Source organism: Haliotis asinina, chromosome 12, assembly GCF_037392515.1.
Source record: "Haliotis asinina isolate JCU_RB_2024 chromosome 12, JCU_Hal_asi_v2, whole genome shotgun sequence".
Classification (NCBI taxonomy): domain Eukaryota; kingdom Metazoa; phylum Mollusca; class Gastropoda; order Lepetellida; family Haliotidae; genus Haliotis; species Haliotis asinina.
This window is the reverse complement of record NC_090291.1, coordinates 4502568-4646746: the sequence shown is the minus strand read 5'-3', so window position 1 is coordinate 4646746 and position 144179 is coordinate 4502568. Positions and strand designations below refer to the sequence as shown.

Here is a 144179-nt window from a genome sequence, read left to right as displayed (position 1 = left end):
TGTGGACCCGGGGGGATATTTGGTCCACCAACCCGTTTGCCGTGGGTTGCGGCCCTGTGTCGGTGGAGGACGGGAGTCTGGGGGTTGAGGGCACTGGGGGCCTGTAATCGTGTTCCCTTTGCCAAACATACCCCTTCGACCCTTACTTCACCTAGACGGGTGGTTGAATGGGCCCGGTTCAACCAATCGGCTGGTCATACCAAGCCCTGTGTATAGACTATATATATGTCAATGCACAAATTTTATTTGGAATTGTTTGATTTTCGGACTTGGCCTTATTATTACAGTGACATTATTTGGATTTTGCAATATGATAATATGTACTTGAATTTTGCCTAGAGTCTTATGCCCAGAAGGCGGTGGCTCATGGGCCAATCTGGTGGATTAGTTATTCATAATTCTTCCGCTAGAGTATATCATCTGAGTATCCTTGGTGCTGCAAGTCAGAGACCCACTTGCGTTTAGCACTGTCTTTGTGATACTCCGTGGTGGGTGGGGAGCTCAGATGATGAAATCTAACTAACAAAACATGGCTTACGAAACCCCTCAAAAAAAGAGCAAACGTCAACTTGATACTGATCCCGTTGAAACTGACCACAGACTGCCCAACTCAATTGATTACTGGCCACGTTTTCTTGTTGTTGAGACTATTGGCAAGACCCCTTTAAAGCTGAATCCTTTTGCCGTAGCTAAAGGTATACAAGGCATCGCTGGTGATGTTAAAAACATTAGGCGATTACGTTCCGGTGCCCTACTGGTTGAGTGTGCAAAAAGACAGCACGCCACCAATCTTATGAGCACAAAATCTTTTGTCGGCATTCCAGTTACGATCTCGGCTCACAAAACACTTAACACGAGCAAAGGAATTGTCAGGGACCGTGAACGTTTGTTTGCTGACATGTCAGAACTTGACATCGCCTCAGAGATGAAGGAGCAAGGTGTCCTTTTTGTCAAACGTTTCACAACCCGTAGAAATGATGCTACTGTTAACACAAACACATATTTGTTTTCTTTCTCTTCTCCAAATGTTCCAAAATCACTGAAAGCAGGATACTGTAACATCAACGTTGAAATGTACATTCCAAACCCTCTTCGATGTTTCAAATGCCAAAAGTTCGGCCATGGGGTTAATAACTGCACATTGTCTGTTGTTTGTGCTCACTGTGGTGAAAAGACACATACAACAGAAGATTGTGACAGTAACGTTAAGAAATGTACAAACTGCACTGGTGCCCATTCATCCTTTTCTAAAGAATGTCCTGTCTGGAAGTTTCACATGGAGATCAACAAACTAAAATTCACCCGAAACATTGGTTTTGCAGATGCCAAAAAACTGGTCCAAAGTTCTGAACCTAAAGAAAGCTATGCTTCTATAACTACAACACCGTCGGAAGCAAGGATAACAAAATCAACCACAAGCTGTCAAACTGACTTGACGTGGATTACATCAGAAGCTCCTCTGATTACTTCACCTACAATATCTACCCAAACACCAGAGTCACATTCGTCCCAAATCCAGTCAGTAGCATCCTCTGATCATGAGGCATCTTCTCAGTCAACTCAAAAATCTTCGGAAACCGTTAAAACTAAACCTAAAAGGTCCTTTGAAAAAACTAAGTGGCAGAGCCCCGAAAGGGTCACAAAACAAAATTCAGTTGTTTAATAAATATGGGTCACTTGAAGACATGGACGTTTCTGAAAACGTCCATTCTAGGGCACATAGCTTGTCGTGCGGGGTAGATCCCAAATAAATCCCCCCCAAAAGATAGTTTATTCCAATAATATTGTACAGTGGAACTGCAGAGGAGTGAGGACTAATTTACATGAATTACATCTATTAGTCCAAGATTTTACACCTTCAGCGATATGTCTACAAGAGACATATTTAAAACAAACAGATACATTTGACCTTCGTCATTTTAATGCATATCATTGTTTTTCCCCTCCGGGTGATAGGGCCACTGGAGGATCATCCATTCTAGTGAGACAAAACGTTATTCAAAGCCCTGTTTCACTTAATACTAATATGCAGGCTGTTGCTGTGAGAATTACTTTACATGTAGCATTTACGCTATGCTCTCTTTATATTTCGCCGTCCTCGACGTTTGCTAAAACCGATCTTCAAGCTCTATGTGACTAACTCCCGAAGCCCTGTATTGTAATGGGAGATTTAAATGGCCACAACCCACTCTGGGGTAGTGTAACTACAAACACTAAAGGTAAGTTGTTGGAGGACTTTTGTTCTGACAACGATTTATGTATTTATAATGATGGCTCCAATACGTATTTACACCCTGGTACAGGGACCTATTCTGCTCTCGACTTGTCACTCACAAATTCAGAACTACTTAATGAATTCGAATGGTCAGTCCACGATGACCTCTGTGGAAGTGACCATTTTCCTACTATATGAAAAGCTGTAACTCCATCTGATGTTCCTCCATCATCAAGACGAAATTTTAAAAAGGCTAACTGGGCTTTATATGAAACACTGTGTGCAGAAAAGCTTAAACCTGAACTTTTTATTGACGTTCCTGATGCTATTAAATGTTTTTTCTGATGAAATGAACTCCATAGCTGATGAGTGTATACCAAAGTCCTCTGCAGTTCCACACATAAGGAAACCATGGTTCAACGATGACTGCAAGCAAGCTAGGAAGGCAAGGACAAAAGCAGAACATTATTTCCGTCGCCATCCTATGGTGCATAATTTAAATAAATTTAAAATTTTAAATGCTAAAGCGCGGCGTACATTTAAACAGAACAAACGCCAGTCTTGGCAAAATTATGTATCTAAAATAAATTCTCGGACACCCATGTCCAAGGTATGGAACATGGTCCAGAAAATCAAAGGTAAGGGTACTAAATCTACTGTTCATCATCTTAAACATGGAGATCAATTGCTTACTGATAAATCAGATATTGCTAATCAACTAGGTGAAACCCTTGCTAAACACTCTTCCTCTTCAAATTATGTACCAAAATTCCAGCAATATCAAAAACAAGAAGAAAAGAAAACTATTAATTTCAATTCTGATAATGGGGAAGATTATAATGAAACTTTTTCTATTCATGAACTCCATACTGCTCTTGATCAAGCTCATGACACTGCTACTGGAGCTGATAACATACATTATTAACTCCAGAAGCACTTACCAGAATCCTGCCTAGAAACTCTTTTCAACATTTTTGATGATATTTGGACATCGGGTAAATTTCCTCCCTCATGGCGTGACGCCATAGCAGTACCAGTACCTAAACCTGGACGTGATCATACGGATCCATCAAATTATCGTCCGATTTCATTAACAAGCTGTGTTTGCAAGACCATGGAACGCATGATAAATAATCGACTAGTTTGGTACTTGGAAACAAATAACCTAAGGCTTATAACTGATATACAGTGTGGCTTCCGGAAAAACAGAAGTACTGTCGATCACTTAGTGCGTTTAGAATCATTTGTTAAAAATGCACTAATTGATAAACAACATGCTGTGTCTATCTTTTTTTATCTAGAAAAAAGCATATGACACAACCTGGAAATATGGTATTTTAAGAGACTTACATGACTTCGGCTTGCGAGGTCGTTTACCTCAATTTATAGCCAACTTTTTAAATGACAGACAATTTCAAGTTCGTGTGGGTTCTACCCTGTCTGATCATTACAGTCAGGATCAGGGTGTACCACAAGGCAGTATTTTGTCTGTTACACTTTTTAGCATCAAGATAAACAGTTTATCAAAGGTTTTAAACGATTCAATTGATGGATCACTTTTTGTGGATGATTTTAACATTTCATGTCGAGGTAAAAACATGCATACTATTGAAAGGCAAATGCAGTTTTGTCTGAACAAGATAAATAGATGGTGTTTGGAAAACGGCTTTAAATTTTCTAAGTCTAAAACTAACTGTATACATTTCTGCCGTAAATACAAACCACATAAGGACCCTGAACTGTATCTAAACGGCACACCTATTAAAGTTGTTAAAGAGGCCAAGTTTCTGGGTCTTATATTTGACTTCCACTTGACGTTCTTGCCACATATTAAATACCTTAAAGTTAAATGTTTGAAGGCACTCGACTTGTTAAAAGTTGTTTCCAATTCAAAATGGGGAGGCGATCAAACCACCCTACTTCACTTATACAGATCACTCATTCGCTCCAACCTTGACTATGGTTCCATTGTATATGGTGGAGCCTGTAAAAGCAGTCTCAAATTGTTAGATTCTATCCATCATCAAGGTCTAAGATTATGTCTTGGATCTTTTCGAACTTCTCCCGTTGACAGTCTCTATGTCGAGGCAGATGAGCCATCTCTCACTCAGCGACGTATAAAATTATCTTTACAATATGCTACAAAACTATACTCTAACAAATCTAACCCGGCATATAACTGTGTTTTCAATCCTCTCTACGAGGATTTATACAACAAAAAGTGTTCTCTTGTTCCACCTCTCGGGCACAGAATTAAACCCTTTCTTTCTTCGGCCGGCATTGAGGTGGAAACCACAGCTCCTTCCCGTCTTCTTTCTTCTCCTCCTTGGCAATTGGTTAGGCCACAAGTTGACCTAACATTAACATCATTTAAAAAGTCAGAAACAAATGACTTACAATATAAACAAGAATATCATCAATTAAAACATAAATATAGCAATTACAAACCCTTATTTACAGATGGATCCAAGGACGGTGGCGCAGTGGCTTGTGCCACTGTCATTGGATCCAGAACAATATCTTCTAGAATTCCAGATAACAGTTCTATTTTTACTGCAGAAGCAAACGCCATATTGACAGCTCTTAGGTATATTCAGAGACACCCTAAACGTAAACAATATATAATCTATTCAGACTCTCTTTCTTGCCTTCGGGCGATTAAAAATATTTCTTGTAAACATCCACTTTTAACAGAAATAATTGAATTGTATAATAATCTTGCTACTGGCCAATACGACATCGTATTCTGTTGGTTACCCAGCCACGTAGGTATTTCCGGTAACGCAATGGCTGATCTTGCTGCTAAGGCAGCACTCAACAAATCTATGACACCACTTCTTATTCCTTACACTGGTATAAATAAATTACATGAAACAAAACCGTGTATTGGTTACACCTACTTGGGCTGTCAGTCCAGATTTGAAGAGGTTATTTTAAGACGATGTCGTATTGGCCATACTAGATATACTCATTCATATCTTTTGAAAGGTGAGGATCCTCCATTTTGTATCCCTTGTGATGAGAGAGTCACGGTCAAGCATATTCTGCTTGACTGTGTCGAATTCTCCATCACAAGGGATAAATATTTTAATGTCAAAACTGTGAAGATCTTTTTACTAACATTAATTCTCATTTAATGGTTGTTTTTTTAAAAGAAATTGATTTTTTTGGTAGAATTTTGAATAACGTGTTCTGTAAATAGATGTATTTTAATTATTGGTTGTTTAGATTTGTAACTAGAATTGTTAGCGGCTGTACCCTCAAAGGGGGTTGAAGTATTGTAAAATTATTGTCCTCCTGAGAGGTTACGTAAGTCCACAAACAGTCAAAGTCAATTCTAAATTTCCAGGTTTTTAATCGTAGAATAAATGTCTTTTTATTGTATGGCTAGATTTCTGAGGGGATAACCTGAGGGAATGATGTAAATCCAGCTAGGATCCATGCAGGTAGCAAAAGTACTGTAAGTCCCCATGGTCCCTAGTTTGGTGGTCTACCTTCAGTTGTTAGCAATCTATAGCCCATTTTGACATTGTATTGTCCTGTATAGATGAATTGTTTTAGGTATAGTTACTAGTTTTATATTCTACTCTGTGATATCCTAGTTGTTTTACTGTCCTTCGCTGACGAGTTTTATAATAGACATATATTTCATTTTAGTATTAAATGTTCTCGTCACGATATGGCTGAGATATTGCCGATGTGACGTTAAATATTAACTCACTCACTCACTTACTTCTTTATATTTTGTCATATAAACCTAATTAGTTCCTCGTCACATTTGTATGCATTTTGAAAGTTAACAGAAAAAACCCACACGATCTGCTTATACTTATAGTAAATTTACAACATGATTTTAATATCTAAACACTGTATAAATTGTCAGCGTCAATCATATTTCACACTATGCGCGACCTAATGCATGTTTTCTGCAATACAGTTTCTGTTGAATGTTACAAGAAATAAATTAAAACAAAATGCAAATATTAAATTTAAAACAGTCGAAAGTGATAGCAACAATGTCAGGCTATTACCTCGTTCAGGAATGTATCTATCAATATCCACATAAAAGAATGATATTCCATTCATCTGCAGCTGGTAAATAATCCTTCTCTATGTCTTGTGTCTTTCAACAGTCTAATATGCGAAAAAGTAACACATCGTTTGAGAATTTTTCACACTGGTGTATACGTAATCTCATTGGTCACCCAGGACAGCACACCTGGCAACTAACTGTATGATGTCCGCCATTAGTTAGCCAATAATGATCAATCAATCAATCAAGGCAGTGGCGGTAAATTCTTTGTAGTAAGGATGAGGAATTCTGAGGGTGCGGGTTCGAATCCCGGATGGGACTCAAATAGAATTTGTACTTTACTAAGAAAGTGAAATCCCAAATATGACATATGTTGCAGTAAGGATGTTGTTTTACACTCGTACTTTACGGCAAGGTGTGGTCAGTATAGATTAGTAAATCCACACACACAAACACTGACTTTTGACAAATCCGTTGTGGAAGTAATTAATCAGTCAGCGTGTTATCGGTTAATCCTTTGATCGATGTCTGTTTTTGTAACTCAGCTGATAAACCCTCTTGCATCACTTACACGCACATGTTACATAACATACAATACATTTGCCACATCAGTCCTTAATTTATAATGTTGAGTATTTACTCCAGACAGGAGAAATGCCTAGGGAACTTTTGTCGAGTAATTTTAGTGGTGTTACCACTAATTACACCTGTTAATAAATACATTCATTAACTGACCATCAAGTGAACGTGTAGGTTTATACCATCAAACGCGGGTTACAGCAAGGAAGATGTACTCTGTGTCGCATGCAGCCTGAAAACACTTATGGGCCGAAACTGTTTTGAGGATACCAACGGAACTTCGTACATAAGAAATACATATAGGCATTTGCTGTGTACTTGGGTAAATGGGCACAATCAGTATTTTTACGTAAGAAGATTTTTCTGATTTCTCTACCAATGGCAAAGTCGTTGTCATTAGTTTACGAATTCAGATAAATCAACTGTGTGTTTTTTTTTATTATCATAGATAATAAACCAGGGTCGCAGCTAGCAAAATGTACGTATGATTTTTGCTATGATAGCTGGGCCAACCCTCAGAACTATCTAAATATAAAGCTTTGCAATCTTTCGGACTTATAACAAATGGCTTGCTACGTGCATGTAGATATCATATTTTTACATAACATGATTAAATATCGAGCTGAAAAAACCCCCACAGAAATAGGACCAAACTGGATCAGTCACTGTACCATCCAGCCATAAGAGGAAAAAGATACACTGCTGGGATATTTTGTTATAATCAGACAAAGTATACCATGGATATTTTTAAATAACGGCATGTGATAGGCATCCGCCCTCCTCACTTTTTAAGGGTTAAGAAATTCTGCTTATGCGGACAGGAGCCCAGTCCCGAGTCCGTCACGGTCGAGGGCGCGGTGCTGACCAATTTGCAGCTTGGTTTTGTAATTAGGCCGTTGGTGAGAAACATTATTCGTTCCGCATCAGTGCTCTTTTAAGTGCACAGAAAGCGTTAATATTCATCAGTGGGCAGAGCTTATGTGATTACGTCACATTCACAGCACAGTATCTTCCACCGAACTAATGGAGGGAGTGAACGAACACGCTTCTTCATGGTTAAAGGCCATGGAAAGTCACATTTCCAAAACAAATATCCAAAAATGATGTGGCTCTCCCGGCAATAGTTACGGTTCGCGAACATGGAATATGGCTTTCCCGGCCATGCTATCAAACACGCTTAATGATTCAAACCCGTTACCGTATTAACAAAATAAGACATGTTACCTGAAAAATACTTCAGATTACAACAAAGTTATGTTTCTATAATTAACACACAATAATATAGTAGATAATAATACGTATTCATTTGTAAAACATAAATAATAATAATGATAATGAACGAAGAACTACACTTGTTGACAATCTTTATTGACAGAGAAGCCCATTCTTGTTTACATTCAGACAACATTCTTGTTAATTCCACTACTGTAGGCGAAGGAGATCACCGCATAGTCCGCATACTGCATCTCATTCAGTTGTTGGCTCAGAAGTTCAGTCTTCAATGATGCAATGCGAGCGTCAATCGTTCTACATTTCTTTCTTCGTGACGGCGCTGTCCACTGGTTAGAAAGTCTCAGGACAGCAAGCTCTGTGACAGACTGCTCGCGCTGAAATATCGTCACTATCTCATAAATGTTAAGGTGGCTCTCCAGAGCAAGTCTCTTTACCTTGTTGTGCCTTCCTTTGAGATTATTGGTTGTACCGTGGCCCTGGTTTTCAAAGTGATTCCACACATCTGCCTGGCCCTGAACCCAGCTGGTTGCAACCCAGCAGTCCATGAATGCAGTGGTTTTGGGACCGGCAGGAGAGTCAGAGCATGGTACTGAGGGAGAGCTGGTATCTGCTTCAGATGGTCATCTGGGACCATGTCGTGATGCTGGCATAGTCTAGAGATCTCCTCGCCGTAGACGGTGGGTATGGTTGTTGTTTCAGTCCTTGCTCTCTCCACCAGTGTCGCTTTGAAGGCGTCAACTTCAAACTAAAAAACGAAGGGCATCCATAATCTCAATGACGTGGAGTATCTCACCCTGAGTTGTGTTCCGTGCAGTGAACTCTGAAACAACACAAGACCAGTATGAAGTTTATTTGAACTTGTGCATTTGCCATGGTTCTGACATGGAGTGAACAAGAAGTCATTTATATATGTTAGGGACAAGATTGACTGAGTGTCAGTCAAGTTTGAAAGAAGTACGCCTTTGATCTCTTGAGGGAAGAAAAATCGGTAAGATTGCCCGAATTATTATATAACGTGGCTTAGAATCCTAAATAGGGACAGTCTTCTCCCGGTATTGCTAAACACACCGCTTGTGAGTAGGAACGATCATTCGTTTCTCATACATAGGGACACTCTTTTACCAGTTACGGTAATCCATTAATTATTTAACCTGTTGGAAATGTGGCTTTCCCGGCTACAGCCATGTAATTGGAAATGTAGCTTTCCCGGCTACAGCCAAGTAATTGGAAATGTAGCTTTCCCGGCTACAGCCAAGTAATTGGAAATGTGACTTTCCCGGCTACAGCCAAGTAATTGGAAATGTGGCTTTCCCGGCTACAGCCAAGTAATTGGAAATGTAGCTTTCCCGGCTACAGCCAAGTAATTGGAAATGTGGAAGTAATTGGAAATGTAGCTTTCCCGGCTACAGCCAAGTAATTGGAAATGTAGATTTCCCGGCTACAGCCATGTAAATGGAAATGTGGCTAACAGTAAATTTTAAAATCTGGCTTTCCCGGCCTGACACCTTCTTCGTCTGTCATCGCCTGATACAGTGCGACTTCAACAATATCCACGTGAGGTATATATAAACATTAAGTATGTGTGCCGTGTATTCAGTATAATGTGCTTTATTAAAGCTTCGGCGGAGACGGAGTTCAAGCGATATTTTTTAAAGTCACCTCCAGATCAACCAACGTTCAGCAGTGGCAATGCTGCCAAAACATCGACATGTCTTTGTTCAATCCTGACTTTTAACAGTCCGACCAACACAGTTACAACTCTTCACAGCAAAGTGCTCAGAAAAGCCTTAAACGCACATTGATGTCTTAGTCCCTCACTCCACCCTCTTGGCTGTTTCTGGCTGGTCCCACCTCATCTTGACCATGTACAACCTCCTCTAGACTCAATATTTCGTTCACTCTCTGTCCCATTTTAGCCACGTCAGGCGAAAAGTCACAGAGGTACTGCCAGCTGCCCACTAGAGCTTCATCCAGCCCCAAGCACCCCAGAGGACTGGTAGGGAATGAAATGCTTCTTGTATTTGCTCTGTCTTTTATGAAAATATCCATTGTGCACTTAAGGACTCCTATAGCTGACCTTAAGTGCACGGAAAGGTCTTAAGTGCACAATGGATATTTTCATAAAAGACAGCGCAAATACAAGAAGCATTTCATTTCCTACCAGTCCTCTGGGATATCATTTCACTCGCCAGGGAGATCTGATACCACTATATATCTTTATTTTGTGCGTTGAAATACTGGCTATATTGCTAGAAATGAAACAAAAAATATCAAAGGTATTAGAATGGGCCATGTAGAACATATTTTGGAACAATGTGCAGATGATACTACCATGTCTTTGGATGGGTTGGAGAAAAGCCTATATGTTGTTATGAATATTCTACACTTTTTCAAAAAGATTTTCTGGACTAAAAGTTAGTGTGGAGAAGGTGAAATTAATTTGGACTGGGTCAAAAATACAGATCTAAGTATAAGTTATGCAAAGAGTGGAATTTGGATTGGAGTCAGACATATTTTAAACTACTGGTGATCAATTTCAGTATAGATTGAGAAAAAATGGTAAACTTAAACTCCGAAGAGAAATTTAATAGTATTGAAAAAGAAATGAAACAATGGTCAGTTAGACATTTAACACCTATGGGTAGAAATACTGTTCCGAAATCTTTATTATTACCTAAGATGAACCATTTGTTCGCTTCTCTACCTAACCCTTCAGATGAACCGCTGAATAGTTTTCAGAAGAAATGCTTTCATTTCATATGGCAGGATAAGATATATAGAGTGAAAAGAAGTGTTATGACGCAACCATCTAAATATGGAGGAACTAAAGCACCTGACGTTAGGTTAACTATATTATCACAAAAACTATCATGGATAAAAAGATTGTACAGCAAGCCATGTTGGTTCAAACATGCTGGAACTTTCATCCCAGTAATACCCACTTTGTGGTTAACCGATTATTTATATATAAATACTACTTTAGTGCTGTACATTATAGATATTTTTGGAGGGATGTTATATTGGCATAGGGTTTGTATCTATCTAAATGCTATCATAAGATTACAAATATTTCCGACATAAAGACTCACTCACAATAGTACAAGTCTACTATTGCTACTGGTGGCAAATGGCTAGAATATAGGAACTGGATAAGAAAGGGTATATGTTTCGTTAAAGACATGTTTAATGAAAAGGGTGAATTTATTCATTTAATAAATTTGTAGAAACATATAATTTAGAAACTAACTTTATCCAATATCAAGGAATCAAGTCAACAGTAGTGAGATATATTAACAAAATTTGGATTAATGAGTACCAAGAAAGGATATATAACCCTCCCATTTAATGTATACAACATAATCAATACACAAAATGGTAGTAAAACATTCTATCAGATTTTATTTGCTCCACCATTCAGTACAGATGCACAAGGGAAATGCCAGAAGTGTTTGAACGGATAAATTGATAGATTGATAGATCAAAACAAGAAAATATTAATTTGATGTCTTATAGATGTACTGAGAGTGTGAATATGAGATGGTTCCAGTTTAAAATAGTGAATAATATTTTAGCAACAAATAGCTTTCTGTACAAGATAGGAATATCTGAATCACACTTATGTAATTTCTGTGGACAAGAATCAGAAACTATAGTACACATGTTGTTTGAATGTCCGTATGTAAAACAGATATGGAAGGAAATTGAAAAGTGACTCAAAACTGTTCCAGAGGGTGAAATTAATTTTACACTAGATAACATTATGTTTGGATCTAAAGGCAAACACAATAACCCATTGAATGCTGTAATTCAGGTGGCTAAAGAAACTATCTACTGAAAAAAAACAGAAAGTGGCAAACTCTGAATATTAGATACATTAAAGGGGAAATCATCAACTATTATGAGGCAACAAAAGTGATAGCTTTTTAATTTTAATTATGCCAAATTCTTTAGCTTCTGGTCCTCCTTTCATACATTATTTGCTAAGGATTAACTTTATCAACAGATTTGTAGAACATGTAACACTTCATATATATGCTTAGTTGACCAGTTTACATATTTGTCAACATCATGATATTTGACAATGTGACTGAAGAAACATCGTATGTGTATACATGGAGCTGTCTGTATTGTGCTGCACAGATAGTGAAGTCTGTAAACCTGTACCACTCCATACATGTGCTCAGCTAACTAGTTTGTACACTCGTGAGTAGCATGATATTTGACAAGGTGATTGGAGATACATCGTATGTATATACATGGAGCTGTCTGTATTGTGCTGCACAGATAGTGAAGTCTGTAAACCTGTACCGCTCCATACATGTGCTCAGCTAACTAGTTTGTATACTCGTGAGTAGCATGATATTTGACAAGGTGATTGGAGATACACTTTACTTGTGTACTACGAAGCGACCTGTACTGTGTTGCACAAATGAGGTAAAGTTTGCAAACATGTACACTCCATATACATGAAGATGACCATTTTTTTTATACTTATGAGCAGCATGATATTAACAATGTGATAAAAAAAAACACTATTTGAGTACTTCAAAGTTACCTATACTGAACTGTACTATTGAGGTAAAGTCTGTAAACATGTAACACTCCATATACACGATTACTTTGGTCATTTTTGTATACTTGTGAATAGATTGATATTTGGCAGTGTGACTAAAGAAACACGGTACTCGTGTACACTCCAAAACATATGTTTCGTTTTCGTAGACGCTGGGTATGGTTGTTGTTTCAGTCCTTGCGTGTGATATACACGCTTAGTTTGACCATATTACATACTTATGAACAGTATGATTCTTGACAGTGTGATGTAGGATACACTGTATTTGTGTATTATGAAGCTACTTGACTGTACTAGTGACTAAAAATAAGTAAACATGATTCTGGAAATAAAAATTATGGAAAAAAATAAATAAATAAATTGCTGAAGAAAAACGTAGGCCCGATCTTGGTAACCCGGTAACATGAGGAGTAGGGAAGGTACTGGGTGTTAAGGCTTTGCGGGGTATTATCAGACAGACAGACAGACAGACAGATTGTCCTCATTAAAACAAAGATTGCAAGATATATATTATCAAAACTGGCACAATAGTGTTTCATCTTCATCCTTTTAATGTCATTATAATTCAATAAAATCAGTTATAGAGCAAGAAAAATATTTAACATTATTAGAAAACAAGGATTTGATAAGAGCCATATGTAAATTTAGATTTTCCCTACACAATTTCAATGTCATTTTTTCCAGGAGGTATAAACAAGAAGATATTGATCTAATTAAATGTGCAAACTGTATATTGGGTTTCATTGAAGATGAATTTCATGTATTATTAGTTTTCGATAAATATAAAGATCTGAGAGAGATATATCTTCCACATATTAAACATGTCCATAAAAAGAATATGTTAATGGTAAATTTACTAACATCTCAAAATCCTCTTGTTATACATTCAGTTGCAACTTTGTTAAATCATATATTTATTGCTAGATAATTATTTTAGTTTGTGTTCACGTGGCATTATAAACACTTTATATATCAACTGTAAATTGGGCCATAAGCCCATATATTACCGAATAAAGTGTCTGTCTGTCTGATATGTAAAATGCATTGGTGATTGTGAAAAAAACCCACAAATAAACAAAATTTTAAGCGTACAGTCGCAGATCAAAAGTGCAATATTTTGTACTTGGGTTTACCTCCCTCGATAACGAACCCAGTCCGGGCCGGTGCGTGTGCACTCATGTGTAACGACGCATTGTCATTGGACACGGGTACATTTGCCGATACACTTAGCTGACACTTTGTGTATGACTTGTAAGCCCGATGGTTGTTAATTTCAAATTGCAAAATTGCAAATTGGTCAGTAACTGAAGCTGTGCATTGCATATTGTCATCAGAAGACAGGCAGGCAGACATGCAGGTACATAAAACAGACATTCAGTTTACTCTGTGACAGAGTCTGCTTATCACAATCAACATAATATTTTTGTTTTCACTCTGCAACGTTGTGTTTTACGTTGCATGTGACCTTTAATGTAAATATCGCTTTCTTGTTTTATCGCTTCCTCGCTCTAACGCTTTATCGTTCTACCGCTTTCTCGACTGGTTGTATCGCTTTCTCGCTCTATCGCTCTATCACTTTCTCGTTTCGTGCTATCGCTTTCTCGTCTCATGCTCGCCTCCGAATTTCAGGCGAGAAAGCAATGGCCCTAATCAGCCAGTATACGATAACGGTGTATTGTATTTAGCCGGTGAACTCTCAAAGTTTCGTTTAGGATACGGCTAGTTATTTCGCATTGTAAAATAAAGAAAAAGAGTTGACAGTCTAGGGAGAAACTCAGTTCAACTAAATCTGTCACTTGCTCTATGAATCATGAGAGATGATGACTACCAGTACCCGTATTACTAAGAAATAACGACACAATTTAAGGTTGAACACACGACCAATTTATTCATCTCTTATAACGTATGTAGTTTAACAGCCAGAACGTGCATCGATCCAGTCATCATAGCTGGATACCTTGGCGTAGACACCTGGATAACCACCCAGTGCACAGTTTACACCGTAGGACACCACACCGGTGAGAACCTGTTGGCCGTCCTGCTGGCAGTACAGTGGGCCGCCAGAATCACCCTGAGGAAGAAACATGTCTCCGTTACTCAACAGTTACCTGCCTCCGCGGAGCTCCAACAACAAAAGACACAAAGCATTGTTTCCATCTGTAAGACACCTTTAAACACACCATTTCAATCGTGTATGTGTCCTTTACGCGTCACTAGAGACCATTTTGTATCCAATTAATTCGCTTCTTACAAGTAAAATAATATTGGCAAAGGGTACAATGGTATCGTTGATGGTCAGAGCTTTCGAACGATACCCGCCATTAAACGATGCATTGCATGTCATTCGTACGAAGCTTCCAAAACGGACGTATTTTCCCCAGTTGCAGCCCCTTTACCATTCATGCTGGGAAATAGACGAGCATACATATCATTTTAGAAATCTTTTTATTGTAAGTGAATGCATCTTGTTGACTGGGACTGAAAGAGTTATTATTACTGCGCCGAGTATTTTCTGTGTCCGGAAGAGAAACTCAACATTCGCAAAATAAAACCGCCGCAGAATATGTTCGGTTTACAGCATTTAGATAGTAAGAGAGGCCTGTCTACCTTTCATATTTATGAGACCGAATGTGCTATCGTTTGACTTTAAAATATTGTTATCCTATGAATATTTTGAAAAAAGGATAAAAAACGAAAATTCCAGTCTACCAGTAATTCTGACAGAATTTGATCATTTGATTTGATTGAAATGTGACTTCCTAATATGCACTGTTTAATGCAGGTTCACTGTACATGGTGACCATATCGCCAATGCTTTGTTATCAAAGAATATTGTAGTCAATATGATTCATAGAGGGATAACCATTTGTAAAAAATGTTCTGATAACGTGTTTGTGGCTATTTTAGCAAGAAATAAAAGCAAAAATTGAGCAAACATCATGTGTAAACCCGGACGTTTTCAGTGATGGTAGTTCAACCCTTGTGGACCTAGCTAAACGTGGCGAACACTGTCACCATTCCACATCGGGAAGTTTCCATGATGTTGACAACGTCTGCTGTGCTGTGTCTACTGACCTGGCAGGAGTCTTTGCCCGCTTCACCAGCACAGATCTGGTTGCTGGGGTCGGTCATCTGGATGAGGATGCTGGAGTTTGTGTCACACGTGTTGCCGTCGAAAGTTGGAAGCGACACTTCTTGCAGGGCGTAGTCATCTGGCTGCCGGCCACCTGAAAGACGTAAGTAAAAGTCATTGTGTGAAGCAAACAATCGCCACGGTATGGTTTGAAATCGACTGAATTCATCATTACAACATGATCATTAATGAATGATGAAGAGTCAGCCAGTGGTACAGAATTACAGTGAGATGGGTCAACACCTCGATTCACGATGTCACGAACCCGTCCCTTGGTGACAAGATGGCGCCATGCATTCGTAGAGGGATCAGAGAGTAACAGTTGGTTTTGTCGCCGATTGGAACGGGAGGTTTGCGTCAAAGTCCATGGTATATTATGTTTATCATATGAAAGGAGTTCGATGTGGATAGGTTCTACATATTCGGCAGTCCTCTACATATAGTTTCCATACATACAGCTATGCAAATATGTTTGCAAGAATTGTTCATATTAAACAATTTCTCACTTATAAGCCATATGTAATCCTGTCTTCCAGTAACTACATATATTTAATAATGGGTAAGTAACCATCAACTTTCATAATTGTTTTTATTCAGCAACATATATGGCCAGATATAATATAACAACTTCCTCTCGTGAAGAGAGAAGAGAAATGAAATCAGACAGAGGATAATTTGACAAATATCAGGTTTCTGAATGATTTTTAAAGAAATGATGCATATAAGAAATAGAGTTTGTAGGGATGTCATGCTTATTATTAGGAACTCAGTATTTCGGAGTATATCATTCATTCACCCGATGGAAGAGTAAGATATACTCCGAAACGTTGTGTTCTTCATGATATAGATGGTGACATTATTCACCCGATGGAAGAGTAAGACATACGCCGAAACGTTGTGTTCTTCATGATATAGATGGTAACACTATTCACCTGATGAAGGAGTAAGATATACTCCGAAACGTTGTGTTCTTCATGATATAGATGGTGACATTATTCACCTGATGAAGGAGTAAGATATACTCCGAAACGTTGTGTTCTTCATGATATAGATGGTAACACTATTCACCTGATGAAGGAGTAAGATATACTCCGAAACGTTGTGTTCTTCATGATATAGATGGTAACACTATTCACCTGATGAAGGAGTAAGATATACTCCGAAACGTTGTGTTCTTCATGATATAGATGGTGACATTATTCACCTGATGAAGGAGTAAGATATACTCCGAAACGTTGTACCTCATAATACAGAAGCTGACATCCATCCCAAACCCAGATATCTGTCAAATTATCCTATGCGTGCTTTTATTTATGTTCTTTTATATACATGTGGCTTAGTTCACAATAAACTGGACACACAAACGTAAACTGAACTTCACTGTCCATAGCAGAATGCCATTGTACATAACCTCTTCGATCTTTCTGTGGACACTGTCCTTCATTTATCATGAAATCAAACAAAATTACATGTCACTCCGAGGGATATTAACGTTAATATAGTCACGTTTTTCCGGTTGAAGAAGACTTAACTATTTGGACAAAGGTTCAAAGCTGATGTAGAAAGCCCGAAGTGTTGTAACACGTCCCTGGCGTTTACCACTTTTTCCGAGTGTTATGGTGCCGAGAGACCGGAATCCAATCAACATCAGGCCCAAACCGACGATCATGAATTCCGACATTCCTGTGGAAGTTCCACATTGCGAATCCCGACCGATCCACTAACTATTCTAAACATTCAGGTGGCCTACAGACGATATATATTGGTGGATTACACACGGCATTCTGACATTACCAAAGCTTGTTGTTCCAACTCCAACGGCAATACAGTCCTGTCCTCCCAAGGCGTAGTCGGCGGTGGCGCGACAGGCTGGGGCGGTGTTGGGGATGGCGTTGAAGTCGATGGGGTCGACCTTGAGGATTGCTACATCATTGGCTGTGACGTAATTAAGTTTGTAAATTAAGAGTCAGTGTCTATCATTTGTTCAACGACACTTTCCAAAATATAAGGACAATATTGGGTAGTAAATGTTCTGGAACTATATCTTGACTTGACTACGAAAGTTACCTGTAATTAATGTCCTGTAGAGATTCATTAACACATGCCGGGTCATCGTATCGCGTAGTGACACTCACTGGATTGTCTAGTCCAGATCCGATTTGTTTACAAACAACATCATACAGCTGTAATAATGTTGAAACAGATATCTGCTCATGATATAGTCACACTTGTGTAATTGATTGCTTTTGGGTGAGATTACTTATGAATGTGGAAAGGGTGTTGTAGCTTCTTTTCTTATCGACAGTGATTATTTTATGTATTTTGAATGTTGCAGGTTTCATCGACTCTGATTTTACCTGTGGTTTGAGTGTTGTAGTTCTCATGCATCTGGATGCTGTTGACGGTAAGCTGAGTGGTTGATCCAATTGTTGTGTGGTCGCCCACATTCACTTGGATTTCATCAGCGGTTCGGCCACTACACAAGAAAAGTACGATCTATGTTAAGGCGGTGCTGCCCTTGTTACGAACTAATAATAGCGGCTGAACAACTCAGAGGTGTATCTATGTTAATCTAATTCAATGCGTTTCAATAGTAAATACAATCATCTACAAAATCCAGAACCCATCGTTCATCACGTCCAATTGCAACTATCAATCAAACAGTGACGATGCATCAATCGGAGAGCGGATCCTGCCTTGCCTGCGTAGTGGTCACAAACAGATGCATATACAAGTCAGCTGTTCACACAAATAACCAGGGTAACATGATAACAGTCAAAATTACACACGGAACATTATAGGACATCATTTTGTCACTGAATATGTTCGATGATGTGGTCTCCGCTTCCACCCACATCCACGTTATACATATAGAACCATCTCATTTCCAATATGTAATTCTTCTGTCTCAAACCGTCGACATCTACGAAGTCTGGAAGCAAAAAATCTGTGCATTGAATCCGAGATGAATGTCGGTAACTAAAGAACAAGGATGTCCTGGCTGAACAGAGTGGACAGACGTAGAATGTCGATGTACTGACTTAACACATGTACATGCACTGATATTGCACCTGGGAAGTAGAGTGTAGATGTACGGACGTAACACATGGATAAGTAGAATGTCGGTGTATTACCTTAACACACGGACAAGTAGAATGTGGATGTACTGACTTAACACATTGACAGGTAGAATGTGGATGCAGTGATGTAACACATGGACAGGTAGAATGTGGACGAGTGACTTAACACACAGACAAGTAGAATGTGGATGTACTGACGTAACGCATAATCAGGTAGAATGTGGATGCAATGATTTAACACATGGACAAGTAGAATGTGGATGTACTGACTTGACACACGGATAAGTAGAATGTACATGCACTGATATTGCACCTGGATAAGTAGAGTGTAGATGTACTGACCTAACACATGGACAAGTAGAATGTGAATGGAGTGATCTAACATATAGACAAGTAGAATGTGGATGTACTGACGTAACACATGGACAGGTAGAATGTGGATGCAGTGATGTAACTCATGGATAAATAGAATGTGGATGGAGTGATGTAACACACGGACAAGTAGAATGTGAATGGAGTGATCTAACATACAGACAAGTAGAATGTGGATGTACTGACGTAACACATGGACAGGTAGAATGTGGATGCAGTGATGTAACACATGGACAGGTAGAATGTGGATGTAGTGATGTAACTCATGGATAAGTAGAATGTGGATGGAGTGATCTAACCTACAGACAAGTAGAATGTGGATGGAGTGATCTAACATACAGACAAGTAGAATGTGGATGGAGTGATCTAACCTACAGACAAGTAGAATGTGGATGTACTGACGTAACACATGGACAGGTAGAAAATGGATGCAGTGATGTAACTCATGGACAAGTAGAATGTGGACGAGTGACTTAACACACGGACAAGTAGAATGTGGATCTAGTGATCTAACATACAGACAAGTAGAATGTGGATGTACTGACGTAACACATGGACAGGTAGAATGTGGATGCAGTGATGTAACTCATGGATAGGTAGAATGTGGATGCAGTGATGTAATTCATGGATAAGTAGAATGTGGACGAGTGACGTAACACACGGACAAGTAGAATGTGGATGTACTGACGTAACACATGGACAGGTAGAATGTGGATGCAGTGATGTAACTCATGGATAAGTAGAATGTGGATGGAGTGATGTAACTCATGGATAAGTAGAATGTGGACGAGTGACGTAACACACGGACAAGTAGAATGTGGATGTACTGACGTAACACATGGACAGGTAGAATGTGGATGCAGTGATGTAACTCATGGATAAGTAGAATGTGGATGCAGTGATGTAACTCATGGATAAGTAGAATGTGGACGAGTGACGTAACACACGGACAAGTAGAATGTGGATGTACTGACGTAACACATGGACAGGTAGAATGTGGATGCAGATATGCAACACATGGATAAGTAGAATGTGGATGTACTGACTTAGCAACGAGGAAAGTTGAAAACAGGTGCACTTACTCAACACAGTGTGAAGCTGTCAGAATTGTGCAGGAGTCAATGATTGTAGCTCCACAAACGGGGTTGACGCTGCCCCCAATGTTGAGGGAGGCGTAGGAATCGTAGGCTCCCTGTTGTGCTGCGATTCCCCCAACGATTCTCGTTGTTGTGGCCAGAGCTCGGATCGTTGAAAGATCTTTGCAGTCTTGAAAGGAGAAGCAAGAGTTTCTAATGATAAGCATTTCCAACGTATCCTTGTACATTCTGTTCCTTTGATAAATGACAAACATAGACCACTACCGTTTGTTATAAAGTGAGTAAGTGAATTCAGTTTTAACCCGCTTTTATCCACATTCCGCAACATCACGGAGGGCGACACCAGTAATGAGCTTCACACATTTTATACATGTGGGATATCAAACTCGGGTCTTTGGCGTGACAAGCGAACGCTTTAACCACTCGGCTGCCTACCGCCCGTTGTTAGAAACGAACGACATGACAAATTCTGTATATCATGCATCATACCCAAAGCATTCTAGTGTGGCTGCTACCTATTGTTACATCTATTCAAGACTGGTATGAATGGTGTTGGGATCACTTTCACAGACGAGTGTAGGTTGCTGAGTAATCTCATGTCAGATATAGTTGGTTAATTGGGATTTCTAAATGTGAAATTGATGGGACAGAGTCGCAACAAAACATATTTACAACAACGTAACCATTTCAGACGTGGTAATCTCCCTTCATAACAACACTCTTCCAGAGGGGATTGGATGGTCACTATGGATGCAAGGTATACAGAACTCATTTGAATGGACACCAACTGTATATATATACTGAGGTGCATATTCTGGAATACTAGTCACTCTGCATCATCGACATTGACTAATACACTTACTGAAGGCGGGAGCAGCCGTCGTTGTTGTCGTAGTTGCAGCAGTAGTAGTTGATGTAGTCGTAGTTGATGTAGTCGTAGTTGGTGATGTCGTAGTTGATGTAGTCGTAGTTGGTGTTGTCGAGGGTATTGTAGTCGTGACTGCTGTAGCTGCAGCAGTTGTTTCAGCAGGTGTACAGTCGTCAGACAAGACGTCAATGAGCTGTCCGAAGCCACATTCCTTGTATCTGGCAGGCATGTTTTGAAGCAAATTACATAGCCTATCCTTACCAGCTGATGACATGCCACGGAGTTCTGCAAATATATGATGTTGACTATATAATTATGGCTTTACCTCCCTTTACTCAGAGATGCATGCATGGTACGACCTAGAATACATAGAGGGCGTCATGGAAAAGGATCGTTGTAAAATCCTTTCCAATAGAACCATACATAGACGTAACCGGTCCAACAAAACCTGACCTTGTTCGCTCTTGATCAATCCAATATAAACATCATTTTGAAGTCACAATCGTCTCAGACTCTAATGTGATTGACAAAGACACTTTATGTAATGCACACTGCTACAGTGTTGAGGAGTGTTCGCATTGTCTTAAGGTTTTAGTTGATTCATCTAGACAGTTCTGCCCAGGAGAAGACCTTTCTTGTGTTGACATGCGTGTAAAGGCTTCATGGGCCATGCGAGAATGATGATCAGACCAGTCTGAACCATTCAGGTGTTAAATAATGGTGTTACGAGTGTGTATTGTCTGTTTATTTTGTTATTGATTCAGTAATAATTATTATTGGGACACATCTATGGAGTTACATCATCGTCATTATCTGCATCCGTCAACGCCTCATCTACATCATCCGCAGTCAGACCGATCGCTGTGTTTACATCCTGCATAGTTGATTCTCTCTCGCACTAAGACTTTGGTGAGTTTGCTGTATTGTATTTTGTGACCCATTGACTAATATTTGTAGTATTTGAAATCAGTATTGTGAAATTGGCTTGTGACCTTGTATACCTTGCTCTCGTTGCATAATAATACATAATTTGAACGTTTATGACTTGTCTTTGTTCTTGTTTACTTGTTCACAAGGGGATTTCTTACATCGTTTGTCACGGTAAATTCTTAGCTGTAACAATGGCAACATTATATCGAAAATGCCAGTTACAATTTTGCATTTTTCCTAAGGTGTCGGCAATTTTGTCTGTATGCAGTGAAAACGTACCGATGATTTTCACTTTGAACAAAGAAGGAAATGTAATAAAGTGAAATTATGATTGCGAATCCTCATGATTTTACCTTGCCAATTGAACATTTATATCTCAGAATGTTATTCAATTTTGTTTAACAAACGATCGTAGATTCAAATCAATATTATTGGTTTTCATACAAGGGGGTAAGCAAAATAGTTGAAACAGTGAAACAAATGCACACGACCAACCCTTAAAGTTCTCTGTGTTTCATTTAAGATACATAACTAACAGAGTGTGCTGTTCGTTTGGGCATATTTGTCTGAGAGAACATTTGAGGGTTGGGGATGTTGGAATTATTTGCTTAGAAATTTGTCATCAACAATAAACTAGGAAGTGCTCTTTTACCTTCATCTCGCAAATCACCGAGGCTTTCCCTGAAGTTAGTCATCCGTGACATAATTGCGAAGATGTACCTAGCTCTCCAACCGTAGGTCCTCTCTATTTGTCGATAGGCGTATAAACGGAGGTAGTAATCGGATCCTAAGATGACGCAGAGGGCGCTACCAAGAATGTCGTCTGGAAGCTGATTGTAGAGATCCAAGGCGGAAGGTGGAGGCCGGGTAGGAGGACGGTAGTTGTAATCATGGTGGCTGCTGTCAATAAAGTAAACAAATAGTATTTCAGGTTTTGATTTAAGAAACAGATTTACGAGGTACCAGCTGCATGTTATTTAGGTGACATTCAGTTGCCCTACACAGGACCAGGCTGCATCCTGGACCGTTACAGTTACATTAGATAGGCGTATACACTGTATTTAAATGCCTAATCTACAACTGTACGCTTGGTATTCTCATCACTTTATATATATATATATACACACACACACACACACAATTTACATGTATATATATAGAGAGAGAGAGAGCGAGAGAGAGAGAGAGAGAGAGAGAGAGAGAGAGAGAGAGAGAGAGAGAGAGAGAGAGAGAGAGAGAGAGAGAGATGTTTCCTATTCTCGCGGTAAACATGTTTATCTGCCGAGATCGCCGATGCGATACTTAGCGGTTGTTTACATCACTGACTGGTAACTAAGAAGTGGCCCAACTCCGCGAATGATTCAAATTTTGCAATGTAACGAATATTGGTACGTTTGTACCAACTTGGACAAATCATAACCTTTTCCCGCCCTTTCCAACATGATTCCTCTTCCTTTCACTTCATAACGTTACTTCCTCGTTATGCCTCATTAAGTCTTGTTTTTCACATGGCTCAAGGGTGATAATTCTCCTTATGGATTCTGCAGTTGACAGATGCAGATGTTAGAGGAGGCGTTTTTTCATTTAAACACAAAACGCATTCACACAATAAGATCTATTTGTATTATGTTTTCAGTATAGTACAGCTAGAATAGGAAATGTCAGTATAAATATATGAATGTTTGCATGAGTCCGTGCGAGCGTGCGTGTGAAGAAGTGCTTGAAGAAACCCAAGTGTGCAAAATTACTAGAAATGGCAAATATGTCGAAACGGTCACCAACATATATGCCATCCATGGATACGTACACACACAGGGTAGCTAGCACTCTATTACAGCCAGCCTGAAGTCACCTTCAGGACACTTGACATGCCTTAGAGTATCTCCGTTTTTCTAAAGACCGTACGATACATTTCTCTAAATACGAAAATGTCCATTCTGCCCAAAGCAATAATAATGATTGAAGCCACTCTTACGGTTGTCTGTATTCTTGACGCCGGTAACTACGCCTCCTAGCACCCCAACGGGATCCACCGTGAGCGTGGACAATGGTCAGGAGTACCAGCAAACACAAAACCAGCAACGACTTCATGATGCACATCATCAGATCCTCAAACCCGCGGCAATTTATAGCCCCCATAACACCAAACAGGTGCTTGTGACGTCAGTTTCCACGATTGACGTTTTTTAAAAAGAACCTCAAATACGCGCAGCAGTATATTTACATTGCTTTACAAATACAATCATGTGTACATTTACACAACAGTCGGCACGACCTGATATCGATTCAGTAACATGGCGCCACGCATCTGTTTGAGGGTGCATCTGGTACTCAGGGGTATTAAGCTGGCTGTTGACAACGTCACCGGCGTTCTGTTATTGACTTGCAACTGTATCTAAATAATAACGACTGATCCCACTGTTTGTTTGTTTCAGTACACCTGTTAAAGGGTCGCAAGGGAGCATGGGTGGGCCAATCGACACCAAGCAGCTGGTAAAACAACATTGTACATTTGTATGTTTACACTGTACATCTTGAACGGTGAAACGCTATTCAGACAGAAAACGAATCTGCCTGGCTGACCACGCTAACAGCTGACTATACCAAATCAACCTGGCCTGCCGAAACATGGCGAATATTCGCAAAAGGATACTAGTCATCATGTAACCTATGACCTGGCCACCATTTAGGACAAAGGTATTTGTTTACAAGTGTCATTAAGTTATTGGCAAGTGTGATTCAAACTATCGATGGTTTTGAGTGTTCTTGGTCGAACGGTCTGGTGGTAGATGGAAGTGTACGTACACAAATAAATTAATTAAGTACTCATTTGTTTTAGCTGCATGAACAGCAAAGCACCAGAAACCTCATGCTTTGAGAAGGTAAGTATTGCGTCATTACCTGATGGCAAACTGAATGATTGACCAAAGAAAAACAACAAAATGTATTTAGTATGTTGGTTTGTAATGTCGGTGGATGGTTTATCAAAGTAAGGCTTGATCATGGATGTTCGTCAAGTAGTGCTGGCCTTAAGGACCTTACCACTGTCAACTTGAAGTAATGGGAGACGCTGCGCCTCCGCCAAACGGAACAATAGGATGGATGTTCGTCAAGTAGCGCTGGCCCTAAGGACCTTACCACTGTCAACTTGAAGTAATGGGAGACGCTGCGCCTCCGCCAAACGGAACAATAGGATGGATGTTCGTCAAGTAGCGCTGGCCCTAAGGACCTTACCACTGTCAACTTGAAGTAATGGGAGACGCTGCGCCTCCGCCAAACGGAACAATAGGATGGATGTTCGTCAAGTAGCGCTGGCCCTAAGGACCTTACCACTGTCAACTTGAAGTAATGGGAGACGCTGCGCCTCCGCCAAACGGAACAATAGGATGGATGTTCGTCAAGTAGCGCTGGCCCTAAGGACCTTACCACTGTCAACTTGAAGTAATGGGAGACGCTGCGCCTCCGCCAAACGGAACAATAGGATGGATGTTCGTCAAGTAGCGCTGGCCCTAAGGACCTTACCACTGTCAACTTGAAGTAATGGGAGACGCTGCGCCTCCGCCAAACGGAACAATAGGATGGATGTTCGTCAAGTAGCGCTGGCCCTAAGGACCTTACCACTGTCAACTTGAAGTAATGGGAGACGCCGCGCCTCCGCCAAACGGAACAATAGGATGGATGTTCGTCAAGTAGCGCTGGCCCTAAGGACCTTACCACTGTCAACTTGAAGTAATGGGAGACGCCGCGCCTCCGCCAAACGGAACAATAGGATGGATGTTCGTCAAGTAGCGCTGGCCCTAAGGACCTTACCACTGTCAACTTGAAGTAATGGGAGACGCTGCGCCTCCGCCAAACGGAACAATAGGATGGATGTTCGTCAAGTAGCGCTGGCCCTAAGGACCTTACCACTGTCAACTTGAAGTAATGGGAGACGCCGCGCCTCCGCCAAACGGAACAATAGGATGGATGTTCGTCAAGTAGCGCTGGCCCTAAGGACCTTACCACTGTCAACTTGAAGTAATGGGAGACGCTGCGCCTCCGCCAAACGGAACAATAGGATGGATGTTCGTCAAGTAGTGCTGGCCCTAAGGACCTTACCACTGTCAACTTGAAGTAATGGGAGACGATGCGCCTCCGCCAAACGGAACAATAGGATGAATGTTCGTCAAGTAGCGCTGGCCCTAAGGACCTTACCACTGTCAACTTGAAGTAATGGGAGACGATGCGCCTCCGCCAAACGGAACAATAGGATGAATGTTCGTCAAGTAGCGCTGGCCCTAAGGACCTTACCACTGTCAACTTGAAGTAATGGGAGACGCCGCGCCTCCGCCAAACGGAACAATAGGATGGATGTTCGTCAAGTAGCGCTGGCCCTAAGGACCTTACCACTGTCAACTTGAAGTAATGGGAGACGATGCGCCTCCGCCAAACGGAACAATAGGATGGATGTTCGTCAAGTAGCGCTGGCCCTAAGGACCTTACCACTGTCAACTTGAAGTAATGGGAGACGCCGCGCCTCCGCCAAACGGAACAATAGGATGGATGTTCGTCAAGTAGCGCTGGCCCTAAGGACCTTACCACTGTCAACTTGAAGTAATGGGAGACGCCGCGCCTCCGCCAAACGGAACAATAGGATGGATGTTCGTCAAGTAGCGCTGGCCTTAAGGACCTTACCACTGTCAACTTGAAGTAATGGGAGACGCCGCGCCTCCGCCAAACGGAACAATAGGATGGATGTTCGTCAAGTAGTGCTGGCCCTAAGGACCTTACCACTGTCAACTTGAAGTAATGGCAGACGCCGCGCCTCCGCCAAACGGAACAATAGGATGGATGTTCGTCAAGTAGCGCTGGCCTTAAGGACCTTACCACTGTCAACTTGAAGTAATGGGAGACGCTGCGCCTCCGCCAAACGGAACAATAGGATGGATGTTCGTCAAGTAGCGCTGGCCTTAAGGACCTTACCACTGTCAACTTGAAGTAATGGGAGACGCCGCGCCTCCGCCAAACGGAACAATAGGATGGATGTTCGTCAAGTAGTGCTGGCCCTAAGGACCTTACCACTGTCAACTTGAAGTAATGGCAGACGCCGCGCCTCCGCCAAACGGAACAATAGGATGGATGTTCGTCAAGTAGCGCTGGCCCTAAGGACCTTACCACTGTCAACTTGAAGTAATGGCAGACGCCGCGCCTCCGCCAAACGGAACAATAGGATGGATGTTCGTCAAGTAGCGCTGGCCCTAAGGACCTTACCACTGTCAACTTGAAGTAATGGGAGACGCCGCGCCTCCGCCAAACGGAACAATAGGATGGATGTTCGTCAAGTAGCGCTGGCCCTAAGGACCTTACCACTGTCAACTTGAAGTAATGGGAGACGCCGCGCCTCCGCCAAACGGAACAATAGGATGGATGTTCGTCAAGTAGCGCTGGCCCTAAGGACCTTACCACTGTCAACTTGAAGTAATGGGAGACGCCGCGCCTCCGCCAAACGGAACAATAGGATGGATGTTCGTCAAGTAGCGCTGGCCCTAAGGACCTTACCACTGTCAACTTGAAGTAATGGGAGACGCCGCGCCTCCGCCAAACGGAACAATAGGATGGATGTTCGTCAAGTAGCGCTGGCCCTAAGGACCTTACCACTGTCAACTTGAAGTAATGGGAGACGCCGCGCCTCCGCCAAACGGAACAATAGGATGGATGTTCGTCAAGTAGCGCTGGCCCTAAGGACCTTACCACTGTCAACTTGAAGTAATGGGAGACGCCGCGCCTCCGCCAAACGGAACAATAGGATGGATGTTCGTCAAGTAGTGCTGGCCCTAAGGACCTTACCACTGTCAACTTGAAGTAATGGGAGACGCCGCGCCTCCGCCAAACGGAACAATAGGATGGATGTTCGTCAAGTAGTGCTGGCCCTAAGGACCTTACCACTGTCAACTTGAAGTAATGGGAGACGCCGCGCCTCCGCCAAACGGAACAATAGGATGGATGTTCGTCAAGTAGCGCTGGCCCTAAGGACCTTACCACTGTCAACTTGAAGTAATGGGAGACGCCGCGCCTCCGCCAAACGGAACAATAGGATGGATGTTCGTCAAGTAGCGCTGGCCCTAAGGACCTTACCACTGTCAACTTGAAGTAATGGGAGACGCCGCGCCTCCGCCAAACGGAACAATAGGATGGATGTTCGTCAAGTAGCGCTGGCCCTAAGGACCTTACCACTGTCAACTTGAAGTAATGGGAGACGCCGCGCCTCCGCCAAACGGAACAATAGGATGGATGTTCGTCAAGTAGCGCTGGCCCTAAGGACCTTACCACTGTCAACTTGAAGTAATGGGAGACGCCGCGCCTCCGCCAAACGGAACAATAGGATGGATGTTCGTCAAGTAGCGCTGGCCCTAAGGACCTTACCACTGTCAACTTGAAGTAATGGGAGACGCCGCGCCTCCGCCAAACGGAACAATAGGATGGATGTTCGTCAAGTAGCGCTGGCCCTAAGGACCTTACCACTGTCAACTTGAAGTAATGGGAGACGCCGCGCCTCCGCCAAACGGAACAATAGGATGGATGTTCGTCAAGTAGCGCTGGCCCTAAGGACCTTACCACTGTCAACTTGAAGTAATGGGAGACGCCGCGCCTCCGCCAAACGGAACAATAGGATGGATGTTCGTCAAGTAGCGCTGGCCCTAAGGACCTTACCACTGTCAACTTGAAGTAATGGGAGACGCCGCGCCTCCGCCAAACGGAACAATAGGATGGATGTTCGTCAAGTAGCGCTGGCCCTAAGGACCTTACCACTGTCAACTTGAAGTAATGGGAGACGCCGCGCCTCCGCCAAACGGAACAATAGGATGGATGTTCGTCAAGTAGCGCTGGCCCTAAGGACCTTACCACTGTCAACTTGAAGTAATGGGAGACGCTGCGCCTCCGCCAAACGGAACAATAGGATGAATGTTCGTCGGCACATGAGCAATGATGACGATTCCAATCTATTAGAGGACCATTTGTAACATGAGACAGGAACCATCTCCTTATCCAAAAATTCCAGCACTGAAGAGCACAACACTGCAGCAGACTGCACTTGGCCTTCAGAGAACGTTGAGACATCAACGCGAAAGCATTTACTTCAAATGAGTGCTAATGGTGAAATATCCATACCTCACGTAAAGCGACAGATTGCGATCTTAGTGCTGGAAGTTTCTTCCTGGATCTCGGCCCTGATCGATCCTTGGCAGCTCCATGATGTTTTCGCTCTAGTGGTGGTAGAGGGGCACTAAGCAAGCTAACGTCTGATGGCCCTGAATGACATCAGCTGCATGCATACTCATCTTCTATCACAGCAGCAGAGAAAGGCATTTTAACGTGTGTGGATGAAACAAATGGTATATTCACATTTAAATAGCCTTGATCAGCAAGGAACAGATACAACGTTTCATGATATGAGTGGGTAGAATGATTTATAAGCATGTAGGCTTTGTAAACATCTCAAACTGAAACCTTGTTTTTCATTTTACCTGAAATGTGTAACAGTTGTTAAATTTAATTTAGTTTTACGCCGCTTTTAGCAATATTCCCGCAATATCACGGCGGGAGACACTAGAAATGGGCCTCACACGTTGTATCCATGTGGGGTATGGAACCCGGGTCTTTGGACTGACGAGCGAACGCAGTAACCATTAGGCTACCCATAACTAGAAGCCAATGGAAAGAATACAAAATGGGCGTAATTCTGTGAATTCTTGAAACGCCACGAGCAGCTGAGACTTGGATTTTCGAAGGTTTGGAAAGAAGAGATCCCTGTAATATTTTAAAAGGGAGTTGCGATAGTCCAGTCGAGATATCACAAGTGTCTGAATAAGAATCGTGGTTGTTTGAGTATCCAACAGGTATTTTTGTTGATGTTATGGATATGGTGGTAGCAGGATTTGCTGATTGATCTGACGTCCTCGTCAAGAGTCATGGAAGACCAAAACACCAAGGTGTTTGACCAAGTTAGATGGTTTTACTTTGCCATTACAATGATGAGAAAAAGATCAGGTTGTCATTTTAAAGTTGTCGCTTAGACACAATCATCCATGTTGTAATATCTATCATGCACAATTCAAGTTTTTGAATACTACAAGTTGCTTTCAGGGGGAACTTCAGTCCTTGAATCCTGACAATGTCTTCAGTAGGCAAAATGTATAGAGACTGAAAAGCATGGGCCCAAGGACCGACTCTTGAGGAACACCATAATTATTTTTTTGCCTGGGTGTAAGATGTCAGATTGGGTGCGGTTTCAGACGTATGAGCGCATCCACTTCCTCACTGTTTCTGTGATTCCAAGTCTTGTTTGCCGCCGATACAAAAGGACATTGAGGTTCACAGTATCAAATACTGGCAATCAAGCACCGAACCATTAGCAGCGGCGGTGAGGTAGCCTAGTGGTTAAAGCATTTCTTGTCACGCCGAAGACCCCTGTTCGATTCCCTCATTTCGTTGTCCCCGTCGTGATACTACTAGACTAGTGCTAAAAGCGATATAAAACTACGTTCACTCACGATTATTAGCATCTGATTCCTCTGAGATCCCGATACAACGTGTGCCTCAATTCCTCACTTTGAACAGGATAAGGAACATCATTGGGGTTTGTATCGGGTCTCTTCGCAGCCATGATAATGTTTCAATAGAAGTGTTCTCTAAAAAGGGTGATGGCGGCACGAGACAGCCTAGCCGTTGTCATCCATGATTATCTGAGGGTTGGAAAAACTAACAAAATGTGGCACCATGGCCATATCCAATACTTCCTGTCGAAAACGATAACGTTTGTGTTTGCCAGGTCCTGTAATAAGATTCAACTGGCAGCCACACGAAACACAACCCTTCACTGATGGGTTCAGCTGCACAGATCAACTGCTGGTCATACGATGTATGTGTCTCTACGTGATACGTCTTAAGGTGTCGTGGAACACCTGTAAAAGAAAGCGCCTTTCATGAGGCCAGAGGATCCTATGCCATTTCCTAGTCACAGCCTCCTCCTGATGTTACTGACGGAGAATCTGAGCGACTCCCGCTCTTCATTGCTGCTCTTTGGCAAGGCCTTTCACACTGTTGTGTTGCCAGACGAATATGGACCATCCTCGATATCTCCAGGGTATACGTTCCGATAAGTCTCCACTATACCCTGGACGCATCTACGGCTCTGCCCGATAAATTTATTACCTCCCTTGACTGTCTTTTGATCCAATCAGGTGTCTACGCTGGGAAGTTGAGCGAACCAATCACAACTCACTTTCGTTTTTTGAATTATCTAAAATCTGGGACGTACTGCGAGCAAACCTTCGCAGTTGCGACCGTTACCTTTGTTGACACTGGCAAGCTCGGTTATAACGGCGGCCTAGCTGATTGGCTACTGCGAGAAGGCGGAGCCAGCAAAGGGAGGTAATAAATTTAGCGGGCAGAGCCGTAGATGCGTCCAGGGTATAGTGGAGACTTATCGGAAAGTATACCCTGGAGATATCGAGGATGAATCTGGACCCGATCATCATGGTCAGTCCTGTTCACCAGTCTGACAGGACTTAGACGACTCTTCACATCTTACCTCATAGGCAAGAAACTGTCTCTGGAGCGGACTAATAGCCACGTGGCTGATGTACAAGTTAGCACCAATCTTGAGGCAGAACATCCCTGTATCATGCAAACCAATGGCTTACATGTATTTTTGGAACTTCAAATATCGCTATGCTTTAGAAGTGCCGTTTTTTTATCAATTTTAAATTGTAGTGTACCTACTGCAACTTTGAAATTTATAACTCACTTTACTCGTGACCATCGCTTCATGTGAAAATGGGACCATCAGGAAAGAGCAGATTGAGATCTTTACATAGGAAAGACCCACTTTCCATCGAAACTAATTGCTGAATATTTCTCAAAAATGATACTCTCAGTTAGTAAGAACGAAAGGCTGTCGGCCATATGGACCTGTCATAAACAAACGCTGTCGACTTAGGTCCAACGTTAATTTCGAAATCTGCACATATCGTGGTAAAAGTAAACAGGGCGACGAAGACGTCAACCCATGTTCCCCCTCGTCACAAGTGAATTGCAGGTGCAGTGTAGTCACTATGTATTACTTAGCTTTGTTCTGAGTTGCTCTCGTCACGATATGTCTGAGATATTGCCGATGTGACGTTAAATATTAACTCACTCACTCTGAGTTGCCCTGGTTTTACTGGATGAGAAGAGTGGGTGAGTGAGTGAGTAAGTGAGTTGGGGTACACGTGGATTTTCACAGTATTCAAGCCACGGGTGTACATGATGACCATGCACATAGTGTTGACAACACGTAACGGTCGACACATAAACGAGGGGTGAATCACAGAATTATGGCCAACACAAAAGTTGCAAAGTTTAAAGAAAGCACCCCACGACTGGGCGAATAGGTCAAACTGTATGCCTTTGATCCTCAGAGATCCGGGTTAGAATATTACTTTTCCTAAACTAACCATCTTTGTTTGAGAAACGTCTTTAGACTACACAGTAGCAAGTGTAAAAATTCTTACTGTGATAATCTGTTGGGTGAACATTTCAGCCTAGATCATTTTAAAGTTATCCAGCTTGTTAAAGATGTTATTCATACAGCTGTTGCGTTGTTTTCATATACGTGTTCCAGTTACAAAACAAACAAGAGCCTTGTCATGCACCCAAGCGCGCGCACACTCACACATGTATGGGTTGCTGATGGCACAGTAAGAGGCCACTAAAGGGATCGGGTGGTCAGGCTTGCTGTCTTGGCTGACACATGCCACAAGATATATTCCCGTTTAGTGTGTTCGTAAGAGTTATCGTATAGCAAGGTGTCTGTTCTAAGGAGGTCTTCCAGCATTCATAGAAACAATGACACCATCCACTGTCAAACATGACAAATTTATATAGCCGGTATTTGTCTCTGTCGTTTGTAGTTCAACAGCCTGAATGGGCTGCGATCCAGTCAGCATAACTGGACACCTTCATGTAGACACCAGGAAAGTGAGGTAGACCACAGCCGACACCGTAGGACACTACACCGGTCAGAACTTGTTGACCGTCCTGATTGCAGAACAACCCACCACCTGAATCACCCTGAAAGAGAACCATGCTTATGTTATTTTAATTTGTCGACCCTGGTCCTACATGTCTGTGTAGATCATTATACCGTTACCATTACCTGTATACCTTATCGATCACACTCACCTGTGCACAACATATACCTAATCGATCACAGTCATCTGTACACAATATCACTTATTATACATATACACATTATACACATTATCGATCACACTCACCTGTATATATATCTTATCGATTACACTCACCTGTATATATATGTATATATGGTTAACTTTATTATGGCCAGGTAAACACCCAGGTAAATATCCAGTGCCCCTGACTGCCTGGGTAAACGTAAGCTGACTATGACTGCAATTTTATTTCGCATCAGTGTTTGTAATGGTGACTGTGATCACCTGGGTATATATATAAGTAAATGCAGGTGACTCTGATCGATAAGATATATGTACATGTATATATACCCAGGTGATCACAGTCACCATTACAAACACTGATGCGAAATAAAATTGCAGTCATAGTCAGCTTACGTATATCTTATCGATCACACTCACCTGTATGCATATCGTATGTATGACAGTCACTTGTATACATATATCTTATCGATCAGAGTCACCTGCATTTACTCCCAGGTGATCACAGTCACCTGTATATACACGTTATCGATCACACTCACCTGTATGCATATCTTATCGATCACACTCACCTGTATGCATAGCCTATCTATTACAGTCACTTGTATACATATATCTTATCGATCAGAGTCACATGCATTTACTCCCAGGCGATCACAGTCACCATTACATACACTAATGCGATATAAAGGTGCAATCACAGTCAGCTTACTTTTACCCAGGCAGTCACGGGTACGGGATATTTACCTGGGTGTTTACCTGGCCATAATAACCATCTCCAGGCAATCACAGATACATTGCTATACACCTGGAAAAACGTTAAGCACCCCGGTAATCCTGTTTGTTTCTACTAACAACAGTAGCCTGTACGCATAGTGCATTGGTAAGACCGATGTTTTTCACTCAGATGATATCTTGACTTCAAGAAAACATGAAAAACGGATACTTTTCATTCAGTGTTTTCATACTGGTTTTTTTCCTGACAAGACGACTGACAACTGTGTAGTGGATATTCATTTCCCGAGGTTATGCAGATTAATATGATTCCATCAATTGCGGTCATACTATAATCTTCTTCGTACCATCGTTTCAGAAACATGACTCACAATTTGTAACCCATACATATTAAACACCGACACGTACACAAACTGTATTTGTGAAAATGCGGGTGTCTTATCCTGGACACAGGGTGGGTTCGGAGTTTTTATATCAAAAATTCCTAAAGTATCAAATGTATCAAAATACACAAGCTTAATTTGAACACAATTCTCTCAGAGGTGAACATGCATAAGGAGCTTAATACTGTTCCAGGTGTATGTATACTAAACACCAAAAGAAAGTTTGCCCTCCCATCTTTATGAATTACTGAAAAACTATCAAAGATATATTAACTGGCGTTAGTTTACAAGAAAGCTGAATAACACAGCTTTATACAAATCCCGAAACACATTTATCAAACGCATTCATATGTAGGTGAAATTCATTCTTTTCAGAAGAATTGTATTGTCCTATTATCGACCATGCCGAAATAAACCAGTAACAGCGATGTAGATGTCCAAACGAATGTTTGAAATATAATCCAGCTTGAGACAAATATAAACCATTTAAAGTCACAATTTTAAACTATTAAAGCAAGAAACAACTGTTGTAGAGTTTGCAAAATTGTAAATGAATCATTCCTATGATTTCAGTCTTTTAAAACATTTTCATCTGAATTGCATTGAGGGAAAATGAGTAATACGTGTCTTTGGTATTGTGAAAAGGCGTTTTAGAACATCTAAAATTATCTTTGTTAACATTTGTGCACGCAAAGTAAATGTTTCCATTTTCTGCTTGCACATAGCAAGTCGCCAAAACGTAGCAATATTCAAGCAGTATCTGCATCAATTTCTCGTAGAGAATAATTCTGTTGTGAATAAAGAGATAAACAAGTACGCAAAATTTGCCATTATTAACAGCTGAAGAGAGAGAAATATCCATTGGGATGGTACAGATGGGGTCGACACCAATGAGGTTGCCATCGCCCTCGGATGCCACCGTATCAGGGTCTTATACAGCGCTCCTGAAAGACTGTGATCACCACAGACAGAAGTGGATGTCCATGCATCACAACGCCTGATGAAGATAGGTATATCCGTCATTAGGGAAGGAGGGTAACGTTTCTTTTGGCTTTTAGTATATATCCAGGCTCTCACAACATCAATTACACGTACTCACGCAGTGGCATACTACCTTTTCCCCTATTAGCGCCATCGTACCACGCTGCTCACCATTGCGCTTAACCTCGTAAGTAGCATATTTACGTCATCGATGTCACTTTTCAGCTACTAACCTGGCAGGTGCTCTTTCCATATGTACCGGAGCAGATCTGGTTTGGGGGGTCGGACACCGTCACACCGAACCTCATGTCTCGGGAGCAGGTGATACCGTCCCAGGTTGGCATCGATACTTGTTGTAGGCGGAAGTTGAATGGAGGATGGCCACCTGGCGGACATAAGGTAAATGCTCTGTACGCTTGTCTTCATTTTCACATGATGTTGAAATTGAATATTTCCAAATGAATAGTAACATCATCTTTTACGCGTATCATACTTTACTTGCCTTGATATCTATTCGGCCGTCAAACGATGTCTTCCACGCCATGGGTCATGGGTACATTTAGTTTAATATGACACCAAATATGACAACAAATGTTGTACACTATGTTAATGCTGCACAACGATGCTATTGCGATGTATCTGAACACCTTTGTAAGACATTGTACCAATGCCAGTTTCATCATGAAATGCTAGTTATGTAGGGTCGGTGGGGTAGTGTATTGGTAAATGCGTTCGCTCGTCACGCGGATGCCCCGGGTTCGATTCCCACATGAGTAGAATGTTTGAAGCCCACACCAGGTGCCTCCCGTCATGATATTGCTGAAATATTGCTGAAAACGTGGCGTAAAACTAAACACTCACACTCACTCTCACACTCACACTCACACTCACACTCACACTCACACTCACACTCACACTCACACTCACACTCACACTCACACTGTAGTGGTTACCAGTGTAGTAAGATGTTTCAGTCCTTGTAAGACGAGGTTTTCCTAAATACCACCAAGACGTGATCCTCGGCAAACTATGGGTATCATGATATTTCCAGGACGACACTACGAGGTATGCAACATCTGGATTCACAATGGACAACGTAGTTCGTCGTTAAGTGTATTGGGAGTAAGACGATTATTCATCATAATACTGACTGCCATACATGGGATAGTGAGTTATTTTATGATTGCGTTAAACACCATCTGTTTACGTGTTCCCCGAGTTGTGGACACCCACACGGACTTCGAGGTGCCAAACAAACAACACATAGAGAGACTGAGTGAGTGAGTTTAGTGTTACGCCGCACTCAGCAGTATTCCAGCTATATAACGGCGGAACTGAATCTGGACCAGGCAATCCAGTGAGCAACAACACGAGCATCGACCTAGGCAATATACGGTGATATATCTCAAGCTAATCAAGGAAGACCGTTAATCGTCTTTGACGGCAAGCGGGGGTTACTGAAGCTCAATTCTAACCCTGATCTTTACGGGTTCAGCCCATGAGGAACCTGAATTACCATGACGAGTGTGTCCTATTCCCACTGCTGTGCAATAAGTTCCTTGCAGAGGAAAGTCGACGGTAGCGAAACAGGCTGGCGCGGTGTTGGGGATGGCTTTTGAGTCAATGCGGCCAATCTTGAGGATCGCTATATCATTGGCTGTAAAATATGCATCACAATATACATAAGTGAGTATCTAATTATGTTCAACTTAATTTTGCTTAAAAGGTAAAATGCTTCTACATGGGATAGCTATATTTTGGGGTTTAGTGTAATGAATGCTGCGTGTAGCTCGTAAGCTGTTGTGCACCCGTAGTTTGAATCTAGTGCTCATGTACCGTGATTGTTAACTGTAGTTTGAGCCTAGTGCTCATGTACCGTGATTGTTACCTTGTAGTTGGCAAAGTGCTCATGAGCCGTATTTGTTACTTTTAGTTTGCGCAATTCTCACGGATTGGGCTGTGACTGTTACCTGTAGTTTGAGCGTAGTGCTCATGGACTGTGATTGTTACCTTAAGTTTGACCGTAGTGCTCATGGATCATGATTGTCACTGATACTTTGAGTGAAGTGCTCCTGGACCACGTTTGTTACCTGTACTTTGAGCGAAGTGCTCATGGACCGTGATTGTTACCTGTAGTCAGGGACAGCAATTAACTCTTTCTCGGAGGGACAGCAATTGACTGTTTCTCGGTGTAGAGTTTAATGGACCCAGATTAACAGTAGTGTTTCAGTAACCATGGACCATTTTTGTTACCTGTATAGTGTGTGTGTCCCTATTCATTGTGCGTGGTAGTCTCCACGGACAATAAATGTACTACCCATCAAAAGTTTAGACTCGCTTAGTGCACTCACTATATATTTTGCATTTACATATGGTTACTACGAAGATGAATTTCTCGACTAACCTGTGGAAAACAACTTCAAAAGTTATGCAGAGTAATTGCACTAGGGTCGTGCATCAAATTACCGAAAACCATGTGCAAATATCGTGCATGTGAACAGCTGCGTTTTTGGTGTAAAGGTTTGATAAGAATTCGCCAATTTTCACCGAGTTCCGTTATATATTGGACGCATAACGAGACGTTTTGATTTACAATACATAAGTCCATGTATAAACAGTACCTTTAAAGAGTATGAATTGTTTTGTAAAATCTAGTTAGAACGGTTGACGGAAGTAAGTGGCTACATTTACACTAGTGAGTCTTGACTTTTGATGGGAAGTATATGTTGTGTTCTTGTGTGCTGTATTTCTCCAGGACTGTGATTGTTAGTGTAGTTCATGAGCTGTATTTCTCCAGGACTGTGATTATTAATGTCGTTCGGGTGATGTATTTCTCCACGACCGTGATCATTGTTACCTATATTTTCTGGGTTGTAGTATTTATGCACGTAAACCTTTCTGACGCGAAGCTGGGAGGTTGAACGTATTCTGGTATGATCGCCGACACTGACACTCATCAGGGGAAGATATCTTTGGCTAGAAAGGAAAAGATCAAAATGGGTTAGGGCAGTGTTTCTGAAAAGCTTTTGTAACAGTTACAACTGAATCTGTATGCTGTCACGTACCTAATTACATGAGGCTTGATAAATTCCGTGCAGAGGGCAGGTTCCGAAGATCAATAAGCAATGAAACTGCCAACATGATGTCCAAACAAGATCTGGCACTGTCTACTAATGACTACTACTGGCCACCGGTAACCTTCCATGGCATCACTGGCATCCTGAATGTCTAGTGTCTTCTTGAACGCATTCATATCAGCATACCATGCCCCAGCGCCCTGAGTGTGAGTGAGTGAGTGAACTAGGCTTTTCACAACGTTTAGCAATATTCCAGCAACATTGTGCCCATGTGATGAATCAAACCCGGGCCTTCGGCGTGACAAGCGAAAGCTTTAACCACTAGGCTACCCCGGTGGTTGACACAGATGGACTCACTGGACACCGTTGACATCGAAATCACGACATTCGACTTAGTGATATATTTACTGAACGTGAGAGCCTGCAATTGGATGCACCCATAGAGCATGCGTAGTATGAACATACAGGCTGAACACATTCAGAAATGCCAGACTGGTGCACCAAGTACACATAATCAGTTGTAAACTTTGAACATATACACGGCGTCATTAATGAGGGCCAACTTATTTGTAACACTATTTCTTAAATGCTGTAAAATATTCGTTATTGTTTGACATTTATACAACTGAATGATTTACAAGTTTCCTGTGAACACCAAGAATTGAAATGCCATTCATACGTTCTTTTACGTCCGATACATTCTGTTTATATTCGGAATCCGTTGGGTTGAACATAAGAATATCGATGCAAAGGTCATATGCAAATATCAGGGACTACTTTCAAAGTGTGAACAAACATGGCGTCAAGGGTTACGGCCATGGTTACGGTACTGTCAGAACACCGCGCCCAGAAGACTCATGCCTTGTTATGATAGATCAGAGACCATATAATAGCCTATCATATGGCCCAGGATAGATGGAGTAGATTAAAAAGCTAAGATAGAAATCCATAGGATATGAAGTTGGCACCTTTGTAAAGTAAGTCGCCATTCCTGTGACGAAACGTATTACTACGCTCATAGTTGTGACGTCATAGACAGTCCTGCAAGTTTAGTTTTGACAAGTTGTGGCATTTGAAATTGAAGAATGACATTGATAATTAGCTTATTTCTCTGGTGTGTTTTACGATTTTGAAATCGCAGCATAAAATGAAACGTTTTTGATACTTGCTGAAAGTTAGCAAGTTGTAGGCCTTTTGGAATCTGGTCAAACTCACTGGGAGGGTGATGTCCGCTTTAATGTGAGACATGCTGCTACTGGCAGTCTGCGGCAAAGACTTAAAGTCACTGGGGTCGTGAAATATGCACGTCGACCGGGTCGCCCCAGAGTTACAACACTCCGAGATGAAAGGCACATGATTAACACTGCATTGCGTAACAAATTACTTAATGCAGAGTGTCGTCAGAGGAAACACTTCAAAGTAATCAGTGTAAGGATACCCAGGAGCACCGTTCGTCGACGTGTTAGGGCAAACGGACCGCATTGTAGGCGACCTGCTAAAACCACGTCACAGGCAGGCGTGCGTGTTTGTGATGGAGGATATATCATCAACGTCAATGGTATCGTATGCTCTTCACAGATGAAAGCAGGTTCAGTTTGTCCTTTCATGATGGTCGGTAGAGGATTTATCATTGCATTCGAGGGCAAATGACAGATGCAGCTGTGGTCATGTTTAACCGATTTGGCGGGAGGTGGGTTTGATTTAAGCTGTGAGTACTGGACACACTCCACTGCACATGACCAACGGTAGTCTTGCCGGACAGCGTTATCGAGACGAGATTCTGGCTCATATAGCAGTATCAGGTGAGCATACCTGGGTTCAGGTCGATGTATGTACACATAGCACTCAGCACCAGTAGATCTCACAGCACTCCGCGGAGATCTAGTAGAGGAATGGAATGTGATTCCGCACGACTTCTTTATGAACGTGATAAGCAGAGTGAGAACAAGGTGCACCTGTTTTGGACGCACGAGAAGTGTAGAAAAGATACTGAATGACCCAGTGTTTCATGTTCGTCACTTTCATTTTCGGGGCTGTACGACTGATGTTTGCCAGTGCTCTTTGTCTGTATGTCACGATCTGTGACGTCTGTCAATGCATTAAACATAATGATGACACTCTTAGTTTTATTATTTATGAGAAACGTTTCTTTCCATGTGCTTTACATTATTTGACTCTTTATTAATGACGCCTAAGTTTGGAGAGAATGGGTAGTAGAACATGAATGCTCGGACTACAGACAAAAGGTAGAAGGGCATCGAGTTGTAGTGGGACATGGATAGTATGATTGGACACTATGGGTATTAGAACATGAATGCTCTGACTACAGACAAAGGGTAATAAGACAAGAATGATATTAGTGGTTAGTAGAAGGAGAATACACTTACATGATACAATGGGCAGCTGTTAGAACAGTACAGGAGTCGATGATTGTAGCTCCACATGTGGGATTAATCCCGAATCCGTAGTTGACGGAAGCGAAGGAGTCGAAGACGCCCTGCTGTGCTGGGAAACCTCCAACAATTCTTGTTGTCCTGGCGACACTTTGGATGTGCCTCATGTCCCTGCAATCTTGAGAATGATGATAAACATTATAAAAAATATCTATTTGTCAGTGTATGACGGTATTTATAGTAATAATATAAGAAGTATTACATGGAAAACCATATGTTAACTAACCCAGAGTACGGGGAGATGTTGTGATAGGTGGCAATATTAAAAACAATATTATAGCAAGTATTATGGAAAACCACGTGTTAACTAACCGATTAATAACAATATTAAAGCAAGTATTATAGACAGAAATGTGTTAGTAACCGAGAGTATGTGGAGATATTGTGATAAGTGGCAATATTAATAACAATATTGTTGCAAGTATTATAGAATACCATGTGTTAACTAACCGAGTAATAACAATATGATAGCAAGTATTATGGAAAAACATGTGTTAACTGATTGAAAGTACGTGAAGATGTTGTGATGGGTGGCAATATTAAAACAGTATTATACCAAATATTATCCGGAATCCGTGTGTTAACTAACCGAAAGTACGTGGAGATGTCTTTGCATCTGCTGTGGATGTTTCAGCTGTCGGGGGGTTTTCCTGAGTGTGGAATGCCGGCGGTGCGGGAACACACTGGCCGGACATAAGCTTGATAAGGTTGTGGAAGCCACAGGTTTTGTATGATTTGGGCATGTGTTGTAGCAGGTGGCAGAACCTAGCCTTTCCATCATGGGACATAGCCCTGAAAGCTGTAATTATAGGAATGGTCAGGACTGCAATGCAACAACGGCGAACCCAAAACAACAACAACAACAACATCAACAACAACAGCACCAATAACAACAAAAGCGAACCCAAACCACAACCACTACTAATGATAGTTATTGAAACAAGCGCTGCTACTGCGACTGCGAGGGCAGTAGACACAGCTATTGCTTTGGTTACTGATACACACAATGATCGAATTGGATTCTCGTCCCTTCATTTATCTTTGAAAATGAGACTGGATTTGTGACATTATGTTTGTGGACATTTCCTTCACAATCAAAACTCAAAATGAAAACAATGAAAGGATGTGAATTGATTTTGACCTTGTTTACGGAGACGGACAAGACCTCTCATGAAGTTGGGATGTTTTAGCCGTTGTATAAGCGAAGTTACATTGATACTCTTATTTGAACCATAGTGTCCATTGATGCGGTTAAGGGCTTGAAGACGGGCTCCAGGATAAGCTTTGAAGACGACACACAGAACATCCCCAAGGATGTCGTCTGGAATCTGGCTGTAGACGTAATGAGGGAACCCTGAACGGCTGCTGTTGTGGGCGGAGTGACTGCCATCGGTGGTATTAACGACATCGTTGTATCTCTGATGATCGGAACTAGTGAAAAAAAGTAGATATAGGTTGTACATGACTGTTTTCACATCATGGCCAAAAAGTGCACTTTAAAATTTATTTCCTCACGAGCGATGGACATTTCACTGATCCATCGAATACTTATTATGGAGTCAATTCACGATTCCTTCGTATTGCGCCACAGTTCAAAATAGGTTTTAATTTTTATACCTATCTCCTAAAAATATATTGGGAAATATGTTTCTTACGAATGAGTTAATGACGGTACACCAGTTGACCATTGTGTTAAAGATCACATATACTCGAGAGGGTGCAAATGGATAGATCGCTCATTGCCATCGTTATAAAGGAAACCCCGTCATTAAAGATCATTTCGATCTTTAATTACCTGAAATCGACCTTTTCGACAACAGTGCACCATTCCCAACCGCAAACGAAATTTCAACCAACCAGAGCGACGCGTCTCCGTGACGTAATAGTGGGTATAGAAATGAGGGTCTATGCAGAATTCATCTACATTTCAGGGAGTAAACTATTTCGTTTACAGATTTGTACAAACCTGAAATCGCGACAACTGTTGTGAAAAATGAAAACTATATGTTTTCACAATCTACTATCATTTAGTTTTGTCTCCTGCTTTGCTAGGTTTCCGAGTTACAACCCTTGTTTTCATAGACGATTCTGTCAAAATCACTTGGTGTCGATAGGTTGTAATTTTTGTTAGGCGGTATAAACCTACACGTTATTTGTCATCATTCACTCGATGCTCAGTTAATTAATATATGACAGGTATAATTAGTGGTAACACCACTTAGATTACACGACAAAGACCCCCATTTGGCATTTCTTGAGTCTGAATGGATGAAAGGATTAACCGATAGCACGCTGATTGACTAACTACTTTTATACGGTCAAGTCTTTGAAGGGCATTTAGAAGTGAAATACATAAGAATGAAGAATGATAAGATTAATCTTACCATTGGCTTCCATCATTGTTGTCATAACTGTCGGTTCCCTATCAGTGCTTAATTGTACTGTCTGTATTGGCTTCCAGCTTTTGTTAATTCATTCCACTTGTTACTTTGTTATTGTTTACCTGTACATATAAATATAGCTCTGTACCTCTTTCTCATTCACCTGATGAAGGAGTAAGCATTAACTCCGAAACTTTGTGTTCTCATAATAAAGGAGTTGATATCCATAAAAATCTTCATTCTTACTTTTATGCGGATTTAAATGGGGATGTGTCAAAAGGTAGTGTTTACGTATGTATATTTACATTATACTGAATACACTCTGTAGTGTCTGTGTCTGTGTCTGTGTAAAAACAACATCCTTCTTTCAAAGGATTAACCGTCAATACATTGATTGATCACTCATCATTGGCTAACTAAATAACTTTTTTCAAAGAATGACGCACATTATGCAATTAGTTGCCAGGTGTGCTATCTTGGGTGACCAATGAGACTATACAGCAATGTGAAAATCCTGAAACGATACATCACGTTTTCTTTTATTAGACTATTAAACGACACATCACTTGGGAAATCTGCTGATGAATTATGTATCTCTCGTTTCTGTGGATATTGATGGATACTTGGATGGAACAAGGTAATAGCCTGACATTGCTTCTGTAACTTTAATTTGTTTTAATTTTAATGTTTGCATTTTGTTTTTATCAAGTTGTCGTAGCTTTCAACAGAATCGTTGTTTTCGTCGTGAAGTGTAATGGGGTGCAGGCTAAAACGTCACCACAGCAAAACGACACCAGGCGAAAACGGCACCATTTGGACACAAAGGAATCTCCCCTTGGCGAAAACGGCTACTAATGTTATGGCGAAAAAGACACAATATATAATATCAAAAGGATGAACGTTGATATGATGACATTAGTGTTTTGTGAAATAAAAACATATAAATTAGGTAAGTAGATTTTAGTGTTTTGTGAAATAAAAATAAAGAATATATTAGGTAAGTATAATCAGTAGACTTTGCGGGCTGGCAAGGACTTCAAGCTGGTGCCCCTTGTCTTTGTTATAATGTCGAGGCGAAGGATATCTGATTATGTCAAGGTTTTCAAGCACATTCTAGAGGCTCTCCCGAAGAAACCAATACTAAAAACAGTAATCATCTGTGCCTGGAAAACTGAGGAAGATTCTGTCCGACATCTGCATCCATGGGTGTTTATTCCACATGACTCAAGCAGTTTGGCAAAAATGTCAAGAACTGTGTCTACAGGTACGTTCAATCTTTAATATTATTAATACATTACAACCTTTGATAATCTTTATGTGTTTCATCTTCATATTTTTCATATAATCATATAAAATGCATACAAGTATGATTATAAAGTAATTAGGAGTATGAGAGCAAATACAAAGACGTATATTGACAAGTGTCTACATACTGGTGAGTGAACGTTTACAAACCAAGCAATAGTATTTTCACTTCGACGACGCTTATGTTATGTTACAGGTTGCGTCATGTAAACTCCTTTTGGTCATGGTTCAGATGCATATTTAACTACTAGTAGAAAGTAGTTTTGATTTTTTAACTTATGAAAACAAACCATAACCTCAATAATTCTAACGGACTTTAGCCCCTGACTTCACGATTTTCAAAAATGGCGGCGGCCTGTCTGAGGATGAATGCTATTCAACTTTGTTTTCACCGACTTACAAAACCAAAATTAATTTTCATTGGTAGTAAAATATGTATTTTACTGTGCATAGTGACACCATCACCCGATCCCAAGGAGCAATTGATGGCAACACAACAATTCGGCATGTCTTTGGTGACGTCGAGAAATCAGCAAAATGACGAGCTCCCAACACATTTTCTATACAACTAACTGCACATCGGTCCTTCTATGACGTCACTGGATTGCTCTGGCGACAGAGTTCCGTTTATGACTAACCAGAAGTCTTTGTTATGCAGTTGTAAAAGGAGTACCAAAAATTGAGTTTATTCGTCCTTTTAAGAACTGAAGATACTGACATAGACATACACATCAAAAGACATTCCACGTGTAAGGGTATTCCATCCAATAACCCTGGATGACCCAGTTACGAAAGTGTATTTTCCACGATTTGAGTTGTTATTCATTATTATTGCTGTAGTTGTGATTGGGTCACAGTATTACAGGTTTTAGTGTTGGTTATTATGGGTCACATTTACTACAGAGAATTATTCAAGCGGCACGCCTCTAAGGCAGTACTTTAGAGTTACCTCCCTTTGGAAAAACAACACCACGAGTTCTGGAGTTTTCTACGGTGTTGGCGATGGCCGTAAGTGCTCGAACTTTCAGGAAATGACTGAATGTATTTATAAATGGTATTTGCCGTGTGACACGGACAACTTCACATTACTGGAGTACATATCTTTCTGCATCCGTCAACACCTGGTCAACGCTGTCAGACCGTTACATTCAGCATAACTGTTTCTCTCTCGCACAAAGACTTTGGTGAGTATGCTATATTATATTCTGTGACCCATTGCCTTAGATTTTGTCTCACTTGTATTGTATATTGTATTTGAAATCGGTATTGTGAAATTGACTTGTGACCTTGTATGACTCTTTGCTAATAATACAGTATTTAAATGTGTTAGACTTGTCTTTGTTCTGTTTTGCTGGTTCACAACGGATTTCTCACACCTTTTGTCACGGCAAAATTCTTGACCGTAACATCCCATTCATTAGATCCTGTAACATTTAAGGGCCGCAACTCTGTAAAGGAACCATCGTTGCTTTAAACGACGTTATCTCCTCACCAGTGAGAATACTGTAACTGAGCTCGAAGACTTTCTTGAATGGAAGCCATAGCTGCCCGAGAACGTGACTCGTTGCTGATAAAATCAATCTTCAGATTGTATGGTTCAGGATGATAGCTGTTTTATTGCTGAGTGTGGCGTTGAACAACCCAGCTATAGTAAGAGAATACACAGCCTTGACTTTTCTTAGAAACAGGTGTTAAAGAAATATAGTAAGAGAATACACAGGCTTGACTATTCTCAGAAACAAATACCGTTTGGTGTGAAGGGAAAAATAGATATGAAAAATGAATGGATCTCTGACGATCAGTGATGACACAATGCGTTTGCGCAATGGATAAGCACTTCCTGCTCTTCTAGTGGCATCACACTTACAAAATGCACCTTACAACGGAAGCAGTACCCCTGTCATGCATGAGCGGTCAAGAAACAAAGTAGACAATCAAGTGATCCGGTAATTGTGATTTACTGTCGCTGTGTACCAGTACAATGATTCCAGCTCTTAGGAGAAACATAAAACGTCCCGGAAACTGATTTGTTTTGCAAAAGAAAAGCTGATGCCGCTACCAACTAGCACGTATCTCGATATATCACTGAGTCCAAGTTTGTATCTCTGTGTGATATCGTTATCTCCAAGAAAGTATTTCGGTGTGATACTATATTTAAGATCTTGTTTGGAAGGGAGGAGGGGCTTGGGTGGGTGGGCAGGGGGAATACTTTTTCTTGTATAGCTCAAATGTATAAACATTCATTTGAAATGGCACTGCAAAATACTTACGTTTGTGTATAGCCTGTAACTGCTTTCTTTTCTCCAAGTCGCCATCCCCCAACAAGGACAGAGGTCAGGAAGACAAGCACATAAAGCAACAGTGGCGACATCATGATGGAGAGCTTCAGACTGTCAATCTGTTTTTATAGCCACAATGGCAGGCAACAGGTGCCCGTAACGTGGACTTATAATTTGTTAACTGTATGTTTTCAGCGATTTAATGGATTTTGCTGTTCAATAAATTTGAATATTTTGAAACAATATATTTCAAGTCTACATAATGGCGAGGTCTTTATATTCTACAACGTGTGAGTGTCACCTTGTATCAAACGCACATATTTGATTTCGATTTGCTCCTTATCGTGAACTGGATGTTGAGAGAGATAAGAATTAAGACTTTGTTTTTACTTGAGTTTTAGAGATGGTTTGTGTTCTTGCGACTTTAACGTTCGACCGAACAGAAGAGCGTTTTGCATCTATATTAATTAAATATATACTGATTTTCTGATTCTTAATGCTAGGGTAGTGTTTGCCTTTCAACAAAATGTAACACAAGATAGGTACGATTTGTTCTACAGTAAATATGACAGAATATCATATCTTTCCGGAAACAACCTTACTTTTTTATGTACATCAACTGTCAATAAAAGAATATTATGTTACAAGAAAGTCTGCATTCATGTAAAAAAATGTAACTTTCTGAATTTGAATTATTGGTGTCTATGCAAACATTTCCATTGAATCCGGTGTCATTTGGAGACAACTCGCGAAAATATAGTTACGTTTTCCTGTTTTGCGACAGTTGACAATCTTAAATTGGTGTAAATGCCTAGACGTGTTGATGATCAGCGCAACAATGTGATTGGTCATTTGGAGCCTGGGGAGCCTCAGTCTGCGATTGCAAGGCAAGTGAATGTGTCACAGAGTACCATGGCAAGACTTTGGCATCGCTACCAGCGGCAAGGGTCAACACGTAATCGCCCCAGGTGAGGTCGACCCCGTGTCACCACACCCACTCAGAACAGGTTTATTTGCCTTCGACTTTTGCGGAACAGGTTCACCACAGAATCCGCCACAACATCGGTAGTGCCAGGATTCAGAACAATTTCTGATCAGACTGTGAAGAGGAACCGCTTACCTGAGGATGGCATTCGTTCCAGAAGACCTTTGCGAGGAATTGTCTTTACACGTCAACATCGGCAACAACGCAAACAGTGGTGTCGCCAACATCTCCCATGGCCATTGCAAAGGTGGAGAACTGTTATCTTCAGTGCTCCCCAGTGTATTAAAAAAACTCAGGGACGACAGCAATTTCCTTTGGGGAGAATCCAGGTCCAGGTACCAACTCATTCCCAGGCACTTCATCCGGAATCTGGTCCAGTCTATGGGATGCCGATGCCAGGCAACCATTGATGCTAATGATGGCAAGACAAGATACTGACTGTTCTGCGACCTTGACCTTGGAACACTTGTCATTTGTGACGTACAGATTCTTGCAGCGTTGGAGCGTTAATGTTCATTCAGGTTTTCTTCACGACTGCCCTGTACCACTGAACCTATGCGTTTCTCTTTATTGAGTAGTATATTACTAAAACAATGCATTTTTTATAATGCATTTCCCTCCTTGTAAAAACCATATTCGCTCTGTATCGCTGGGATCTTAGTCATGCCAGTAGTCTGTCTCATATTCCAGTGAAGCCTACTAGCCTCCCACTGGTTCTGAATTTATGAGCTCTCTGGTGCTAATACAGTTTGAACGCAGGAATCGGTTTCTTTCAAAATTTGCTTTTTTCAGAGACGTTTCTATAACGTGCCAGGATCCTGTGATTACAGATCGAAACATGCCCCGGATACGTTTATTGGTTTTTCAAGACCATTCCTATATTTCTGAATTTCTCCCATATTTAGACAATTGTTGTTAGATCTAATATTCAACTTGCACGATCTGTGGCCTCCTATGCCATTTATTTGGGTTTTGTGCATGTGCTTGTTTGTTTCTTCTTGCATTTGTAATTATCCTTGTCTGGGTGGTACCGACAGGAGCTGTTTCATATATGACTTGTGCTGGTGTAACTGACAGTCAAACAGACTGGAAAGTGCACAATGTACTTTTCCACTGCTCAACAGTGCCTTCAAAAACTTTGGGACGACAGCAATTTGCTTTGGGGAGAATCCAGGTCGAATTTTATTTCATCGCAAACTACAACTAATTTTACTTAACGTTAATTATTTTAAAACACTTGAAAGATGTAACAAATACCATGTGAGCATTTTGGAGACATTGTATCCTGGTACACTCACACACACACACAGAGAGAGAGAGAGAGAGAGAGAGAGAGAGAGAGAACTTTCAGTACAGATACGTGAGTGAGTGAGGTGGTAAGTGGTACTCAAAGCATTATTAACAATTTTGCATCGACTCGCGGCGAGAAAGACACATATTTCCTCATGGAAATGAGTATTCAGTATACATGTGTGTGGAATCATTAGTAAAACTGGGGTACATGAAAGTCAAGAATCGCCCTGGTCACAACTGACAAACAACGGTATTACTTATTCTAAACACCACCTACGTTCTTTGTTGCAAACTGAAAAACAGTACTGATCATGATAACTGACAGATTAATGTGTCAAAACGGCATTTTCTGTGTGGCTGGCTTTGACTGGATGTTTAGAGACTGCGCAGCTGGCGGACTAGTTCAACTGTCAGTTGTGATGGGTATATTAAAAATCGATACGTGGGCGAAATCCTGTCGCTACATGGGTGAAGTATAGACAATAACACACACTCCCTTTACAATACCAATCTTTCCGATGACATTTCCTCTCAGCTCGCTATTGTCACGAAAGTGTACGCATTATTTAGCAAAGACAGACAACTGCCCGAGAGGATCATACAGCCCTTCATTAAAGGGTTCATTACTGAAACGTCGACCTTCTAAAGCCTGTCAAATCAAAATGTCAAGAGAGGAGTCGAGAGTCTCTACCCATACCGCTGACTGGTTACAATGGGATTAAAATGTTGTTACAGTTACATAGGTCATACAGAAAACATAGGTTGTACAAAAATCAGGAACGACAAAAAAGCGGATTCAGCATTTAGTCATTTATGAACAGTACAGCAATAAATATTTAATGGAAATAATACAATTAAACAGTACCAATACATGTACAAAACTGAACGAAATTATTCTGGACCATGGATTCCTTACTGTCACTAGACAGTCATGAGACCTTTCGGAACGTTCAGAAACGTTGTTTGTCACCGGAAGTACGGGACCTATCACACACACACGCACGCACGCACGCACGCGCGCGCACGCACACACACACACACAAACACACATATGTACATATCTATATATACGGATAACTTAGTATTTACGTAAGTCCCTTCAGTCATATGGTTATGCTCTATACCCAGACCCCTACCAATCTGCTGACAACTGACCACTGCCCACGCCCGTCAGGGTTATGATTAGTGCCCTCAAATATAGTCACTTTCCAGTACAGTTTAGCCTTTAACTGTGCATACTATATTGGCTCGAAACATTTCGAGAGAAAACCTTTTGATGCAGTCGGATTTGGTTTATATTCAGCGTTCAGTTATTCCTTCCAAGGCATGTGAATGTATAGTGTGATACGCCTTAGTTTCATCAGTCAGGATTGTCTCTCACTACTAAAAGCATTTAACCAGTAATGCTTCAACACACGTGAGGTCTTTTAATACTCAATTACAGCCGAGTACTGTTTCTAAAGTATCTATATCACAATGTTTATATATTATATTATATTATATTATATTATATTATATTATATTATATTATATTATATAAACAAAATGATGTTTGTTAAAACATTCAGTTCTAGATATTCGCATATTTCTACTGCCGGTCATTCCGGAGCTGTCAATCAAAACGTCAACTGTGGATATTAATGTGACGTACCAGTGTCCAATCTGATGCAGTCCCCATATAATTGCCCTCCTGTTCACGTGTTTACCCATGTGAACAGGCCAGCTCATGTGAAAGCCTTGATCTTTCTCTTAGGGATAGTTTCCTCCATACGTAGACTTGTTGATATAAGAGATGCAACTTCGATGATAAGACAACATTTCTACCCGTAAAGCCTGATTCCCACTCTGTCCAATATATGAGTCCATTGTCAAACTCTGATGATTACTTTTAGTGTTTGCTAGTATGTGAGTGTGCTATGTCCCATCACGAACACATGCAAAGGCACCTCAAATAAACACCACATTCTTTATACTTCAAATATTTTTTAAGAATATATTGGTAATAAAAACAACCGCTTTAAACCCTTAATGTTGTTTAAAGCGACCAACTCACTTATTGGGGGTTGAGGACTATGCATACAATAAAATTGCAATATAGCTAGACTATTGCTGATAAGGACGTTAAACAACAAACAAACAAATGAAACAAACACTAACTAATGTCTGTCAAGCTGTTTTTATGTCATGCATGTTACTCGTAGATCTAGCTGCTGGTGACGGAGTTGATCCAGTCCGTGTTGGCGGAGACGTCAGTGTAGATGCCAGTCAGCAGTCCAGTTACAGTCAGCAGGTCCGTAGGACGTGATGCCGCACTGAACCCAAGTCCCGTCATACTGGCACAGTAGTGGTCCGCCCGAGTCTCCCTGGAAACAGATATACAAAAATGACGAGCTTGCATCGACCTTACTTACGAGTTGATAGAAGTAAAACGAGATATTCCGTATGTAACGCTGTGTATCGGTTGGTTGTATAACACTGTGTATGAGTTGAGTCGGTTGTATATAACATTGTGTATCGATTAGTTTCATATCACTGTGTATAAAGTGGTTCAATCTTACGTTGCGACCCGAGAAGGTCCCGGGGTAGAATAGGCCTTCAACAACCCATGCTTGCCATAAAAGGCACATATGCTTGTCGTAAGAGGCGGCTAACGGAATCGGGTGGTCAGGGTCGCTGACTTGGTTGACAGATGTCATCGGTTCCCAATTGCGCAGATCGATGCTCATGTTGTTGATCACTGGATTGTCTTGGTCAGACTCGATTATTTACAGACCGCCGCCAGCTGGAATATTGCTGAATTCGGCGTAAAACTAAACTGACTCACTCATTCATACGTTACAGGTGTCGGTTTTGCCGACAGCGCCGATCTGAGTGGTGACGTGGGAGGAGGCAGGAGAGTTTGACCGGCAACTGAAAGAGTTCTCAACTTAAGACAAGGATATTCCCGAAGTTCCGTAATAAACCAAGTGGAAACTGATATGAGAATAGTACCTGTGCAATTACGTATTCGGGTAGTCAACACCAGGATATTGCAAAATCAGATTTCTCTGTTGTTTCGATTACCTGTGATTGTTTATCAGTACCTGGATGACCATTGGCCGTGTCTGTCGCTCCCCAGCCGGTGACGGTGCACTGCCGGTTGAAGAGGTTGGTGCACTGAGAGCCAGTAGGAAGACACACAGGCTCGGCGTTGTCTGTACCGTCGATAGGCCTTTCCAGAGTCAGTATCGAGATGTCATTGACTGAATTGTAACCAGAATAGATGTATCTTATGGCAGTAATTGACAACGTGTAATTGACAATGGGATTGTGGTCCAGCGAACCCGCAAACCCGCGAAGAACCCACAAATCCGTTTGTAAATGACCAAATGGTGGCCACACGATTACCCACGGAGACCTAGTTGAGTTGCTAGACTGCGGTACACGGAATGTGAGGTGCTATACAGCGATATGAGGAATGTGAGGCTCAGTACTACAGTACAAGGAATGTGAGGTTCTATATTACGGTATGAGGAATGTGAGGTGCTAGACTACGGTACAAGGAATGTGAGGTGCTATACTTCCATACATGGAATGTCAGGTGCTATACTTCCATACATGGAATGTTAGGTGCTATTCTTCCATACATGGAATGTTAGGTGCTATAATTCCATATATGGAGCTATACTGCTATGAAGAAAGCGATTACACCTTCAGTATTGACCAGAGCTCGAGAATGCTAATATTACGAGACGTAACCTGAAAATTACAATTAACTGGTAACACGCACTTCGACATGCAATATTTGATGTGTGCTTTAAATTTTAGAAAAAAGGAAAGTTTCTAAACGAATCATATAAATATTCCCTCGTTCCTCCTCCGTGATGTATAACGAAACCATTTAAACTATCAGTAGTTTGTGGTATATACAGATTTGAACTTTGAGCTGTAGGCCGGGAGAGAGAGCCACGTGTAATGAAGGAAAATCCGGAAACAGTGTACAAGTTTTACTTCCGGGTTGGGGTCCCAAGTTTCTGAACCCGGACAATTTAAGTCAAACTGAGTCAAAATTCCAAGCATGGGTGCATGAGGCTCTTTTGAAAGTCGGAAGTAATTCTTGAATCGTTCGTTGTCCATTTCTAATACTATCATCAGACGATTGCAGACTCCTTCCAGAGACCTCTGCTCATTTAAAGGGTGCATCCACCATCTCCGTTCCCTGGCAGTGAGATTTGCTCTGATGGCACCTGCTGTAGCTGTGATTAGTTCCTCCTCTTCTTCGAATTCCTCCTCTTCCTCCAACACCATACTCATCACAGGTATGGCCGCCATCCTAACTTATAACGCATGTTCAAAACGCATATTAACACATATAGAGTAAGAGCAAAAACGCAACGCATAACGCATGCATTAAAAAACCGGACGTAATGTAAGCCGTGCCTTATCGGTTAATCCTTTGATCGATCCAGACACAAGAAATGCCAAATGGGCACCTTGGTCGGGTAATCTAAGTGGCGTTTCCACTGATTATACCTGTTATAAATTCATTAACTGAGCATCAAGTGAATGATGACAAGTGACGTGTAGGTTTATACCACATTACACGGATTATAACCTATCGACACCAAGTCATTTTAACAGAATCGTCTTTGAAAACAAGTGTTGTAACTCGGAAACAAGGTAAAGCAGGAAACAAAACTAAATGAGTGTGACATATAGCTTCTTCACAACAGCTATCGCGATTTGAGTTTTGTACAAACCTGTAAATGAAATAGAGTACCCCTGAAATGCAGATGAATTCGGGATAGGTAATTAAAGATAGAAATGGGTAGTTGTAATTACGGGGTTTCATTTATAACAATGGCAGTAAGTGATTTATGTATTTGCACCCCTAGAGTATATATGATCTTTAAGAAAAGAATGGATAGTAGTTAGAAAGTTGATCATATATGCCATTGTTAAGCTGTATCCCTTTTGGTATATGGACATATGGTTTTTCATACAATAAAGAATTGAAATTGAAAATTGACTTAACACACGGGCAAGTAGAATGTGGATGTACTATCTTAACATGAGAACAAGTAGAAAGCGAATGTACTGGATTAACACACAGACATTTGGGATGTGGATGTACTGACAACACATGGACCGGTAGAATGTGGATGCAGTGATTTAACACAAGGACATGTAGAATGTAGATGTACTGAGTTAACACATTGTTACGGTTAAGAATTTGCCGCCACAAACCATGTAAGAAATCCCCTGTGAACCAGCAAAACAGAACAAACGTCATAAACGTTCAAACTGTATCATAAATAAGCAAAGAGAGTAAGTTATACAAGGTCACAAGTCAATTTCGCAATACTGATTTCAAATACAATACAAGTGAGACAAAATCTAAGGCAATGGGTCACAAAATAGAGAGAGACCGTATGACGCATTTCTCCAAATACGAAAATGTCCATTCTGCCCAAAGCAATAATAATGATTGGAAGCCACACTTACGGTTGTCTGTATTTTTGACTACGAATCCTATCACCCCAACGGGATCCACCGCCGCGTCTGCGAGCGTGGGCAATGATGAGGAGTACCATGTACCAGCAAACACAACACCAATAACGACTTCATGATGAACATCATCTGATCCTCAAACCCGCGGGAAATACATTTGGAACTTAATTAAGTACCCATTTGTTTTAGCTATATGAACAGTAAAGCACCAGAAACCTCATGCTTCGAGAAGGTAAGTAATGCGTCATTACCTGATGGATGTTCGTCAAGTAGCGCTGGCCCTAAGGACCTTACCACTGTCAACTTGAAGTATTGGGAGACGATGCGCCTCCGCCAAACGGAACAATAGGATGAATGTTCCTCGGCACATGAGCAATGATGACGATTCCAATCTCTAACAGGACCATTTGTAACATGAGGCAGGAACCTGCTTTCTCCTGACCGATGGATCCATCTACTTATCCAAAGATTCCAGCGCTGATAGAGCACAACACCGCTGTAGACTGCACTTGGCCTTCAGAGGACGTTGGGACATCAGAGCGAAAACATTTACTTCAAAGGAGTGCTAGTAGTGAAGTATCCATATCTCACGTAAAGCGACAGATTGCGATCTTAGTGCTGGAAGTTTCTTCCTGGGTCCCGGCCCTGATCGATCCTTGGCAGCTCCATGATGTTTCCGGTCTATTGATGGCAGACTAGCACTAGGCAAGCAGACGTCTGATGTCCTTGAATGACATCAGCTACATGCATACTCATCTTCTATCACAGCAGCAGAGAAATGCATTTTAACGTGTGTGGATGAAACAAATGGTATGTTCACATTTAAATGGCCTTGATCAGCAAGGAACAGATACAATATTTCACGACATGAGTGGGTAGAATGATTTATAAGCATGTCGGCTATGTAAATCCTCTCAAACTGAAACCTTGTTTTTTATTTTACCGGAAATGTGTAACAGCTGTTAAACAACGGCATTACTGACACATGATCGCCATAGATATTGTTATGCTGAAAGTTATCAGTGAGTGTATAATTAATTTCCTTGTGTGTAGATTTTGGAGTTTTACACCTCTGTTGTAATAATGGACTTGTACAGCGCCTGAGCTGCACCTGTGAAGCCGGGAGGAGCATCTCGTACTGCATCGTGAGTTTAGTTTTACGCCGCTTTTAGCAATATTCCCTCAACATCACGCCGGGAGACACTAGAAATGGGCCTCACACGTTGTATCCATGTGGGGTATCGAACCCGGGTCTTCGTACTGACGAGCGAACATAGTAACCATTAGGCTACCCATAACTAGAAGCCAATGGAACGAATACATTGTCAAAATGGGCGTTGTGTGCTCAGTTCTGTGAATTCTTGAAACACCACGAGCAGATGAGACTTGGATACTGCAAGTTGCTTCCAGGGGGAACTTCAGTCCTTGATTCCTGACAATGTCTTCAGTAGGCAGAATGTACAGAGACTGAAAAGCACGGGCCCTAGAACCGATTCTTGAGGAACGCCATAATTCATATTTTGCCTGGGTGTTGAGGACACATCGTGTCAGATTGGGTGCGGTTGCAGAGGTATGAGCGCATCCACTTCCCCGCTGTTTCTGTGATTCCAAGTCTTGTTTGCCGCCGATACAGGAGGACACTGAGGTCCACAGTAACAAATGCTTCTCCTCATACTGACAATCAAGCACCGAATCATTAGCAGCGGCGGTGAGGTAGCCTAGTGGTTAAAGCATTTCTTGTCACGCCGAAGACCCCTGTTCGATTCCCTCATTTCGTTGTCCCCGTCGTGATACTACTAGACTAGTGCTAAAAGCGATATAAAACTACGTTCACTCACGATTATTAGCATCTGATTCCTCTGAGATCCCGATACAACGTGTGCCTCAATTCCTCACTTTGAACAGGATAAGGAACATCGCAATGTGGCGTCTTACGTAGTCCCAAAGATGTACTTTGGGGTTTGTATCGGGTCTCCTCGCAGCCATGATAATGTTTGAATGGAAGTGTTCTCTGAAAAGGGTGATGGCGCTACGAGACAGCCTAGCCGTTGTCATCCATGATTATTTGACGGTTGGAAAAGCTAACAAAATGTGGCAAAATGGCCATATCCAATACTTCCTGTCGAAAACGATAATGTTTGTGTTTGCCAGGTCCTGTAATAAGGTTCAACTGGCAGCCACACGAAACACAACCCTTCAATGATGGGTTCAGCTGAACAGATCAACTGCTGGTCATACGATGTATGTGTCTCTACGTGATACGTCTTAAGGTGTCGTGGAACACCTGTAAAAGAAAGCGCCTTTCATGAGGCCAGAGGATCCTATGCCATTTCCTAGTCACAGCCTCCTTCTGATGTTACTGACGGAGAATTTGAGCGACTGCCGCTCTTCATTGCTGCTCTTCGGCAAGGCCTTTCACACTGTTGTGTTGCCAGACGAATATGGACCATCCTCGATATCTCCAGGGTATACGTTCCGATAAGTCTCCACTATACCCTGGACGCATCTACGGCTCTGCCCGATAAATTTATTACCTCCCTTGACTGTCTTTTGATCCAATCAGGTGTCTTCGCTGGGAAGTTGAGCGAACCAATCACAACTCACTTTCGTTTTTTGAATTATCTAAAATCTGGGACGCACTGCGAGCAAACCTTCGCAGTTGCGATCGTTACCTTTGCTGACACTGGCAAGCTCGGTTATAACGGCGGCCTAGCTGATTGGTTACTGCGAGAAGGCGGAGCCAGCAAAGGGAGGTAATAAATTTGTCGGACAGAGCCGTAGATGCGTCCAGGGTATAGTGGAGACTTATCGGAACGTATACCCTGGAGATATCGAGGATGAATCTGGACCCGATCATCATGGTCAGTCCTGTTCATCAGTCTGCCAGGACTTAGACGACTCTTCACATCTTACCTCATAGGCCGCAAACTGTCTCTGCAGCGGACTAATAGCCACGTGGCTGATGTACAAGTTAGCACCAATCTTGAGGCAGCACACCCCTCCATCATGTAAACCAATAGCTTACATGTATTTTTGGAACTTCAAAAATCGCTATGCTTTAGAAGTGCCGTTTTTTTATCAATTTTAAATTGTAGTGTACCTACTGCAACTTTGAAATTTATAACTCACTTTACTCGTGACCATCGCTTCATGTGAAAATGGGACCATCGGGAAAGAGCAGATTGAGATCTTTACATAGGAAAGATCCACTTTTCATCGAAACTAATTGCTGAATATTTCTCAGTTAGTAAGACCGAAAGGCTGTCAGCCATATGGACCTGTCATAAACAAAGGCTGTCGACTTAGGTCCAACGTTAATTTCGAAATCTGCACATATTGTGTTAAAAGTAAACAGGGCGACGAAGACGTCAACCCATGTTCCCCCTCGTCACAAGTGAATTGCAGGTGCAGTGTAGTCACTATGTATTACTTAGGTTTGTTCTGAGTTGCCCTGGTTTTACTGGGTGAGAAGAGTGGGTGAGTGAGTGAGTAAGTGAGTTGGGGTACACGTGGATTTTGACAGTATTCAAGCCACGGGTGTACATGATGACCATGCATATAGTGTTGACAACACGTAACGGTAGACACATAAACGAGGGGTGAATCACAGAATTATGGCCAACACAAAAGTTGCAAAGTTTAAAGAAAGCACCCCACGACTGGGCGAATAGGTCAAACTGTATGCCTTTTATCCTCAGAGATCCGGGTTAGAAATGGTTTTCCTAAACTAACCATCTTTGTTTGAGTGTACAAATTCACACTTCAGCCTAGATCCTTACTAATGGAGAATATGAGCGACTCCCGCTCTTCATTGCTGCTCTTCGGCAAGGCCTATCACACTGTTGTCTTACAGACGAATCTGGACCCGATCATCATGGTCAATCGTGTTCTTCAGTCTACGACCCTTCATTTACCCTGCGGCCAGGTGGTACTACTAGCCATATGGCTGATGTAAACGTTAGCACTAATGTTGAGGCAGAACATCCCTCCATCATGCAAACCAATAGCTTACATGTATTTTGGAACTTCAAAAATCGCTATGCTTTCGAAGTGCCGTTTTATAATCAATTTTAAATTGTAGTGTACCTACTGCAACTTTGAAACTTATAACTCACTTTACTCGTGACCATCGCATCATGTGAAAATGGGACCATCGGGAAGGATCAGATCGAGATATTGACAACGGAAAGGTCAACCTCTCATCGAACTGAATTACTGAATATTTTCTCAAAAATAATACTCTTAGTTAGTAAGAATGAAAGGCTGTCAGCCGTAGGGAATTCGGACCAGCGTTAATTTCGAAATCTGCACATATTGTGGTAAAAGAAAAAAGGCGACGAAGACGTCAACCCATGTCCCCCCTCGTGACAAGTGAACTGCAGATGAAGTGTATTCATCATGTATTACTTAGCTTTGTTCTAACATGCCCTGTTTTAGTGAATGAGAAGAGTGAGTGAGTGGGTGAGCTTGGGTACACGTGGATTTTAACAGTATTCAAGCCACGGGTGTACATGATAAGCATGCATATAGTGTTGACAACACGTAACGGTAGACACATAAATGAGGGGTGAATCACAGAATTATGGCCAACACAAGAGTTGCAAATTTTAAAGAGAGCAAATCACGACTGGGCGAATAGGTCAAACTGTATGCCTTTTATCCTCAGAGATCCGGGTTAGAATATTACTTTTCCTAAACTAACCATCTTTGTTTGAGAAACGTCTTTAGACTACACAGTAGCAAGTGTACAAATTCTTACTGTGATAATCTGTTGGGTGAACATTTCAGCCTAGATCATTTTAAAGTTATCCAGCTTGTTAAAGATGTTATTCATACAGCTGTTGCGTTGTTTTCATATACCTGTTCCAGTTACAAAACAAACAAGAGCCTTATCATGCACCCAAGCGCGCGCACACTCACACATGTATGGGTTGCTGATGGCACAGTAAGAGGCGACTAAAGGGATTGGGTGGTCAGGCTTGCTGTCTTGGCTGACACATGCCACAAGATATATTCCCGTTTAGTGTGTTCGTAAGAGTTATCGTATAGCAAGGTGTCTGTTCTAAGGAAGTCTTCCAGCATTCATAGAAACAATGACACCATCCACTGTCAAACATGACAAATTTATTTAGCCGGTATTTGTCTCATATGGCGTTTGTAGTTCAACAGCCTGAATGGGCTGCGATCCAGTCAGCATAACTGGACACCTTCATGTAGACACCAGGAAAAAGAGGTAGACCACAGCCGACACCGTAGGACACCACACCGGTCAGAACTTGTTGACCGTCCTGATTGCAGAACAACCCACCACCTGAATCACCCTGAAAGAGAACCATGCTTATGTTATTCTAATTTGTCGACCCTGATCCTACATGTCTGTGTAGATCATTATACCGTTACCATTACCTGTATACTTTATCGATCACAGTCACCTGTGCACAACATATACCTACTTGATCACAGTCATCTGTACACATTATCACTTATTATACATATACACATTATACACATTATCGATCACACTCACCTGTGTATATATCTTATCGATTACACTCACCTGTATGCATATCCTATCTATTACAGTCAGAGTCACCTGCATTTACTCCCAGGTGATCACAGTCACCATTACAAACACTGATGCGATATAAAATTGCAATCACAGCCAGCTTACTTTTACCCAGGCAGTCAGGGGCACGGGATATTTACCTGTGTGTTTACCTGGCCATAATTACCATCTCCAGGCAATCACAGATACATTGCTATACACCTGGAAAAACGTTAAGCAGACCGGTAATCCTGTTCGTTTCTACTAACAACAGTAGTCTGTACGCATAGTACATTGGTAAGACTGCATGGTTTTCACTCAGATGAAATCTTGACTTCAAGAAAACATGAAAAACGGATACTTTTCATTCAGTGTTTTCACACTGTTTTTTTCCTGACAAGACGACTGACAACTGTGTAGTGTATATTCATTTCCCGACCAATTGCTTTAAAGAACATATGCAGATTAATATGATTCCATCAACTGTGGTCATCCTATAATCATCTTCGTACCATTGTTTCAGAAAAATGACTGACAATTTGTAACCCATACATATTAAACACCGGCACTTACACAAACTGCATTTGTGAAAATGCGGGTGTCTTATCCTGGACACAGGGTGGGTTTGGAGTTTTTATATGAAAATTCCTAAAGTATCTTATGTATCAAAATACACAAGCTTAATTTGAACACAATTCTCTCAGAGGTGAACATGCAATAGGAGCTTAATACTGTTCCAGGTGTATGTATACTAAACACCAAAAGAAAGTTTGCCCTCCCATCTTTATGAATTACCGAAAAACTATCAAAGATATATTAACTGGCATTAGTTTACAAGAAAGCTGAATAACACAGCTTTATACAAATCCCGAAACACATTTATCAAATGCATTCATATGTAGGTGAAATTCATTCTTTTCAGAAGAATTGTATTGTCATATTATCGACCATGCCGAAATAAACCAGTAACAGCGATGTAGATGTCCAAACGAATGTTTGAAATATAATCCAGCTTGAGACAAATATAAACCATTTAAAGTCACAATTTTTAAACTATTAAAGCAAGAAACAACTGTTGTAGAGTTTGCAAAATTTTAAATGAATCATTCCTATGATTTCAAAACTTTCTTTTAAAACATTTTCATCTGAATTGCATTCAGGGAAAATGAGTAAAACGTGTCTTTGGTATTGTGAAAAGGCGTTTTAGAACATCTAAAATTATCTTTGTTAACATTTGTGCACGCAAAGTAAATGTTTCCATTTTCTGCTTGCACATACCATGTCGCCAAAACGTAGCAATATTCAAGCAGTATCTGCATCAATTTCTCGTAGAGAATAATTCTGTTGTGAATAAAGAGATAAACAAGTACGCAAAATTTGCCATTATCAACAGCAAAAGAGAGAGAAATATCCATTGGGATGGTACCGATGGGGTCGACACCAATGATGTTGCCATCACCCTCGGATGCCACCGTATCAAGGTCTTATTTAGTGCTACTGAAAGACAGTGATCACCACAGACAGAAGTGGATGTCCATGCATCACAACAACTGATGAAGATAGGTACATCCGTCATTAGGGAAGGAGGGTAACGTTTCTTTTGGCTTTTAGTATATATCCAACCATTGACAACATCAATTTCTGCACTCACGCAGTGGCATACTTCCATTCCAATATCACCTATACATTTTCCCCTATTAGCGCCATCGTACCACGCTGCTCACCATGGTGCTTAGCCTCGTAACTAACATATTAATGTCACCGATGTCACTTTTCAGCTACTAACCTGGCAGGTGCTCTTTCCATATGTGCCAGAACAGATCTGGTTTGGGGGGTCGGTCACCGGTGTAAGGAACCTCATGTCTCGGGAGCAGGTGATACCGTCCCAGGTTGGAATCGATACTTGTTGTAGGCGGAAGTTGAATGGAGGATGGCCACCTGGCGGACATAAGGTAAATGCTCTGTACGCTTGTCTTCATTTTCACATGATGTTGGAATTGAATCTTTCCAAATGAATAGTAACATAATTTTCATATTTCAGACTTTAATTGCCTTGACGTCTATTCGGTCGTCAAACGATGTCTACTACGCCATGGGTCATGGGTACATTTAGTTTAATATGAAAACAAATGTTGTGCTCTATGTTAATGCTGCACAACGATACTATTTGCGATGTATCTGAACACCTATGTAACACATTGTACCAATGGTAGTTTTATCATGAAAATGAAGTTGTGTAGGGTCGGTGGGGTAGTCTATTGGTAAATGCGTTCGCTCGTCACGCAGATGGCCCGGGTGCGATTCCCACATGAGTACAATGTTTGAAGCCCACACCAGGTGCCCCCGGTCATGATGTTGCTGGAATATTGCTATAAAAGTGGCGTAAAACTAAACACTCACACTCACACTCACACTCGCACTCGCACTCGCACTCACACTCGCACCGGTTTAGTGAGATGCTTCAATCCTTGTAAGATTAGTTTTTTTAAATACTCTCACTCGGCAAACTTTGTGTACCATAATAAACTCATGGGCAAAAGAAACTTATCACTTTAAAATTTCCATTTACGCTTCTAAACAAAACTGAACTAGGTAAAACATACTGAGAAAACATTCGCTAAAACACATTTTTAAGCTGAGTAGCAAGCAAAAAACCCGAGATATTGTGATTTTCGTGAAAGCACGAAAAACAGTGAAAAAGGTTTTTTGAGTGTAACCAAAAGTTCTCGTGCACATTGGTTGCATAAATACAGCTGTTCGACAGTGCAATCATGCATTATCAAAAAGCATATCAAAGTTATGCCACGACTGTCATCGGAGCAACGCAATAGGGCCATCGGTATGGCCCATATGGGGGCGTCACAACGTCAGATTGCCAGAACATTCCACTGCAGCCAGGCAACAATCAGCAACCTCCTGAGACGTTTTCAGCAGACAGGTCAGACCACTGACCGTCCAAGATCAGGTAGACCAAGGGTTACGACGCCCGCCGAAGACCGCCATATCCGTACGATACACCTACGGAACAGATTCGTCACAGCGACGTCAACGGCGACCACAGCCTTGGGACACCGCATCAGCAGACGAACCGTACTAAGACGTCTCCGTGCTGCTGGTATCAGAGCTCGCCGTCCATTCCGTGGAATGCCCTTGACCCGCCAACATTGTCAACGTCGGCTGCAGTGGGCACGAACAGTACGTCGGTGGCAGCGACGTGACTGGCAGAGAGTGCTCTTCACTGATGAAAGTCGTTTCAACTTGTACAGAAATGATGGCCGAGCCCGTGTATACCGACGTAGAGGTGAGCGATTGGCGAGGAACTGCATTCAAGAGGTGCACCCATTTGGAGGAGGTGGTATCATGGTGTGGGGTGGGATTTGTGCTGATCAGAGGACACAGCTTGTCATCCTGCATGGAAATCTGACAGCCCAAAGGTATAGGGACGAAGTCTTGAGGCCAGTTGTTTTGCCCTTTGTGCGTCAACAGCCAAGAGGTGTTCTTTTGCAACAGGACAATGCACGTCCGCATACTGCCAGAATCGTTGAAGATTACCTCAACAACGCCAACATCAACGTTTTGCCCTGGCCAGCACGTTCCCCAGACATGAATCCCATTGAACACCTCTGGGATCATCTCGACAGACAGCTAAGACAACGACAGCAACCACCAGCAAATCGCCAACAATTGGAGCAAGTTCTCTTGGAACTGTGGCAGAGGATTCCTCCTGACGTCATCAGGCGTTTGACGACATCAATGCGGAGACGTGTACTAGCGTGCATTGATTCAAGGGGTGGACACACTAGGTACTGAGTGCTCAGACACTTCCAAGATTCAGTTTTCCACACACTCTGTGAATGCAATCCTCTGTGTAAACTTTCACGTCCACCCCATGTGTCATCTACCTCACTTCCTGCATGCATGAACATTGACAGGGCATCAACAAATACAGTTTTTGCTGTGTAAATGGCTTATCTTTCTTATATAAACATTCTTTCTGACATTTTTTTGTTTTTGTCGTTTTTAACACAAATAATGTCGGGTGATAAGTTTCTTTTGCCCATGAGTTTATTTCCAGGACGACACTACGAGGTATGCAACTTCTGGATTCACAATGGAGAGCGTAGTTCGTCGTTAAGTTTATTGGGAGTAAGGCGATTATTCATCATAATACTGACAGTCATACATGAGATAGTGAGTTACTTTATGGCTGCGTTAAACACCATCTGTATTGTAGGGGTGTTACGCGTTCCTCGAGTTTTGACACACACACGGGCTTCGTGGTGCCAAACAAACAACACATAGAGAGAGAGAGAGAGAGAGAGAGAGAGAGAGAGAGAGAGAGAGTGAGTGAGTTCAGTGTTACGCCGCACTCAGCAGTATTCCAGCTATATAACGGCGGAACTGAATCTGGACCAGACAATCCAGTGATCAACGACACGAGCATCGACCTAGGCAATTGATTGACGGTGATATGTCTCAAGCAAGTCAGCAAGACCCTTAGTCGTCCTTGACGACAAGCATGGGTTAGTGAAGATCAATTCTAACCCTGATCTTCACGGTTTCAGCCCATGAGGAACCTGAAAGAAGACAGTGAATTACCGTGACGAGTGTTTCCTATTCCCACTGCTGTGCAATAAGTTCCTTCCAGAGGAAAGTCGGCGGTAGCGAAACAGGCTGGCGCGGTGTTGGGGATAGCTTTTGTGTCAATGCGGTCAATCTTGAGGATCGCTATATCATTTTCTGTAAAATAGGCATCTCAATATACATAAGTGAGTATCTAATTATGTTCAACATAATTTTGCTTAAAAGGTTAAAATGCTTTCAAATGGGATAGCTATATTTTGGGGTTTAGTGCAATGAACGCTGCGTGTAGCTCTTAAGCTGTTGTGCACCTGTAGTTTGAGCGAAGTGCACATGGACCGTAATTTTTGTCTGTGGTTTGAGCGAAGTGCTCATGAACCATGAGTGTTAACTGTATTTTGGGTGTTTAAGTGCTGACCCATCTTGTGTTTTACCTGCAAGTTAAGTGTTGTAATTCTCACTGACATTGACTATTTGTGCATTTCGTGTGCTTTAGCGTTCATGGATAGCGTTCGTTGCCTGTAAGGTGAATATTATTGGACCTTGATCATTACATCTAGTTCGGGTGCTGTATTTCTCAAGGACAGTGATCATTACGTGTAGTTTGGGTGCTGTGGTTCCCAAGAACCATGATCATTACTTGTAGTGTGGGTGCTGTATTTCTCAAGGACCTTGATCATTACGTGTAGTTTGGGTGCTGTATTTCTCAAGGACCTTGATTATTACGTGCAGTTTGGGTGCTGTATTTCTCAAGGACCTTGATCATTACGTGTAGTTTGGGTGCTATATTTCTCAAGGACCTTGATCATTACGTGTAGTTTGGGTGCTGTATTCCTCAAGGACCTTGATCATTACGTGTAGTTCGGGTGCTGTATTTCTCAAGGACCTTGATCATTACGTGTAGTTCGGGTGCTGTATTTCTCAAGGACCTTGATCATTACGTGTAGTTTGGGTGCTGTATTTCTCAAGGACCTTGATCATTACGTGTAGTTCGGGTGCTGTATTTCTCAAGGACCTTGATCATTACGTGTAGTTCGGGTGCTGTATTTCTCAAGGACCTTGATCATTACGTGTAGTTTGGGTGCTGTATTTCTCAAGGACCTTGATCATTACTTGTAGTTCGGGTGCTGTATTTCTCAATGACCGTGATCATTACGTGTAGTTTGGGTGCTGTACTTCTCAAGCACCTTGATCATTACGTGTAGTTTGGGTGCTGTATTTCTCAAGAACGTGATCATTGTTACCTGATTTTTTTGGCTTGTAGTATTTATGCACGTAAACCTTTCTGACGCGAAGCTGGGAGGTTGAACGTATTCTGGTATGATCGCCGACACTGACACTCATCAGGGGAAGATATCTTTGGCTAGAAAGGGAAATATCAAAATGGATTAGGGCAGCGTTCCCGAAAAGCTTTTGTAACAGTTACAACTGAATCTCTATGTTGTCATGTATCTAATTACATGAGGCTTGATAAATTCCTTGCAGAGAGCAGGATTCGAATATCAATAAGCAATGAAACTGCCAACATGATGTCCATATAAGACCTGACACTGTCCACTAATGACTACTGCTGGTCACTGGTAACCTTCCATGGCATCACTGGCATCTTGAATGTCTAGTGGTGATAACTGTTTTCTTTAAATTTTATTCGTTTTTAGGCCATCGGCCCATGTACATCTGTGAACATTAACATTGTGATATAGCATTAGTGACAATGATTATGCACTGCGGAGAGACAAACAATGTTTAACATACATTGAGCATGGTTTGATGATCTTTACTACATACTAGTTGCTTATATGAGTAAGCAGGGGGTTATCGGAAAATAGAGATGGTATATATCTAGCCCTTACCAAATTATACATTGGGCACACAAATAAGAAGTCACGTGTATAACATCTTCAACTATCTTATCATTACAATACTTACAGAAACACAATCGTTTATCGATACCATGCCTTCGTCCAATGGTTGTTTGAATAGGCAACTCATCTAATCGAAGCAAACAAAAGCATCTCCTCAACTCCCAGTTTCTAATATTCATGACATAATATTCTGTATCAAAGCATGATTTTAACTGGAGATAATTTTTTAACCTATAAGATGTACTTATGTTATCAAACATTACTTGCACATTACACTCACATATGCGTTGCTTAAACAGCATTAAAAACCTATCCAATATCCTGAAACCACCACACATCACCAAATCCAAAGCTGGAAAGTAGCTGCCTTAGACCACTCGCCCATGTTGTCCTGCCAGATTCATCGAGTTGTTTCATTAAAAGATAACACTGCCTGGGATATCTGCTACTATCCATCCTCAAAAGTTTGCACCAATACTTAACACATTTGACATGATAATCTATATACAATCGATGTCTACCACACTCTGCCAAAACAGCATTACTAGAATTATATTTGCTAACGCCCAGCACAAACTTACAGAAATTAAAATGTAATGATTCTAACACTGGATATCTCTGAAATCCCCAGACTTCAGCACCATACAGCAACACAGGCTTAATTTTAATGTGAAATAGTTTAAATGCAATATTAGCTGGCAACCCCGGGAGCATAAAAAGTAACTTTTTGATGAAAAACAGCGCCTTGTTGCCTTTGACAGCTAACGTGTCTACACACTTTGACCAAGACAATCTATTTGAAAACAAAATGCCCAAATAATTATAATACGTAGTAACCTTTATCTGAGAGCCACTAAAGAACCATTTTTCATAATGCCTTAATATACCACCATTTCTGAAAAACATGACTTCCGTTTTATCTAAATTAACTTGAATACCCCACTTATTACAAAAACTATCAAGAATATCTATCTTCCGCTGCAGTCCAATGATACTGTCATCAACTAACCATAAATCATCCGCATATAGTAATAATAATATTTCCATAAACTCTTGGCCAACCGATATACCTCTTAGAGTGGACGATTCTATCATATTCTGAAGTTCTAACATAAACATGGAAAATAACATTGGGCTAATAATACACCCTTGACGAACACCACTTAATGAATCAAAGAACTCCGACACTGTAGTGTTAGAGAGTTTAACGGCACACTGAATTTTAGAATACATGTTCTTTAACAAAACAAGTATACGACCATGAGCACCATTCTTCATTATGGAGTACCAAGGAAGTTTCCTGTTAATAGAGTCAAAAGCCTTTTTGAAATCTACAAAAAAATGCAATAAAATCTCATGCCCTTCTTAGATAGATATTTTTGATCCAAACATTGTAGAGTAAAAATATTATCTACAGTAGAGTATCCGCGTCTAAATCCAGCTTGTGCTTCTGGGATCTTCTCATACAAATCGGCAAACTGAGCTAATCTGTCATTCATAACCGCAGTCAAACATTTTCCTAGCGTGTCTATCAAGTATATACCTCTATAATTATTATCATCGTTCACACTTCCCTTCTTATGTAAAGGTATAATAATACTTTTAGCCGACGTGGAAGGAAAAACTCCCGTACGCATGATACAATATTAAATAATACTGTCAAATATGGAACTAAAGTACTACAACACTGCATAATTATTTTCGGCGGTAGACCATCTTGTCCAGGCGCAGGCCCGCATTTTTTAGCCTGTTTATGGCACTATATACTTCACTCTCTGATATATCTGAGTTCAAAATGCTATTTAAGGTTACATCTTGACAGAAGTTACAGTTCTCCTCAGTGTGGTTGCATTCATATAAAGTTGCAGACTCCATATTATCAGGGTCCACTTGAATATTCGTCAAATTAAGAACTCGTTTAAAGTACTCAGTCAACTCCTCCGGGGGGATATTATCTCTATTTGTCTTATCCTTTGTCTGAGTTAATGATTTGAGCTTTCTCCAAAATAATTTACCGTTATTATTGGTGGCCACGAGATCATTTACACTGTCATCTTCATATACACTTTTCTTGTTTCTGCACACACGTCGGTATTCATTTCTAACGTGTTGGTATTCTTTAAGAGTTTCTTTATCCCCCGTTCTTCTGAAAATATCCAACGTCTTGAACTTTTTCTGTTTTAACGCAGTACACGCATCGTCATACCATTTGTTGTTATTTTCAAATCTTTGACGATGTCGAGTAAATAAGTGCCCCTGAAGACCACAAAGTCGAGCAGATTCTTGAATAATGTTCACAAGTGTGTCAACAGCCACATCAATATCATTCAAACAACAGGCCTCACAATCCGCTGATGTAAAATTTTCAAGAAGATTCGACAAGTTAGAAACAAGAGAAGCATGTCTAGTGTCTTCTTGAACTCATTCATTTCAGCATGCCATACCCCAGCGCCCTGAGTGTGAGTGAGTGAGCGAGCTAGGCTTTCCACAACGTTTAGCAATATTCCAGCAACATCAGCAACATTTTGCCCATGTGAGGAATCAAACCCGGGCCTTCGGCATGACAAGCGAAAGCTTTAACCACTAGGCTACCCCGGTGGTTGACACAGATGGACCCACTGGACACCGTTGACATCGAAATCACGACATTCGATTTAGTGATTGAGTTAGTGAGTTAATATTTAAAGTCACATCGGCAATATTGCAGCCATGAAGAGAACATATGTGACATAAAAAAATACATGTGCTTATTTTGAAGAACCTGTCGACGAAGGACAGTAAAACCACTAGAATCACAGTTATTATTAAAACCAGCGTGGAAAATTACACAAATATAACAGTATCACTATTGGGCAGTACAATATGAAAACAGGTCATAGATCAAGCCATAGCAGTACCTCTGCTACCTGCATGGTCCCTACCTGGATTTAAACCATCCCCTCATGATCAGCTGCTGGCGACTGTATGTAAGATTAGCCACAAATTACAATGGCACATATTCTACGGCTAAAAAGGTGGAAGAATAAATCTGACTTCAACAGTTTGGGGACTTACTTACCCTCTCGGGAGGACAATAATTTTACGGTACATAAAACCCGTTTCGAGGATACAGCCACTAACAATCGTAGCTCCTAATTCAACTTCCAATCATAAAATATTTATCTATTTAATAGTCTATTATATGGTCTCAGGATAGATTACAAAGTTAAGATAGAAATTCATAGGATTACAAAGGTGCCAACATCAAGTCCCCGACCAACTCTCAGTGTAAGCGAGAGAACGGAATCCAGGTGTACAAAAGTCATGCGAACGTTAAATGTATTTGGTGTTCAAAAAGTTCACTGAAGCTTGCTGGAGTTCCATGCGAATTTGTTAACGTTACTTTTCAAACGATAAAGATTTGTTGACAACAATACCTACTTTAACACAGAAACTTACTGGGATCTATTTGACCTAACGCAGTCAACTGAATGGGCAGAAGAAAAGTATGTCACCGGTCCTGTGACGAAACGTATTACTACGCATAGTAGTAATAGTTGTGACGTCATAGACATTCCAATAAGTTTAGTTTGATAAGTTGTGGCATTTGAAATGGAAGAATGACATTGCAGGATAATAAGCTTATCACACTCGTGTATTTTACCTGTTTGAAATCGCAGCTTAAAATGAAACGTTTTTGATACTTGCTGAAAGTCTGCAAGTTGTAGGCCTTTAGGAATCTGGTCAAAGTCAGTGGCAGGGTGATGTCCACTTTAACGTCAGACACAGTGCTACTGGCAGTCTGTGGCAAAGATTTAAAGCCACTGGGTCCGTGGAATATGCATGTCGACCGGGTCGCCCCAGAATCACAACACTCCGAGATGATACGTACATGATTAACACTGCATTGCGTAACAAATTATTTAATGCAGCGGGTCGTCAGAGGAAACACTTCAAAGTAATCAGTGTGGGTATACCAAGGAACACCGTTCGTCGACGTGTTAGGGCAAACGGGCTGCACTGTAGGCGACCTGCTAAAACCACGTCACAGGCAGGCGTGCGTGTTTGTGATGGAGGGTATATCATCAACGTCAATGGTATCGTATGCTCTTCACAGATGAAAGCAGGTTCAGTTTGTCCTTTCATGATGGTCGGTAGAGGATTTATCATCGCAATCGAGAGCAAATGACAGATGCAGCTGTGGTCATGTTTAACCGATTTGGCGGGAGGTGGTTTATGGTTTAGGCTGTGAGTACTTGAAACACTCCACTGCACGTGGTCGACGGTAATCGTACCGGACAGCGTTATCGAGACGAGATCCTGGCTCGTACAGTACCAGGTGAGCATACCTGGGTTGAAGTCGACGTATGTACACATAACACTCAGCACCAGTAGATCTCACAGGACTCCGTAGAGATCTACTAGAGGAATGGAATGTGATTCCGCAAGACTTCTTTATGAACGTGATAAGCAGAGTGAGAACAAGATGCACCTGTTTTGGACCTACGAGAAGTGTAGAAAAGATACTGAATGACCCAGTGTTTCATGTTCGTCACTTTCATTTTCGGGGCTGTACGACTGATGTTTGCCAGTGCTATTTGTCTGTATGTCACGATCTGTCACGTCTGTCAATGCATTAAACATAATGATGACACTCTTAGTTTTATTTATGAGAAAAGTTTCTTTTCATGTACTTTACATCATTTGACTCTTTAAAAATGTAGCATTAGAATATGGATGGTATGACTGGACACTATGGGTATTAGAACATGAATGCTCTGACTACAGACAAAGACAAGAATGGTGTTAGTGGATACTACACTTACATGATACAATGGGCAGCTGTCAGAACTGTACAGGAGTCGATGATTGTAGCTCCACAAATAGGATTAATCCCGAATCCGTAGTTAACGGAAGCGAAGGAGTCGAAGACGCCCTGCTGTGCTGGGAAACCTCCAACAATTCTTGTTGTCCTGGCGATACCTTGGATATGCCTTATGTCCCTGCAATCTTGAGAACGATGATAAACATTATTAAAAGTATCTATTTGTCAGTGTATGACGGTATTTATAGTAGTATTATAAGAAGTATTACATGGAGAACCATATGTTAACGAACCGAGAGTAGGTGGAGATGTTGTGATAGGTGGTAATATTAATAGCAAGTATTATCGAAAACCAGGTGTTAACTAACCTAAAGTGCGTGGAGATGTGTTTGCATCTGCTGTGGATGTTTCAGCTGTCGGAGGGTTTTCCTGAGTCTGGAATGACGGCGATGCGGGAACACACTGACCGGACATAAGCTTGATAAGGTTTCGGAAGCCACAGGTTTTGTATGATTTGGGCATGTGTTGAAGAAGGTGGCAGAACTTAGCCTTTCCATCACTGGACATGGCCCTGAAAGCTGTAATTATCGTAATGATGAGGATTGCAATGCAACAACAGCGAACCCAAAACAACAACAACAACAATACTACCACCACCACCACCACCACCACCAACAACAACAACAACAACAACAACAACAGCGAACCAAAACCACCACTACTACTAACGTTAGTTGCTGAAACAAGTGCTGCTACTGCGACTGCGTGGGCAGTAGACACGGCTATTGCTTTGGTTACCGATACACACAATGATCGAATTGGATTCTCGTCCCTTCGTTTACTTTTGAAAATGAGACTGGATTTCGGCATTGAGAATTGTGACATTATGTTCGTGGACTTTTCCAATCAAAACTCAAAATGGAAAAAATGAATGGATGTGAATGGGTTTTGACCTTGTTTTCGGAGACGGACAAGACCTCTCATGAAGTTGGGATGTTTTAGCCGTTGTATAAGCGAAGTGACATCGATACTCTTATTTGACCCATGTCGTCCATTGATACGGTTAAGGGCTTGAAGACGGGCTCTAGGATGGCCTCTGAAGACGACACACAGAACATCCCCAAGGATGTCGTCTGGAACCTGGCTGTAGACGTAATGAGGGAACCCTGAACGGCTGCTGTGGTGGGCGGAGTGACTGTCATCGGTGGTATTAACGACATCGTTGTACCTCTGATGATCGGAACTAGTGTAAAAATGTAGATATAGGTTCTACGTGACTGTTTTCACATCATGGCCAATAACTGCACTTTACAATTGATTTCCACACGAACGATGACCGTTTAACTGATCCATCGAATACTTGCTATGGTGTGAATTGACGATTCCTTCCTATTGCGCCACTCTTCAAATAATGTTTATAATTTATAACTATCTACTAAAACTATATTGGGAAATATTTCTATCACGAATGAGTTTATGACGATGTAAACAGTACACCAGTTAACCATTGTGTTAACGAATTGAACATAATGACATAGACCTACACATCAAAAGACAATCCACGTGTAAGCGTATTCCATCCAATAACCATGGATGACCCAATCATTAGATCCTGTAACATTTAAGGGCCGCAACTCCGCAAAGGAACCAGTGTTGCTTTAGACGACTGTACCTCTTCAACGGTGAGAATAATGCTACAGAGCTCGAAGTCTTTATTGAATGGGCGGTATAGCTGCAGGAGAGCGTGACTTATTTGCTGATAAAATCAATCATCAAATTGTATGATTCATTATGACTTTTCTCAGTAACAGGTGTTAAGCAAATATAGTAAGAGAATACACAGCCTTGACTATTCTCAGAAACAAATACCGTTTGGGGTGAAGGGAAAAATAGATGTGAAAAATGAATGGATCTCTGAAGATCAGTATTGACACCAGGTGTTCGCAAAACGGATAAGCACATCCTGCCCTACTAGTGGCATCTCATTTACAAAATGGACCTTACAACGGAAGCTGTTTCCCTGTCATGCAACAGCGGTCAAGAAACATACTTTTTTAATAAAACTCAAAAGTATAAATATTCTGTTGCAACGACACTTCGCAACACTTACGTTTGTGTGTAGCCTCTGGCAACTTTCATTTCTCCTAGTCGCCATCCCCCAACAAGGCCAGAGGTCAGGAAGACAAGCACATAAAGCAACAGTGGCGACATCATGATGAAGATCTTCAGATTATCAATCTTTTATAGCCACAGCAGCAGGCAACAGGTGCCCGAAACGTGAACTTATAATTTGTTAACTGTATGTTTTCAGCGATTTAATGGATTTTATGGATTAATGGATTCAATAAATTTGAATATTTTGAAACAATTTATTTCAAGTCTATATAATGGCGAGGTATTTGATTCTACAACGTGTGAGCGTCTCCTTGTATCAAATGCATATGTTTGGTTTCGATCATGTTTGCTCCTTATCGTGAACTGGATTTTGAGAGAGGTAAGCATTAAGACTTTGTTTTCACTTCAGTTTTAGAGATGGTTTGCGTTCTTGCGACTTTAACGTTCGACCGAATAGAAGAGCGTCTGCATCTGTATAAATATATACTGATTTTCTGATTCTTTATTGCTAGGGTAGTGTTTGCCTTTCAACAAACAGTAACACAAGATAGGTACCATTTTGTCTGCAGGAAATGTGATAGAACATCATATCTTTCCGTAAACGACCTTGCTTTTTTATTCACATCATAAATGTCAATAAGAGAACTTTTTGTACAAGTAAATCTGCATTCATATAGAAAAATTAGGGCCTGAGGTAACCAGTCCATTCAGTATTGAGTAACAAGAGAAAACAGAAAAAACATAGTTCAACTATATACATTGTTATCAGAACTAGTCCCTAAATCCTTGGAGTGAAAGGATCCTGTAGTCGAGCTTTTGAGGTCATCATTGGGATTATATCGAAAGGAAAGAAGGAAATGCAAGACAAATTAAAATTATGAAGTTGTGACAGTAAACTCACAACTCAGCGCATAGTGGTGACCTCGCACAGATGTCACTAATAGACCAACTGTCGTTCATTTCCTGATTTCAGTATTTCGCATGACTACGTTGTCAGTCAGACGTGTAGTTAATGAAATGACACTAGGTTGTGCGTCATGAAATCGGCTCACGTGAATAATTTTTTCATCCACTGATGAACGTCAACAATACAACCTCATTCCTAACATATTAGCAGACTTCACCAAGAGTCAACTGCATTGTTCCAACAGGGATTACATCTACAGCCGTGATCTGCTGAGCTTGGGTTAAATGAAGGTAAGACCCAGATCTATATATTTATTTTCCAAACTACGAATGCTAATAAATTGCTCGGAACACGAAACGCACAGGTAGTATTTTTCCATGTAAGTTTTAGAATTTGCATCATTGGTGTCTATGTAGTCAGTTTATCTATAGTGAACGCTGTCTAAAAACATTTCCGAGTTTGAATCCATTGTCAGTGAGGACACCTCGCCAAAACTCACCAAAATCTGTTTTCCTCAATAAATGCAATAAATTGTAAACGGGAATAAATTCATGCGTTTCCTTTTGCACGCACATTCCATTCACCATTTTCAATAAACATCGGGGGTTCCAATGCTCTTGCGATATTTGACAATCCTAAATCTGGTGTTAAAGTCATGCCTAGACTTGTTGAGGCTCAGCGCAACAATGCAATTGGTCATTTGGAGGTTGGGGAGTCTTGAGTCTACGATTGCAAGGCAAGTGAATGTGTCACAGAGTACCATAGCAAGACTTTGACAACGCTACCGACAGCAGGGGTTAACGCGTGATCGCCGACCCCGTGTGACCACGTCCGCTCAGGACAGGTTTATTCGCCTTCTACAGTTGCGGAACAGGTTCACCACAGCACCATGCAGAACATCGGTAGTGCCAGGACTCAGAACAGACTGTGAAGAGGAACCGCTCACGTGAGGCTGGTATTCGTTCCAGAAGACCTTTGTTAGGACCTGTCCTTACACGTCAACATCGGCAACAACGCAGACAGTGATGTCGCCAATATCTCCCATGGGTATTGTAAAAGTGGAGAACTGTTATCTTCAGTAATGAGTCACGTTACATTCTGCGACGTCCCATACAGTGGCAGGACAGATCTCATTCAGGTATAGGGCAATTTTACAGTACAAATTAAGCCTCATGTCCTTCCTTTCATGAACCGCCAGAACGTTATCTTTCTGCAAGATTTACAGCAAGAATACAGCAAAGAACAACCAGAGTATTCCATACCCAGAACAACGTACAGGTTCTTGACTGGCCCTCACAATCACCGGATCTTAATCCAATGGAACATTTGTGGGACGAATTGGATCGTCGTGTGCGACAGCGTGACCCTCAGCCACAGACGTTACCAGCTCTCTTTGTGGCCTTGAGGGAAGAATACTAACTCATTCCCAGGCACTTCATACGGAATCTGGTCCAGTCTATGGGAAGCCGATGCCAAGCAACCATTGATGCTAATGGTGGCCACGCAAGATATGGACTACTCTGCGACCTTGACCTTGGAACACTTGTCATTTGTGACGTACAGTTTCTTGCAGCATTGGACCGTTAATGTTTATGACTGCAGGTTTTCTTCATGACTACCCTGTATTACTGAACCTTCAGTGTATAAGTTAATTTTCAGCTATGCGTTTCTTTCTTTGTATAGTATATTACTAAAACAATGCATTAGTCCAAAATGAAGCTTACTAGACTCCCACTGGTTCTGAATTTATGAGTTCTCCGTTGCTAATTCAGTATAAACGCAGCAATCAGTGTCTTTCAAAATAAGCTTTTTTCAGAGACGTTTCTATAACATACCAGGATCCTGTGATTACAGTGAGTGAGTGAGTGAGTGAGTTAAAATTTACCGTCACATCGGCAATATTGCAGCCATATCGTGACGAGAAAAATTCACTTAATAAATTGAAAACGTCTGGAAGAGTAAAACCTGTCGACAATGGACAGTAACACTACTAGACTATCACCGGTATGAACATAAAACTAGCGTGTAAAACTAAAACACTGTAATGAGAGAAGACGATACAATATAAAACCCGGGCTATAAATCACCAACAACTGAGGGTAGATCACCATACTAGGGACCATGGGGACTTACAATACTTTTGCTACCTGCATGGATCCCAGCTGGTTTTACACCATCCCCTCAGCCATTGGCGATTGTAAGACAAGTTAACCAAAATTTAAAATAACAAAAATACTACGATTAAAACTTGGTATGTGAAAATTTTACTTTGAAAGTTTTTGGGACTTACGTACCCTCTCAGGGGGACAATAATTTTACAATACTTTAACCCCCTTTGAAGGCACAGCCACTAACAATCGCAGTTTGCTAATTTAGACTACCATTAATTAAATAACTTTTTCTATATACAAAACATATTATTCAAAATTTAGCCAACAATTCTATTTCTTTTAAAAATCCAATTATTAAATGATGATTTACTTTAATAAAAAGATCCCTAATTGATTTGATATTGAAATATTTATCCCTTGTGATTGCAAAATCAATACAGTCAAGCAAGACATGCTTGACAGTAATTCCTTCATCACAAGGGATGCAAAACGGGGGATCTTCGCCCTTTAACAAATACTCATGAGTGTATCTTGTATGACCAATACGACATCGTCGCATAATGACCTCTTCAAATCTGGACTGACAACCCAAGTAAGTATAACCGATTGTTGGCTTGATTTGGTGTAATGTATTGATACCCATTTGGGTGTCCCACTTCTTTTGCATCAGATCACGGATATAAGATCTAATAACAGCTTTATAATCAGAGTATGGAATCAGAAGTGGTGTTACAGATTTGTTGAGTGCTGCCTTGGCAGCAAGGTCAGCCAGTGTGTTACCAGAGATTCCAACATGGCTTGGTAACCAGCAAATGACGATGTCGTATTGGCCAGTAGCAAGATCATTATACAACTCAACAATATCAGTTAAAAGTGGATGTTGAGAAGATACATTTTTGATAGCCTGAAGGCATGAAAGAGAGTCTGAATAAATGATGTACTGTTTATATTTTGGGTGTTGTTTTATATATTTTAGGGCTGTTAATATGGCATGTGCTTCTGCTGTAAAAATGGAACTGCTGTCTGGTAATCTGGAAGATATTGTCCTGGATCCAATGACAGTGGCACAAGCAACTGCGCCACCATCCTTGGACCCATCTGTAAATAAGGATTTATACGTACTATAGTTACTTTTTAATTGATTATATGCTTGTTTATATTGTAATTCATTAGTTTCTGATTTTTTGTATTTACTTAATGTAAGGTCAACTTGTGGTCTAACCAGTTGCCAAGGAGGTGAAGAAAACAAGCGAGAAGGGGCTACTCTTAGTCCAAGAGGCGGAACAAGTGAAGGCTTTTTATTGTACAAATCTCCATACGGGGGATTGAAGACACAATTATATGCAGGGTTGGACGTATTTGAATACAGTTTAGTGAGATACTGCAACGATAATTTAATACGGCGTTGATCAAGGGAAGGTTCATCTGCTTCAACGTATAGACTGTCAATAGGGGAAGTTCGGAATGATCCGAGACAAAGTCTTAGCCCTTGATGATGGATAGAATCAAGTATTTTGAGGTTGCTTTTACAGGCTCCACCATAACCAATGGAACCGTAATCCAGTTTAGAACGGATGAGTGATCTGTGTAAATGTAGGAGGGTTGATTGGTCTCCTCCCCACTTTGTATTTGAAACGACTTTCAACAAATCAAGCGCCTTCAAGCATTTGGTTTTTAGGTATTTAATATGTGGCAGAAAGGTTAAGTGTGAGTCAAAGATAAGACCAAGGAACTTAGCTTCCTTGACAACTTTGATGGGTGCACCATTTAAAGACAAGTTAGGGTCTTTATGAGGTTTGTATTTTCGGCAAAAGTGAATGCAATTTGTCTTAGATTGAGAAAATTTAAACCCATTCTCAAGGCACCATTTATGAATTTTGTTGAGACAGATTTGTAACTGTCTCTCAATGGCTCGCATGTTTTTGCCACGACAAGAAATATTAAAGTCATCCACGAAAAGGGAACCATTGATTGAATCTGTTAAAACATTTGAAAGACTATTTATTTTAATACTGAATAAAGTGACAGACAAAATACTGCCTTGTGGGACACCCTGGTCCTGCTTATAATAATCAGACAGGGTAGAACCCACACGCACTTGAAATTGCCTGTCAGTTAAAAACTCAGCTATAAACTCAGGCAAACGGTCCCGTAAACCAAAATCATGTAAATCTCTTAAAATACCGTACTTCCATGTTGTGTCATAAGCTTTTTCTAAATCAAAAAATATTGACACAGAATGCTCCTTGTGAAGAAGGGCATTTTTAACGAAGGACTCCAATCGGACTAAATGGTCAATGGTACTGCGATTTTTACGCAGCTAGTCAAGGAAATGGGTCTATAGTTGGATGGATCTGTATGATCATGTCCAGGTTTAGGTATGGGCACAACTATAGCATCACACCAAGAGGAAGGAAATCTACGCGATATCCAAATTTCATCGAAAATAATACAATAGTGTCTCTAAACAGGAGTTAGGTAAGTGTTTCAGGAGCTGATAATGTATGTTATCAGCTCCTGTTGCAGTATCGTGAGCTTGTTCAAGGGCAGTATGAAGCTCATGGATGGAAAAGAGTTCGTTATAGTCTTCCCCATTATCAGAATGAAAATTAATTCGTTTCTTTTCCTGCAGTTTTTGGTATTTTTGAAATTGAGGAACGTAGTTTGATGAAGAAGAGTGTTTAGCAAGTGTTTCACCCAGTTTATTTGCGATATCAGATTTATCTGTTAATACCTGATCTTCAGTTTTGAGATGATGTATGCTTGATTTGTTACCCTTACCTTTAATTCTCTGGATCATGTCCCATACTTTAGACATTGGCGTACGTGAAGTGATTTTCGAAACGTAGTTTTGCCACGACTGGCGCTTATTGTGCTTGAAGGTACGCCGTGTTTTAGCATTTAAGATTTTATATTTATTCAAATTATGCACCATTGGGTGGCGACGGAAATAGTGTTCAGCTTTTTTCCGTGCCTTTCGAGCTTGTTTGCAGTCATTATTAAACCACGGTTTACGTATGTGTGGATTGGTAGAGGACTTAGGAATACATTCATCGGCAATTTTGTTTAGTTCATCAGAGAATAATTGCACAGAATCAGGAGCACCAACAAAACGAGCAGGATTCAGTTTGTCAGTACATAGTAATTCAAATAAAGGCCAGTTAGCTTTGCTGAAGTTCCATCGTGATGATGGAGGAATATCAGCCGAGATTGATGGTTTAAGAATGGTTGGAAAATGATCGCTGCCGCACAGGTCACTATGGACAGACCATTCAAATTCATTTAACAGATCTGCATCAGTGAGGGACAAATCAAGAGATGAATATGTGCCCGTACCAGGATGCAAATATGTTTTCGAAGTATCATTAAATATACACAGATCGTTGTTTGAAAGAAAATCTTCCAGTATCTTTCCAGTTTGGTTTGTGTCAGAACTACCCCAAAGTGGATTATGACCGTTTAAGTCACCCATAATGATACATGGCTTCGGCAGTTGGTCATAGAGCGCCTGAAGATCAGTTTGGTGAAGATGAGTAGATGGTGGTATATATAGGGAGCATAATGTAAAAACAATGCTCAAAGTCAATCTCACAGCGACGGCCTGAAGTGTTGTATTGAGGGGAACAGGGCTGTGAATGACACCCTGTCTCATCTAAATGGAAGATCCTCCAGTAGCCCTAAATCCTGGAGGAGAAAAGAAGTTATACGAAGCATACTGCCGTATATCAAATTGATCTGTTGCTTTAAAATAAGTTTCCTGTAAACAAAATGCCGATGGTTTGAAATCCTGTATTAGTAGTTGCAAATCATTAAAATTATTCTTTAGTCCTCTACAATTCCATTGAACAATGGTGTCTAAACTACTCATGGAGGCTCAATCGGAGTTCGTGAGTTGGTGTGGGGTCTACTCCCACAGACTGGGGGAGATGGGGTGACCTCCATCTCCAAAGGATCAAATTGATTTTGAACCTGTATGGGGGACGACTGAGAGGAAGGCACCCCCAAGTGTTGGATGGTTCTGGTTCTTCTCGATTGCTTCTTTTCCTTTTGCACATTTTTAGATGATTTATGTTGTATTTTCGATGTACATTCTGTTACAGACACAGGATCAGCTGAAGGAGTCGATGTGATAGAATCTGTCTGAGAGGCCGATGTTGAAGTATTGGATTCGACCATTTGAGAGGTCTCATCTGTGTCACCTATTGTAAGTTGTTTGTGTACCCACGATATTGACGTTTGGCACGACGCAGATCTCATGGGAGGTTTAGAAGTAGTGGCACGTGATGAAACTGCATCAGAATATGACACTGATGAAGTGGTTGAAATAGCTACCAATTTTCTAGCTTCAGCATATGAAATATTGCTGGTGTATTTGATATTTTGGATTTTATTTTCAAGTTCATAAGAAGGGCAAGATTTGGATGAAGCCAAGTGATCACCATTGCAGTTGGCACACTTGATGACATTTGTGCACTCAGAGAGTTCATGTGCATCACCACAACGAGAACATATCGTCTTGTTACGACAGAACTTGGCCCCATGACCAAACTTTTGGCATTTAAAGCATCGGAGTGGAGATGGTACATACACCTCAACTCCGATATTAAAGTATCCAGCTTTAACATATTTTGGAAGTGAAGAAAGTGAAAACGTAAACAGGTAAGTGTTCAGCTTCATGATTGTGCTATCATCTTTCTTTTTAGTAAAACGCTTTACTCCGGTTACTCCCTGGCTTTTCAGTTCATTGACAATGTCATCTTCATTCATGTCATAAAGGCAACGTGCCCTGTCTCTGACTATACCTCTACAGGAATTCAGAGTTCTATGCACTGAGACAACAACAGGTGTATTCACAAACTGTTTTAGTTTCAACAGATTGTCCGATTGTTGTCTCCGTGCACATTCCACTAAAAGCGAACCATTTCGGAGACGTGTAACGTCCTTCACTTCTCCACAGACACCTTGAATGCCTTTAGATATTGCAAAGGGGTTAAGTTTCAACGGAATATCGTTTGAAGATGAGATAACTATGAACCTCGGCCACGTGTCAACAATATCAGAAGATCCTTCATCAGATGATATAGACTCCACATATCGACGTTTATGTTTGGATGAACCAGATGGAATAGAAAGTGCCATGGTGTAGGAAAAGCGTTCGACATCCCTGCTCCCCACCCACCATGGAGTGTCAACGAGGACGGTGAAACAGCGGAAACCAGTCTGTACCACCAGGGCTACAGGGATGTTATACTCCAGCTAATAAAAACTTGAAAAGCTATGGAATCAAACAGAAGAATGCCAGGTTGGTTCGCCCTTCACACCTTTCTGGAGAAACACAGAATTCAGAGGTCTTTATTGCCAGATTGGCCCATGAGCCACCGCCTTCTGGCATAGGACTCTAGGCAATTGGAAGAGAACAGGTCATGGATGATATTCATTCAAATCAGTCACAATAATTTTCACATTTGTCTGTTTCAAAATTAATGTGTCCATGCTCAGTGCATGACGTGACCAGCCGATTGATAGAATCGGGCCGATTCTACCACCCGTCTAGGTGAAGTAAGGGCCAAAGTGGTGTGTTGAGCAAAAGGAACACGTCCCAGGCTCCCAGTGCCCTCAACCACCAGACTACCGTCCTCCACCGACACGGGACGCAACCCACGGCAAACAGGTTGCCCAATTTGGTCGCCTCTTACGACCAGCAATGGGGTGCTGTGGACACATTCTGCCCCGGGTCCACACGGGACCTGTGATTACAGATCGAAATATGCCCCGGTTACGCTTATTGGTTTTTCAAGACCAATCCTATATTGCTTAATTTCTCCCACATTTAGACAATTGTTGTTAGATCTTGCACGATCTGTGGCCTCCTGTGCCATTTATTTGGGTTTTGTGCTTGTGCTTGTTTGTTTCTTTGCTTCTTCTTGCATTTGTATGGGTTAGGGCTGTTCAAGGCGAAATCCATCGATATCCAATATACATTTAATGACCGATGTGTCTAACTTTGTGACAGTAACAAAACTGGTCCTGTTTCAAAATATATGGATGTTTCCCACTGTTTAGCTTAAAGTGCAATCTCTGATATATGTGTAACGGAGATAAGGTGGGGTGAGGTTGGTGGGTCTTGCACAGCCGTAGTGCAAATATGAAGGTCATTCAACTTCAGTGGCCTCAGTTATATACCCTTTGAGCAGTAAGAAAAAATATACCCCACTTTGATGTGCCGGAAATCCTCTGTCCTTGTCTGGATGGTACCGACAGGAGCTGTTTCATATATGATTTGTGCTGGTGTAACTGGCAGTCAAATAGACTATAAAATTCACAATGTATTTTTCACTGCTCCCCAGTGCATTCAGAAAACTTGGAGACGACAGCAATTTGCTTTGGGGAGAATCCAGGTCGGATTTTATTTCATCGCAAACTGCAACTAATTGTACTTAAGGTAAATTATTTTTAAAAAAACCCTAAAAGATAGACATGTAACAAATACCATGTGAGCAGTTTGGAGACATTGTATCCTGGTACACACACACACACACACACACACACACACACACACACACACACACACACATACACACACAGAGAGAGAGAGAGAGAGAGAGAGCTTTCAGTACAGATACTTGAGTGAGTGAGGTGGTAAGTGTTACTCAAAGCATTATTAACAATTTTGCATCCACTCACGACGTAAAAGACACATATTTCCTCATGGAAATGAGTATTCAGTATACATGTGTGTGGAATCATTAGTAAAACTGGAGCACATGAAAGTCAGTATTCACCCTGGTCACAACTGACAGACAACGGTATTACTTATTCTAAACACGACCTACGTTCTTTACTGCAAACTAAAAGGCAGTACTGATCATGATAACTGACAGATTAATGTGTCAAAACGACATTTTTTATGTGGCTGGCTTTGACAGTGGATGTTTAGAGACTGCGCAGCTGGCGGACTAGATCTTAAAATATATCAGCTGAATTACTTTTCCATTCTTTGACAGAGTTCAACTGTCAGTTGTGATTGGTATATTTAAAATCGTTACATGGGTGAAATATAGACAATAACACACACTCCCTTTTCAATAGTAATCTTTGCGTTGACATTTCCTCTCAGCTCGCTTTTGTCACGAAAGTGGACGCACTATTGCCCCCCACCCACCCCCATACAAAACAGCAACAAAAACGACCACATTAATTAAATGTTGTCATTGTAAACTGGAAATGAACTGAACGTCCGTTGTTGTGATATATTGTGATAATAAAGATCTGATGTTCACTAATGCAGTTTGTCATTGGTCTGACATTTATCTCATTGACTAGACTTACATGAATCCTATATCATGTCTTACCACATTATAAAGTCAATCTGACTAATTCAACCATGGTTTTTACAATGCTCGTGTTTTTAAATATATCAGAGTTGGATTTTATAACAATGAAGAAGAAAATATTTATCATATTTATAAATTTGGTAGTGTTATAGATCATTGCAATTTGACATCTATGTTTGTTCTTTCTTCACAGGATGATTATGGCAATGCAGCAGACATTTTCTCTGTAATGGATAACACTAGTCGTGCTGTGGCCACTTGCTAGACAGACATCAGCAAACTATGGACTGGAGCGTTCAGGTCGACCCAGACTGACAACTGCTCGAGAGGATCATACAGCCCTTCACTAAAGGGTTCATTACTGAAACGTCGATCTTCTAAAGCTTGTCAAATCAAAATGTCAAGAGAGGAGTCGAGAGTCTCTACACACCGCTGACTGGTTACAATGGGATTAAAATGTTGTTACAGTCACATAGGTCATTCAGAAAACAGGAAAGGCAAAAAGGCGGATTTAGTCATTTATGAACAGTAAAGCACTAAATATTTAATGGAAATGATACAATTAAACAGTACATGTACAAAACTGAACGAAATTAGTTGTCATCAGTTGTCATTTGTGAGCAGTATCAGTACACTTCATCGTTTGTCAAACTGGACTGTCCGAAATCGCCTAAAATGGACAGGGCGTAGAACCAGGTGAGCTACATAATTGTACTATACTACCGATAGAAAATAAGGGAACCAAGAAATTGAATGTAGATGACTTTGACTGTGACAGGATCCGTAATCGTGGCGTATCTCCCAAACGCAACATCCAATGACAATGGAATTTCACACAATGCATGCCCAGCACGTGCTACACGTACGTACAGAAGTTAACGCCTGTAAATGTACTGGAGAAGTCGCAATCACTAATGCAATAGAGATTGACACTTACTGACAGAAATGACTCCGAGGCAGTATCTCGGTGAAGCAACAAAATGGAGAATTGTGGGGATGATAGAGAGGGGGGCATCATTATATGAAGTTGCCCGGGAGATGGGTAAATCAAAAAGTGGGATAAGTACCATCAAACGGGTGGGGTTGCAACGAGACCTGGGCGTGGTAGACCAAAATCAACGACACCACGACAGGATCGTCTCATTACGTTAATTGCTTTACGCGATAGGTTTAAATCGGCCCCTGCCATCAATAGAGAATTCCGCACACTCACAGTAAGACGCATTTCAACCTCAACCGTTAAAAACCGACTCTATCAAGCTCGTCTGAAAGCGAGACGGCCTCTTAAGGGTGTCACCCTTTCAGCTCACCATAAGCGCCAAAAATTGGCATGTGCTAGGCAGAATCAGGGACGGGCTATGCGCTACTGGCGTTACACCATGTTCTCTGATGAGTCAAGGTTTGCCTACGATTCACAGATGGCAGAAAACGTTGTTGGCGTCGGAGCGGGGAGCGATATGCCAGAGCAGCAATTCTTGACCATGATCGATATGGAGGTATAGGTGTGTCATGGTGTGGGGTGGGATTACACATGACAGACGATCAGATTTGGTCATCATTAACGGAGCCATGACTGGTCAGCGATACGTTGACCAAATATTGCGTCCTGTTGTGGCTCCATTGGCTAGAGTTATCGGCCAAAATTTTGTATTCCAATATGATAATGCCAGACCACATCGGGCCCGAATTGTCTCCGCTTATCTCCGACAAGAAGGTATCCAGCCCTCTAAGTCCCCAGACCTGTCCCCAATTGAACATCTCTGGGATGTTCTTGGTCGAAGGGTGTACGCCATGGACCAAGGACCCGCCAACCTGGCCCAGCTTGGTGCAGCTCTCCAAGAGGAATGGCGGGCAATACCACGGGCAACCATCCGGAAATTGATTAACAGCATGCCATCAAGGTGCCGTGAATGTGTTGCCCAACATGGTGGACACACCAGATATTGAATTTGACGCCTAAAATTGATTTAGTGGATATTTAAAGCAGTTTCAAATTCGCTATTATTTCATTAGTTCCCTTATTTCTTGTTGGTAGTATATAATCTTTACAGCATGGAGGACATAACTGAGTGAATGAGTTAGTGAATCTTGCTTGACTCCACATCAGCAATGTTGCAGGTATTCGCTGGAAGGAATGTAGAAAATAAAGAATCCCCACTGTGGTATGGTATGGTGGTATGGAGTGCTTGGACCAACAACATTAGGGATTAACATTGACTGACCGTTATGAGAGGGCTTTGAACTGTTGGGAATCCTGAAGAGTATCAGGCTAACTGGCCCCCGGACATGTGCCCCTCTAGAACTGTCCCCTGGCTATCTGCCCCCCATCCATTGTGTCCCCCGGACAGCTGCACCCAGGTTAATAGCCCCCAGACAACTGCTCTTACCCTCCTGTTCACGTGTTTACCCATGTGAACAGGTCAGCTCATGTGAAAGCCTTGATCTTTCTCTTAGGGATAGTTTCCTCCATACATTGGCTTGTTGATATAAGAGATGCAACTTCGATGATAAGACAACATTTCTACCCGTAAAGCCTGATTCCCACTCTGTCCAATATATGAGTCAATTGTCAAACTTATGATTACATTTAGTGTTTGCTAGTATGTGAGTGTACTATGTCCCATCACGAACACATGCAAAGGCACCTCAAATAAACACCCCATTCTTTATACTTCAAATAGTTTTGTTAAGAATATACTGGTAATAAAAACAACCGCTTTAAACCCTTAATGTTGTTGAATGCGACCAACTCACTTATTGGGGGTTGAGGACTATGCCTACAATAAAATTGCAATATAGCTAGACTATTGCTGATGAGGACGTTAAACAACAAACAAACAAAAGAAACAAACACTAACTAATGTCTATGAAGCTGTTTTTATGTCCTGCATGTTACACGTAGATCTAGCTGCTGGTGACGGAGTTGATCCAGTCCGTGTAGGCGGAGACATCAGTGTAGATGCCATTGGTACCGGCAGCGCAGATCTGAGTGTTGACGTGGAAGGAAGCAGGGGAGTTTGATGGGCATCTTCCAGCATCGTATGTGTCAACTACCGCCTCCTGCAGTGTATCCGGGAAAGCAACTGAAAGAGTTCTCAACTTTAGACTAGGATATTCCCGAAGTTCCATGATAAACCAAGTGGAAACTGACATTAGAATAGTGTCTGTGTAATTACTTATTCGGATAGTCAACACCAGGATATTGTAAAATTCAGTTTTCTCTGTTGTTTCGATTACCTGTGATTGTTTATCCGTACCTGGACGACCATAGGCTGTGTCTGTCTGACACACAGGCTCGGCGTTGTCTATACCATCGATAGGCCTTTCCAGAGTCAATATCGAGACGTCATTGACTGAAATGTAACCAGGATAGACAGTAATTGACAACGTGTAATTGACAATGGGATATTGGTCCGGCGAGCTTGAAGCGCCCGCGAACCCGCGAAGAACCCACAAATCCGTAAATGACCAAATGGTGGCCACACGATTACCCACGGAGACCTAGTTGAGGTGCTAGACTACGGTACAGGGTATGTGAGGTGCTATACAGCGATATGAGGAATGTGAGGTGCTATTACGGCACGAGTAATGTCAGAAGCTATACTGCTATGAAGAAAGCGATTACAGCTTCAGTATTGACCAGAGCTCGAGAACGTTAATATTACGAGACGTAACCTGAAAATTACAATGAACTGGTAACACGCACTTCGACATGCAATATTTTATGCATGCTTTAAATTTTAGAAAAAAGGAAATTATCTAAACGAATCATATAAATATTCCCTCGTTCCTCCTCCGTGATGAATAAGGAAATAATTATAAACTATCCGTAGTTCGTGGTATATACAGATTTGAACTTCGAGCTGTAGGCCTGGAGAGAGAGCCACGTGTAATGGTGGAAAACCCGGAAATAGTGTACAAGTTTTACTTCCGGGTTGGGGTCACAAGTTTCTGACCCCGGACAATTTAAGTCAAACTGAGTCAAAATTCCACGCATGAGTGCATGGCGCTCTTTTGAAAGTCGGAAGTAATTCTTGAATCGTTCGTTGTCCATTTCTAATTCTATGATCAGACGATTGCCGACTCCTTCCAGAGACCTCTGCTCATTTAAAGGGTGCATCCACCATCTCTGTCAACTGGCAGTGAGATTTGCACTGATGGCAACTGCTGTAGCTATGATTAGTTCCTCCTCTTCTTCGAATTCCTCCTCTTCCTCCAACACCATACTCATCACAGATATGGCTGCCATGTTTACTAATAAAACCATGTTCGAAACGCATATTAACGCATATAGTATAAGAGCAAAAACGCAACGCATAACGCATGCATTCAAAATCCGGACGTAATGTAAGCCGTGCCTTATCGGTTAATCCTTCGATCGATCCAGACACAAGAAATGCCAAATGGGGACTTTGGTCGGGTAATCTAAGCTGCGTTTCCAGTAATTATACCTGTTATAAATTCATTAACTGAGTATCAAGTGAATGATGACAAGTAACGTGTAGGTTTATACCACATTACACAGATTACATTGTCAACCTATCGACACCAAGTGATTTTGACAGAATCCTCTGTGAAAACAAGGGTTGTAACTCGGAAACAAGGCAAAGCAGGAAACAAAACTAAATAGGTGTGACATATAGCTTTCATTCTTCACAACAGCTATCGCGATTTCAGTTTTATACAAACCTGTAAATGAAATAGAGTACCCCCTGAAACGTAGATGAATTCGGGATAGACCTCATATTTATACCCCATATTACATCACGGACACGCTCCCCTCTGGTTGGTTGAAATTCCGTTTGCGACTGCGAATTGTGCACTGTTGTCAAATAGGTCGATTTAAGGTAATTAAAGATAGAAATGGGTAGTTGTAATTACGGGGTTTCATTTATAACAATGCCAGTAAGTGATTTATGTCTTTGCACCCCTAGAGTATATATGATCTTTAAGAAAAGAATGGATAGTAGTTAGAAAGTTGATCATATATGCCATTGTAAAGATGTATCCCTTATGTATGTAGGCCTATGGCTTTTCATACAATAAAGAATTGAAATTGAAAATTGACTTAACACACGGGCAAGTAGAATGTGGATGTACTGACTTAACACATGGACATTTGGAATGTGGATGCAGTGATTTAACACATGGACAAGTAAAATGCGGATGCAGTGATTTAACACATGGACAGGTAGAATGTGGATGCAGTGATTTAACACGTGGACAAGTAGAATGCAGATGTACTGAGTTAACACATTGTTACGGTTAAGAATTTGCCTTGACAAACGATGTAAGAAATCCGCCGTAAACCAGCAAAACAGAACAAAGACAAGCCATAAACGTTCAAATGGTATTATTAATAAGCAAAGAGAGCAAGTTATACAAGGTCACAAGTCAATTTCACAATACTGATTTCAAATACAATACAAGTGAAACAAAATCTAAGGCAATGGGTCACAAAATACAATATAGCAAAATCACCAAAGTCTTAGTGTGAGAGAGAATCAACTATGCAGGATGTATTCTTGACGACGGTAACTACGCCTCCTGTCTGCTAGCGTGGGCAATGGTCAGGAGTACCAGCAAACACAACACCAGCAACGACTTCATGATGAACATCATCAGATCCTCAAACCCGCGGCAAATACATTTGGAAATTAATTAAGTACCCATTTGTTTTAGCTACATGAACATCAAAGTACCAGAAACCTCATGCTTCGAGAAGGTAAGTAATGCGTCATTACCTGATGGCAAACTGAATAATTGACTACAGAAAAACAACAAAATGTAGGCGGTATGTTGGTTTGTAATGTCGGTGGATGGTTTATCAAAATGAGGCAAAACTTGATCATGGATGTTCGTCAAGTAGTGCTGGCCCTAAGGACCTTACCACTGTCAACTTGAAGTAATGGGAGACGATGCGTCTCCGCCAAACGGAACAACAGGATGAATGTTCCTCGGCTCATGAGCATTGTTGGCGAATTCCAATCTCATAAAGGACCATTTGTAACATGAGACTGGAATCTGCTTTCGCCTGACCGATGGATCTTTCTCCTTATCCAAAGATTCCAGCGCTGATAGAGCACAACACCGCTGTAGACTGCACTTGGCCTTCAGAGGACGTTGGGACATCAGAGCGAAAGCATTTACTTCAAACGAGTGCTAGTGGTGAAGTATCCATACCTCACGTAAAGCGACAGATTGCGATCTTAGTGCTGGAAGTTTCTTCCTGGGCCGCGGCTCTGATCGATCCTTGGCAGCTTGGCTCCATGATGTTTCCGGTCTACTGATGGCAGAGGGACACTAAGCAAGCTAACGTCTGAAGGCCTTGAATGACATCAGCTACATGCATACCCATCTTCTATCACAATAGCAGAGAAAGTCATTTTAACGCGTGTGAATGAAACAAATGGTATATTCACATTTAAATAGCCTTGATCATTTAAATAGCCTTGTATAGCGCTAGAAGCCAATGGAAGGAATACAAAATGGGCGTTGTGTTCTCAGTTCTGTGAATTCTTGAAACACCACGAGCAGCTGAGACTTGGATTTTCTAAGGTTTGGAAAGAAGAGGTTCCTGTAATATTTTTAAAAGAGCGTTGCAAAAGCCCAGTCGAGATATCACAAGTGTTTGAATAAGAATCGTGGTTGTTTGAGTATCTAACAGGTAACGGATTTTGTTGATGTTATAGATATGGTGGTAGCAGGATTTGCTGATTGATCTGACGTCCTCGTCAAGAGTCATGGAAGACCGAAAAAACACACCAAGGTGTTTGGCTGAGTTAGATTTTGCCATTACAATGATGAAAAAAAGATCAGGTTGTAATTTTAAAGTTGTCGCTTAGACCCTAAAAGAAGAAAGTCTGTTTTGTTTTCCTTATGTTTAAGATACTTAACAGTCATCCATGTTCTAATATCTGTCATGCACAATTCAAGTTTTTGAATGCTACAAGTTGCTTCCAGGGTATTGTTGGATACATAAACCGAAATGACATTTGCATAGGTAAGGAACTTCAGTCCTTGATTCCTGACAGTGTCTTCAGAGACTGAAAAGCACAAGCCCAAGAACTGAACCTTGAGGAAGGTCTTAATTCATTTTTTGCCTGGGTGTTGAGGACACATCGTGTCAGATTGAGTGCGGTTGCAGAGGTGTGAGCGCATCCACTTCCCCGCTGTTTCTGTGATTCCAAGTCTTGTTTGCTGCCTATACAGGAGTACACTGGGGTTCACAGTATCAAATGCTGCTCCTCATACTGGCAATCAAGCACCGAATCATTAGCAGGGGCGGCGAGGTAGCCTAGTTGTTTAAGCATTTCTTGTCACGCCGAAGACCCGTGTTCGATTCCCTCATTTCGTTGTCCCCGTCGTGATACTACTAGACTAGTGCTAAAAGCGATATAAAACTACGTTCACTCACGATTATTGGCATCTGATTCCTCTGAGATCCCGATACAACGTGTGCCTCAATTCCTCACTTTGAACAGGATAAGGAACATCGCAATGTGGCGTCTTACGTAGTCCCAAAGATGTACTTTGGGGTTTGTATCGGGTCTCTTCGCAGCCATGATAATGTTTCAATGGAAGTGTCCTCTAAAAAGGGTGATGGCGCTACGAGACAGCCTAGCCGTTGTCATCCATGAATGTTTGACAGTTGGAAAAGCTAACAAAATGTGACAAAATGGCCATATCCAATACGTCCTGTCGAAAACGATAACGTTTGTGTTTGCCAGGTCCTGTAATAAGATTCAACTGGCAGCCACACGAAACACAACCCTTCACTGATGGGTTCAGCTGCACAGATCAACTGCTGGTCATACGATGTATGTGTCTCTACGTGATACGTCTTAAGGTGTCGTGGAACACCTGTAAAAGAAAGCGCCTTTCATGAGGCGAGAGGATCCTATGCCATTTCCTAGTCACAGCCTCCTTCTGATGTTACTAATGGAGAATGTGAGCGACTCCCGCTCTTCATTGCTGCTCTTCGACAAGGCCTTTCACACTGTTGTCTTACAGACGAATCTGGACCCGATCATCATGGTCAGTCGTGTTCTTCAGTCTACGACCCTTCATTTACCCTGCGGCCAGTTGGTACTACTAGCCATATGGCTGATGTAAACGTTAGCACTATTGTTGAGGCAGAACGTCCCTGCATCATGCAAACCAAAAGCTTGCATGTATTTTTGAAACGTGAAAAATCGTTATACTTTAGAAGTGCCGTGTTTTAATCAGTTTTAAATTGTAGCGTACCTACTGCAACCTCATTTTACTCGTGACCATCGCATCATGTGAAAATGGAACCATCGGGAGAGAGCAGATTGAGACCTTTACATAGGAAAGACCCACTTTTCATCGAAGGTAATTGCTGGATATTTCTGAAAAATGATACTGTTAGTTAGTAAGAATGAAAGACTGTCGGCCATAAGGACCTGTCATAAACAAACGCTGTCGACTTAGGTCCAACGTTAATTTCGAAATCGGCATATATTGTGGTAAACGTAAACAGGGCGACGAAGACGTCAACCCATGTCCCCCCTCGTCACAAGTGAATTGCAGGTGCAGTGTAGACACTATGTATTACTTAGCTTTGTTCTGGGTTGCCCTTTTTTTACTGGATGAGAAGAGTGGGTGAGTGAGTGAGTAAGTGAGTTGGGGTACACGTGAATTTTAACAGTATTCAAGCCACGGGTGTACATGATGACCATGCATATAGTGTTGACACACGTAACGGTCGACACATAAACGAGGGGTGAATCACAGAATTATGGTCAACACAAAGTTTAAAGAAAGCACGTCACGACTGGGCGAATACGTCAAACTGTATGCCTTTGATCCTCGGAGATCCGGGTTTGAATTATTTTTCCTAAACTAACCATTGTTGTTTAAGAAACGCCTTTAGACTACACAGTAGCAAGTGTACAAATTCTTACTGTGATAATCTGTGGGGGAACATTTCAGCCTAGATCATTTTAAGGTTATCCAGCTTGTTAAAGATGTTATTCATACAACTGTTGCGTTGTTTTCATATACCTATCCAGTTACAAAACAAACAAGAGCCTTATCATGCACCCAAGCGCGCGCACACACACACATGTATGGGTTGCTGATGGCACAGTAAGAGGCGACTAAAGGGATCGGGTGGTCAGGCTTGCTGTCTTGGCTGACACACGCCACATGATATGAAGTCTTCCAGCATTCTTAAAAACAATGACACCATCCACTGTCAAACATGACAAATTTATTCAGCAGGTATTTGTCTCATATGGCGTTTGTAGTTCAACAGCCAGAATGGGCTGCGATCCAGTCAGCATAACTGGACACCTTCACGTAGACACCAGGAAAGCGAGGTAGACCACAGCCGACACCGTAGGACACCACACCGGTCAGAACTTGTTGACCGTCCTGTTTGCAGAACAACCCACCACCTGAATCACCCTGAAAGAGAACCATGTTTAAGTTATTTGTCGACCCTGATCCTACATGTCGATGTAGATCATTATACCGTTACCATTACCTGTATACCTTATCCATCACAGTCACCTGTGCACAACATATACCTAATCGATCACAGTCATCTGTACACATTATCACTTATTATACATATACACTTTATACACATTATCGATAACACTCACCTGTATATATATATATGTGTGTGTGTGTTATCGATCACACTCACCTGTATACATATATCTTATCGATCACAGTCACCTGTATTTACTCCCAGGTGATCACAGTCACCATTACAAACACTGATGCGATATAAAATTGCAATCACAGCCAGCTTACTTTTACCCAGGCAGTCACGGGCACGGGATATTTACCTGTGTGTTTACCTGGCCAAATAAAGTTAACCATTTCAAGTCAATCACAGATACATTGCTATACACCTGAAAAACGTTAATCACCCCGGTAATCCTGTTTGTTTCTACTAACAACAGTAGTCTGTACGCATAGTACATTGGTAAGACTGCATGTTTTTCACTCAGATGATATCTTGACGGATACTTTTCATTCAGTGTTTTCATACTTTTTTTCCTGACAAGACGACTGACAATTGTGCAGTGGATATTCATTTGCCGACCAGTTGCTTTAAAGGACATACCGGGGTTATGCAGGTTAATATGATTCCATCAACTGTGGTCATCCGATAATCTTCTTCGTGCCATAATTTCAGAAAAATGACTCACAATTTGTAACCCATACATATTAAACACCGACACGTACACAAACTGCATTTGTGAAAATGCGGATGTCTGATCCTGGACACAGGGTGGGTTTGGGAGACACTGTCCCCCAAGCACACATGCAATAAGTTTTTATATGAAAATTCCTATCATATGTATCAAAATACACAAGCTGAATTTAAACACAAATCTCTTAGAGGTGAATAAATTCTGAATATGTATTGTACATAGATAATATATATTTTAATCATGGTATTGTAAAATAGCATCTGCGATCGTTAGTGGCTGTACCCTCAAAGGGGGTTGAAGTAGCGTAAAATTATTGTCCTCCCGAGAGGGTACGTAAGTCCCAACAACTTTCAAAGTCAATTTTGCCCAGCCATACTTTTTAGTCGTAGTATTTTTGTTCTTTTAAATTCTGGCTAAATCTTCATATCATCGCCAGTGGCTGAAGGGATGGTGTAAATCCAACTAGGGTCCATGCAGGTAGCAAAGGTACTGTAAGCCCCCATGGACTCTCGCATGGTGATCTACCTTCAGCTGCTGGTGACGTATATAGCCCGTGTTTTACCTTGTCTTGTCCAAATAGTTATATCAGTTTTATCGTTCCACACTAGTTTTACCCGCAACTGTGATATTCTAGTCGTTTTACTGTCCTTTGATGACAGGTTTTTATCATATAGCCATAACCCATTTCGATTTCAAATCTGTTCTCGTCACGATATGGCTGAAATGTTGCCGATGTGACGTTAAATATTAACTCACTCACTCACTCACTCTTAGAGGTGAACATGCATAAGGAGCTTAATACTGTTCCGGGTGTATGTATACTAAACGCCAAAAGAAAGTTTGCTCTCACATCTTTATGAATTAGTGAAAAATTTCAAAGATATATCAGGTGGCGTTAGTTTACAAGAAAGCTGAATAACACAGCTTTATACAAATCCCGAAACACATTTATCAAATGCATTCATATGTAGGTGAAATTCATTCTTTTCAGAAGAATTGTATTGTCATATTATCGACCATGCCGAAACAAACCAGTAACAGTGATGTAGATGTCCAAACGAATGTTTGAAATATAATCCAGCTTGAGACAAAGATAAACCATTTAAAGTCAGAAGTTTTAAACTATTAAAACAAGAAACAACTGTTGTAGAGATTGCAAAATTTTAAATGAATCATTCCTATGATTTTAGTCTTTTAAAACATTTTCATCTGAATTGCAGTTAGGGAAAATGAGTAAAACGTGTCTTTGGTATTGTGAAAAGGCGTTTTACAACATCTAAAATTATCTTTGTTAACATTTGTGCACGCAAAGTAAATGTTTCCATTTTCTGCTTGCACATACCATGTCGCCAAAACGTAGCAATATTCAAGCAGTATTTGCATCAATTTCTCGTAGAGAATAATTCTGTTGTGAATAAAGAGATAAACAAGTACGCAAAATTTGCCATTATTAACAGCTAAAGAGAGAGAAATATCCATTGGGATGGTACCGATGGGGTCGACACCAATGATGTTGCCATCACCCTCGGATGCGGCCGTATCAGGGTCTTATTCAGTGCTACTGAAAGACTGTGAACACCACAGACAGAAGTGAACGTCCATGCATCACAATGCCTGATGAAGATATGTATATCCGTCATTAGGGAAGGAGGGTAACGTTTCTTTTGGCTTTTAGTATACATCCAATTGGCATGCTCACCATTGCGCTTAACCTCGTAAGTAACATATTTACGTCATCGATGTCACTTTGCAGCTACTAACCTGGCAGGTGCACTTTCCATATGTACCAGAGCAGATCTGGTTTGGGGGATCGGTCACCGGCGCAAGGAACCTCATGTCTCGGTAGCAGGTGATACCGTCCCAGGTTGGAATCGATACTTGTTGCAGGCGGAAGTTGAATGGAGGATGGCCACCTGGCGGACATAAGTTAAATGCTCTTTACGCTTCTCTTCATTTTCACATGATGTTGGAATTGAATATTTCCAAATAAATAGTAACATCATCTTTTAAGCGTGTCATACTTTAATTGCCTTTATGTCTATTCGGTCGTCAAACGATGTCTTCCACGCCGTGGGTCATGGGTACATTTAGTTTAATATGACACCAAATATGACAACAAGTGTTGTGCACTATGTTAAGGCTGCACAACGATACTATTGCGATGTATCTAAACACCTTTGTAAGACATTGTACCAATGCCAGTTTTATCATGAAATTGAAGTTGTGTAGGGTCGGTGGGGTAGTCCATTGGTAAATGTGTTCACTCGTCACGCAGATGGCCCGGGTTCGATTCCCACATGAGTACAATGTTTGAAGCCCACACCAGGTGCCCCCAGTCATGATATTGCTGGAATATTGCTAAAAGTGGCGTAAAACTAAACACTCCCATTCACACTCACTCACACTCACTCACACTCACTCACACTCACACTCACTCACTCACTCACACTCACACTCACACTCACACTCACACTCACACTCACACTCACACTCACACTCACACTCGCACTCGCACTCGCACTCGCGCTCACACTCACACTCTGCAGTGGTTACCAGTGTAGTGAGATGCTTCAATCTTTGTAAGATGAGTTTTTGTTTTAAAATACCATCAAGACGTGATCCTCGGCAAACTTTGAGTATCATAATATTTCCAGGACAACACTACAAGGTATGCAACTTCCGGATTCACCATGGACAGCGTAGTTCGTCGTTAAGTTTATTGGGAGTAAGGTGATTATTCATCATAATACTGACAGTCATACATGGGATAGTGATTTATTTTAATCACCATCTGTTCTCTAGGGGTGCACACTGGCTTCGAGTTGCCAAACAAACAACACATAGAGAGACTGAATGAGTGAGTTTAGTGTTACGAGGCACTCAGCAGTATTCCAGCTATATAACGGCGGATCTGAACTGAATCTGGACCAGGCAATCCAGTGATCAACGACACGAACATCGACCTAGGCACTTGATTGACGGTGATATGTCTCAAGCAAGTCACCAAGACCCTTAGTCGTCCTTGACGACAAGCATGGGTTACTGGAGATCAATTCTAACCCTGATCTTCACGGTTTCAGCCCATGAGGAACCTGAAAGAAGACAGTGAATTACCCCGACGAGTGTTTCCTATTCCCACTGCTGTGCAATAAGTTCCTTGCAGAGGAAAGTCGGCGGTAGCGAAACAGGCTGGCGCGGTGTTGGGGATGGCTTTTGTGTCAATGCGGTCAATCTTGAGGATCGCTATGTCATTGGCTGTAAAACAGGCATCTCAATATACGTAAGTGAGTATCTAATTATGTTCAACATAATTTTGCTTAAAAAGTTAAAATGGGATAGCTATATTTGGGGGGTTAGTGCAATGAATACGGTGTGTAGCTCGTAATCTGTTGTGCACCCGTAGTTTGACCGTAGTGCTCATGGATCATGACTGTTACTGGTACTTTGAGCGAAGTACTCATGGACTGTGAGTGCTACCTGTAGTTTGATCATAGTGCTCATGGACTGTGAGTGCTACCTGTAGTTTGAGCATAGTGCTCATGGACTGTGAGTGCTACCTGTAGTTTGAGCATAGTGCTCATGGACCGTGACTGTTACTTGTACTGTGAGCGAAGTGCACATGGACCGGAATTTTTGCCTGTGGTTTGAGCGCAGTGCTCGTGAACCATGATTGTTAACTGTATTTTGGGTGTTTCCGTGCTGATTGATCTTGTGTTTTCCCTGCAAGTTAAGTGTTGTAATTCTCACGGACATTGACTGTTTGTGTATTTCGTTTGCTTTAGCGTTCATGGACAGCGTTCGTTGCCTGTAAGGTGAATATTATTGGACCTTGATCATTACGTCTAGTTCGGGTCCTGTATTTCTCAAGGACAGTGATCATTAAGTCTAGTTTGGGTGCTGTGGTTCCCAAGAACCGTGATCATTACTTGTAGTGTGGGTGCTGTATTTCTCAAGGATCGTGACCATTACTTGTAGGTCGGGTGCTGTATTTCTCAAGAACGTGATTATTACGTTTAGTTTGGGTGCTGTACTTCTCAAGGACCTTGATCATTAGGTGCAGTTTGGGTGCCCTATTTCTCAAGGACCGTGATCATTACGTGTAGTATGGGTGCTGTATTTCTCAAGAACGTGATAATTACGCCTAGTTCGGGTGCTGTATTTCTCAATTACGTGATTGTTGTTACCTGAATTTTTTGGGTTGTAGTATTTATGCACGTAAACCTTTCTGACGCCAAGCTGGGAGGTTGAACGTATTCTGGTATGATCGCCGACACTGACAGTCATCAGGGGAAGATACCTTTGGCTAGAAACGGAATGATCGAAATGGGTTAGGGCAGCGTTTCTGTGCTTTTCAAAGCTTTCACTGTTTCACAGTTTCCACTGAATCTCTAAGTTGCCATGTATCTAATTACATGAGGCTTGATAAATTCCGTGCAGAGGGCAGTATTAGAAGATCAATAACCAATGAAACTGCCAACATGATGTCCATATAAGACCTGGCATTGTCCACTAACCTTCCATGGCATCACTGGCATCCTGAATGTCTAGTGCACGTGTCCTCTTGAACTCATTCAATTCAGCATGCCATGCCCCAGCGCCACGAGTGTGAGTAAGTGAGTGAGCTAGGTTTTCACAACTTTTAGCAATATTCCAGCAACATCAGCAACATTGTGCCCGTGTGGGCAATCAAACCCGTGACTTCGGCGTGACAAGCGAAAGCTTTAACCACTAGCCTACTCCGCAGGTTGACACAGATGGACTCACTGGACACCGTTGACATCGGAATCACGACATTCGATTTAGTGATTGAGTTAGTGAGTTAATATTTAACGTCACATCGGCAATATTGCAGCCATGACGAGAACATATGTGACATAAAAAAAGAAATACATGTGCATATTTTGAAGAACCTGTCGACGAAGGACAGTAAAACCACTAGAATCACAGTTATTATTTAAACCAGCGTGGAAACGTTTAAAAATATAATAGTATCACGATTTGGACAGTACAAAAACAGGCCATAGATCAGGCCATAGCAGTACCTCTGCTACCTGCATGGTCCCTAGCTGGATTTATACCATCCCCTCAGCTGTATGCAAGATTAGCCACAAATTAAAATGACACTTATTCTAAGGCTAAAGAAGTGGAAGAATAAATCTGACTTCAACAGTTTTAGGACTTACTTACCCTCTCGGGATGACAACAATTTCACGGTACTTCAGCCCCTTTCGAGGATACAGCCACTAACAATCGTAGCTCCTAATTCAACTTCCAATCATAAAATATTTATCTATTTACAAGCCGTGTAACAAATCTAATTCTTTTTAAAAACGCAATGATTAAATGATAACTAACATTAGTAAAAAAACCCTTCATAGTTCGTGATTCGATTTAGTGATATATTTACTGAACATTAGAGTCTGCAATTGGATGCACCCATAGAGCATGCGTAGTATGAACATACAGGCTGAACACATTCAGAAATGCCAGACTGGTGCACCTAGTACACATAATCAGTTGTAAACTTTGAACATGTACACGGCGTCATTTTGAGGGCCAATTTATTTGTAACACTATTTCTTAAAAGCTGTAAAATATTTGTTGTTGTTTGACATTTATGCAATTGGATGTTTTATAAGTTTCCTGTGAACAACACACCAAGCCGTTGAAATGCCATTCATAGGTTCTTCATTCTGTTTATATTCGGTATCCGTTGGGGTCAATATAAGGATGTCGATGCAAAGGTCATATGCAAATATCAGGGACTACTTTCAAAGTGTGAACAAACATGGCGTCAAGGGTCACGGCCATGGTTACGGTACTGTCAGAACACTGCGCCCAGAAAACGCATGCCTTGTTATGATAGATCAGAGACCATATAATAGCCTATCATATGGCCCAGGATAGATGGAGTAGATTAAAAAGCTAAGATAGAAATTCATAGGATTACAAAGGTGCAAACATCAATTCCCCGACTAACTGTCAGTGTTAGCGAGAGAACGGAATCCAGGTGTCCGAAGTCATGCGAACATTAAATGTATTTGGTGTTCAAAAAGTTCACTGAAGCTTCCTGGAGTTCCATGCGAATCTGTTAACGTTATTTTTCAAACGCAAGCTAAAGACAACAATACCTACTTTAACTCAGTGGCAGGGTGATGTCCGCTTTAATGTGAGACATGGTGCTACTGGCAGTCTGTCGTAAAGACTTAAAGCCACTGGGTCCGTGAAATATGCACGTCGACCGGGTCGCCCCAGAGTTACAACACTCCGAGATGAAAGGCACATGATTAACACTGCATTGCGTGACAAATTACTTTATGCAGCGGGTCGTCAGAGGAAACACTTCAAAGTAATCAGTGTAAGGATACCCAGGAGCACCGTTCGTCGACGTGTTAGGGCAAACGGGCTGCACTGTAGGCGACCTGCTAAAACCACGTCACAGGCAGGCGTGCGTGTTTGTGATGGAGGGTATATCATCAACGTCAGTGGTATCGTATGCTCTTCACAGATGAAAGCAGGTTGAGGTGGTAAAGGATTTATCGAGAGCAAATGACAGATGCAGCTGTAGTCATGTTTAACCGATTTGGCGGGAGGTGGGTTATGGTTTAGACTGTGAGTACTGGAAACACTCCACTGCACGTGGCCGACGGTAATCTTACCGGACAGCGTTATCGAGAGGAGATCCTGGTTCATATAGCAGTATCAGGTGAGCATACCTGGGTTGAGGTCGACGTATGTACACATAGCACTCAGCACCAGTAGATGTCACAGGACTCCGCAGAGATGTAGTAGAGGAATGGAATGTGATTCCGCACGACTTCTTTATAAACGTCATAAGCAGAGTGAGAACAAGGTGCACCTGTTTTGAACGCACGAGAAGTGTACACAATATATTAAATGACCCAGTGCTTCATGTTCGTCACTTTCATTTTCGGGGCTATACTGCTGATGTTTACCAGTGCTCTTTGTCTGTATGTCACCATCTGTCACGTCTGTCAATGCATTAAACATAATGATGACACTCTTAGTTTTTTATTTATGAGAAACGTTTCTTCCCACGTGCTTTACATCATTTGACTCTTTATTAATGACGCCGAGCATAGTTTGGAGAGAATGGATAGTAGAACATGAATGCGCTGACTACAGACAAAGGGTAGAAGGGCATCGAGGATCTTGCTGGGGACAAATGTAGTAGTAGAATATGGATGGTATGATTGGACACTATGGGTATTAGAACATGAATGTTCTGACTACAGACAAAGGGTAATAAGACAAGAATGGTGTTAGTGGATAGTAGAAGGAGAATACACTTACATGACACAATGGGCAGCTGTCAGAACAGTACAGGAGTCGATGATTGTGGCTCCACATGTAGGATTAATCCCGAATCCGTAGTTGACGGAAGCGAAGGAGTCGAAGACGCCCTGCTGAGCTGAGAAACCTCCAACAATTCTTGTTGTCCTGGCGACACTTTGGATGTGCCTTATGTCTCTGCAATCTTGAGAATGATGATAAACATTATAAAAAGTATCTATTTGTCAGTGTATGACGGTATTTATAGTAATAATATAAGAAGTATTACATGGAGAACCATATGATAACTAACCCAGAGTACGTGGAGATGCTGTGATAGATGGATATATTAATAACAATATTATAGCAAGTATTATAGAAAACCGAAAGTATGTGTTAACTAACCGAAAGTACGTGGAGATGTCTTTGCATCTGCCGCGGATGTTTCATGTGTCGGAGGGTTTTCCTGAGTGTGGAATGACGGCGGTGAGGGAACACACTGGCCGGACATAAGCTTGATAAGGGTGTGGAAGCCGCAGGTTTTGTATGATTTGGGCATGTGTTGCAGCAGGTGGCAGAACCTAGCCTTTCCATCATTGGACATGGCCCTGAAAGCTGTAATTATAGGAATGGTGAGGATTGCAATGCAACAACGGCGAGCCCAAAACAACAACAACAACAATAGCAACAACAACACCACCAACACCACCACCACCAACAACGACAACAGCGAACCCAAAACACAACCACTACTAATGAAACAAGCGCTGCTACTGCGACTGCGTGGGCAGTAGCCACGGCTATTGCTTTGGTTACTGATACACACAATGATCGAATTGGATTCTCGTTCCTTCATTTATCTTTGAAAATGAGACTGGATTTCGGCATTGAGATTTGTGACATTATGTTTGTGGACATTTCGAAAATTCGACATTTCGACATTTGTGGAAAAAAAATGAATGGATGTGAATGGGTTTTGACCTTGTTTTCGGAGACGGACAAGACCTCTAGTGAAGTTGGGATGTTTTAGCCGTTGTATGAGCGAAGTGACATCGATACTCTTATTTGAACCATGGCGTCCATTGATGCGGTTAAAGGCTTGAAGACGGGCTCTAGGATGGGCTTTGAAGACGACACAGAGAACATCCCCAAGAATGTCGTCTGGAATCTGGTTGTAGACGTAATGAGGGAACCCTGAACGGCTGCTGTGGTGGGCGGAGTGACTGTCATCGGTGGTATTAACGACATCGTTGTATCTATGGTGATCGGAAATAGTAAAATAAGTGGATATAGGTTGTACATGACTGTTTTCACATCATGGCCAATAACTGCACTTTAAAATTGATTTCCACACGAACGATGGCCATTTCACTGATCCATCGAATACTTGTTATGATGTGAATTGACGATTCCTTCCTATTGCTCCACTGTTCAAATAATGTTTATAATTTATAACTATCTCCTAAAACTATATTGGGAAATAATTCTCTCACGAATGAGTTAATGACGATGTAAACAGTACACTATTTAACCATTGTGTTAACGAACTGAACATACTGACATAGACCTACACATCAAAAGACAATCCACGTGTAAGCGTATTCCATCCAATAACCATGGATGACCCAATCATTAGATCCTGTAACATTTAAGGGCCGCAACTCTGTAAAGGAACCAGCGTTGCTTTAGGCGACTGTATCTCCTCACCGGTAAGAATAATGTTACAGAGCTGGAAGACTTTGTTGAATGGGCGCCATAGCTGCCCGAGAGCGTGACTCCTTTGCTGATAAAATCAATCCTCAGATTGTATGGTTCATTATGATAGCCGGAATATTGCTGTGTGTGGCGTTGAACAACTCAGCTATAGTAAGAGAAGACACAACCTTGACTTTTCTCAGTAACAGGTGTTAAACAAATATAGTAAGAGAATACACAGCCTAGACTATTCTCAGAAACAAATACCGTTAGGGGTGAAAGGAAAAATAGATGTGAAAAATGAATGGATCTCTGAAGATCAGTATTGACACCTGGTGTTCACACAACGGATAAGCACGTCCTGCCTTTCTAGTGGCATCTCATTTACAAAATGGACCTTACAACGGAAGCTGTTTCCGTGTTATGCAAGAGCGGTCAAGAAACATACCTTTTTTATAAAGCTCAAAAGTATAAATATTCAGTTGCAACGACACTTCGGAACACTTACTTTTGTGTGTAGCCTCTGGCAACTTTCCTTTCTCCTAGTCGCCCTCCCCCAACAAGACCAGAGGCCAGGAAGACAAGCACATAAAGCAACAGAGACGACATCATGGTGAAGATCTTCAGATTATCAATCTTTTATAGCCACAGCAGCAGGCAACAGGTGCCCGTAACGTGAACTTAAAATTTGTTAACTGCTTGTTTTCAGTGATTTAATGGATTTTGCTGTTCACTAAATTTGAATATTTTGAAACAATTTATTTCAAGTCTATATAATGGCGAGGAATGTGATTCTACAACGCGTGAGTGTCTCCTTGTGTCAAATGCACATGTTTGGTTTCGATCATGTTTGCTCCTTATCGTGAACTGGATTTTGAGAGAGGTAAGCATTAAGACTTTGTTTTTACTTCAGTTTTAGAGATGGTTTGTGTTCTTGCGACTTTAACGTTCGACCGAACAGAAGAGCGTCTGCATCTGTATAAATATATACTGATTTTCTGATTCTTTATTACGAGGGTAGTGTTTGCCTTTCAAGGAACAGTAACACAAGATAGGTACCATTTTGTCTGCAGGAAATGTGATAGAACATCATATCTTTCCGTAAACGACATTGCTTTTATATTCACATCATAAATGTCAATAAGACAATATTTTGTAAAGTAAATCTGCATTCATGTAGACAAATTAGGGCCTGAGGTAACCAGTCCATTCAGCATTGCAACAAGAGAAAAACAGGAAAAAATATTCATCTCAGCTATATACATTGTCATCAGAACTCGGGTGAAAGGATCCAGTAGTCGAGCCTTTGAGGTCACCATTGGGATTATATCGAACGGAAAGAAGGAAATGCAAGAAAAGTTGTATGTAGTTAAACTGTAGTTAAACGGTAAACTGAATCATCAGGTCTCAGTGCATAATGGTGACCTCGCACAGAGGTCACTAATAGACCAACTGTCGTTCATTTCCTGATTTCAGAATATCATATGACCAGGTCGTCAATCAAACGTGCAGTTAATGAAATGACACTAGGTCGTGCAGCGTGGAATTGACTCACGTGAATCACTTTTTCATCCACTGATGAACGTCAACAATACAACCTCATTCCTAACATATTAGCAGACCTCACCAAGATGAACATGCTGGCTGTAGTCAACTGCACTGTTCCAACAGAGATTAGGTCTACAGCCGTGATCAGCGGAGCTTGTGTTAATGAAGGTAAGATCCAGATCTATATATTTATTTTCCAAACTACGAATGGTAATAACAATACGAAAAAAGAAACGCATAAGCAATGTTTTTCAATGTAACTTTTTGAATTTGAATCATTGGTGTCTATGTAATCAGTATATCTATGGTGAACGCTGTCTCCAAACATTTCCGAGTTTGAATCCATTGTCATTGAGGACAACTCGCCAAACGCACCAAAGTCTGTTTTCCTCAATAAATGCAATAAATTGTAAACGGGAAGACATTCATGCGTTTCCTTTTGCACGCACACACCATGCACCATTTCCAATAAAAGTCGGGTATTTCAATGCTCTTGCGACAGTTGACAATCTTAAATTTGGTGTTAAAGTCATGCCTAGACTTACTGAGGCTCAGCTCAACAATGCGATTGGGCATTTGGAGGCTTCGTTCCAGAAGACCTTTGTGGGGGCCTGTCCTTACACGTCAACAACGCTGACAGTGGTGTCGCCAACATCTCCCGTGGATATTGCAAAGGTGGAGAACTGTTACCTTCAGTAATGAGTCACGTTAGATGCTGCGACGTCCCGATGGAAGAGCACGTGTATATCGACGTCGTAACGAATGCTACGCTGCAAATTGTGTACAGGAAGTGGACAGATTTTGTGGTGAAAGTGTCATGGTCTGGGTTGTCATCTCATACAGTGGCAGGACAGATCTCATTCAGGTCCAGGGCAATCTGACAGCTCGACTTCACCCTGATGAAATCATCAGGCCTCATGTTCTTCCTGCTCTCTTTGTGGCCTTGACGGAAGAGTACCAACGCATTCCCAAACACTTCATTCGGAATCTGGTCCAGTCTATAGACGCCGATGCCAAGCAACCGTTGATGCTAATGGTGGCCACACAAGATACGGACTACTCTGCGACCTTGACTTTCGAGCACTTGTCATTTGTGACGTACAGTTTCTTGCAGGATTGGACTGTTAATGTTCATGACTGCAGGTTTTCTTCATGACTGCCCTGTATTACTGAACCTTCAGTGTATAAGTTAACAATTCTCAGCTATGCGTTTCTTTTTTTAAGTAGTATGTTTCTAAAACAATGCATTTTTAAAAATGCGTTTCACTCCTTGTAAGAACAATATTCGCTCTTTATCGCTGGGATTTTAGCCATGCCGATAGTCTATCTCATATTCCAGATATTCCGCCATTATTCCAATATACTTTTAATGGCCGATGTCTCTAACTGTGTGACAGTAACAAAACTGGTCCTGATTAAAAATATATCGATGTTTCCTACTGTTTAACTTACAGTGCAATATGTGTTATGAGCGTAACGGAGATGAGGTGGGTGTGTATATCCTTTGAGCAGTAAGAAACAATATACCCCACTTTGATGTGCTGGAATCCTCTGTCCTTGTCTTTATGGTCCCGACAGGAAATGTTTCATACATGATTTGTGCTGGTGTAACTGACAGTCAAATAGACTGGAAAGTTCACAATGTACTTTTGACTGCTCCCCAGTGCATTCAGAAAATTGGGGAACGACGGCAATTTGCTTTGGGGAGAATCCAGGTCGGATTTTATTTTATTGCACACTACAACTAATTGTACTTAAGGTAAATTATTTTTAAAAAACCCTAAAAGATGGACATGTAACAAATACCTTGTGAGCAGTTTGGAGACATTGTATCCTGGTACACACACACACACACACACACACAGCTTTCAGTACAGATACGTGAGTGAGTGAGGTAGTAAGTGGTACTCAAAGCATTATTAACAATTTTGCATCCTGCGAGAACGCCAAATATGTCCTCATTGAAATGAGTATGCAGATAGACAGGTGTCGAATCATTAGTAAAACTAGAGCACATGAAAGTCAATAATCACCCTGGTCACAACTGACAGACAACGGTATTACTTATTCTAAACACCACCTCCGTTCTTTGTTGCAAACTGAAAACAGTACTGATCATGATAACTGACAGATTAATGTGTCAAAACGATATTTTGTATGTGGCTGGCTTTGACAGTGGATGTTTAGAGACTGCGCAGCTGGCGGACTATATTTTAAAATATATAAGCTGAATTACTTTTCCATTCCTTGACAGAGTCCAACTGTCAGTTGTGATTGGTATATTAAAATCGTTACATGGGCGAAATCATGTCGCTACATGGGTGAAATACAGACAAAAACACAGACTCCCTTTTCAATAGTAATCTTTGCGTTGACATTTCATCTCAGCTCGCTATTGTCACGAAAGTGGAAGCATTATTGCCCCCTACCCCCACCCACCCCCATACAAAACAGCAATAAAAACGACCACATTAATTAAATGTTGTTAACTGGAAATGAACTGAATGTCCGTTGTTGTGATATATTGTGATAATAAAGATCTGATGGTCACTAATGCCTTGACTAGAATTACATGAATGCTGTATATTGTCTTACCACATTATAACGTTAATCTGCGTAATTCAGCCATGGTTTTTACAATGCGCGTGTTTTTAAATATATCAGAGTTCGATTTTATAGCAATAAAGAAGGAAATATTTATCATATTTATAAATTTGGTAATGTTATAGATCATTTCAATTTGAAATCTATGTTTGTTCTTTCTTCACAGGATGATTATGGCGATGCAGCAGCCATTTTCTCTGTAATGGATAACACTAGTCGTGCAGTGGCCACTTGAAAGACACTGTCAGTCAGCTCAGTCTGATGGATAATTGTATACTCAAAAAAGTAGGGGAGCCTGAACGTTCAATTTGATTAGGACATCTTATTAACGCACCACCAATTCCCTCTACTACCACCCTTAAAAATAACGCATGATATGCACGTACACAATGCAGTAGCCCCTTACACGTGCATGGGGTCCCATTCTTGATTTTGACGATATTTCAAGAAGATCGAGAAATCACTTACAACATCTATCTTTACACTCATCTTACATCACAAATTTGTTAGTGTTTTTGTTTCTAGTCGTTTGTTTTAAAATGAAAATCGTACCCATCAAATTAAAGCCAAACACCAATCATCTTTCAAAAGCGACTACATACCAAATAACTAAGGTTGTAAGAAGCTCAAATGATGATGCGCTCTCAAAACATTCAATAATATCATACAAACATTGATTGACTCCCATAAATCTCCTAAATATTTCTAAGTCGTAAATAAGAAAAAACTAAAGTTCCCCTATTTGTTTGTGTGGTAAGATAATTTGAACCATACATAGAAATGCACATACTACATAAAAAAGCGACCAACTGTCTTTAAGCAAATATAACATAATGAAACTAGACTTTTTCAGGCTAAATATATCGCACCGAAGACGCACAATCTGATCATTTTTACCCGGATACCCCTTGCTGCTTGTATGGTGCGAGAAGGTCAATAGCTTCACGGCAAAGCAAATATCCAGTTTCAGTAAATTGTTCTCACAGCTCGATAACTTCAGTTATCATTTGATTTCGTTGTTGAAACTGCTGTAGTTGTTCTACTGACAACTGCTCAAAGATAGCAAGTAATTTTGTATGCGGTATGCTGGCATGTGATCAGGGCCATTGCATGAGATGATGCTTGTCCTCAGTCAACTACCAACCGACTGACAAGACAACATCAGCAAACTATGGACTGGAGCGTTCAGGTTGACCCAGACTGACAACTGCTCGAGAGGATCATACAGCCCTTCGTTAAAGGGTTCATTACTGAAACGTCGACTTTCTAAAGACTGTCAAATCAAAATGTCAAGAGATGAGCCGAGGGTCTCTACACAGCACTGACTGGTTACAATGGGATGAAAATGTTGTTACAGTTACATAGGTCATACAGAAAACAGGAACGACAAAAAAGCGGATTTAGTCATTTATGAACAGTACAGCACGAAATATTTAGTGGAAATAATACAATTAAACAGTACCAACACATGTACAAAACTGAACGAAATTAGCAGTTGTCATTTGAATGAGTGTCAATACACTTCATCGTTTGTCAAACTGGACGGTCCGAAATGGCCTAAAATGGACAGGGCGTAGAACCAGGTGAGTTATATAATTGTACTATAATCTTTACACCATGGAGGACATAACTGAGTGATTGAGTGAGTAAATCTTGCTAGACTCCACATCAGCAATATTGCAGATATTCGCGGGAAGGAATGTAGGAAATAAAGACTCCCCACTGTGGTATGGCATGGAGTGCTTGGACCAACTACGTTAGGGATTACCATTGACTGAATGTTATGAGAGGACTTTGAACTGTTTAGATCCTGAAGATGTGCAATTAATCAGACGTGACAGCTGTATATTTAGACCCAACTAATATAGGTCCTGTCAACAGACACACACACACACACACACACACACACACACACACACACACACACACACACACACACGTACATTTTATATATACGGATTACCTAGAATTTACGTAGGTCCCTTTAGTCATGGGGTTATGCTCTATACCCAGACCCCTACCAGTCTTACAACTGACCACTGCTCACGCATGGCAGGGTGATGATTAGTGCGCTCAGATATAGTCACTTTCCTGTGCAGTTTAGCCTTTAACTGTGCATACTATATTGTCTCTGAAAGGATATATGGACTGTAAACATTTCGAGAGAAAACCTTTCAATACTGTCGGATGTGGTTTATATTTAGCGTTCAGTTATTCCTTCCAAGGCATGTACATTTATACTGTGATACGCCTTAGTTTTATCTGTCAGGATTGTCTCTCACTACTAAACGTAACTAGTAATGAGGTCTTTTAATACTCAAGTACAGCTGAGTACTGTTTCTAAAGTATCTATATCACAATGTTTATATATTATATTATATTATATTATATTATATTATATTATATTATATTATATTATATTATATTATATTATATTATATTATATAAACAAAATGATGTTTGTTAAAACATTCAGTTCTAGATATTCGCATATTTCTACTGCCGGTCATTCCGGAGCTGTCAATCAAAACGTCAACTGTGGATATTAATGTGACGTACCAGTGTCCTAGCTGATACACTCCCCACATAATTGCCCTCCTGTTCACGTGTTTACCCATGTGAACAGGCCAGCACATGTGAAAGCCTTGATCTTTCTCTTAGGGATAGTTTCCTCCATACATAGACTTGTTGATATAAGCGATGCAACTTCGATGATAACACAACATTTCTACCCGTAAAGCCTCATTGAACACATGCAAAGGCACCTCAAATAAACACCACATTCTTTATACTTCAAATATTTCTGTTAAGAATATACTGGTAATAAAAACAATCGCTTTAAACCCTTAATATTGTTTAAGGCGACAAACTCACTTATTGGGGGTTGAGGACTATGCATACAATGAAATTGCGATATAGCTAGGCTATTGCTGGCAAGGACGTTAAACAACAAACAAACAAAAGAAACAAACACTAAATAATGTCTATCAAGCTGTTTTTATGTCCTGCATGTTACACGTAGATCTAGCTGCTGGTGACGGAGTTGATCCAGTCCGTGTAGGCGGAGACATCAGTGTAGATGCCATTGGTACCGGCCAAGTTACAGTCAGCAGGTCCGTAGGACGTGATGCCGCACTGAACCCAAGTCCCGTCATACTGGCACACCACTGGTCCGCCCGAGTCTCCCTAGAAACAGATATACAAGACTGATGGGCTGACATCGACCTTACTTACGAGTTGATAGGAGTAAAACGAGATATTCCGTTCGGAGTCATGCATATGTTTTGTGTCGTTCATGTTCAGCTTCAACTGTGCAAACCGATGAACATAATATAATTATCTACACAAAATATACTGGTGAAGTGCATGTGTCCAGGATGGAACGCCGTTGTAATGCGACAATGTAAGTATCGGTTTTATCAGTGTGTGTCAATAATGTCACAATGTAAACATAGGTTTTATATCTGAGTTGGCTGCATAACACTGTATCAATTTGCTGTATAACACTGTATATCAGGCTGTTGTATAACACTGTATATCAGGTTGTTGTATAACACTGTATATCAAGTGGTTGTATAACGCTGTGTATCGGTTGGTTGTGTAACACTGTGTATCGGTTGGTTGTGTAACACTGTGTATGAGTTGAGTTGGTTGTTTATAACACTGTGTATCGATTGACTTCATATCACTGTGTATAAAGTGGTTTAATCTTACGTTGCGACCCGAGAAGGTCCCGGGGTAGAATAGGCCTTCAACAACCCATGCTTACCATAAAAAGCAACTATGCTTGTCGTCAGAGGCGACTAACGGGATCGGGTGGTCAGGCTCCCTGATTTGGTTGACACATGTCATCGGTTCCCAATTGCGCAGATCGATGCTCATGTTGTTGATCACTGGATTGTCTGGTTCAGATTCGATTATTTACAGACCGCTGCCATATAGCTGGAATATTGCTAAGTTCGGCGTAAAACTAAACTCACTCACTCAATCTTACGTTGCAGGTGTCGGTGTTGCCGACAGCGCAGATCTGAGTGGTGACGTTGGAGGAGGCAGGAGAGTTTGACGGGCATCTTCCAGCATCGTAAGTGTCAACTACTGCCTCCTGCAGTGTATCCGGGAAAGCAACTGAAAGAGTTCTCAACTTTAGACAAGGATATTGCCGAAGTTTCATAATAAACCAAGTGGAAACTGATATGAGAATATTACCTGTCAGTGTATAAATACCTATTCGGATAGTCAACACCAGGATATTGCAAAAATCAGTTTTCTCTGTTGTTTCGATTACCTGTGATTGTTTATCAGTACCTGGACGACTATTGGCCGTGTCTGTCGCTCCCCAGCCGGTGACGGTGCACTGCCGGTTGAAGAGGTTGGTGCACTGAGAGCCAGTAGGAAGACACACAGGCTCGGCGTTGTCTATACCGTCGATAGGCCTTTCCAGAGTCAGTATCGAGATGTCATTGACTGAAAAGTAACCAGGATAGATGTCTCTTATGACAATAATCGACAATGGGATAGTGGTCCAGCGAGTTGAAGTGGCCACGAACCCGCGAAGAACCCACAAATCCGTTGGTAAATGACCAAATGGTGGCCACACGATTACCCACAGAGACCTAGTTGAGGGTACAACAGCGTGCAGTAAATCTTGGACAAAGTACAGTGACTATGTGTCCTGGTCCACGCAGCTGTGAATGGGTACCTCGTAAAAGAGTTAGCGATATGTTTTTAAGAGTGCTAGCAGAAATAAAATCGAAATATAGTCCAGATCTTTAGCGTGTGAAATTTTCATTACAATCCTCAATCATTTCATAATTGCCGTTTGAAGGTACTTATAAAAATATAAGTACATCAGAATCTATGCGTCCACAACAGGCAAGCAAAAATCTTTTGTGCGTGGTGTTATCAGTTTTTTTTTGCTTGAAAAACGCAGGTTTCTGAGTTAACGAGAACCCTGTCGTCAGGATGGCAAAACCACCTTAACTCGGTGCGCCTTGTGGCTGTAATAGCTGTATGTTCCCAAGGGATATGAGATTGATGATACAGTGATCGAGGGAAATATCAAAGGGCATTTGAACAGCTGTGCTAAATATCAGCCTTTACGCAAATGTTACTTCATTATAATAATAAATGACTGAATGTATTCTGAAACATGACTTTCGATCGTTCTTTCGTTCTTTCGTTCTTGTTTAACAACGTACTGATCAGCATTTTGAATACTCCAACAGTGTAGCAATCGATATTGCGATGCACTCATTTGGGATACAACAGCATGATACAACCCAGTCACCCAGCTTGACCAACTGATCTATTGAGTCGAACTGCATTGACTCGTAACCAGCACTCTTGCTTTTCGGGTTTTAGCGAAACGTTGTCTTAAAGACAACATGTCGGGTAGCTAAGAGGTTAAGGCGTTCGCTTTTCACGCCGAAGAACCAGGTTCGATTCCCCACATGGGTACAAAGTGTGCCGCCTATTTCTGGAATCCCCCGCAGTGTCATTACTGTAATATTGGTGAAAGCGGCGTAAAATCACACTCGCTCACAATTATAATAATGATATGAATTCGTATTACTGCGTTAAACTCCACTCCAAAAGTGGTCAAGGCGCAAACAGATTTGATAGATATGACTTACCCTAGATTAGATGCTTATGAGGCGTTAGAAGGTTAATAGTCACCAGACTTATCCTGCCGGGTACCCATTTCACGCTGGGCGAACAGGTGGTAAGGTGGTACCATATGTACTTGTAACATGTGCTTCGTTGTGGGGCAGGACTGTAGACTAAGAAAGTCACAGGGGTCAAGCTGCCAAACACAGTCACCCATTCAAAAACTCTCCTCGTCCAGGGTCACCTAACTGAACTGTTTCGTGAGTACTATGGGGCCACATACCACCACATAAAGCAAAGATTGTTCGTCGGTGTTACTCACTTGTGTTAACTGAATCGTAGTTCGGGTGGTCAGTGATGGCGGACACCTGGATCACTTGCTCTCCGTCAGCTTGAGTCAGGTCGAATTCAGCCACGCCCACGGAGAGTGACGACGGAGTTCGACCACTACAGCATGACAGACAACCAGAAATAACGAATTTCAGAGAAATTAAAATTATTTTAAAACTAATTTATGGTTTTCTTATTTTATACAAAATTAACTAATGTGTTTTTATTCGTGATTCCGTTTGACGTGATGTATCGTTTTCGGTGTGCAGCCTAAAGGTTATACAAGGTTACATTGAGCCCATTTCTGGGGTCCCGGCCTTAATATTTCGGGATAATTATTTCTATAAACGGTGTAAAACCATACTCGCTCATTTCACACAGGCAGTGTCGGTTGAAAACAATAAACAATAAAAGAAACCTATGCCATACCAATTCTTCACAGCACGACATAATGACATTAATCGATCTCATGCCTTACGCAGTGCAGTGGGCAGCAGTCATGACATGAGTAGAGTCGATAATGGTGGCGCCGCATGCAAACTGGCCGTTGATGAGGAGGGTGGTCATGAACTGATACTCCCCGACATTGGCCGAAGCCCCATTGACCACACGGAGTGACACCAGAGCGTTTCGTATTTGGCTCGAGACGGCGGGATCCAAGACTGTGCCACATGCTGCAGGAAACAAAACATACATATGTAATATATGTTTTTGAAGTGATATTTTCTTACAGTTTTAGGGCGTCTGTATTTAATTTTGTGTTTCTCTTCGCCTGACTGTTCCATGATTGGAGTCGCGGCATGGGCGAAAAATAAAAGGCGAAAGAAAGAAAAAAAGGAGAATACGATTCAATATGAATGTATACGAGCCAAATGCATTGAGGATAGTGTCAAAGACAATAAGCTTTCTCCCTAAATTCCGTAACAGTGTGTACGCTCACTGGTAGGGAATTTGTTACAATGAGGATGGAGTCTTTGTGATTTGTCACAGAGTCTTTGGAATGATATGTGTTATAAAGGTAATCACAGCTTTAGCTTGTGGTCTTAAGGACTGTACTTATCCTAATCAACACATAATATCATCTTGCAACTTTGTGATTTCCTTAAACAGATATATGAATAGCACAGTTGTGATTTTTAGAATAATTTGCAAAGAAAATCATTCGATGATAAAGATGAGTGAAACATTATGATTATCAACCACCGAAGAACTAAACATTCATAAGATAAGATAATTTCTTTATTAACCCAAGGGAAATTTTGTGTGCATCATATATAGCTCTCCAGTTTATATAACATTTTCAACCAGTACTTACGAGTCATTGCAAGTCACAATATTATTATTTTCTCGAAATGAAATCCATACATTTAGCACAAAGTCACATTCACAATGCTAAACTCGCATAGTCAGTAGAAAACAATTATTTTCAGAAGAAGACAATTTATTCAATATTCATAATGATTGCGATGATGAATGTGTTGTAGATAATAATTACCGATGACTAACTGCCAATCAAAAACAAAATGTAAAGTGTTGTCTCATGATAATATAACACAATATGTGAATAAACGCTACCAGCTTGAGGACCAGACTGGAGTGTTACATTCCTGTACATGTTCAAATGGCGATTTATGGCTATTTTAATCCCGTAACTGGATTCATTACATTGGTTTTTACTGAACTATATATTTCAGGGACAGTGAAGCATAGGGAAAACTATGTCAAAACCAGAAAGTATGACAGGTCTGCCTTACAGCAATATTTATGCCAGGAGATTTTCAATCAAAGTGAACCGATCCTGCACAGTTCCATCATGAGTAAATCACGCAATATTCATGCGCTTCATGGTGGAACTAAACGCACGGGACAGACTTCACCCCTTTATTCTTGGCCACTTATCATGTTCTCGTCAACATTGTCCTGACATGGAACAGCTGAGAGACGAAATTTTTGTTCAGCGTAGATCACCTCGAATTATAGCTTCAAACATTCAGATGAACTTTAAACTCCTCAGCTACATCAATGGAAACGTCCAATTCCGATTCATTAAGAAGATTTTAGAAATTGTGTAGCCTCAATTCCATTTCTGAGATTGCGAATTATCTGTGCCAAGAATGAATTTCCCGTGACATATATATGTCAGTTTGTCTTCATGTGTGTCACTGATTAAACAGCACATGCTTTGTTATAGTAGGCGTTAAACCCAATCATTTTTGTCACCTTCCATACTAGAAAACATTATTTTAATCAGTCATTTCTTCAAATAGATCACTTCATTATACAGAAGTTATAAAAGTCTTCATATATGACTTTACATGATAATCGAGGGTTTTCAAGGCACTATAGCTATATTCGTTCCTGAACGAACATAGCATTGAAGTAAATGTGGGACTGATTCCCTTATAACGTTGATTTAGGGCGTCTACAGGACATTGATTGTTCCTTACAGATACTCTAATCACAAAGACTGTGTCACAAATTATAACGTTTCTGTCCCAAAAGTCACAAAGACTCCATTCTCGCTGTAACCATTTTCGCTACCAGTGATACACGATATTGTAAAGTTGACCGTCATATTTGTGTGTGAAAATTGCCAACTCCTAACATTGTCGGATCGTAGATATTAGAGGATGTATTAAGTTGCTTCTGTTTAAACACCTGCTGAAGATTCGTTTTTTGTTTTCGTTTTTTTTGAGGAAATTTAATACATTCTAAACTCAATATTTAGTTTTTCTTGTTTAGTTTATGAACGTACATTTTAGTGCCGGTGAGGTCGTAGTCGTCGTGGTTGTGGTAGTTGACGTGGTCGTGGTCGTGGTCGTGGTCGTGGTTCTTGTAGTTGTGGTAGGTCTTGTTGTTGGAGTTTGGGGTGGTGTGGTCGGTGAGATTTGACTGAAGAAACTGGCTATGTTAGGGCAAACTCTTCCCAGGATCTCCAGTAGTCGACTGTAGCCCCGCCGGTAGTACATCCCACGAGCCAGGCGACCCAAAATCCGACAGAATCGACGCCGTCCATACCTACCGATTCTGGCATACACTGAAACACAAACGGACAGGAATCTCGTGTTGATTGATTCACTGTTGAATGTGGACGAGGGCCTCCTTTCACAAAGCACTAAAGTGATCGTTAGTCTTTAAGGTAACCTAGTGTAATGTTAAAGAGTTAATATTAACCTTAGTAAAGGTTGCTCGTGAAAGGAGCCCTTGCATTGATGTGCTTGACGGTTAAGAAACACATACCTGTGTTTGTATGCTGACGATTAGGTACCTTACATTATTCTAAGAGTCTGGGTTCGAAATCCCCAGTTCGTCTAAATCCCCCAAAGCGCTAGAATCTCGACCTTAATGAGACGGGTTTATGCGAAATATGGTCTATGCTGAGACAAGTGAAGAGGCACATACATACTTAGTCAGTCACATATGGTCTATGCTGAGACAGGTGAAGAGGCACATACATACTTAGTCAATTACATATGGTCTATGCTGAGACAAGTGAAGAGGCACATACATACTTAGTCAATTACGACAAGTGAAGAGGCACATACATACTTAGTCAGTCACATATGGTCTATGCTGAGACAAGTGAAGAGGCACATACATACTTAGTCAATCACATATGGTCTATGCTGAGACAAGTGAAGAGGCACATACATACTTAGTCAGTCACATATGGTCTATGCTGAGACAAGTGAAGAGGCACATACATACTTAGTCAGTCACATATGGTCTATGCTGAGACAAGTGAAGAGGCACATACATACTTAGTCAATTACATATGGTCTATGCTGAGACAAGTGAAGAGGCACATACATACTTAGTCAATTACATATGGTCTATGCTGAGACAAGTGAAGAGGCACATACATACTTAGTCAGTCACATATGGTCTATGCTGAGACAAGTGAAGAGGCACATACATACTTAGTCAGTCACATATGGTCTATGCTGAGACAAGTGAAGAGGCACATACATACTTAGTCAATTACATATGGTCTATGCTGAGACAAGTGAAGAGGCACATACATACTTAGTCAATTACATATGGTCTATGCTGAGACAAGTGAAGAGGCACATACATACTTAGTCAATTACATATGGTCTATGCTGAGACAAGTGAAGAGGCACATACATACTTAGTCAGTCACATATGGTCTATGCTGAGACAAGTGAAGAGGCACATACATACTTAGTCAGTCACATATGGTCTATGCTGAGACAAGTGAAGAGGCACATACATACTTAGTCAGTCACATATGGTCTATGCTGAGACAAGTGAAGAGGCACATACATACTTAGTCAATTACATATGGTCTATGCTGAGACAAGTGAAGAGGCACATACATACTTAGTCAATTACATATGGTCTATGCTGAGACAAGTGAAGAGGCACATACATACTTAGTCAATTACATATGGTCTATGCTGAGACAAGTGAAGAGGCACATACATACTTAGTCAGTCACATATGGTCTATGCTGAGACAAGTGAAGAGGCACATACATACTTAGTCAATTACATATGGTCTATGCTGAGACAAGTGAAGAGGCACATACATACTTAGTCAGTCACATATGGTCTATGCTGAGACAAGTGAAGAGGCACATACATACTTAGTCAATTACATATGGTCCATGCTGAGACAAGTGAAGAGGCACATACATACTTAGTCAATTACATATGGTCTATGCTGAGACAAGTGAAGAGGCACATACATACTTAGTCAGTCACATATGGTCTATGCTGAGACAAGTGAAGAGGCACATACATACTTAGTCAGTCACATATGGTCTATGCTGAGACAAGTGAAGAGGCACATACATACTTAGTCAATTACATATGGTCTATGCTGAGACAAGTGAAGAGGCACATACATACTTAGTCAATTACATATGGTCTATGCTGAGACAAGTGAAGAGGCACATACATACTTAGTCAATTACATATGGTCTATGCTGAGACAAGTGAAGAGGCACATACATACTTAGTCAGTCACATATGGTCTATGCTGAGACAAGTGAAGAGGCACATACATACTTAGTCAGTCACATATGGTCTATGCTGAGACAAGTGAAGAGGCACATACATACTTAGTCAGTCACATATGGTCTATGCTGAGACAAGTGAAGAGGCACATACATACTTAGTCAATTACATATGGTCTATGCTGAGACAAGTGAAGAGGCACATACATACTTAGTCAATTACATATGGTCTATGCTGAGACAAGTGAAGAGGCACATACATACTTAGTCAGTCACATATGGTCTATGCTGAGACAAGTGAAGAGGCACATACATACTTAGTCAATTACATATGGTCTATGCTGAGACAAGTGAAGAGGCACATACATACTTAGTCAATTACATATGGTCTATGCTGAGACAAGTGAAGAGGCACATACATACTTAGTCAGTCACATATGGTCTATGCTGAGACAAGTGAAGAGGCACATACATACTTAGTCAATTACATATGGTCTATGCTGAGACAAGTGAAGAGGCACATACATACTTAGTCAATTACATATGGTCTATGCTGAGACAAGTGAAGAGGCACATACATACTTAGTCAATTACATATGGTCTATGCTGAGACAAGTGAAGAGGCACATACATACTTAGTCAACTACATATGGTCTATGCTGAGACAAGTGAAGAGGCACATACATACTTAGTCAGTCACATATGGTCTATGCTGAGACAAGTGAAGAGGCACATACATACTTAGTCAGTCACATATGGTCTATGCTGAGACAAGTGAAGAGGCACATACATACTTAGTCAATTACATATGGTCTATGCTGAGACAAGTGAAGAGGCACATACATACTTAGTCAATTACATATGGTCTATGCTGAGACAAGTGAAGAGGCACATACATACTTAGTCGATTACATACGGCGGGATTGTCTTGGAGGATCGTTTTGCATCTTGGCGTGCGTAAGGTTGAATTTTGTTGTTTAATAATGTGCCAACTAAACAGATCTTAAGGTATTAAATAATTTTGTCACACGGTCTTTTGAAAGGGTGTACGTCACAGGAAATACGAAATTTACACGGGTCTTACTGTTCTGTACACCCTTTCAAAACACCGCACATAAACCTAAAGTGTGCTTCTCACTATATATTAGGTCATCTCTTGTTTTCCCAGAATAACCGCATTTGAGGTTTTTGTTTTGGAGGGACAGGTTTTACTTTTCGTTAGTAAGACCGCTTCCCAAGGTTTACTTTTCCTAACTTTATATGAACATCAACATTCAAAAGATACAAGAGTGTTTGAAATCAATTGAAAAATATCGTTCAAGATTAAACTCACAATACAAAGGATTTAGGAAGCGGGATTGCAACCGCAATTCTCTCATGCGTAGGCAGATGCTCTACCGCACGGACATCCGGACCGACGAAGATGGTTAAATCATCTACTTATTTTTACTGTCATTAAATTGATTTTACGCGCGCTTCAGTTATTATTATGTATCTTCATCAAATGATCATCTACATTGTAATTACCCATCATTGACGGTATGTATGTTAGAGAAAACACTTCTCCTCGCCCCCCGGGATTTCCCTCCCCCTCCGGTTTTACATTGTCTACCAAAACCTCGGAGGCGTGTTTTCTCATAGACGTAACTAACAGCATCGGAACGTTACACTTGTGAAACCGCCCCTCTACCTGTTTATAGTGGTGTGAAATCCTCAAAGTTAAATAAAAGATTAATGTTTTCTAGGAGGAGAGTTACACATACAATTTCTGATGTAGCACTCGACACCGTATCTGATTATAGGCCGACGGTATCCTCGGAGGGTGTTGACGCCGTTCCAGAACGCTGCAGCTGCATTGTTACCGATGTAGAGTCGTTCCCTCTCTCCCGCCAGAATCTCACCCTCGATCTGGCTGAATGGTTTCCTTGTAGTTAATATCTTAACGGTGTATTTCGTCACCCTTGTACCGAAATACGTCCTGAGAACGTTGTCCAGGTCACTGATGGGAGCGCCAAACCGCTGAGCTAGCAACGAATAGTATATTCGGTCAATGTAGGATAGTGTTGTGGTGGTGTCCTCCTCATCAGATAGGGTGCTGGCGTACACTGACTCAATGGCTGCAATCGGGAGAGAGTCGAAACTTGACAGTATCTTTGTTCCAACACGATCACCCCTGAAGTTTGAAATTTCGAATTAAAGAGAAATGGATTAAAGGGAGATGATTTGAAGTGGATTAACAGGAGATGGAAGTAGATTGAGATGGATTAAAGGGAAGTAGAATGAGGTGGATTAATGGGAGATGGGATGTAGTAGATGAAAGGGAGGTGGGAAGAAATGGATTAAATGGAGAGGGACGAGGTGGATTAAGAGAAGGTGGGAAGAATAGTTTAAAGGGAAGAGAGATTAGATGGAATAAAGGGTGATTGGATGAGGTAGATGAAAGGAAAGGGGATGAGGTGAAGTATAAGGGAGATGAGGTTGATTAAAGGGATCTATGATGAAACGGTTTAAAGGGAGATGGAATGAGGTGGATTAAAGGGAGATGGAATAAGGTGGATAAAAGGGAATAGGGGTAAAGTTCATTAAAGGGAATAGGGGTAAAGAGGATTAAAGGGAATAGGGGTAAAGTGGATTGAAACGAGGTGGGGGAATGGCAGATGGGATGAGACCGTCTTCAAAATTATTTCTCTTCAAGCAGTTACTACTGAAGGCATTGTGATTTACTTCTTCTGAAATCTGTGTTTTAGACAGCCTATGTTACTACTTCTGAAATCTGTGTTTTAGAAATGTTTCTGGTGGTATGACTGAGTATTGTTTACTACCGCTCCAACAATTTACTCAACCCCAACAACTACTCACATTGCTACTACTGAAGCGTGTTACAGAATGGTTATACCATAATTGTTGGAGACTTTTTTGTCTATGAACATTAAAACGTAGTTCAGAAAGTTTTATGTTATAGTCGCCTGTTAATGGAGGTGCGCTCTAGAAAGGAAATGTTTTTACTTCAGGTGGCTGTTTTTAGCGTTACTTAAGTATTCAAAGACAGGCGTATATGTATATGTAGGACACATCATATCAATTGTTGTATAAAGAGTTACCTTTCTTAACAAAAAGTCGTTTTCGATATATATCTTAAAACAGTTACACTCATACACATAATGTGGAAAAAAATCACACAGTACTATTTTAATATATACTCACATGCACTCTTCATAGCTCAAATCTCTAAAATAGAAGCTTTTAATGTTGCAGTACTGTAAATCACTTTTTGCGCTTTCACTGTAGCGCTCGACATCGGTCACTGCACTGGCATCATCAAACCTTTCCGAGGGTTGAGCGGGGGAATTCGGATTTGGAATAATGATGCCAACCTGATGAGTCGGGGAAACAACTGCCAGCACCAGCGCTATGACTGCACCACAGACACCCATGTTGAAGTATATCTCTCGAGGTGTGTACGTGACTATATACCGCTTAGGCTTTGCGTCAATCTTGAGGAACAGTCCCATATTGTGTAAACTAGGTACCCAATACAGACAAAGAAAGCAAACATTTGTGTGTAACGTGTGTCAGTTTGCTTAATGTGTAGTCGACGTGGCCGTCACGGTTTGTTCATACAGCTGGCACCGGTATTATGGTTGTTACAGTTGACAATCTCTTGGAAATGGACAGGTGGACATAACGCCACTTGGTACATAATGGCCTGGCATACATGTATATATAGATGTATGTACTGAGGGAGGCCAGTCGGACATCCTAGTAGTACTCAGTGTATAAGCCTTAAGTAAATCCCCTTCTGTCATCAGAGTATTTGCTTGCAGTTTAGATTGACACTGACGTGATCTATAAGTTAAGAAACCTGATACAAACAATGAAATGAAGACCGCTTTTTCCTTAACAGTGATGACATGGTTTCCTTGTGTACGACAATACGTGTGGTTGTACTGGATAACTGCTTGATCAAACAATTCCTGACCAACAGGTGTGCCTCCTTGTGACGTGCAGACTGGTGCATTGTTCTGTACTCATCACCACATGTCGTCACTTAGGTTTTAATCTACCAGTGTGTAAGCATAATGAAGTGCGGGAATTTAGTGGGGACAGATGCATCTAGGTCGAATCTGGATGGTTTACATTGTCCACTGGTAGACCATGTATATTAGTTGTGTAGATCCAGTCTAAAGGTATATACGTCTTTGTGGTTGACTCAGTTTGCTAAAGGTTCTGTTCTAATAATCAGCTTAACACAAATTCAGTTCAGAGTATGCTCTGATAAATATATGAACAAAAAGTTGCTGAAAGTCCAGTTTCTGATCCGTCGTCAACTATTGACACGAAACAGATAGTGACAAGTCACAGACAAGGCACTGAATTTAGCTCGTGACTGAATGTTTGTTTGTTTGTTTGTTACTCCGCACTGAGCAATATCCAGCTTATGACGGCAAGGTGCAATCAGGATACAGTACCATGTATCAACCCTGTCAGCGATTATGACCACCCGATCCCGTTAGTCGTCTCTGACGACATCCATAGGTTACTGAGGACCAGTTCTATTCCGGATCTTCACGGGTTTGAATGCAACTGGAAATATTTGTAAATTTTGTTCAGTAATCACTCTCAGTCAAGTTAAGCAATATTTATTGAAAATGTGACTATGCCCTTATATCACCTGGTCTACGACTGGTCCAGATACATTTTATTATGCTGCACTTAAATACAGTCTGTATTTCTGTCAAATATGTTACCAAAGACCGCTTAAGGATGAGGGTCCGTACTCTTCCACTGGAGAAGAAGGATTTGAAAAAATGACAAAATGTGGAGGAATTATGCCGACAATTATCTGATATTTTCGAATGAATGGAATGGAACTTTCACAAATTGCTTGGGGAATTCACACATTTGCCACAAGATCTGATTTTAGCATATTCTAAGTCGTTCACTTCAGCTGGCTTTTTTATTGGATCTACACAAGTCATTACTCAGTGGTTAGAAAGCAATCTTGCAATACGAACTTAAATCATCATTCTGAAATTCTTTAAACGTCCTTTTAAGGTCTTTTGTCATACGCTTCTGCACGATTGTGTATTGGTCATGTCGAAACATCAAAATATGCAGGGACGTGGAAAAATATGGACTTGGTCCCAAGCACATAACCATGTTATTTATACAAATTTGTTCATTAATATCTTTTCAGTCTGGCAAACAGGACCATTTACCACATTCTACCATAAATACAAACACACGTCTATAATAAAGTGACTGTCTTGATAGTACCCATTACTGCAGTCTAGCGATCTCGCCTAAGACGAAAGTATGTTCTTGATCCACGTGTTGTACTTGGCCACGTTGGTGTAGATGCCATTGGTTCCTTCCAAGTTGCATTCTTTTGGTCCAAATGATGTGATTCCACACTGAACCCACTTCTTATTGTACTCGCAAAATATTGGCCCTCCCGAGTCACCCTGTTGAGAAACAGGAAGCATGCTCAAGCCAATCTACATGTGTCAGTTCTTTACGTTACACGATTGCTCATTGATCATTCTGTTGAATGTGGCTCCTCACCCTAGTAAGCAGCTAATGGTACGAATTAGATCATGTAGAATTTGAATTTGTTGCTGCTGCTGATGTTGATGATGATGAGGAGGAGGAGGTCCAAGATGATCATATGACAATGATGATGAGGGTGATTGTTATGATGATGATTGCGAGGATGAGGAGGACCAAAATGATAATGAGGAGGGTGATTGTTATGATGATGATGATGAGGAGGAGGAGGACCAAAGTGATGATGATGATGGGGAAGACCAAGATCATGATGAGGGTGATGGTTATGATGACGAAAAGGAGGAGGAGGACCAAAATGATGATGATGAGGGTAATTGTTATGATGATGAGGAGGAGGAGGAAGAGGACCAAGATGATGATGAGGGTGATTGTTATGATGATGATGATGAGGAGGAGGAGGACCAAAGTGATGATGATAATGAGGGTGATTGTTATGGTGATGATGATGAGGAGGAGGAGCAGGACGAAGATGATGATGAGAGTGATTGTTATGATGATGATGAGTAGGAGGAGGACCAAGATGATAAAGGGGAGGTTATTGTTATGATGATGAGGAGGAGGAGGAGGAGGACCAAAGTGATGATGATGATGAGGGTGATTGTTATGGTGATGATGATGAGGAGGAGGAGCAGGACGAAGATGATGATGAGAGTGATTGTTATGATGATAATGATGATGAGGAGGACCAAGATGATAAAGAGGAGGGTTATTGTTATGATGATGATGGTGAGGAGGAGGACCAAAGTGATGATGATAATGAGGGTGATTGTTATGGTGACGATGATGAGGAGGAGGAGCAGGACGAAGATGATGATGAGAGTGATTGTTATGATGATGATGAGTAGGAGGAGGACCAAGATGATAAAGGGGAGGTTATTGTTATGATGATGATGAGGAGGAGGAGGAGGACCAAAGTGATGATGATGATGAGGGTGATTGTTATGGTGATGATGATGAGGAGGAGGAGCAGGACGAAGATGATGATGAGAGTGATTGTTATGATGATAATGATGATGAGGAGGACCAAGATGATAAAGAGGAGGGTTATTGTTATGATGATGATGGTGAGGAGGAGGACCAAGATGATAATGAGGCTGGTGATTGTTATGATGATGAGGAGGAGGATGATGAGGAGGACCAAGATGATGATGAGGGTTATGGTTATGATGATGAGGAGGAGGAGGAGGAGGAGGACCAAGATGATGATGAGGGTTATGGTTATGATGATGATGATGAGGAGGAGGAGGAGGACCAAGATGATGATGATGAGGGTAATTGTTTTGATGATGATGATGAGAAGGAGGAGGAGGAGGAGGAGGATGAGGGTGATTGTTATGATGATGAGGAGGAGGAGGGTCAAGATGATGATGATGAGGGTGATGGTTATGACGATGGTGACGAGAAGGAGGAGGAGGACCAAGATGATGATGACCAGGGTGATGGTTATGATGATGATGATGAAGAGGAGGAGGAGGAGTGGAGGAGGAAGAGGAGGAAAAGGAGAAGGACCAAGATGATAATGAGGCTGGTGATTGTTATGATGATAATGGTGACGAGGAGGAGAACCAAGATGATGATAATGAGGGTGATTGTTATGATGATGATGATGAGGAGGAGGAGGACCAAACTGATGATGATGATGATGATGATGATGAGGGTGATTGTTATGATGATGATGACGAGAAGGACGAAGATGATGATGATGAGGGTGATGGTTATGATGATGATGGTGAGTAGGAGGTGGAGGAAGAGGAAGAAGAGGACCAAGGTGATGACGAGGAGGAGGGTGATAGTTATGATGATGATGATGATGAGGAGGAGGAGGAGGAGGACCAAGATGATGATGATGCGGGTGATGGTTATGATGATGAGGAGGAGGAGGACGAAGATGATGATGATGAGGAGGAAGAGAAGGAGGAGGACCAAGATGATGTTGATGATGAGGGTGATGGTTATGATGATGATGGTGAGGAGTAGGAGGAAGAGGAAGAGGAGGAAGAGGACCAAGGTGGTGATGAGGAGGGTGATGGTTATGATGATGAGAATGAGGAGGAGGAAGTGGAGGAAGAGGACCAAGGTGATGATGAGGAGGGTTATTGTTATGATGATGATGACGAGAAGGAGGAGGTGGACCAAGATGATGATGATGATGAGGAGGAGGAAGAGGAAGACCAAGATGATGATGAGGAGGGTGATTGTTATGATGATGATGATGATGAGCATGAGGAGGAGGAGGAGAAGGACCAAGATGATGATGAGGAGGGTGATGGTTATGATGATGATGAGGAGGAGGAGGATTAGGAGTAGGAGGAGGAGGAGGAGGACCAAGATGATGGTGAGGAGGGTGATGGTTATGATGATGATGAGGAGGAGGAGGATTAGGAGTAGGAGGAGGAGGAGGAGGACCAAGATGATGGTGAGGAGGGTGATGGTTATGATGATGATGAAGAGGAGGAGGAGGAGGACCAAGATGATGATGATGATGATGACGGTGATGGTTATGATGATGATGATGATGAGGAGGAGGAGAAGGACCAAGATGATGATGAGGAGGGTGATGGTTATGATGATGATGATGAGGAGGAGGATTAGTTGTAGGAGGAGGAGGAGGACCAAGATGATGGTGAGGAGGGTGATGGTTATGATGATGATGAGGAGGAGGAGGATTAGTTGTAGGAGGAGGAGAAGGACCAAGATGATGGTGAGGAGGGTGATGGTTATGATGATGATGATGAGGAGGAGGATTAGTTGTAGGAGGAGGAGAAGGACCAAGATGATGGTGAGGAGGGTGATGGTTATGATGATGATGATGAGGAGGAGGATTAGTTGTAGGAGGAGGAGGAGGACCAAGATGATGGTGAGGAGGGTGATGGTTATGATGATGATGAGGAGGAGGAGGATTAGTTGTAGGAGGAGGAGAAGGACCAAGATTATGGTGAGGAGGGTGATGGTTATGATGATGATGATGAGGAGGAGGATTAGTTGTAGGAGGAGGAGAAGGACCAAGATGATGGTGAGGAGGGTGATGGTTATGATGATGATGATGAGGAGGAGGAGGAGGACCAAGATGATGATGAGGAGGGTGATGGTTATGATGATGATGAGGAGGAGGAGGATTAGGAGTAGGAGGAGGAGGAGGAGGACCAAGATGATGGTGAGGAGGGTGATGGTTATGATGATGATGAAGAGGAGGAGGAGGAGGACCAAGATGATGATGATGATGATGACGGTGATGGTTATGATGATGATGATGAGGAGGAGGAGGAGAAGGACCAAGATGATGATGAGGAGGGTGATGGTTATGATGATGATGATGAGGAGGAGGATTAGTTGTAGGAGGAGGAGGAGGACCAAGATGATGGTGAGGAGGGTGATGGTTATGATGATGATGATGAGGAGGAGGATTAGTTGTAGGAGGAGGAGAAGGACCAAGATGATGGTGAGGAGGGTGATGGTTATGATGATGATGATGAGGAGGAGGATTAGTTGTAGGAGGAGGAGAAGGACCAAGATGATGGTGAGGAGGGTGATGGTTATGATGATGATGATGAGGAGGAGGATTAGTTGTAGGAGGAGGAGGAGGACCAAGATGATGGTGAGGAGGGTGATGGTTATGATGATGATGAGGAGGAGGAGGATTAGTTGTAGGAGGAGGAGAAGGACCAAGATTATGGTGAGGAGGGTGATGGTTATGATGATGATGATGAGGAGGAGGATTAGTTGTAGGAGGAGGAGAAGGACCAAGATGATGGTGAGGAGGGTGATGGTTATGATGATGATGATGAGGAGGAGGATTAGTTGTAGGAGGAGGAGAAGGACCAAGATGATAATGAGGATGGTGATGGTTATGATGATGATGATGAGGGAATAGTAGTAGAAAACGGGGAGGATCATGAAACGAAGGGTGGTGATGTTGAAGATGACAAGGGAGGTGGGCCATGATGATTATGATTATGATGATGATGAGGAGGAGAAGGGAACAGGTGGTGCAAGGTGGGGGTGGGGGTGGGGATCAAGCTGATGTTGTTGATGAGGAGTAGAGTGATGATGGTGATGATGATGAGGAGGAGGAGGAGGGGGATGAGGATGAGGTGGAGCAGGAGGAGGAGGAGGAGGAAGAGGAAGCTTGGCTTCTATGTGTACGACATGTTTTGTGCATCATACTTACGTTGCAGGTATCTGAGTTTCCAGTGGCACATATCTGAGTTTTGACGTCACTCGGTGTGGGTCTGTTTGTTGGACACTTGGAACCGGAATATGCCCTGACAGTGGCATCGCGGGGGGCATTAGGGAAAACCACTGTAGGGCAAATACAACAGCATGGTTCATGACTGCTAGTGTACATGCCAGGACGTTATTTTGGGAGTAGTTTGCATTTGATATTGATCATATATTCCTTTAAATATGATTGTCACCAACTTAGTTTTGTACTTTTACACATCATTCGACACTCCTAGAATGCTTGAACGAGGGATGTGCATCTCCTCCATTCCCGATTTGGAATCAGTATTATATGGGATTCCTCCAAGTGATGAAATGATGTTAGACATGAACCGCTATAGTGACTTCCACTTCCCACTAGAAGAAGTTATGTATTGTTCATATTGATATGCGTTCACTCACTCACTCATACACAACCAGTGCAGATCCGAGTTGGAATTGATCTTCAGTAAGTCATGCTTTTCGAAAGAGGTGACTAACGGGATGGGGTGATCAGGCTCGCTCTGTGTTAGACACATGTCATCGGTTCCCAAGTGTGTCGATAGTAGCTCAAGGTGATGGTCACTGGATTGTCTGGTCCTGTTTACAGCCCACCGCCATATAACAGTAATGTTGTTGAGTGGAGCGTAAAACTAAATTCACTCACTCACTCACAGAATTCTTACGTGTATTATCCACGATGTCCTTAGCTCCCCATCCAGCAACGACGCACTTCCGGTTGGACAAATTCTTGCATTGCTTCCAGCGAGGAAGACAAATGGGTTCGGCGTTAGCAACTCCTTGGATGGGTTCGGTCAGTGTCAGGATGGAAATGTCGTTAACTGAGGCAAACATGACGTTTAAAATAGTCATTCATCAGCTCAAATGATGGAAATAACTGATATTTAGTACTATTTGCTGTTCCAAAAAAAGCATCTGGTTCAGCAATCCGAGGAATGATTTAACATGGCTATCTCGATCTAAAGGAGTTCGCTTACTTTGTGTATAGCAGTTGGTTTGCTATCAAGTTTTAATATTAAAATTGAAAGTTATAAGATCAACACTGAAATAAAAGAAAGGTGCTATTGTAGAGTATCCCCAAATACTTAGGGTTTCAACAGCATCAATATAAAGCCTTGACCCAGTTCATCATAAACATCCGAAGGAAACACAGACGAAACGAATAACAGAGTATTGGATCCTTTAAGTCAAACCTACTTACTGACTTTCTTTCCGTCGTATCTTGGATGGTCGTTAATTGTCTCCACCTGAAATACCCTCTCCCCATCTGCCTTAGTGATGTCAAACTCAGCCACACCCACAGTTAGGTCACTTGCCGTTGAACCTCTGACATAAAGACACACCATTCATAGCCAGTAAGCATCAGGTGGTAGTTTTGCCTTTTCATGACATTGGTTCACTATGCGATAATAACATAAAACCAGGTAATCGTTATCGTAGTTTATGGCACTCTAAATAATTTGTGATATGGTTTTAACCAAACCACTATAATGTCAGCACGATACAGTATGTCCGTTATTAAACACAGAAATTCTGTTATAACTCGCATGAACATGACCTAAGACTGGTGCACTAGATGCATGTTTGTAGGTTTGTTTGTTGCACTTTGTTTGGCATGTGAGTGGGAGAGTGTAGGCATGTGTATAGGCGTGTGTGTAGGCATGGGTGTAGGCATGTGAGTAGGCGTGGGGGGGGGGCATGTGTGTTTGGCAAGTGTGTAGGTGTGCGTGTGTAGGTGCGTGTGTGTAGGCATGTGTGCAGGCGTGCGTGTGTAGGCGTGTATGTGTAGCCGCGAGTGTAAGTGTGTGTGTCTATCCGTGTCTGTAGGCGTATGTGTAGGCATGTGTGTAGGCGTGAGTGTAGACATGTGTGTGTAGGCGAGCGTGTGTAGGCGTATGTGTAGGCATGTGTGTTGACTTAGGAATATCTATTGAGGTATGTGTAGGCAGACGTTGAGATGTATACGTCACATGTGTGTAGGCATGTGTGGATCTGTATGGTAACCTATGTGTGTAGTCATATGTGTAGGGGCGTCTAGGTCTGTGAAAGCCTAAACAAAGGTTTGTGGACCTCTGTGCAAGTATATGTATTGGCAAGTTTATAGATACATATACACACGTGTGAGTTCATGCTTACTCCGTACAGTGAGCTGCCGTCAGGATGTGTGTTGGGTCGATGATGCTAGCTGTGCAGATGAGACCACCCCTCCTCATCAGTGAGGCCAGGAACTTATACTCCCCTTTGGCCACTGTCTTCCCGTTGATGACCCGCAGCGACACCAGGGTGTTCCTTAACTGGTTGGACACGGTGGAGTCAAACTTGGTTCCACACTTACCTTGAAACCAGAGTAAACGCCTTTCACGTTTTTAGCGATATGAAGTGTACTTACATTCTATTGCCGAAATAACACATTTAAACATAAGGGTGCTCCAGATTTGCATCGACTTGGAACGATTTCATAAATTGTCATATGAAACAGTTTGACATCCATAGAAATGAAGGGAAATTCTTCTTCTTTACACACCCAGTCGCTTTAATATTAAAACGAGTTAAATCGTCTAAATTTACAGGATTTCGCTCAGTTGTTTCACGTACATGAATTAATGATGATCGTGTGTGGACAGCATAGACACCGAAAAGTAGGTTCCAATTTAGAGAATCTTAAAACCGCTTAAACATATTACTACTCATTACTCTCACACATCAGTTGAAAATGTTCAAGTCGCAAACAAACACCAAAGGTGTAAAACCTTTATAAACTGTTCCGGTTGTTTGGGGTTTGGGAGTGGTGGTTGATGGACTGCTAGTCGATGCTTGCGTAGTTGTCGTTGTCTGCAGACCTAGTACAACAGTCTCATCCGACCCGTCCAGCGTTATGTTGACCACGGGACAAGCCTCCGCGATGATCGCCTGCAGATACTGAAAGCCATCGATGCTGCCAAGTGCTGTGGCTGTATCGAGGAGACCCCGGCAGTAGGCTGTCTGTTCACTCTCGTCTTCAAGTTGTATGATTGCTAGAACAGGTAATAATAATAATTCATATAACAGCGCCTAGTATTTATCTAACTAGTTGCTCACTAGTTGCTGTAATCCTGAATAACCCAGGCTGTCTGAGAGGTTAATAGTTACAAGACTTATCTCAGCGGGGACCCATTTTTCGCAAACTCACTTGCCTGATGTGAGACCACATGTGTCACATGTGCTAAAAGGGGCAAAACACACAAATTAAGCTTCATCAGAACAGAATACATATTGCATATTGCCGTCTCTGACAAGAGGACTTTTGAATGTCCATTTTTGTCATCCTGTTGTTATGACTATATGACAATGTTTCTATAGTCAGATGTTCACTCTGTATCAAGACATGTCTGAGGATTATGGACTTTGGTTTGTGAAAGTACCCATGACGTTGTTATTTACAGGGACTGGAAGTCGCCAGTGTAACCGTTTGGTTTCAACATATACCAGTGCAGTGAATTTTGTTGGAATGCGTCACACATAATATTGTTATTGTCGCAATTTATGAGTAGCTGTACTCTTCCCTTTGTCGGTATCACGTTGTTTTGGCATGTACATATTGTCTCCTTATGGCAAGAGATATACATGTGTTTCAACAGTCAGATAAGTGTGCCTGTTTTACGGTTCGCCCCCTGCTGATTCCTGTAAGAACCGATATATAGGCGCTCTAAAGAATCGAGAGGTGAGACTCGGTGACTTCGGTGATTGTATTTAGTCGTATCCTGGCGACCTGGACCAGTATTTAGTATACCCAACAGTGAAGTTTCTGGTCAAGACTGAAGCATGTATCGGCCACCCTCATATACCTGTAATGTTACGCGGTGTAACGTTGACAGAGGGAGCAATCTCACAAGCAAGCACTGTATGTCGAACCAGTCACGACTATAGTGTTGTTCGTTTTCGAAGTGGTCTTTTCCTTTGGAGATTAGGATTAAAATTGATCTTCAGCACCCCATGCTTGCAAAACGCAACTTACGGGATCAGGTGGTCAGACTCGCTGCCTACGTTGACACATGTCACTGTATCCAAACTATATCGTTCATGATGTTGATCAATGGATTGTCTGGTTCAGACTCGATTATTGACAAATCGCTCACAGATAGCTTAAATATTGCTGAGTGCGGCATTAAACAATAAGCCAACCAATCGAATTTATCTTAGCAACAAGTAGCCATCTTGCAAAAGCTAGCTATAGAGCAAGTTGTCTGTGGCAATTAGAGGCACACCACAAGTATATTCTGGGCCCAAAGGACAGGATAGGCGTACAGGTATGACGTTTCACTTACTTCTCTTGGTGTAACCTTCTAAAGCCTGCATGACATCGAACCTTTTCCCGTATGCCCTCAGCGTATTGATGGCATCCCAGAAGTCTGCAGCCTTGCCGTCCCAGACCTGCAGTCCACGCCGCAGTTGTTGAAGTAAGTCTGACGCCACCTCCTCAAACGTCTTTCCGCTGTTGCTGATCTCGTCGTAGTAGGAGGTGATGCTTTTGTTGAAGAACGCCTTCATGACCTTGTCCAGCTCAATGACATCGCTCCCCAAATCCATCTCCAGCCGCCTCAAGTACACTGAGTCCAGGTATCTGGACATTGTCAAGACGTCTTTCCTGCCGATCACGTGGTTGTAGATTGCCTCAACTGTGGGGATGGGGAGCATGGAGAGGCTCTGGAGGACTTTGGATGCTACCCGCTCGGATCTGGAACACAAGGCAAGTTTGACTTCAGTGATTGGCATTCTGGAAGTTAAGGAGATGAAAACAGTTTTTTTTTGTGCATATACAACTTCTGTATTCTGCTTCGGTGACGTTTGTGGAGATATATAGATTGTAATGTCTTTGTCAACTACTTGCTTGACAAGGGCATTAGAATCGAAACGTCCCCTACACACAGCTTAGAAGGCGTATATCCATGCAAACAACGGGAGATACAGTAACAACTGGTTAAAACTAATATTCACAGGTAACGTTCCCTCAGTTTTAACATACTGCCTCCCGCATTCTCACCGGTGTGAACTTCTGCGAATGTTTGGTAAGAAAACGACAAAAGAATTTCAACATTCATAAGAAATCTCTGCTAAAACAGAACTGGTTGTACAATTGTCAGTGTATAATGAGCATATATTTGTTTCAGGTGTATTAGACCTGCATGATGCTGTTGTATTGTAAACATTATTCCACAATGTGCTTCGTTAACAATTTCAGTCCGAACGATTCCGTTTGGATTGCCAAGATCGTTACCTGTGTGCAGTTAGAAGTTGTATTGAAAGATAGCTCGGACAAAGGTAGACATAATTATTTTGTAAGAGATACTTAGAGTAATACAAGTGCTTCAGGAATACAATCGCGGATGGAGCTCGCACAACAGTTGCAAATGGTGAAGTCTTTTCCTTAAATATAATTAATGAAAACACGACTGCATAAACGTAACGTATAGAATCCATGAAGGGACATCGAAAAATAAGCAAAAACTGTCCAAACTAACCAAAGCTCGACAATTCGACAATGGCCCATCGAGGTTTCCATAGTATATACTGAGCAGTGGTTTATTTGTTTCAAAGGTTCAAACCCCACTCGCTGTGACAGCAGGCAGATGTGGTTATAACTGTCAGTGGGCACATCACACATCGTAATATGTGTGTTTCGTGAGGCAGTCCTGATGATTTATCAATATTATCAAAAAATAGAATTCAAGTCATTTAACTTTATCAAATCCCAAGGTATGGATTTGGCATCCTCAAATTTAAACTCAATTGTATCCTACTCAGAGATAGTATGGCCATTACAATACTGAATAGTGGTGTTCTCTCGGGTAGTTAGATTGTCGGTACAATTACTCCACAGTGTGTAAAGGGGATATGAATGTTTTTAGTAATTTGTTTCGTGGTTTTTCCTGGTTAATTATTGGTATATTCTCTTTTATTCTTGGATCAAATTCGGACTTGTGCATTGTACAAGTATAACGTGAATGTTAAGCTGATTTTGGAAACTGATAATGATAATTTAATGTCCTTCAATCAAGATTTTTATGAGCTTTCATAGTTTTGTGGCATCTGGCTTTGTTGGTGGAAATTAGCTATTATTTATGCTAGTTATGAACGAAATACATGGGGAAATGTTTAGAAGTTACAAAGATATATATCGCAAGGTGGTACAAGGGGGGTACGTCCCCTGGTGGTGTATGCTAAACCTTCTTTTGTATATTTGCATGAGCAGTTTGACGAAATGAAGAAATGGTGACTGAGAGGAGTTTGTGTCAGAGATTTACTAACCGATAGCATGTTGCTCTATATTTGCAGATGATGTAACATTGGTATACGGCACTGGTCTACCCTTTACAGGTTTTAGAAACGGGTGATATCTAATGTACAGGAAAACTGAAGCAATGCTGGGAAACATTGAAAGTAATATCCTACTAGAAATATGTAGGATTGTTTCACATCTGGACTAATTTGGTCCAAACATTATCACTACAAGCTAAACATGACCCCACTCCCACCTACCTATTCCTATCTCAAAGAAGGATTATGTAGACATTTATCTGAATAAAGTCTGGACGGTATTTGGCAGTAAATATTGCCCTGTCCGTAAGTGGATTGGAAATGACTGTTTACACTATTTGTGCAAATAGTGAAGTGATACACAGTGTTTTCTTTACGTGATATTTATGTGTTAATAAACAAGTATCAACCTATGACGTACTTGGAAAAGTGTATAGAACCGACTTATGTGTTATTAATTATTGTGTAGCCTATTGGTACAAACTGTTGTGTGTGGATCACAGTAATATATATCCCAATTCATGTTATGATCAATTGTTGTCATGAAATTAGAAGCATCCCCGGAATTAGTTTGCATATTTCCTGAGCATATGAACCGTTCATTCTTAACAAACTTCAATAAGTGATGTTTACAAAATATATGCTTGATCTTTTCACGTTTTGACTTGAACAACGTTTAATGGGCAGTCCCCATCTTAAACAATTGTCTGCTTACCACGATCAAGAGGTATGGTAATATATGAACGTGCACTGATGCCCATTGCCCTAACTAAATCCCCCTCCACCTAACTATGCACAAGAACAAACCTATAGACAAGAATGATTGCAGCAACAATTTACATGAAAAACACCTTTGAGCTGTTTTACACAATGTTTACACAATCAACAAGACCAGTAAACTGTCTACAGAAACAACACCTATTAAAAGGAGCGACACCTATCTACACAAGAACCGACTATAAAGAAGAGCAACAACTACAAACGAGAGATCGACTTACTCAGAAACTATCTAGAACCCAAAACTCACTATGATAGAAAGTTGTAACTCACGCGCATGATTCATCTGTTCCACAGGATAGTATAAACGTTTCTGCTGTCTCAATATACCGCTGTACATCGTCAAAGGCTTGCAAGTCATCAAATGTTGCTTGTGCAATCGCAGCGAGTGCTGCCAGAATAACTATACACATGCGCGCCATGGTTGCAAGTGCAACAACTGCAGGTCATTCGCAGATGTAAACGTAAATGCAAGAAATAATGAGTATTTTTTTTCAGTTAAAATCCAACAATTGCCACGTGATATGCAGCTGTGTGTATATTTGGATAAAGACTCAAGATTGTTAATATGTTTACTTGTAAATCGTAAATCTATACGGTTTAAGTTTTTGTATCTTCTGTTGTTGATTTACAATGAAACACATGTCTTCGATACAATGCTTTGGCATTTTACCGATTGTCGTTATTTACTTATCATAACGATCTATCTGGAGTCACAGTCTTCAGTTCAGATATGTCACGGAGTGTCACTTTAATGTGGGAAGGAATCCCGAAGCAATCAATATTTTAGCACTGACACGGTTATGGTGCTGAGAAACGAAGATCATAAAATGAGATCGTTTAGATTTGAAGCCAGGATCATCGGATCCTGACACAACCAAGGAACGCAACTCTTCACAGCGGCGTGATCACGTTTAAATGGACTTAACTAGCCGACAATGATGTAACGTGTTTGGTAGCATGCAAATTGCGTCAAGTTAATTATCTCGGATGTGTCACGGAGGGCCTGCCCTTCGTAAATTATAGTATCTCCATTACAGATTAATTTTACCACCCTTGTTTTTCGTTTGCCTTTCTTAACATCTTTCTTAAAATGATGGATCCCATTCGTTTCGTCAGTTATCTACTTTTGTAGCGAAATGGTCCGGTTATCAATGAATGTTTCTTGAATTTTATCACTGTTCCAGGCATTGAAGGTTTCACCAGTGTTGCACAGTTGACACTCTGATAAATGGATAAAAGTACATGAAAAGCATGAAATTCAACCCAAACTCTCTCGAATGTTCACCTTGACATAACTGGCGGTGTAATACTCACATGCATTCTTGCACTGACCCACAACCTTCAAGCACATGTGCCGCCATGTTCATATAACAACTCGTTTCCTTAAAAGCGTCATAGTCTCGAGAACCACATCTCACACGAACCAAAGTATGTGATATTACTAGGACCATCGCCAGTACACATATCCTCACCATGTTGAACGGTGATACGAAAATGAAGGAAAATGTGGACTTAAGAGTTAGTCAGTAATTTGACATGATCTCTGACGGAAAACAAGCCACTCCTTAGTGATGTCGTGAGATCTACATATAACGTAGCCACAGTTGCTGTAATGGCCATACACAAAACATGATTGTCCTCCACACACGAAATGGTCTCGTTAAAGCCAAAGCATTTTATATTCCTACATCATTTGGTGTCACAGCGTACTGTCATCTTAACACATCCAACAAACATTTTATAAAATACATTGGATAGTGTAAACTGTGACATTACTTCGCACGTTGAACATAGAATACATTGGATAGTGTAACCTCCAAGGAGTAATCACATCATGTCCTCAAGGTATTGACCTTACTCCCACCCTCTATCTAAGAAAAGGTACGTGAATATTGTCTTTTTGTCGTAGCGTCGCTGAACAAGACCACTTATCGTGAACGCAACGTTGAACCCAGTCCTCCTGTCCTGAGAATTCATGGTACGAGGGGATGTCAATAAGTTTTGAGCCTTGAGCATTTTTCATACCCTGGTGTCACAGCCTATGGCACGACATTGAACCTTGGGGTGTAGCTGATGTGAAATGTAAGTTTTGGTATCCTACTCTCAAAAGTTATTGAACAGCTCACATTGACAGAAAGAGACCTCCTCACGGCAGTGAAAATTAATAAAATTGAGTATAGAGCAGTAATTAAGTTTATAGTTCTTGAAGGAAACTCGGCGAAGAACATTGAAGAAAGGCTTTCAGCTGTTTATGGGAAGTCTTCCCCTTCATCTGCTACCATCAAACGATGGGTCAATGAATTTAAGCATGGTAGACAGAGTCTTGAAGATGACCCCCGTTCAGGTCGCCCAACAACAAGCACTAGTCAGGAAAACATTGACAGAGAGCATGGACTTGTGCTGGAAAATCGTCTAATCACACTCCACGAGTTAGAGGAGACCACAGGCATTTCACACGGATCCATCGAGACAATTCTTCGTGAACATCTCGTCATGTCTAAGGTGTGCGCAAGATGGGTGCCAAGAATGCTTACAGATGAAATAAAGCAAACAAGGGTCGCCATAAACAACTCCATGCTAACCAGATACAACAAGAATCCAGAAGATTATCACTTTAGGCTAGTAACCTGTGATGAAACCTGGATCCACCACTATGATCAAAGCCTCCAGATCAGTGCAGAAGGTAATGGCGACAGTCTTCTGGGATAGCAAAGGCGTCATCCACATATATTACTTACCAAAAGGAAGAACAATGAATGGGGAATATTACGCTAACTTGTTGAGGCAAGTGCGACAGTCAATCAAGGAGAAGCGCCGGGGCAAGATCAGACGTGGTATTCTTCTACATCAAGACAATGCTCCAGTACACACCTCTCGCGTTGCAACCGCTGCTGTCGAGGAATTCGGGTACGAAATCTTGCCGCATCCCCCCCCCCCCCCCCTACTTTCCAGACCTGGCACCAAGTGATTCCCAAATCTCAAGAAACACTTGCGTGGTCGTAGATTTCAGGATGGTAATGAGCTTATTGCTGCTACTGAGGCTTGGTTTGAGGACCAAAATGGCGCCTTCTACAGAGATGGCATCAGCGACTGGCAGAAAAAATGGAACAAGTGTCTTGACTCACAAGGGGACTATGTTGAAAAATAGATGTGGCTCATGCCAATATTTTGTCTTTTTCTTTCCAAGGCTCCAAACCTATTGACATTGCCTCGTATGTGATGCCACAAAATATGAAATGAAGCTCGTATTTGAAAGCTTTGAATGATTTGTGTATTGATACCTGTGGTATCATCCAGTCATTCACTAGTAAATGCATTGATATAATACCGATCACAGAGTGGTAGACTCACACTGCATGCATGATACTCGTGAATTCCGTGAATTAGACCTCCACCAAATAGCTTGAATATTGCTGAGTGCGGCGTAAAAGAAACTAAATCTTGCACTCCATGAGCGCATGCCCTAACCTGTTCCACTAGGTGCCTGTGTCTCTGCGGGTTAGAACTGGTCGTCAGCAGCCCATGCTTGTCATGAAACTGATGCATGTCATCTTTGGTTACAGTTGTAAATTATTGCAGACTTGATTATTTACTAACCTCATAATATTGCCGAGCGTGACATACTGAGAAGGGAATTAGCTAAAGTCTCGTGAAATATGTTCATGCATTAACCTTAAAGTTTTGCAAGAACAAAGTTATTGTAACAGAACAATTAATACCGCACAATCTTTGAGAGGGATTGAATGTGTCTCCGCATGATAATGTGGGATAGTGGGTACACAACAATATCTGCAAGGTTAGAATGTTTGTTGTTCCTCTATATCATGTAGGAGACCAGAACTGGAGCCAAGGCCGAAATCTCCCCTGCTTCCACTGAGTTTCAGTTTTACGCCACTTCTAGTGATATTCCAGCAACATCACATGGTTGGACACCGGAAATGGGCTTCACACATCGTATGAATCGAACCTGATACTTCGGCATGACGGGTGAACGCTTCATCCACTAAGCTACCTCACGGCCTCCCGCTTAAAAATCTCCACGATATCAATGTAACGTCACGGTACTCTACATTACAGCAAGTGCTGTAATAGATTCTCGGGAAGGCGAATTGTTGAAAGGCATTGCAACGTTTGGTTATTCCATTTGATCTCAGCCACTAGAGGAAACAATGAAATTCATCTGACGTGTTGTTCCCTCAAGTTTGAAATTTTTCTCTCATATTTCTTGCTGATGTCGATGTACTGCAGTGGTAAATTTTATATAGAGATAATAATGTTATCTCAGGGTCTGACATATAATGTACTTGCGTCCAAAGTACCTTTCTGAGGTTCTAAGCAATTATAAATCTCCTCGATTGATGTGGTGGATGGTCTCATATACCAAACGCCAACATTTGTTTCATACTTGAATGACACCAAAGGGGGTGAGTCGAAATTTCATTTTAGGACATTATTCATGTTGAGAACTTTTAATATATCCTCACATAATATAACCAAACTGATTTAATTCATAGTTCCAAATACTGCAAATTTATCCTATGTTTCAACTTTGGAAATGACGGCGTGCTTTGAAACAAATCCGGGCAAAAGAAAATATGCATCCTCGCTTTATGTTGCTACAATAACACAAACGTGACATTGTGTTTGGATCGTGTCGCGCGTGTCATGCTTGTATTTGGGACATTAACTGTTGCAGGCTTTCAGCAACTGCCTTGATAATGTTTGTAATTTGTTGCCTTTCTTTGCCAGTCAGAATGTGTTCAACTTACCTTTTGTGTCGTCTCGCCTCATTTTGTTTGTGGTATCACAAAACCACTAGTGTCCCGAACGTATGTATTCACGTGGCTTAGTCACACGTTGTGACTTAGTATGTGAGCTCAGGTAAAACGCACTGTAACAGTGACCGGTCATGGGGTTCAGGCTCCATAGTGGAGTAACGCAACGTGTTAATGAGTTAGTAGGGTCTTACATCGCTTTCAGAGGCATTCCATCAACGTCTGGACGTTACCTTTTAATAAACTACAAATTTTGTAGATAAGTGCACAAACACACACACACACACACACACACACACACACACACACACACACACACACACACACACCGAAGAGTGTGGGGTTTTACTTCGCTTTCAGAGGCATTCCATCAACGTCTGGAAGATTTTTAGTAGGTTACCTTTTAATAAACTACAAATTTTGTAGATAAGTGTACTGGAGTCACACACACACACACACACACACACACACACACACACACACACACACACACACACACACACACACACACACACACACACACCGAAGAGTGTGGGGTTTTACTTCGCTTTCAGAGGCATTCCATCAACGTCTGGAAGATTTTTAGTAGGTTACCTTTTAATAAACTACTAATTTTGTAGATACGTGTACTGGAGTCACCCCCGAAGAGTGTCGGGAACATTAAACAATCATCAAATGTGCGTGAACTCATGGGCCCCGCAAAGACCATTGAACTACGTATTTATTTTACCGAACACACCTCAAAAACTCTTGTAGCCATCGCTAGATTTTGCAGACGTCAAGAAAAGGCTTTCGAGTTATCTCCCTTCTATCGATTTGCATTCGCAAAGCATCAGTAATTTCCGAACATCATACGTGATTCACTGTTATACGAGATAAACAATTACTACTATTAGTTCGGCATTCTTAAAGGTGTACATAGAAATGTTAATTGTTTGTAAGCGGGGTACACTGCAAATAATCAGAAATCAGGCAATCAGAAAACGACATTTATGTGTGAGGTAATATCACATAGAATGTTACTATTTATCACAGGACGAAAGGCCGGATAATACACCATTCAAATATACATAAATACAGCAGGAAATACACACTATGACAGGATTTACGGATGTTTCCAGATATTTCCTAATTTCGGGCATGTGCTAATCGTACTTTTTCGTATGAACAAACACATCCTTCATGTATGCCATGACCGGATTTTCAGGTATTTCCAAACATGAACTGCAAAACAGACACCTTGGTAAATACACGACCATACGGTATTTCCAACGCATTCCTTTGAATTTCAAAAGGGCGCTGAAATTTCCGATTTCGTTCTCAGTTTAGTCGGGTTGGAAATATGTGAATTTACTCGCAAAGGTTTACACACCTCAGATATTTATGTATCATTCCGGATATCAGGGGTGTGTATATACACGGTTCATACGTGTTCATGCTACCTGTGCTCAAGCAAGATGAACATGTTTCCATCACGTGAATTACTTGGTTCATGTAATTTCATTTTCACACAATTTAGCACGTTTGAAATCAACGTTCGCGTGACCTCATTATTCTTATCGCCAAAATAACGCTAGCTAACACGTCTCTTTAAGCTGTGCTCGCTCTTGCAATTAGTATCAGTTACGGCTGTGGTGTTGGCAAATCTTGTGAGGTACATATTTTGATGTATTAAAATATTCAGTGGTGAACAAAGGACTATGCGTTGCCCCTTTGTCCTCGTAAGTTTCCGTAGATGTCTCAATATAATCGCACGTAAATGCACTATACGATCCAACTTGTATCTTCTTTAGGTCTGTTCAGGTCGCGCATCACTACTGCAACACATTTTTGACAGTACATCACATAGTGTATTTCACCGTGAGACCGTCCCACCTGCTCCACACCACATACATGTAAATGTCGTTCGGCTCTGAACAAATGTACTAATGTATATGCTGTAGTACGCTGTGTAATTTAACGTCAGATATATTACTATCTGATATATATCTCTGATATAAAAAAGAGTTTTCATACGACCCGTCATGACGCGAAGGAAGTTCCTAGGTGGTCAAAGCAAATCCCTCAGGCCGTTCATGAGTGGATATATTTCAAGAGCGTGACAAGAAAAAAATCAATAAAAGCAAATTCATAACCGCACAACATTTCGTCTGTCAAAACAAAACTGAAACAAAAAGAAAAGAAAACAAAGCCAACCAATCAATCAGAAACGAATTATCAACAAGCCTGTCTGACAAGAGGGATAACGTCTAACGTAAACTTTGATGTTATGTCGAGTAATGTTCAAAGAGCAGAATTGCATGTGTTTCTGACGTGTGCCACCGGCCACTTATATGGATTGGCCTGCAAGGTCACTTGATCTTAATCCCATTAAACATGCTTGGGTCATTACTGAAAGTCGTGTATACGGTCTCCTTGTTCACTCTTAGTGTCTGGTTGACCTAGAGGCGTTACAGAGAGAGTGGCAGAATATTATACGACAACAACTTCAAATGAGTGGTTCTTTGGTCAATGCAAAGACGTGTAGAATTTTGCATTTGTGGTCATGGTGGTCATACGTGTTACTGAAGGCTGCTCCATTGTCCAAAACTGGCGGGAAACTTAATGTTAGTATCTAACTCCATCAATGCAGCACATTTGCACAACTGTTTCGCCGGTAAATACTCTTGATAATGTGTAAGACTTTAGACTATTATTGCTCAATACCATTTCCTTTCATTCTGTTAATCGTGTTTACATATGTGTCATCTTTCTACTGCGTCATTCCATTATTTGCAATTTCAGTAAATGAAAATGTAATGAGACTACAAGTTTGCGTTGCTTAACTTTTTGTGAGGAGCATATTTGTGTGTTTCTGAGTCCACATAGCGAAGTTGATTTTCCTAACGTCTCCGCTGTTCATAAATAAATAAATAAATAAATAAATAAATAAATAAATAAATAAATAAATAAATAAATAAATAATAAATAAATAAATAAATAAATAAATAAATAAATTTAACAATGGACAAACCAATGAAATCATTGGACCAAAGATCGTTGAATGAAACAGAGCAATGACCAATGGCTCAAACTTTATTGAATGACGCTACAGTTGGCAAGTCATCACTTGGCAAGAGCTGACTGAATCCACGCCTTGTAGGCGGGTACTTTTGTGTATATGGCTTGTGTGTCCTTGGTATTGCATTCCTCTGCCCCGTATGACGTGATGCCGCACTGAACCCATCTCCCGCCGAACTGACAGACCAACGGACCACCAGAATCACCCTGGTAATAATATCGACTATATTTACATTCAGTCGAAATATTTATAACATAATCAACAGCGAATGAAACGCAAGAATCTTCTTCAATGTAGAAACTTGAATTGTATTTCTTTTGTTGCTCAATATACAAGAAAGGGATGCTGTAATTGTTTAATATTTATAATTTCAGCCAAATATGTGAAGAACAATTAATCAAACCTAAAATTATTATGAAAGTAGACATTATAATATTAAACCGGTCTCATTACGAGGACCATTGTCCAGTTACGTAATTTTGTAAAATAAAAATTACCTCAAATTAAAATTATTGCTTTATCAGATTGAAAATAAGCTTGGAAATAACACAGCACAGATTCACTTCACAAATATTCCATGCCGTGCATTCTTACTTTCGAAAACAAACCCATACATTCCTTAAACTCCCTCAGTGTACTGGGTCCGAGCCAATAAGGCCTTGTTTTAGACCCTTTTGTCATCATCGGAAAGGAACTCTACTCACCTCACAAGTGTCGGATTCCCCAGCAGCACAGATCTGTGTTTTCTGGTCGCTGGGTGCTGAGTTTCTGTGGGGGCACCTTGTCCCATCGTAAGTCACGACAGTTGCGTCGTAAGGGACGTTTGGATAGGAACCTGGCAGCAAATCAGGAGCATGCACACATACACAGATACATACATATTCTTTTCATTGAGATTTGTGTTGTATCCTAGCTATTTATTTGTACTTAACGAACGTTACTTGACCTCTCTTTATGGCGTTTCCAAAGCCCTATCTTCATCGTGACATTAACACTAACCTGTGACGGAGTAAAACATAAATACTAGCCTGTGACGTCACCACATCGCTTTCACTAGCCCATGACGTCAACAGTGGCCTGTGACATCAGCATGACATGAATGGAACAATGTGGCACATGTACTATCTTTTACATAAAGTGGACGTAAAACGTAGTATTTCTTGTTAAAGGATCTAAAGATATAATTGTCGTCTTCACACAACCTGTGATATGAGTTCATGTCACGTCATGACGTCATAATGTTTTCAATGATTCTACATTTTTCATCTCTCCAAGTCGA

The 144179-nt window shown here is 41.2% G+C and overlaps 8 protein-coding genes and 1 pseudogene across 8 annotated transcripts in view; 1 reads left to right on the top strand and 8 right to left on the bottom strand.

Annotated features, from left to right (window-relative positions):
• Nucleotides 1-14545: 14545 nt before the first annotated feature.
• On the bottom strand, nt 14546-24252 carry LOC137258686 (proclotting enzyme-like). Its single transcript, XM_067796379.1, has 8 exons — nt 24089-24252; nt 22766-23013; nt 21178-21468; nt 20301-20484; nt 18124-18242; nt 17561-17701; nt 15709-15860; nt 14546-14704 (listed from the first exon to the last, which is right to left on the bottom strand). Exons 1-8 carry the CDS (start codon nt 24250-24252, stop codon nt 14546-14548), a joined length of 1458 nt encoding a protein of 485 aa, XP_067652480.1.
• An 8793-nt stretch (nt 24253-33045) lies between these two features.
• LOC137258685 (CLIP domain-containing serine protease B10-like) lies at nt 33046-48378 on the bottom strand. Its single transcript, XM_067796378.1, has 9 exons — nt 48041-48378; nt 42175-42386; nt 41545-41754; nt 40890-41073; nt 39718-39865; nt 38329-38401; nt 36942-37082; nt 35659-35810; nt 33046-33204 (listed from the first exon to the last, which is right to left on the bottom strand). Exons 1-9 carry the CDS (start codon nt 48376-48378, stop codon nt 33046-33048), a joined length of 1617 nt encoding a protein of 538 aa, XP_067652479.1.
• Nucleotides 48379-51401: 3023 nt separating this feature from the next.
• On the bottom strand, nt 51402-53509 carry LOC137258684 (trypsin-like). The gene is made up of 4 exons (XM_067796376.1): nt 53335-53509; nt 52282-52440; nt 52033-52108; nt 51402-51561 (listed from the first exon to the last, which is right to left on the bottom strand). The coding sequence occupies exons 1-4, from the start codon at nt 53507-53509 to the stop codon at nt 51402-51404; spliced, it is 570 nt and encodes a 189-aa protein (XP_067652477.1).
• Nucleotides 53510-59850: 6341 nt separating this feature from the next.
• On the bottom strand, nt 59851-72703 carry LOC137258683 (trypsin eta-like). The gene is made up of 7 exons (XM_067796375.1): nt 72526-72703; nt 71485-71668; nt 66073-66177; nt 66014-66027; nt 64833-64973; nt 62020-62171; nt 59851-60009 (listed from the first exon to the last, which is right to left on the bottom strand). The coding sequence occupies exons 1-7, from the start codon at nt 72701-72703 to the stop codon at nt 59851-59853; spliced, it is 933 nt and encodes a 310-aa protein (XP_067652476.1).
• Nucleotides 66602-67798, bottom strand: LOC137258577 (uncharacterized; annotated as a pseudogene).
• Nucleotides 72704-93223: 20520 nt separating the features above from the next.
• On the bottom strand, nt 93224-103740 carry LOC137258576 (serine protease 33-like). Its single transcript, XM_067796285.1, has 8 exons — nt 103640-103740; nt 102496-102692; nt 101842-102051; nt 101458-101641; nt 98328-98446; nt 97258-97398; nt 95905-96056; nt 93224-93382 (listed from the first exon to the last, which is right to left on the bottom strand). The coding sequence occupies exons 1-8, from the start codon at nt 103738-103740 to the stop codon at nt 93224-93226; spliced, it is 1263 nt and encodes a 420-aa protein (XP_067652386.1).
• A 6567-nt stretch (nt 103741-110307) lies between these two features.
• Nucleotides 110308-121635, bottom strand: LOC137257814 (uncharacterized). The gene is made up of 8 exons (XM_067795264.1): nt 121406-121635; nt 119965-120374; nt 115976-116257; nt 113699-113894; nt 113213-113337; nt 111589-111747; nt 111278-111408; nt 110308-110469 (listed from the first exon to the last, which is right to left on the bottom strand). The coding sequence occupies exons 1-8, from the start codon at nt 121633-121635 to the stop codon at nt 110308-110310; spliced, it is 1695 nt and encodes a 564-aa protein (XP_067651365.1).
• Nucleotides 121636-123685: 2050 nt separating this feature from the next.
• LOC137258575 (aspartic and glutamic acid-rich protein-like) lies at nt 123686-126546 on the top strand. Its single transcript, XM_067796284.1, has 8 exons — nt 123686-123784; nt 123914-124250; nt 124304-124588; nt 124642-125205; nt 125340-125426; nt 125520-125701; nt 125888-125960; nt 126524-126546. The coding sequence occupies exons 1-8, from the start codon at nt 123686-123688 to the stop codon at nt 126544-126546; spliced, it is 1650 nt and encodes a 549-aa protein (XP_067652385.1).
• A 16398-nt stretch (nt 126547-142944) lies between these two features.
• Nucleotides 142945-144179, bottom strand: part of LOC137258572 (thrombin-like enzyme acutin) — a 5642-nt gene continuing 4407 nt past the window's right edge. Inside the window, exons 6-7 of the mRNA XM_067796283.1 lie at nt 143605-143735; nt 142945-143106 (exon numbers count right to left, since the gene is read on the bottom strand). Coding sequence (XP_067652384.1) covers nt 142945-143106; nt 143605-143735 — 293 coding nt within the window. The remainder of the gene's footprint in view (nt 143107-143604; nt 143736-144179) is intronic.

Bases quoted from the DNA above. Each gene is read 5' to 3' on its own strand.
- LOC137258686 (XM_067796379.1), bottom strand. From the start codon at position 24,252: ATGGGGGCTATAAATTGCCGCGGGTTTGAGGATCTGATGATGTGCATC. The intron at 21,469-22,765 runs GTAAAAGAGCAC...ATATATTTGCAG, and splicing joins CGGTGATTTGCGAGATGAAG to AACTCCGTGGCATGTCATCA. The intron at 18,243-20,300 runs GTAAGTGCACCT...TTTCTTGTGTAG, and splicing joins ACAGCTTCACACTGTGTTGA to TGGCCGAACCGCTGATGAAA.
- LOC137258685 (XM_067796378.1), bottom strand. From the start codon at position 48,378: ATGACAAGTGTTCCAAGGTCAAGGTCGCAGAACAGTCAGTATCTTGTC. The intron at 42,387-48,040 runs GTAAGCGGTTCC...TTTTTTCACTAG, and splicing joins GGAACGAATGCCATCCTCAG to TTCCGATCATCAGAGATACA. The intron at 33,205-35,658 runs GTTAGTAGCTGA...GTTCTCTTTCAG, and splicing joins ATGGAAAGAGCACCTGCCAG to GGTGATTCAGGTGGTGGGTT.
- LOC137258684 (XM_067796376.1), bottom strand. From the start codon at position 53,509: ATGGCGGCCATACCTGTGATGAGTATGGTGTTGGAGGAAGAGGAGGAA. The intron at 52,441-53,334 runs GTCTGATGATAG...GTTACAATTCAG, and splicing joins TCTGGAAGGAGTCTGCAATC to TCAATGACATCTCGATACTG. The intron at 52,109-52,281 runs GTACTGATAAAC...GAACTCTTTCAG, and splicing joins CACGGCCAATGGTCATCCAG to TTGCCGGTCAAACTCTCCTG.
- LOC137258683 (XM_067796375.1), bottom strand. From the start codon at position 72,703: ATGTCGTTAATACCACCGATGACAGTCACTCCGCCCACCACAGCAGCC. The intron at 66,178-71,484 runs GTAAGTGTAGTA...TTCCCTTTCTAG, and splicing joins ACAGCTGCCCATTGTATCAT to CCAAAGATATCTTCCCCTGA. The intron at 60,010-62,019 runs GTTAGTAGCTGA...GTTCTCTTTCAG, and splicing joins ATGGAAAGAGCACCTGCCAG to GGTGATTCAGGTGGTGGGTT.
- LOC137258576 (XM_067796285.1), bottom strand. From the start codon at position 103,740: ATGTCGTCTCTGTTGCTTTATGTGCTTGTCTTCCTGGCCTCTGGTCTT. The intron at 102,693-103,639 runs GTAAGTGTTCCG...CGATCACCATAG, and splicing joins GCCAGAGGCTACACACAAAA to ATACAACGATGTCGTTAATA. The intron at 97,399-98,327 runs GTAACAACAATC...CCTGTTTTACAG, and splicing joins CTACAACCCAAAAAATTCAG to CCAATGACATAGCGATCCTC.
- LOC137257814 (XM_067795264.1), bottom strand. From the start codon at position 121,635: ATGGGTGTCTGTGGTGCAGTCATAGCGCTGGTGCTGGCAGTTGTTTCC. The intron at 120,375-121,405 runs GTGAGTATATAT...TTCAAACTTCAG, and splicing joins TTGAGCTATGAAGAGTGCAT to GGGTGATCGTGTTGGAACAA. The intron at 110,470-111,277 runs GTAAGATTGAGT...ATCTGTTTCTAG, and splicing joins GCAACACCGACACCTGCAAC to GGAGACTCGGGCGGACCAGT.
- LOC137258575 (XM_067796284.1), top strand. From the start codon at position 123,686: ATGCTCAAGCCAATCTACATGTGTCAGTTCTTTACGTTACACGATTGC. The intron at 125,206-125,339 runs GTGATGGTTATG...AGGAGAACCAAG, and splicing joins CCAAGATGATGATGACCAGG to ATGATGATAATGAGGGTGAT. The intron at 125,427-125,519 runs GTGATTGTTATG...AGGTGGAGGAAG, and splicing joins TGATGATGATGATGATGAGG to AGGAAGAAGAGGACCAAGGT.